The following is a 144179-nucleotide window of genomic DNA, read 5'->3' on the forward strand; positions in this document are numbered from 1 at the left end:
ATTACTATTATAAATAGTAAACAATACTAAAGATAGGATCAAAGTAAAGATAAAAGCAAATGATAAAATTTAAGTTCAGTATAAACATACATAAGATTAAATCAAGTCTAAGAAGAAAAGCAGTATCTAAATTCATACATTCAAAAACATTTACTGAGTGCCTACTATGTGTTAGGCACTATTCCTGGTACTGAGAATAAAGCCATGAACAAAATAGACAGAATCCCTTTAACCGTACTATGGGGTGGTGAGGTCACACAAACAATAAACATAAATATATAATGCTAGAGGGTGAAAACTATGATGGAGGAACATAAAGCATAATAAGAGACATGGAGAGGCAGGGAGCATGGTTAATACTTACATGGTCAGGGAAGCCCTCACTAATAACAGGAGACAATATGGATAATGGATATAGAGGAGGGATATTCCAGGCTGAGGAACAGCAAACTCTTCTTGGGGCAGGAACGTTTGTTGGCACGTTTAAGTACCAGGAAGCATAAGGTTTGCTAATTTGAAAGGTATAATGAACCAGAAAACAACACATCTTTTAAGGCATTTACTTCCATATGAAGCCACCTATTCAAAGTATAGCATAAAAGCTTAAAAGTTTATGATTTTCCATTTAAGTGAGGTAATTAGGCTAGGAAAATTCTGAAATTTCCTAAAGGAAGTATTTTTCAAAAGCCTTCTAAAACCAATACTGATTTGTCAGAAAAACCAATACCATACTGTGTTACATAAGTACATGTTATATTCTGCATTTACCTCTGAACAGAAAAACAAAGGCAAAGACAGAAGGATATGAGGATACTAAGTACCTGTTCTTTCAGAGGGCTCTATTAAAAACAAAGAAAAGCAGAGCCCCTTTCTCACTCAGGAAAATAAATAATCACCTCAGAAAAAACTTAAATACATTAGCCTACAATTACAATTTAAAAGCAAACAGGGACTTCCCTGGTGGCCCAGTGGATAAGACTCCACGCTCCCAATGCAGGAGGCTCAGGTCAGGGCTAGATCCCACATGCGTGCTGCAACTAAGAGTTCGCATGCTGCAACTAAGGAGCCTGCCTGCCACAACTAAGACCCAGCGCAACCAAATAAATAAATACTTTAAATAAATAAAAACAAACAAATATAACTTTTAAAAAGTGAATTTTCATATTTTACACAAGATTAAGTCAGACAACAATATGAATAAAATAAACATATATACTTAACTTTTCCATTCAATCAAGTAACTCTATAAAATATTTTTAAATTTCCTTATTCTCCTTGACCAGGGAAAATATGGATTTGAATTTGTCCTTTTAAGCAACTATAATAAAATTTAAAAGATAAACATCATCCAAGATAAGCTTTACAGCACTTGATTCACCAGGAATTATACCATATAATCCAAAATATGAATTTAAAAGCCATTAAAACATGTAGAACTTTTTGAATGCCACATTTTCCCCCTCGATTCTTGCTTAGGTTTATCAATCTCAAAGGCTATGTGGTAGTTTCCACTAACAGTACATATTCTCTATGTTACAAAGATCCAAGGTTTTAATTTTCCAAACAAATCTAAAAATTATAAAATCATCACTAAATTTCATCTCAGTTTAAGGAATTTTCCTATCTTCTGTTGAGATGATGCATGGCTAAAATTGAAAAGCCTGACAATGCTAAATGTTGGTGAGACTTCAGAGCAAGCTGCACTCTCCCACACACTCCTAACGGGAATATAACTTAGTACTCATAGCTTACCCAGCACAAACCCTTGAAATACACCTCATCTTCAGATTTCCTGATCACAATTCCCACTACTGAAAGTCATGCCAAGAGTAATTTTTCAAGTTTTCCTTACTTACGCTTTCATTACTATCACTCCAAACACCCTAAAAAATCAACCTCTGGCTTTTGAAGCAAACCAAATCCTATGGTGTACAAAACAGCACTGAACACAATAACAATGTCTAAACCTTAAATACTTATAAAACTGACAACTTCTGCCATAAAAAAAAAAGCTGTATAGAAACAGACACAGGCAATTTCATGGAGTTTTAATACTTATTACTTATCTCAGTGTGATAAAAGTAATATAAAAACATGCACAAAGACTAAACAATGAGAGAGAAGAAAAGTACTGACTAAAGGAACTTTGGAAAACAATATTTAAATCTTCTTAGGCTCAAATTGTGAAAAGGATGAAATAATCTCAAGAGATGAACAAATTTTAGAAGATGGTGGTATTTGCTATAGCAATTAGACTGTGCTACCATTAAAAAGTCATGTTTTAATTTCCTTTTAATTATATTATTTGATGTTATAAGTTAGTGAAAATATAAAAGAAAGGAAAAAAAGAAAGAAAGAGGAAAAAAAGAGAAAAAGAAAAACTTACTGGGATTGAAAATTCCTCAGCCAAATACTTCAAAGAGGCTGCTTCTCTTGCCAAGAACTTGTTCCTTTCTCTCATGTTGCCCTGAAGTTGTGTATCAAACTCCTTTCTTACCACAGAAGCAACAGAGTCGATAATCACAAGTTTAACTCCTTTTGAAATAATTTCTTCTTCCAAGGATTCAATCCTGAAAAAGCAGAATTTATAAATTAGTGGATAAATTTAAGGTATAATTTTAAAAAATAGGGCATGGAAAGGTTAACTACCTTTAAAACAACAAATTATTCTTCCCTAAGTTGCAGTAATCATTGCAGATATTCAATAAACATACATTATTTTCAGCTCTTCTATATATATTGCACACTTTGGGAAATAGGCCAAAATGTTTTCATTTAGCTTCACTCCTTGGTTTCCTTTTCTTTTTAATCAAACATTTATCTAATCTACCTCAAATGTGAAACGTGTCGATATTTATTTCTCTTCTGACAATTTGTATCAGCTCAAATGTAGATTTTATTGCTTATCCACTTTTTTTTTTAATTAATTAATTTATTTATTTTGTCTGTGTTGGGTCTTCGTTTCTGTGCGAGGGCTTTCTCTAGTCACGGCAAGCGGGGGCCACTCTTCATTGAGGTGCGTGGGCCTCTCACTTTCGCGGCCTCTTGTTGCGGAGCACAGGCTCCAGACACGCAGGCTCAGTAGTTGTGGCTCACGGGCCCAGTTGCTCTGCGGCATGTGGGATCTTCCCAAACCAGGGCTCGAACCCGTGTCCCCTGCATTGGCAGGCAGATTCTCAACCACTGCACCACCAGGGAAGCCCCCTTTGTTTTCTTATGATACTGCTAAAGCTCCAGTTTAGAGCAAAACTGCTTGCCGTAGCCTGGATCCAAAATGGTCCCTATTTACTCCCACCTCCTGGTATTCACATCCTTGTGGAGTCCCCTCCCACGTTGTACCAGGGTTGTCCTGTGGACCAATAGCATATGACAAAATGACAGTACACCATTTCTGAGAGTAGGTTGTGAAGGACTACAGCATCCATCTTGGGCTCTTTCTTACTTGCCCACTCTCTCAGAGCACTGGCTCTGGCAGAGGCAAGATACCATTGTGGACCAAAAATGTCACCTGCCACATCAGTAAACAAAGGATGTTGAGGCCATCAAGCCATCAGCCACTGCAGCTGCCCTGACTGTGCACCTTGAGGGAATTCAGAATAGAGAAAAGCAAGATACTGGCCCTAGACAGTTAAGGTGCATATCAAAGGAATGATTTCAATAGCCCAGACTCTTGCATCTTCCCATACATACAAAAGTGCTAAATTCATTAACTCAAGATGTTTGTTTTTTCTTTAATTTACAGTAATTTTTTGATGTTTCAACTACCTTGTTTTTGTTGCAAAAACTCCTATATCCTGGCTTCTCCCTTACCTCTTTGGAGCAGTCCCTCAGAGCTATCTGAGAGGCTGCCTCCTAGGCTTAAGTCCTCAGTATGTCTGCTGAATAAAACATAATTCTCAACTTTCAGGTTGTGTGCTTTTTTTTTTTTTCAGTCAACAACATGTTGTAAGCAGCCCTATGGAGAGACCCACACAGTGAGAACTAGAAGCCTCTCCAGGAAGGAAGGGAGGCCTTCCAGCAACTACATGAATGATCCTGGAATTCTCTAAGATTCTCCAGCCTCAGGTGACCCTTGAGATGACTACAACCCTGGCCAACAGGTTAACTGCAAGCTCTTGAGCAACCCTGAGCCTGAAATACTCAGCTAAGCCATTCCCAGACACCTAACCCTCAAAAACTATGTGAGATAACAGATGTTTACTGCTTTAAGCTGCTAAACTTTGGGGTAATTTGTTAATGGAACAGTAGATAACATACCACTTAATTAGTTAAATCTAAAACATTTTATTCATTTAAAATATTTTTCATTTTTAAAGAAATACTTCAACCAATAGTAGTAAATGAAGAACACTGAAATAATTATTTCTCATAATCCTAATTTGTAGGGACTTTTTTTTACTCAGAAGCTGAAAACATGAAAAACAAAAAATAAATCTTCAAAGTATTACTAAAATACCAAAATCTAAGACAGCATACCTTTGTAGAACTTCATCACAGCTGAGTTCCCGATAAAGATGAACTTTACTGCTTGTCAAAAGTAATTTTTCTTCAGTGTTAAAATATCTGGGAAAACGAGATTCTGCTATCTCAACCAGTCTGTGGAGGAAAAAATAGCACAAGCAAAAACAGTCAATATTTTTTTGCCATTTGCAGCAACATGAATGGAGGGCATTATGCTAAGTGAAATGAGTCAGATAGAGAAAGATGAGTACTGTATGATATCACCTATATGTGGAATCTAAAAAAATACAACAAACTAGTGAATATAACAAAAAAGAGGCAGACTCGGGCTTCCCTGGTGGCGCAGTGGTTGAGAGTCCTCCTGCCAATGCAGGGGACATGGGTTCGTGCCCCGGTCCGGGAAGATCCCACATGCCGCGGAGTGGCTGGGCCCGTGAGCCATGGCTGCTGGGCCTGTGCATCCGGAGCGACGGGAGAGGCCACAGCAGTGAGAGGCCCACGTACCGCAAAAAAAAAAAAAAAAGAGGCAGACTCATAGATATAGAGAACAAACTAGTGGTTACCAGTGGGGAGGGGAGGGGAGGGGCAGTATAGGGTTGGGGGTGTGGGAGGTTCAAACTACTGGGTTTAAGATAGGCTCGAGGGTATATTGTACGACATGGGGAATGTAGCCAATATTTTGTAATAACTAAATGGAAAGTAACCTTTAAAAATTGTACCAAAAAATTAAAATAAATAAAAATAGTCAATATTTAAGACCACATAAATTTTACTTAGGAAACTCATAAGCCATAAGTAACACTGGAAAAAAAGTCTTATCAATAGAGCGGGTATTAAAAAAAAAAAAAGAGCAGGTATAAGCAAAATGGCTTCATACACAATTATGGAATGTAAGCCCTTGTTTGTAAGTACTAAAAGAGATTACCAGTCATAGCACAAGCCTAGCAAGGGCTCTTAATCTCATCTAATGCTGAGCAAGCAACATCTCTGAGGTTTAACATAAAAATACGTTTTTTTATAAATGAAAATTTGACTAGCACCATATGTTTAGTAAATAAGAAAAACGTTTTCATTTTCACAAATGAAATATATTTGAATATAGAATATTATCATTCTAATAATCAGATATCAGTAAATCTCCATGTCTCAGACCAGAAAAATATGTTTTCTCAATTAAAACTTAAATACATACAAAATAAGTGCTATCCAATAGTTCTTTGGTAAACAGGAAACTATTTTCTAAACAAATGGATGTGTCCAATATTTCCTTAGTAAACAAAAAATTATTTTCTGAACACTGAATTCTGACCTCAAAGCTAGATCTAATGCATGGGGTAGGCTGAGTATTAGAGAGTGACAAGTTGAAACAGATGCAACTATAATCGTTATTAGAAATTTCAAATATTTCAGGCTAAAAATACAAAATGTAAATCTTTGAGTGTAATTGTCTCCTATTTAAAATGATACCTTATCAGCCCCATACTTAACCATCCAAGGGTGACTGGGAGGAAGGACTATATACACTAAAACCATCCTATATTTTACGTTCCATTTAACAGCACAAAAGTATAAAAGAATAGTGTTTTCATTTCTAAATAGTTAATGAGCTCCAAGAAGAAGCTGAGAATGTTAAAGAGATAAAATAAGTTCCTCACATATGCCATACTCAGAAATGAAAGAGAAACTCTAAAACAGGAAAGAAAAAAAATAAAACTAGTTAATAACATTCCTTAAAAAGTATATTTTGGGGGCTTCCCTGGTGGCGCAGTGTTTGAGAGTCCGCCTGCCGATGCAGGGGACCACGGGTTCGTGCCCCGGTCCAGGAAGATCCCACGTGCCGCGGAGCGGTCTGGGCCTGTGAGCCATGGCCGCTGAGCCTGCGCGTCCGGAGCCTGTGCCCCGCAACGGGAGAGGCCACAACAGTGAGAGGCCCGCGTACCGCAAACAAACAAACAAACAAAAAAGTATATTTTGAACAATGTGAAAAGAAAAGGCATCATTGGTTTGAAAAAGAAGAGGAAAAATTACTTTAGGAGTAAGGAATAGTACCGAAAGTTGTGTAAAAAGTTGAGTACAGAATGGATCAAATGACCATTCAGGAAAAGTACTTGAGAGAGGGAGGCACAGGGACTAGAAAAAAAAGGAGGAAATGAGGTTAAGTGATGAAAGCAAGAAGAAATGAGACGACACTGGCAAAGCAGAACGGGCAAATTTTGAGAGTTTGGGGAAAATGTGTAAATTTCTTGATTAGGGCAGCTATTTGCTGAGTTTAGTGCTAGTCAGAGAAGTCAGATAAAAAGCTCTGACACTTGGAACCTGCTGATTTTTAATAGGATAGGGATGGTGACACCTGCCAGAAACATGGAAGTTTTTCAAAATTTGGATACCCAGTCGATTAGGAACCAGACTGAGAGTACCTAAGTCATTGGCAACAACAACTGAACAGCTGACAGACAATAATAATTTTCTGAATCTAACACTAGGCTGGATTTCAACCAGCAAGCAGCTTGATAGTCAAAGGCTCTGGAAACTATTTCTGCTCTCTCATTCCATTAAAGGCACCTCAGAAGGAGGGTGGTCAATGTGTGGACCTGAACTAACCTTATCCACAGTTATCATGCTGAATACCTCTATCAAATGGATATTTACACACGAATATGCTGTCATTTTCTGTAAGTTTCTCCAAATGTTTTTCATTTTAGAAAAAGTATCTAAAAATATATAAATCAAAAACCAAATACAAATGTAGTATTCTATATGCCTCACATTAATCATAGAATTTCTTATGACAATCTTCACCACAAAGATCTTTTTTGGTTACAGCCACGGAAAGAAAAGATCTTATGTTTTCCTCCCAGACATTAATTACATAAAATTTGAAAGCAGTGCCATCTAGTGGACATCTTTTTTATTAAAAGTACTCTTCTCAAAAGATGCATTTAAGATTCATTCATTCAATATTTGAGGACCTAATATGCGAGGCACCATTCTAGGAGCTAAGGATACAGCTATGAACAACAACAAGAGAACAAAACAAAAAAATCCTTCCCTAATGGAACTTACATGCTACTGAGAAAGACAAACAAATAAATATATATTAACATGTCGGATAATATGTGCTTTAAAGAAAAGTGAATCAGGTTAAGGGAACAGATTGTGACAGACAGAAGTAAGAGCTATTTCATGGAAGGTAGTCTGGGAAAGCCTCTTTAATACAGTGACATTTGAGCAAAGGTTTAAGGGAGATGAGAAAGTGAACCATGTGGCTATCCAGTGAAACAGCACACAGGAAAAGAGAATTACAGCAAGTGCAAAAGTCCAGATGTGGGAAGATACCTGGGGTGTTGCAGGAGTAACAGGGAGGCTTGCAGTAGCTGGAACACAGGAACCAAGAGGTGGAATAAAATGAAATAAGGTGAGAGAGCAGTATTAATTACCTACCAATATCCATTCCCACTTCTTCCTTGCTATGGGAACCCCAATTTTACTCAAGCAGTTATGTTAACCAGCCCCATCACACTTGTTACAAATATGTTTTGCTCTCACTTTTCCATCCTCCCTTGCATGTAGGGGTGACCAAGTGAGAAGTCTGCAGAAGGATTCCAGAGCGTGAAAAGAAAATCAGCAGAAGGGAGGAGGCGGCTGCTCTGAAAAGCATATTTTCCTGATAAGAGATATAATTGGCTCTTTCTCTTCTCACTGACTCAAGCACAGAATGGATATTATGCCTAAAATGTACCAGCCCTAGGTCTCTATCATCACTGAGAGACAGAACCAGTGCCAGCAATGACCTACTCAGGTCTTCCTGTTATGGGGAAAAATATAAACCTCTTGTTGTTTAAGCCGCTTTTCTTTGTGTATCCAGTTGCTTGCAGGAGAAAGCTTCCCTAACTGATTGACCAACCTTCCCCAGTAACTCCAAATAGGAATCAAACAGTATTGTAACAGCACAAATGAAATGTGACCAAGCATCACAGAGCCAGCTCCATGCTCTGACCTGCCATGACAAACTCCAGAAGGCACTAAAAGAACACCAGGTCTGGCATCTATACAAAAGAGCATAGAGCATAGGGACCTTTGATTCCACCTGATCCTAGCACCAGATCATCACACTTTTCAAGCGTTGCGGAGAATAGACTAGAAAAATAAAAACAATATAAATCTCAATCCTTGTCTTCAAATGACCTTCATAAGAGTTCCTTGTGAATTATGCAACATAATTCCAACAAAAGGGACAAAAATTTTACCACTCCATTTTCCAGCCTGCCTCTAATGCAAGTACTAAGTAATATGTACATAGGCAGGAAAAGATAATGAAGGAAAATAATTAATACAGAGAATGCAAAAAGTAGCCAATTAGACTAAATGCAAAGGCAAAGAAAAACAAAAATCTCCACAAATTAATACGGAGAATGTAGACTAGTCACCTGCTACTGGATTTCACCTAATTCACTGATAGGTTTTTAACCTACTCTGAACTGTAATGCTGATAACAATGAAATAATGCAACAGTTTAAGAAGACATTGTAAACTCAGCTTTGAAAGTGGTGCAAAAAAAGCAAGAATCCAATTACAGTGAACTAAACTGCTGTTATCAGAATAACCTTAATCCTTCAATTCTTTAAGCAAATGCCCCAGGACCTTTGTAAGAGCTATTTATACATTAGCTATTTATTACCTAATTGGCTATTTAATACCTTCTTGGCTTATGAGTTGAAAGCTAGTCATTGGCATTTTAAAGAGTACCTTTCACCTGGACAACCTGAGTGAGCCAGTGTCTTTACCAGATTTAGCATGAAATATATTTGTCTTACCAGCTTTAATATCAAATGTTTCAACGTTCAGATTTCCTGTGGTGTCACATGTTTATGCTTCTGTTGTTTTTTTTTTTACCATTTATTTGTTAAAGATCTAAATAAGTTTATCACATTACAATTGATGACTATGTCTTTTTCCCAGCTTTACTGAGATATAGTTGACATATAACATTGTGTAAGTTTAAGGTGTACAATGTGATGTGAGTAATATATTTTTTTTGTTTTGGTTTTTGGGGTTTTTTTTTTGCGATACGCGGGCCTCTCACTGTTGTGGCCTCTCCCGTTGCGGAGCACAGGCTCCGGACGCACAGGCTCAGCAGCCATGGCTCACGGGCCCAGCCGCTCTGCGGCACGTGGGATCTTCCCAGACCGGGGCATGAACCCGTAGTCCCCTGCATCGGCAGGCGGACTCTCAACCACTGCACCACCAGGGAAGCCCAATACATTTTTTTAAGCTCTATTTTTTTTTTTATTGAAGTATAATTGCTTTACAATGTTATGTTAGTTTCTGCTGTACAATGAAGTGAATCAGCTATACGTATATATATATCCCCTCTCTTGGACCTCCCTCCCACCCATCCCACCCATCTAGGTCATCACAGAGCACTAAGCTGAGTTCCCTGTGCTATACAGCAGGTTCCTACTAGCTATCTAGTTTACACATGGTAGTGTATATATGTCTATCCTAATCTCCCAATTCATCCCACCCTCCCCTTCCCCCCTGTGTCCACATGTCCGTTCTCTATGTCTGCATCTCTATTCCTGCCCTGCACATAGGATCATCTGTACCATTTTTCTAAATTCCACATATATGTGTTAATATACGATATTTGTTTTTCTCTTTCTGACTTACTTCACTCTGTATGACAGACGCTAGGTCCATCCACATCTCTACAAATGACCCAATTTCATTCCTCTTTATGGCTGAGTAATACTGTTGGTGGGAATGTAAATTGATACAGCCACTATAGAGAACAGTATGGAGGTTCCCTAGAAAAACTAAAAATAGAACTACCATATGACCCAGCACTCCTACTACCGGGCATATATCCTGAGAAAACTATAATTCAAAAAGATACATGCACCCCAATGTTCTTTGCAGCATTATTTACGATAGGCAGGACATGGAAGCAACCTAAATGTCCTCGATATATCTTTTAAGTCTCTTTTAATCCAAAGGTTTATCCTCCAACTCTTTTTTTTAATCCTACAAATTGTTGTTTGTTGTTTTCCACAGTCTGGATTTTCTGATTACATCCCTCCGGTGTAGTTTCATGTGTTGCTCTCTTCTCTGTATATGTTGTAAACTGGTCGTTGGATCTGAAAGCTTGATCACTTTCCGGTTTGATTATTCTTCCATCAGCAAGTACCACAATGACTGGTTGCCTTTTTGTGATACTAGCACACTTTTCTGTTTATGAACTGTTTTTATTCACAACACTTCTGACACCAAATGTGTGGGTGTTCTATACTAAGCAATTTTCTAATTCCCTATGGACACCAACTGAGTGTCCTACAAGTCAATTCAATTCTAACACTAACTACTAGGAGTTAACTCAGACACCGCAGGTTAAAGGCTCAGATTCACAAAGCTGCCCACACTTCAGTCTTCAATCACAAGTCCCAGGCCTCTGGTACTTCAGACCAACCAGCTATAAATCGGGAGTACCATCCCCCCCAGCACCTCAATGTGTTCACCAACCCAGAAGCTCTCCAAACCCTACCAGTTAGAGGGTTTTGTGGAGATTCCATTACATGGGCATGATTCATTAAATGGGAATGCTGACTGATCCATTTCTAGTCCCTCTTACCTCCTCAGAGGTTGGGGAGGTAGGGTTGAAAGTTCAAACCTATAATCACATGACCAGTTCCTCTGGCAACCAGCCCCCTTCAGATGCAATCTAGGGGCCCACCAAGAGTCATCTCGTTAGCATAAACTCAGGTATGGTTGGAAAGGGGCTAATTACGAATACCAAATTATGCTCCTCTCAGCTCTATCACTCAGGATATTCCAAAGGTTTTAGAAGTTCGTTTGTCAGTAACCAGGATGACAACAAAATATGTATTTACTATATCACAATATTCAGTTCCTAGATCACTCGATTATTAGGGTTTATAATTTGGTTATATTATATAATTCCTTCGTCATTTATTATTGTAATACTTCTATAAAAAAGACATATTTGTTACTTAGTAATACAGTTCGTATTGAAAAGAGAATAAATGCTTGATTTCCTTTTTTTTTTTAACTCATTTTCAAAATAATAAGTTGCTTCTCCAGAATTCTTCAATGGTGATCAATTTGTTGCTTTTCGTTTTATTTATTTATTTATTTTTGGCTGTGTTGGGTCTTCGATGCTGAGCATGGGCTTTCTCTAGTTGCGGAGAGCGGGGGCTACTCTTCATTGTGGTGCACAGGCTTCTCATTGCGGTGGCTTCTCTTGTTGTGAAGCACAGGCTCTAGGCATGCAGGCGTCTGTAGTTGTGGCAAGCAGGCTCAGTAGTTGTGGTTCACGGGCTTAGTTGCTCCACGGTATGTGGGATCTTCCCGGATAAGGGCTCGAACCCATGACCCCTGCATTGACAGGTGGATTCTCAACCACTGTGCCACCAGGGAAGTCCTGCTTTTCATTTCTTAATATTACAGACTCATGAATTTAACCATATTCCATGTGTTTCAATCAACTTCTATTATTGTTCTACTGGTGCTCAATTTGTTTCATCTTTGGCCAGTGGGAGCTCTTCAGGTTGACTCCAGAGTCCTTCTGACACTCCCTTAGCTAGTCTTTGATAGCTTTCTTGCTATCAGATAAGATGTTTCAGACTCAACTTAAAAACCTCCTAATACTCTAGTTTCTCTTCAGATTGAATAAATCTTTTGCCTTTTACTAAAACAAACAAAACTTTCTGCTTCATAGCTAGAATCAGCCATTCCCCCATGGAACCCTCATTCCTTTTAGTAGGAAATGGTGTCTGGATTCCATGATCTGAGAGCAATACCTGTCAATTCCTTCACTTATCAAACATTTTCTGAGCAGTTAGTATGTGTCAGTCGTAGGATTTGGCTTTCAAGATACAAAGATATAACACAAACTCAAAGAGCTGACAAACCAGTGGCATATACTTAGAAAGAATAGATAATCAAGAGATGTAGAACAATGCAAATAAGCTCTAGGCAAAATAATCCATTTGAAATTTATCTGGTCAGGTAATACACTTTGATCTTTGTAGTACTCTTAGAGAGAAATAAGTAAGATTCACTGTGACATAACTAGAGAAAGACCCAAAGAACTATACCTATACTATACCTTGGCTAAGAAAGCAGAATTGAGTCATTCTCTAGATATATAAAGCACTGCTACTTATCAACGTCAATCAGAGCAGGGGAAGAGGAAATCAGACTTATCTTCAGGTATACAGAGTTACGCTAATGACTGAATGCCTTTCTCATAGAATGTTAAAATAAAGGTCCTTGCCAAACTAAGGAAATCTTTTCTTTCTAAGCATGCATATACTTATCATCGGTGTGTTTCTTGCATTTAATACCACACTATTTCAAAGATTAAAGTAAAATATTTCTCAAGCAAAAAATGTTTTGAAAATTGCAATTTTTCCATTCACTAATATTTTACTTCCAACTGGTAATTACTTACAAAGCAGCTTACCTTTTGTCTGTCTTATTAACCTTCCCTCTTCTCCATTTTTTACTTACATACCTCTCTCTGTTTCTTAAACTTGTTTCTTCCTGACTTTCTGCGAAACACAGCTTATTCAGGAACCCCACTCAAACCAGTAAGAAAGGGATAGAAAAGGCAAAACGAAATTGCTGCCTGTGTTAATTTTAAAAGGAAAATTCCTTTAAAACAGTATCTAACACTCTGTATTCTCAAAACTAAAAATGTTAACTTGTTTGTAAATGTTACATGCTGTACATAAGTTACAAAGATAAAGCATTCTAATGAAAAGTAATTAAATCTCCCACCTTTCAGCACTAAATGCTGACTCCGTGTCAACGTACACAACAGCTCCTTCTAATCCTCCCATGTTGGTAGGTAATGTAGCCAAAATGCTCATCATTATACAAAACTGAGTTTTTCCACAACCTGGTGGACCTGTAATCTAAAATTTAAAAAATTGTTATTTGTATAAACATTACAATCTAATCAAAGCAAAATCCTTTTAAGAACTTGCTACATATACAGTCCAACTAACCTGGGTTCCCAGAGAGAACATTCTAATACGCCCCTTGTATGTAATAAATTAACTTCTCCCCTATGCATCTGAATTGGTACTAGTTATGCACCATCCCTGGGAGAAGTGAGAAAATAGTCACGCAGACCATCCTCTGTGTTCTGTAGTTCAGATGAAAAACTGGTTGAGAAAGCCTTGAGGATTCATTTATAAATTCACAACTTGGAGTTCTATACCTTTTCCTCATTAAGACATTTATAGAAAGATCTTAAAAATATTTAAGAGGCTTTAATAATTGGTTTAGCATTTGTTATAAATTGGCCTTTCAAAACAATATTGTACAGTACTAGTACATTTGTACTAGTCCCACTAAAAGGTACTTTGATCTTTATTCTTAAAAGTATTTAGGAGTAAAAGGTATTGATACATACAATTTAATTTCAAATGAATCAGAAAAAAAGTGTATGTGTCTGTGTGTGTGTGTGTGTGTCTGTGCAGAAGAGAGATAAAACAAATAAAACAAAATTCAATAGTTACTGAATCTAGGTGATTCATACTTGGAAGTGTATATTTTAAAATTTTAGTTGGTGGAAAGCTATTTTGAGATTATAAAATTCAAAAACAAGAGGATATAGATGGAAAAGAATAGGACATTAATCACAGGCATATTTGAGTCCAACAGGAAGCAGTTAACAAAAATTAATTTGAAAATATTAAAAATATCCCCTTTAACATGCTATTTGTCATACTGGCTGTGGCATCCAAATTTTAAGAACCAAAACACTATCCCTTTTGTGAGGATAACACTAATGAACAATTTTTCACAATAGGAAGAAGGGAAAAGAAGAGGAGGAAAGGAGAGAAGAAAATCTCAGGTAGAGATGAACAGAAGTCCAAGCTAAGACTGAGACACACGAGATCTGAAGAAACTGTCTCAGATATACTATGAAGCAGGAAGAAATAAGAAGGGATGACCCAGGAGTCTAAATCATGGAGGCCAATGGTTCTCAAACATGAGTGAACATTAGAATCACCTGGCAAGCTCATCGACCAGCATTTCTGGTTAACAATAGGTCTGAAATAGGGCCTGAAAATTTACGTTTCTAGTAAGTTGACACTGATGCTGCTCTACATTTGAGAACTACTGTTTTTGGAATTTAGAGTAAGGGTAAACTTCATTTATCAAAGTTTAACATTAAAAAAAACAAAGGCTCACAAGCTAGAAAGCATGTGCTGATTTATAATCTCTAAAACAATGATATAGACTTTTAGGATAAATAATTGCTGCTAGCAGTAACAGTGTGCCAGATCATGAGTGATCAGTGAGAACTCCGAAGTTCTTTGATTACATACTCCAACAAACAAACCAAAAAAAAAAAAATTTTAGTATGAACCTCCAATATATGCGTATGTATTATATATATACTATTTTACTAATACATTCTATGCAGTATAAAACCACATGAAATAGGGATTAAAAAATAAAGATTACAAGCATTTAAAAATAGTTTCGTATCTTGTTTTAATTCTAAAATACAATACAAATCAATAGTTTCATAACATATATTAGTTGTATAGACCTTTTCACTCTCATAAAAACTTATTAGCACTTTTAGTGGAGCAAAGATAATAATGAAAATAAATGAAACTATGTATGCTGTTTTTTAAATATTGATTTAAATATTTTGTAATTCAGTAACTGAAATGTCAGTTCCTAAGTTTTGCTTATTTCAGTACTTAATTGCAATGGCTCTACAGTTGAGAAGGTGATAATTGCAAAACTGCAAGGATTGAAATTAAAGAAATACATGATTTGTTGTACTTAGGAAATCATTATTTTTTAATACCTTTTTCAATTATCAAGTTTTTGTTGAACTCTGGCTAATAAATTTTCATCTTCCCTCATATCAACTAATTCTTTTTTTTTTTTTTTTGAACAGAGAACAGGAGTATTTATTTATTTATTTAGGGCTGTGTTGGGTCTTCGTTTTTGTGTGAGGGCTTTCTCTAGTTGTGGCAAGCGGGGGCCACCCTTCATCACGGTGCACAGGCCTCTCACTATCGCGGCCTCTCTTGTTGCGGAGCACAGGCTCCAGACGTGCAGGCTCAGTAGTTGTGGCTCATGGGCCTAGTTGCTCCACAGCATGTGGGATCTTCCCAGACCAGGGCTCGAACCCGTGTCCCCTGCATTAGCAGGCAGATTCTCAACCACTGTGCCACCAGGGAAGCCCCTCAACTAATTATTTTCGTAAACTAATCAAAATATATTGACTTTTAACATTTTTAATAATTGGTTTCACAATCAAAGGAAACTATCTGGAAGATTTCTTAACAGTATAGAAAATATTGTTAAAGTTTTTTAAAGTGTGCAGATAGTAAAGTTTTCACAAGATACACATCTTTGATGACAAAAATCACATGATAAAAGAAACATTTCCAAGCAATGATTTGAAAAACACTCTGTATTTTGATCTCTGTCTTTTAAGAAGCAGTTACTTTCGCACTCATTGTAAAAATATCCTTTACTTTGAAGGGATGGAGTAAGAGTGTTCCATTGGTTGCTTGCTTGCTTGATTTTCAATCTGCTAGGTGGCATATTACACAGCCACTTGTTATACAAAAAGTGTCAGCAAATTTGACATATCTTGTCCTTTCATTTTAAAAAAGTTTCACTCAAAAATAAAAGTTTCACCCATCTTTAAATTCAACAGTCTTTTACAATCTTTGCTGTGAGATAACCAAAGAAGCTCTTGTGATTCAAATGACTTTCATGGTCACTCTTCATCTCATTACAGACTATACTACAAAGAGTCAATACTTTACCAGTCAGGTTCTTATAAAAATTGTACCATCCTGAAGCACTCTTCACACATCTGACATCAGCTTCTGTGTTGCTATAGACTGCCTAAGGATGACGTAACCGAAAAATTCAGAGTTTTACAGAGAACATTCGTATACCCACCACCTAGACTCTGCAACTGCCATTTTATTGTTACTGTACTATAGTACAGTATACTACTACACTATACTATCCATCAATCCATCCTTCTATCCATTCATCAGTCCATCTTAGATGTTTTTAAATGCATTTCAAAGTAAGTCAAAGACATAAATATACTTTCCCTTAACAGTTCAGTGTGTATATAATTAACCTGAGTTTAATGTGTATTATTTTTTTTCCTTTTAAGGTAAATTTTACACACAATGAAATGCCCAAATCTTGAGTGTATCATTTGATGAGTTCCAGCAAATGTATATACATATGCAATCTACACCCCTGTCAAAATCAGAACATTAACATTACTACCAGGAAATTCCCTCATAAACATTGCTTTATATTCAAGAAGTCATTTATTTTTGAGAATATATCTTCCTTGACACATCTTTACTTTTGTGGCCCAAAAATAATTTAGTTCATGTATTTCATTACTGAAACAGAATCTAGCTTATTAATACAATAATGTGGGCCCTGTTAGAAACTTCTGTACTTTTATTATATAGCATCTTTCCACAATGAATAACTTGTTTTAATTCTTGATGCTTATCATCAGCAATGATTTCCATCTGAAAGTATTTATTCACAAAAGAATCCACTTAAGTTGTTGCCATGTTGTTTCCTATGTCTTATTTCATCCACTTTACTGTAACAGGACAGGAAGAACAAGAGTGTCCCTGACAGTATTAACAATGTATTGCATTTGGCCTTTTGCTCTTAAGAAAACCCAAAAGAGGCTTTTAAATACCTATCATTAATTTTAGTGAAATTTTTCTAGATATTGAATATGTATCACATGACTTTAAAAGTCACTGAAAAACCTGTGGAGGTTCGTCTTCCTGTGATGTGTTTCTTAACTATGATGGCTTCCTACTATCATTTGCCAGTATTTCAAGGAACAAAATAACAGAGGAAGTTTCACTGTTAACAATAAAGGATACAATTCCATATATCAAACTGTTTTCTTTATAATTTCAAATTTTTTGGATGTCTTCAGAGATGAGATTAGACTGTCATTGATTTTTACTTCATTAATTGTAGGAGAGTCATCAGCTCTGACTTTTATGTACACGTGGTTCACTTCTGCTCACATTATTAGTATTGCCTTCAATACATAGTTTCTTTGCAAGAATCTTTTTATGCCATTTGTCTGCTTTGTGAGGTACGATTTAGTTAAATCAATAAATCCACCTAACTAGGTACATGCAGAACTATAATTCATACCAATATGTTGAAAATAAAGATACAATCAAGGTACCCCTGTGAACCTTCTGTATCCTTTCCTCATGGACTATACCTGACACATGACAGTCGAACATACAGACCAAGTAAGGATGCCAGTGTCAATCCACTTATTCAATATCAATAAAGGTTTATTTCATGTTTTAAACTGAAATACCAATAAAAGTTCTAATATCTTTTTCCCACAACCCAATGGACCATCTTACATACTGTCCTTTGGAGACTGGTAGTTTTGAAGAGCCCAAAACACTTTTCATGGACCTTTTATCATCATCAAGGACAACATGGATCAAATTAATCACCAGACATCAGAGCAAAGGAAACTTCTATCAATAATAGTTGAAAGGGGATCTTGAAAATGAGAAATGATGACTCTTCAGAGTGCTAACTAACGGAGGAACAAAGGACTTCCTTTCTATACATAGTACCTACATGCCCGGTTTTAGATATGTTCTAAGATTTAATGAGCTTAAACCCATGAAATGCTTTGTGATTTTTAGTGGAAAGGTGAAACAAGCCCTCAATTTAAAAACATTTTTTAAGATGTTATATATGAATATATTCAGTAAAGTATCAAATACCATGATACTGTAAGGTGTTATCTTATTATTCCATCTTCAAAGAAGACATGCAAAAAAAAATCTGAAGTTAAACAAGTGCAACTGGTATTTTACCTGCATCATTATTTTTTTTTAACATCTTTATTGGGGTAAAATTGCTTTACAATGGTGTGTTAGTTTCTGCTTTATAACAAAGTGAATCAGTTATACATATACATATGTTCCCATATTTCCTCCCCACTGCATCTCCCTCCCTCCCACCCTCCCTATCCCACCCCTCCAGGCGGTCACAAAGCACCGAGCTGATCTCCCTGTGCTATGTGGCTGCTTCCCACTAGCTATCTACCTTACATTTGGTAGTGTATATATGTCCATGCCTCTCTCTCGCTTTGCATCATTATTTTTATGTACTGATTTAGTACAGTCTTGAGAAAAGTAGAATATCACATGAATAACATAAGATTTCTGAGTTCATTTGGCTTTTGTATGCTTGCTTGACTTTGCATTTGAATTTGGATATTAACATTTTCTTTAAACTATAGTAACTAATTTCTAATTCTTTAGCAATCTCACATCCTTTTCATATATTTTTCCTCTCTTTCTAACCTCAACAAAATATGTTATATGCAATTTTTATGGGCTGGCTGGAGTTAAATTTCATTATTTTTTCAGGTTTATTTAGTGGGTTAAAACATTTCAACATTAATAATTTTTAGCTTCAGATAGTTTAGCTCTGACTTCTAGCAGCCAAACCACAAAATTTCAAATTGTGTTCAGTTCCCAGGTTCAGCTCCGATGGTGGTTAGAAAGAGAGAACATGCCAAACCAGAATAGTCTAAGTGATTTGCTTCTTGGAAACTCAGAGTGAATACAGCATTTACACACGGAAGACACCAGTAAAATACAATTAGCTTCATATAGTTAGAGCCTGAGTTTCAAAAATCCTGCATGAGAAATGTAAAAGAACAGAAAGAAAACAACCGGTAGTGAAGATCACTACAATATCAACAAGGAAGCAAATATTAGCAATTGCTTTAAAGGGGGAAGAGAATTATTACCAAGAAAAGAAAGTCTAATTATATTAAAGTGAAAATGAAGCCTAGTCATTTTAGTCTTAAAAAAGATTCACTGGTAGAGATGAATGTGAAACCTGGACCTATTGGGGCCTAAAATCTTACCTAGTAACTCTTCCACACATTCAAAATAGGGGCATGAGGATGGGGCAATCCACCAAGCCAACACTTTGCAGAGAAAATTTAAGGACTGCCTTGTTCTGATCTGAGAAAAGAGCATGTGGAAACGTCACAGCTTTTTTTTTTTTTTTTTGCGGTAAGCGGGCCTCTCACTGTTGTGGCCTCTCCCATTGCAGAGCACAGGCTCCAGACGCGCAGGCTCAGCGGCCATGGCTCACGGGCCCAGCTGCTCTGCGGCATGTGGGATCCTCCCGGACCGGGGCACGAACCCATGTCCCCTGCATCGGCAGGCGGACTCTCAACCACTGCACCACCAGGGAAGCCCATAGCATCTTTTTAATGACCCCCTTCCCCCAGCATCTAACTACCCATCTCCATGTGCTCTACTGTTATGTATAAATACGATTAGGTCTTCAGGCCTACAGAATTCTTTTTAAGAGTCACTCTCTGAATCCTAAAACAAACAAACAAAGAAACAAAAAGCAAACAATATCAGAAAGGTTGGGTAGCTCTTTGCCTTGTGAAAGAAATCTTGATTTTAAATTACTTTATATCAACAGAGGAAGATTTCATATCTTAAATTCTCTCCACCACTCCCTCTTACTCAATACTGACAACTGCTGTTTTTAAAGTAAATGGGAAGGGAAGGAGAAAAAGAAGGGAGGGGAACAGAACAGAAAAAAAGCAAGAAGACATGGAAATGACAAGTAGCACAAGCTACACAGTAAAAAAAAAAAAAAAATCAAACTGTCAAGAGATATAATAATTTATTTAACAATCATATAATATGTGCCATATAAAAGACTTTATGAAACTTTTATGGAGAAAGATGTTCATTTCTTAATCAGGAAATGAATGAAGAATTAGGAACAATGATTCAATCAACCACGTATGCTAAACTCCTGTACTAGGACAAAGGCCTGGTTGTCCTGCCTTTCAAAACACTGGGCAGCATAAACAAATCCCATGAGCAGATCAAGGAACGCTGATTAGAAATCTCTCCCTAGTTTTCCTACTGCTGTTGCTGCACGTGGAGCAGACCAGAATCTGACTGCAGCTTGAAGGAGATGAGACCCACCCTGGCCAACCCGCAGACCCATGAGCAAGAAAAATTACTGTTTGCTGATGTTGTAAGCAGACTTGAGCAGCCAAAATTGACTGATAAAGCATTTATGTTTCACTGTTGATACATTTCTATATATGCCAAGGCCTTTGTGGACACTTGAATTTACAAGCCCTGACTTATTGTCTCCTGTGATCTTTAGACCACAGCCCACCCTGCCAACTAAAAAGAAGCAGAACTGAAATATTTACCTGTTCTGAGGAAAAGTCAGGAAGCCAAAACAGGACTCTGGCGTCCTGCCTCTACCTTTTTGGGACAGTAGGATGGTCACTTCCAAAGCAAACTGCCCTACTCAAGGAGAACACCTGGTCTCCTTAAATCATGAACAAAGCATAGAAATGACTCAGGAAACACAAATAATGTAGACATGTGCTACACTGTTTCTCATTATTTACAGCAAGGATCTGGGTATAATCATTACTCTTAAATGTTGTAAAGATTTGTCAGTGCTTCACAGGTTTACCCTTCCAGAGGTACTCTCCAAACAAGACATGCAGATGCTACATCTCTTTTTGCTGACATGAGTTTGGACCAGTACTCTAGTCCTGTAATCTCTGGATTACAGTATGAAAATACCTTTTTTAATGATCCCTTTAAATACAACCTTTAATTTTACCTAATCACATCAGCATCTTTGTCATGCACTCTCAGCAGGGATGACAGTGACCCCAAAGGCAAAACTTGGTTTTAATTGGGGAGGAGGGATTTTACTCTTTTCCCATATAAAGCACAGAACTACATACAGTACATAAACAGATGTACAGTATATCTATGGTATTAAAATCTCGTGGGGGGCGGGGGTTTATTAGGGGAAAAAATGTCTAAAAAGCTCCTTAGGGGGTGATAATGAAAAAAAAATTGAGAAACACTGATCTGATCTGTATTACCTCATGTGAGAAGGCTACCATTACATGGTCTGATCTCCACATAATGCAAACATTTAAAGTTTAAACTTCAAACGTATCTTTACTACCAATACTGTTATAATAGATGCAGAATTATCTGCTTATATATTCCATAAGTGAGGAATTTGATGTTCTCTGGGAATGAGACAAAGCCCTGTAGCTCACTTCCATTAGTGATTCAGCAGAGTTGGTTTCTCTTTGATTTCTCCTCTGCTGCTTTGCCTTTGGCATGAGTAGCACTTCTCTAATTCCACTGTTAATCTTGGTGCTGTAACTGAGCATACACAGATTCAGTGCAGTTCACATAAATCAAAACTGATGATAAATAAATTAGGGTGTTTTGAAGTCAGAGTCAGGAAAGAGCAGCTATAAAAGTGACAGCAGAATGTTTCCAGATTTATTCTTACTCCCTCAAGTCATCTCCAGGCCTAGTCTAAGTTTACTCAGCTAGATGCCTTACCTCTTACCTTCAACAGATCTAACTTCTATCTGATATCCAGGACTCCAGGTTTGAACTTTTCACCAGAAACAAAGATCGTGCAATGCAATTTAGTTAGACATCTCCACTGAAACCTGTATGAGTTACTGCTATGTAACAAATGACCACAAACCTAGCAGCTTTAAAACAACACCCGTTTATTATCTCACAGTTCTGTAGGTCAGTGAGCCACTTTGGAGGCATCTCCTCCAGCTCTAGTCAAGTTTTCAGATAATGGCAGCCTCAGCCAATATCTTAACTGTAATCCCATGAGAGACCAGAACCAAATACAGCCAGCTAAGCTGCTTCTGAATTCCTGACTCACAGAAACTGTGTGAGATAATAAGCATTTATTGATGTTTCTAGCCACAAAGTTTTGGAATGATTTGTTAAACAGCAGTATGTAACCACAATTATATAAATAAATATGTAGATACAGATATATAGAATCAGAGATATTCAACTTTAAAACTTTTAAGAAAAAAACTCCTAAAATAAAAGAATCACTGATGTTTATTAATAAAAAATCAATTAAGTAGAAAAATCATATTCCTTAAATGTACTATATTGATAATTTGAAAAAACAAATGGCATACAAATGAAAATAAATATTGTACCATGAAAGATCAATAACATTAAAAGTTCCTAGTTTGGCTTATTCAAAGACCAAAGAGGAGAGTGTAGGAGAGACAGCAAGAACCAAAACATTATAGCAAACAAGTACTAAAGAACTGCTAAAAAATAAATAAATGAAAACAAATTCATTCATTCAATTAATACTTATTATGTACCTTCTACCTGTGCTAATACTGTGGATGTAATAATAAGAAGAATAAGACAAGCTCTGCCCACTTGGAATTTATTCTCCAATGAGAAAGACATACATTAACTAATCACACAAACAGTAAACCTGTAACGGTGACAAGTGCTACATAGAAGAACCACAGTACATGGTTCAGTTCTCCAGGAATACACAATTCTAAATATGTTAATTTAAACATAATAAAATAGGCTCAAAATATACAAAATAATAAAACTACAAGTAAATTTCTTAACAATATAATGGAGTATTTTAATAACCCTCTCTGAATTAGTATCAGGTCAGGTTGAGAAAACAAAATCAGCAAAGATAAAGAAGAGTTGAACAACCCAAATTACAAGCTTAATTTAATGGCTGTAGGCAGAACACACAATCATTAGAGAATAATCATTCTTCTCATGCACGCACGGGACACTTACAAAAGTTGATCACATATTAATCCTTAAAACAAGTTTCAGGGACTTCCCTGGTGGCACAGTGGTTAAGACTACATGCTCCCAATGCAGGGGGCCTAGGTTTGATCCCTGGTCAGGGAACTAGATCCCACATGCATGCCACAACTAAGAGTTCATATGCCGCAACTAAGGAACTGGCGAGCTGCAACTAAGGAGCCCTTGAGCCACAACTAAGGAGACTGTCTGCCGCAACTAAGGAGCCCGCCTGCTGCAACTAAGACCTGGCGTTACCAATAGCGCCAATAAATATTTATTTATTTACCAAAATAAATAAATAAATATTTAAAAACAACAACAAGAAGTCTCAGAAAATTTCTGAGACTCAATATCACACAAAATTCTCTGACCAAAATGCAATTAGGTTAACAATCTAATTGAAATGTGAAAGGTAGGGCTTCCCTGGTGGCGCAGTGATTGAGAGTCCACCTGCCGATGCAGGGGATGTGGGTTCGTGCCCTGGTCCAGGAAGATCCCACATGCCGTGGAGCAGCTGGGCCCATAAGCCATGGCAGCTGAGCCTGCGTGTCCAGAGCCTGTGCTCCACAACGGGAGAGGCCACAACAGTGAGAGGCCAGCATACCGCAAAAAACAAAAAACAAAAAAATGTGAAAGGTAAATTTTTAATTAAATAATTTAGATATTCAAACATTCCAAAAAAACATAAGTTAAAGAAGTAATCATAATGGAAAAATTTAAATACTATTAGAACTAAATAAAAATGAAAATACTTTATCACAAAAAAGAATGCAGGAAGAAAAATTCGTAGCCTTACAAGCTCAGAATAAAAAGAAGAAAAACTGAAAATTAATTAATTAAACGTGTAATTTAAAAAGTTGAGGGGTGGTGATAAGAATCCCAGAAAAAACACAATTTAGAGGGAGATAGTAAGAAAATAACAAAAGTCATTGAGGTAGAAGACAAAGAAAACCAACAAAGAACCAAAACAAAAAGCACAGTTCTTTGAAAAGACTATAAAATACTCAAACCTTTGACCAGATCTTTTTAAAAGGAAGGGAAAGAGAAGACAAAGTTAATAATATTAGGAATGAAAAGGGTGGGTAGAACCACATATAAAACCAGATTTAAAGACAAGGAGAATACAGTGAAAATTTTTATGACAATAAATTTTCAAACTTAAAGAAAATGGGCAAATTCCTAAAAATATTCACCAAAACTACTTAGAAAGAAATAAAAAACCTGAATAGCCCTTTAATCATTAAAAAATTTATTTAATTGTTTCAATTTTCCCACAAGGAAAGTACCAAGATCAGACAATTTTTCAGGCAAGTTCTACCAAATTTTCAAGAAACAATTCTCATCCTATGCAAACAATTACAGAATATAAAAAAAGAGAAGATATTCCACAATTCACTTTACCAATTAATTCAAAATAGATCACGCAAAAATTAACTCAAAATAGATCACAGACTAAATGTAAGACCTAAATATAAAACTCTAGAAGAAAACATAGCAAAAACTTGTGTCCTTGGCTAGACAAAAAATTCATAGAGGTGACACCAAAGTACAACCTTTAAAATAAAAAAAACTGATAGATTAGACTACAAAATTAAAAACTTCACAAGTTACCATTAAGAAAATGAGGAGAGACGCCACAGATAGGAAGAAAATAGCTTCAAATTATATATCTGATAAAGGACTTGTATCCAGAATATAAAATAACTCACAACTCAATAACAAGAAAACAAACAATTAAAAAATAGGCAAAAGATGTGAACAGATATTTCATTTAAAAAAACATAGAAATGGCTAATAAGTACATGAATAGGTGTTCATATCATTAGTCATTAGGAAAACACAAATTAAAACCACAATGAATACCACTAACACTCACTAGAACAGCTAAAATCAAAAGATAAACAATACTAAGTGTTGCTGAGGATGTGGAAAAACAAACCATCATGAATTGCTGGTGAGAATGTAAAATGTCACAACCACTTTGGAAAGCGGCCTGGCAGTTTCTTAGAAAGCTAAACATGCACCTAGCATATTATCTAGCCATTCCACTCCTAGGAATCTATGCAAGAGAAGTAAAAAACCTATGCCCACACAAAGACATGTTTGTGAATTTTCATAATAGCATTATTCCTGATAGATAAAAACTGTAAACAATCCAAGTACCAATCAACTGATAGTTGGATAAACAAAATGTGTTACAGCCATACCATGGAATACTATTAATACTACTCAACAATTAACAAGAACAAACTGCTAATACATGTTACAAAATGAATGAACCTCAAAAACATCATTCTAGGTGAAAAACACCAAACACAAAAGTGACATATTATTTGATTCCATTTATATGAAATGTTTTAGAAAAGGCAAATATGTAGACAAAAGGTAGATCAGTGGATGCCTAGGGCTGAGGATTGGAGTGAGGATTAACTATAATCGGGCATGAGGGAATGTTTTAGGATGATGGGACATGTTGTAAACCTGGATTGTGATGATTTACTATGAATTCACTAATATAATCAAATTACACAGTTACAGAGGTTGAATTTTAGAGTATTTAAATTGTACCTTAATAAAATTATTTTTGAGCAGAAGCAAGAAGAACTACAATTCTGCAGCCTGTGGAATGAAAACCACATTCATAGAAAGACAGACAAAATGAAAAAGCAGAGGACTTTGTACCAGATGAAGGAACAAGATAAAATGCCAGAAAAACAACTAAATGAAGAGGAGATAGGAGACCTTCCAGAAAAAGAATTCAGAATAATGATAGTGAAGATGATCCAAGATCCTGGAGAAAGAACAGAGGCAGGGCTTCCCTGCTGGCACAGTGGTTAAGAATCCGCCTGCCAATGCAGGGGACACAGGTTCGAGCCCTGGTCCAGGAAGATCCCACATGGCACGGAGAAACTAAGCATATGCGCCACAACTACTGAGCCTGTGCTCTGGAACCCATGAGCCACAACTACTGAAGCCCGCGTGCCTAGAGCCTGTGCTCTGCAACAAGAGAAGCCACTGCAATGAGAAGCCTGCACACCTCAATGAAGAGTAGACCCCACTCACAGGAACTAGAGAAAGCCTGCACACAGCAACAAAGACCCAACAGAGACAAAAATAAGTAAACTAAATAAAATAAATTAAAAAAAAAAAGAATGGAGGCAAAGATTGAGAAGATGCAAGAAATGTTTACCAAAAACCTAGAAGAATTAAAGGACAAACAAACAAGAGATGAACAATACAATAACTGAAATGAAAAATATACTAGAAGGAATCAATAGCAGAATAATGGAGGGAGAAGAACAGATAAGCGACCTGGAAGACAGAATGGTGGAATTCATTGCCACAGAACAGAATAAAGAAAAAAGAATGGAAAGAAATGAAGACAGCCTAAGAGACCTCTGGGACATTAAATGCAACAACATTCGCATTATAGGGGTCCCAGAAGGAGAAGAGACAGAGAAAGGACCCGAGAAACTATTTGAAGAGATTATAGTCGAAAATTTCCCTAACAGGGGAAAGGAAATAGTCACTCAAGTCCAGGAAGCACAGAGAGCCCCAGGCAGGATAAACCCAAGGAGAAACACGCCTACACACATAGTAATCAAATTGGCAAACATTAAAGACAAAGAAAAAATATCAAAAGCAAAAAGGGAACAACAACAAATAACACACAAAGGAACTCCCATAAGATTAACAGCTGATTTCTCAGCAGAAACTCTACAAGCCAGAAGGGAGTAGCACGATATATTTAAAGAGATGAAAGGGAAGAAACTGCAATCAAGATTACTCTACCTGGCAAGGATCTCATTCAGATTCAATGGAGAAATCAAAAGCTTTACAGATAAGCAAAAGCTAAGAGAATTCAGCACCACCAAACCAGCTCTACAACAAATGCTAAAGGAACTTCTCTATGTGGGAAACACAAGACAAAAAAAGGACCTACAAAAACAAAAACAAAACAATTAAGAAAATGGTCATAGGAACATATATATTGATAATTACCTTAAACGTGAACGGATTAAATGCTCCAACCAAAAGACACAGCCTCACTAAATGGATACAAAAAAACAAGACCTATATATATGCTGTCTACAAGAGACCCACTTCAGACCTAGGGACACATACAGACTGAAAGTGAGGGGGTGGAAAAAGATATTCCATGCAAATGGAAATCAAAAGAAAGCAGGAATAGCAATACTCATATCACATAAAATAGACTTTAAAATAAAGAATGTTATAAGAGACAAGGAAGGACATGACATAATGATCAAGGGATCAATCTGAGAAGAGGATATAACAATTATTAATATATATGCACCCAACATTGGAAGGAACTCAATACATAAGGCAACTGCTAACAGCTATAAAAGAGGAAATTGACAGTAACACAACAATAGTGGGGGACTTTAACACCTCACTTACACCAATGGACAGATCATCCAGACAGAAAATTAATAAGGAAACACAATCTTTAAATGACACAATAGACCAGATAGATTTAATTGATTTTCTTTTTTTTTTATGGAGCATTTTCATTTATTAAGCATTTGTTAAAGTATAACATACAACATATAGAAAGTGCAAAAATCATAATAGAGTTAAATAAATTTTCACAAACTGAACCCAGTCAACTGACATCAAGAGAATGTCACTGATTTCTTCTATTAATGACCACTCTCTCCTCTAATAACCATTATCTTGATGAATATGAAGTATTTTTTTCAGATTTTATTTTATTTTTTTGATTCCCAAAGTAAAGACATTGATAAAGCAAATACAATCTGCAATAATAAATACATCTATAAATACATCTACAAATACATTACATTATTGTATAATTTAGACTGTAAATATGGTCTATTTTTACTTCTCTCCCATAGAATACACTTGATCACACTTTTTTTTATACAGCAGGTTCGTATTAGTCATCAATTTTTTTTTTTTTTGCAGAACGCGGGACCCTCACTGTTGTGGCCTCTCCCATTGCGGAGCACAGGCTCTGGACGCGCAGGCTCAGCAGCCATGGCTCAGTGGCCCAGCCGCTCCACGGCATGTGGGATCCTCCCAGACCGGGGCACGAACCCGCGTCCCCTGCATTGGCAGGCGGACTCTCAACCACTGCGCCACCAGGGAAGCCCTAGTCATCAATTTTATACACATCAGTGTATACACGTCAATCCCAATCGCCCAATTCATCACACCACCACCACCACCCCACACCACTTTCCCCCTCTTGGTGTCCATACGTTTGTTCCCTACATCTGTGTCTCTATTTCTGCCCTGCAAGCCAGTTCATCTGTACCATTTTTCTAGGTTCCATATATATGCGTTAACATACGATATTTGTTTTTCGCTTTCTGACTTACTTCACTCTGTATGACAGTCTCTAGATCCATCCATGTCTCTACAAATGACCCAATTTTTTTCCTTTTATGGCTGAGTAATATTCCATTGTATATATGTACCACATCTTCTTTACCCATTCGGCTGTCAATGGGCATTTAGGTTGCTTCCATGACCTGGCTATTGTAAACAGTGCTGCAATGAACATTGGGGAGCATGTATGCTTTTGAATTGTGGTTTTCTCTGGGTATATGACCAGTAGTGGGATTGCTGGATCATATGGTAATTCTATTTTTACTTTTTTAAGGAACCTCCATACTGTTCTCCATAGTGGCTGTATCAGTTTACATTCCCACCAACAGTGCAAGAGGGTTCCCTTTTCTCCACGCCCTCTCCAGCATTTGTTGTTTGTAGATTTTCTGATGATGCCCATTCTAAACGGTGTGAGGTGATACCTCATTGTAGTTTTGTTTTGCATTTCTCTAATGATTAGTGATGTTGAGCAGCTTTTCATGTGCTTCTTGCCCACCTGTATATCTTCTTTGGAGAAATGTCTATTTACGTCTTCTGCCCATTTTTGGATTGGGTTGTTTGTTTATTACTATCGAGCTGCATGAGCTGTTTATATTATTTTGGAGATTAATTCTTTGTCTGTTGATTCATTTGCAAATATTTTCTCCCATTCTGAGGGTTGTCTTTTCGTCTTGTTCATGGTTTCCTTTGCTGTGCAAAAGCTTTTTAGTTTCATTAGCCCCATTTGTTTATTTTTGTTTTTATTTCCATTACTCTAGGAGGTGGATCAAAAAAGATCTTGCTGTGATTTATGCCAAAGGGTGTTCTTCCTATGTTTTCCTCTAAGAGTTTTATAGTGTCCGGTCTTACATTTAGGTCTCTAGTCCATTTTGAGTTTCTTTTTGTGTATGGTGTTAGGGAGTGTTCTAATTTCATTCTTTTACATGTAGTTGTCCACTTTTCCCAGTACCACTTATTGAAGAGACTGTCTTTTCTCCATTGTATATCCTTGCCTCCTTTGTCATACATAAGTTGACCATAGGTGTGTGGGTTTAACTCCGGGCTTTCTATCTTGTTCCATTGATCTATGTTTCTGTTTTTGTGACAGTACAATATTGTCTTGATTACTGTAGCTATGTAGTATAGTCTGAAGTCAGGGAGTCCGATTCCTCCAGCTCTGTTTTCTTACCTCAAGACTACTTTGGCTATTCGGAGTCTTTTGTGTCTCCATACAGATTTTAAGATTTTTTGTTCTACTTCCATAAAAAATGCCATTGGTAATTTGATAGTGATTGCATTGAATCTGTAGATTGCTTTCAGTAGTCTAGTCATTTTCACAATATTGTTTTTTCCAACCAAGAACATGGTATCTCTCTCCATCTGTTGGTATCATCTTTCATTTCTTTGATCAGTGTCTTATAGTTTTCTGCATACAGGTCTTTTGTCTCCCTAGGTAGGTTTATTCCTAGGTATTTTATTCTTTCTGTTGCAGTGGTAAATGGGAGTGTTTCCTTAATTTCTCTTTCAGATTTTTCATCATTAGTGTATAGGAATGCAAGAGATTTCTGTGCATTAATTTTGTATCTTGAAACTTTACCAAATTCATTGATGAGCTACAGTAGTTTTCTGGTGGCATCTTTAGGATTCTCTATGTATAGTATCATGTCATCTGCAAACAGTGACAGTTTTACTTCTTCTTTTCCAGTTTGTATTTCTTTTTCTTCTCTGATTGCCGAGGCTAGGACTTCCAAAACTATGTTGAATAATAGTGGTGAGAGTGGACATCCTTGTCTTGTTCCTGATCTTAGAGGAAATGCTTTCAATTATTCACCATTAAGAATGATGTTTGCTGTGGGTTTCTCGTATATGGCCTTTATTATGTTGAGGTAAGTTCCCTCTATGCCTACTTTCTGAAGAGTTTTTATAATAAATGGATGTTGAATTTTGTGGAAAGTTTTTGCTGCATCTATTGAGATGATCATATGGTTTTTATTCTTCAATTTGCTGATATGGTGTATCACATTGATTGATTTGTGTATACTGAAGAATCCTTGCATCCCTGGGATAAATCCCACTTCATCATGGTGTATGATCCTTTTAATGTGTTGTTGGATTCTGTTTGCAAGTATTTTGTTGAGGATTTTTGCATCTATATTCATCAGTGTATTGGTCTGTAATTTTCTGTTTTTGTAGTATCTTTGTCTGGTTTTGGTATCAGGGTAATTGTGGCCTCATACAATGAGTTTGGGAGTATCCCTTCCTCTGCAATTTTTTGGAAGCGTTTGAGAAGGATGGGTGTTAGCTGTTCTCTAAATGGTTGATAGAATTCACCTATGAAGCCATCTGGTCCTGGACTTTTGTTTGTTGGAAGATTTTTAATCACAGTTTCAATTTCATTACTTGTGATTGGTCTGTTCATATTTTCTATTTCTTCCTGGTTCGGTCTTGGAGGTTATACCTTTCTAAGAATTTGTCCATTTCTTCCAGGTTGTCCATTTTATTGGCATAGAGTTGCCTGTAGTAGTCTCTTAGGATGCTTTGTATTTCTGCAGTGTCTATTGTAACTTCTCCTTTTTCATTTCTAATTCTATTGATTTGAGTCCTCTCCCTCTTTTTCTTGATGAGTCTGGCTAATGGTTTATCAATTTTTCTTATCTTCTAAAAGATAAGCAGCTTTTAGTTTTCTTGAACTAAAAGAACTAGCTTTTAGTTTTATTGATCTTTGCTATTGTTTTCTTTGTTTCTATTTCAGTTATTTCTGCTCTGATCTTTATGATTTCTTTCCTTCTGCTAACTTTGGGTTTTGTTTGTTCTTCTTTATCTAGTTCCTTTAGGTGTAAGGTTAGAATATTTATTTGAGATTTTTCTTGTTTCTTGAGGTAGGCCTGTATAGCTATAAACTTCCCTCTTAGAACTGCTTTTGCGGTACCTCATATGTTTGGGATTGTCATGTTTTCATTGCCATTTGTCTCTAGGTATTTTTTGATTTCCTCTTTGATTTCTTCAGTGATCTCTTGGTTATTTAGTAACGTAGTGTTTAGCCTCTATGTATTTTTGTTTTTTACGTTATTTCCCCGTAATTCATTTCTAATCTCATAGCATTGTGGTCAGAAAAGATGCTTGATATGATTTCAATTTTCTTAAATTTACTGAGGCTTGATTTGTGACCCAAGATGTGACCTATCCTGAAGAATGTTCCATGCGCACTTGAGAAGAAAGTGTAACTGCTGTTTTTGGATGGAATGTCCTATAAATATCAATTAAATCTATATTTCCTATAAATATCAATTAAATGTATCTGGTCTATTGTGTCATTTAAAGCTTCTGTTTCCTTATTTATTTTCATTTTAGATGACCTGTCCATTGGTGTGAGGTGTTAATGTCCCCCACTGTTATTGTGTTACTGTCGATTTCATCTTTTACAGCTGTTAGCAGTTGCCTTATGCATTGAGGTGCTCCTTTGTTGGGTGCATACATATTTATAATTGTTATATCTTCGTCTTGGATTGATCCCTTGAACATTATGTTGTGTCCTTCCTTGTCTCTTATAACATTCTTTATTTTAAAGTCTATTTTATCTGATATGAGTATTGCTATTCCTGCTTTCTTTTGATTTCCATTTGCATGGAATATCTTTTTCCATCCCCTCACTTTCAGTCTGTATGTGTCCCTAGGTCTGAAATGGGTCTCTTCTAGACAGCATATAGATGGGTCTTCTTTTAGTACCCATTCAACAAGCCTGTGTCCTTTGGTTGGAGCATTTAATCCATTCACGTTTAAGGTAATCATTGATATGTAAGTTCATATTACCATTTTCTTAATTATTTTGGGTTTGTTATTGTAGGTCCTTTTTTCTCTTGTGTTTCCCACTTAGAGAAGTTCCTTTAGCATTTGTTGTAGAGCTGGTTTGGTGGTGCTGCATTCTCTTAGCTTTTGCTTGTCTGTAAAGCTCTTGATTTCTCCATCAATTCTGAATGAGATCCTTGCCAGGTAGAGTAATCGTGGTTGTATGTTATTCCCTTTCATCACTTTAAGTATATCATTGCACCCCCTTCTGGCTTGTCAAGTTTCTGCTGAGAAATCAGCTGTTAACCTTATGGGAGTTACCTTGTATATTATTTGTCATTTTTCCCTTGCTGCTTTCAATAATTTTTCTTTGTCTTTATTATTTGCCAATTTGATTACTATGTGTCTCAGCGTGTTTCTCCTTGGGTTTATCCTGTATGGGACTCGTTGCACTTCCTGGACTTGGGTGGCTATTTTGCTCCCCATGTTAGGGAAGTTTTCGACTATAATCTCTTCAAAGATTTTCTCAGGTCCTTTCTCTCTCTCTTCTCCCTCTGGGACCCCTATAATGCGAATGTTGTTGAGTTTAATGTTGCCCCAGAGGTCTCTTAGGCTGTCTTCATTTCTTTCCATTCTTTTTTCTTTATTCTGTTCTGTGGCAGTGAATTCCACCATTCTGTCTTCCAAGTCACTTATCCCTTCTTCTGCCTCAGTTATTCTGCTATTGATTCCTTCTAGTGTACTTTTCATTTCAGTCATTGTATTGTTCATCTCTGTTTGTTTGTTCTTTAATTCTTTTAGGTCTTTGTTAAACATTTATTTCATCTTCTCGATCTTTGCCTCCATTGTCTTTCCGAGGTCCTGGATCATCTTCACTATCATTATTCTTAATTCTTTTTCTGGAAGGTTGTCTGTCTCCACTCTATTTAGTTGTTTTTTCTGGGGTTTTTGTCTTGTTCCTTCATCTGGTACATAGCCCTCTGCCTTTTCATCTTGTCTATCTTTCTGTGAATGTGGTTTTTGTTCCACAGGCTGCAGGATTGTAGTTCTTCTTGCTTCTGTTGTCTGCCCTCTGGTGGATGAGGCTATTTAAGAAGCTTGTGCAGGTTTCCTGATGGGAGGGACTGGTGGTGGGTAGAGCTGGGTGCTGCTCTGCTGGGCAGAGCTCAGTAAAACTTTAATCTGCTTTACTGCTGATGGGTGGGGCTGGGTTTCCCACCTGTTGGTTGTTTGGCCTGAGGCAAACCAAAACTGGAGCCTACCTGGGCTATTTGGTGGGGTTAATGGCAGACCCTGGGAGGGTTCATGCCAAGGAGTGCTTCCCAGAACTTCTGCTGCCAGTGCCCTTGTCCCTGCGGTGAGCCACAGCCACCTCCTGCCTCTGCAGGAAACCCTCCACACTAGCAGGTGGGTGTGGTTCAGTCTCCCCTGGGTTCACTGCTTCTTCCCCTGAGTCCCGATGGGCAAACTACTTTGTGTGGGCCCTCCAATAGTGGAGTTTCTGTTTCCCCCAGTGCTGTCGAAGTCTTGCAATCAAATCCCACTAGCCTTCAAAGTGTGATTCTCTAGAAATTCCTCCTCCTGTTGCCAGACCCCCAGGTTGGGAAGCCTGACGTGTTGCTCAGAACCTTCACTCCAGTGGGTGGACTTCCGTGGTATAATTATTCTCCAGTCTGTGAGTCGCCCACCCAGCAATTATGGGATTTCATTTTGTTCTGACTGCACCCCTCCTACCATCTCATTGTGGCTTCTCCTTTGTCTTTGGACGTGGGGTATCTTTTTTGGTGAGTTCCAGTGTCTTCCTGTCGATGATTGTCCAGCAGCTACCTGTGATTCTGGTGTTCTCACAAGAGGGAGTGAGAGCACGTCCTTCTACTCTGCTATCTTGGTTCAGACCTTTGATTTAATTGATATTTATAGGACATTCCATCCAAAAACAGCAGATTACACTTTCATCGCAAGTGCACACAGAACATTCTCTAGGAGTGATAACATCTTGGGTCACAAATCAAGCCTCAGTAAATTTAAGAAAATGGAAATCATATCAAGCATCTTTTCCGACCACAAAACTATGAGATTAGAAAGCAATTACAGGGAAAAAAAAACATAAAAAACACAAACACATGGATAAAAAATGTTTTTTAACATTTTTTTATAAAAATAAAAAATACGTTACTAAGTAACCAAGAGATCACTGAAGAAATCAAAGACAAAACCAAAAAATACCTAGAGAAAAATAAAAACAAAAACACTACGATCCAAAACCTATGGGATGCAGCAAAAGCAGTTCTAAGACGTAAGTTTATAGCAATACAAGCTTACCTCAAGAAGCAAGAAAATCTCAAATAAACAATCTAACCTTACATGTAAAGGAACTAGATAAAGAAGAACAAACAAAACCCGAACTTAGTGGAAGGAAAGAAATCATAAAGATCAGAGCAGAAATAACTGAAATAGAAACAAAGAAAACAATAGCAAACATCAATAAAACTAAAAGCTGGTTCTTTGAGAAGATAAACAAAATTGATAAACCATTAGCCAGACTCATCAAGAAAAAGAGGGAGGGCTTCCCTGGTGATGCAGTGGTTGAGAGTCTGCCTGCTGATGCAGGGGACGCGGGTTTGTGCCCCGGTCTGGGAAGATCCCACATGCCGTGGAGCGGCTGAGCCCGTGAGCCATGGCCGCTGAGCCTGCGCATCCGGAGCCTGTGCTCTGCAACGGGAGAGGCCACAACAGTGAGAGGCCCAGGTACCACAAAAAAAAAAAAAAAAAACAAAAACAAAAAGAAAAAGAGGGAGAGGACTCAAATCAATAAAATTATAAATGAAAAAGGAGAAGTTACAAAAGACACCGCAGAAATACAAAGCATCCTAAGAAACTACTACAAGTAACTCTATGCCCATAAAATGGACAACCTGGAAGAAATGGACAAATTCTTAGAAAGGTATAACCTTCCAAGACTGAACCAGGAAGAAATAGAAAATATGAACAGACCAATCATAAGTAATGAAATTGAAACTGATTAAAAGATCTTCCAACAAACAAAGTCCAGAACCAGATGGCTTCACAGGTGAATTCTATCAAACATTTAGAGAAGAGCTAACATACATCCTTCTCAAACTCTTCCAAAAAATTGCAGAGGAAGGAACACTCCCCAACTCATTTTATGAGACCACCATCACCCTGATACCAAAAACAGACAAAGATATTACAAAAACAGAAAATTACAGACCAATATCACTGATGAATATAGATGCAATAATCCTCAACAAAATACTAGCAAACAGAATCCAACAACACATTAATAGGATCATACACCATGATGAAGTGGGATTTATCCCAGGGATGCAAGTATTCTTCAATATATGCAAATGAATCAATGTGATACACCGTAACAGGAAACTGAAGAATAAAAACCATATGGTCATCTCAATAGATGCAGAAAAAGCTTTCCACAAAATTCAACACCCATTTATGATAAAAACTCTCCAGGAAATGGACACAGAGGGAACCTACCGCAACATAATAAAGACCACATATGACAAACCCACAGCAAACATCATTCTCAGTGGTGAAAAACTGAAAGCATTTCCTCTGAGATCAGGAACAAGACAAGCATGTCCACTCTCGCCACTATTATTCAACATAGTTTTGGAAGTCCTAGCCTCGGCAATCAGAGAAGAAAAAGAAATAAAAGGAATACAAATTAGAAAAGAAGAAGTAAAACTGTCACTGCTTGCAGATGACATGATACTATACCTAGAGAATCCTAAAGATGCCACCAGAAAACTACTAGAGCTCATCAATGCATCTGGTAAAGTTGCAGGATACAAAATTAATGCACAGAAATCTCTTGCATTCCTATACACTAACAACGAAAGACGAAACGAACGAAAGAAAGAGAAATTAAGGAAACACTCCCATTTACCACTGCAACAAAAAGAATAAAATACCTAGGAATAAACCTACCTAAGGAGTTAAAAGACCTGTACTCAGAAAACTATAAGACACTGATGAAAGAAATCAAAGATGACATAAACAGATGGAGAGATATTCCATGTTGTTGGATTAGAAGAATCAAACTTGTGAAAATGATGTACTACCCAAAGAAATCTACAGATTCAATGCAATCCCTATCAAATTACCAGTGGCATTTTTTACAGAACTAGAACAAAAAAATCTAAAAATTTGTATGGAGACATAAAAGACCCCAAATAGCCAAAGCAGTCTTGATGGTAAAAAACAGAGCCGGAGGAATCAGACTTCCTGACTTCAGACATACTATAAAGCTACAGAAATCAAGACAACATGGTACTGGTGCAAAAACAAAAATACAGATCAATGAAACAGGATAGATAGCCCAGAGATAAACCTACGCACCTATGGTCAACTAATCTATGACAAAGAAGGCAAGGATATATAATGGAGAAAAGACAGTCTCTTCAATAAGTGGTGCTGGGAAAACTGGACAGCTACATGTAAAAGAATGAAATTAGAACACTCCTTAACACCATACACAAAATAAAACTCAAAATGGATTAAAGACCTAAATGTAAGAATGGACACTATAAAACTCTTAGAGGAAAACATAAGAAGAACACTCTTTGACATAAATCACAGCAAGATCTTTTTTGATCCATGGCCTAGAGTAATGGAAATAAAAACAAAAATAAACAAATGGGACCTAATGAAACTTCAAAGCTTTTGCAAAGCAAAGGAAACTACAAAGAAGACAACCCTCAGAATGGGAGAAAATATTTGCAAACTAATCAATGGACAAAGGATTAATCTCTAAAATATATAAACAGCTCATGCAGCTCAATATTAAAAAAACAAACAACCCAATGCAAAAATGGGCAGAAGACTTAGACATTTCTCCAAAGAAGACATACAGATGGCCAAGAAGCACATAAAAAGCTGCTCAACATCACTAATTATTAGAGAAATGCAAATCAAAACTGCAATGATTTATCACCTCACACCAGTTAAAATGTGCATCATCAGAAAATCTACAAACAACAAATCCTGGAGAGGGTGTGGAAAAAAGGAACCCTCTTACACTGTTCGTGGGAATGTATATTGATACAGCCACTATGGAGAACAGTATGGAGGTTCCCTAAAAAACTAAATATATAATTACCATATGACCCAGCAATCCCATTACTGGGCATATACCCAGAGAAAACCATAATTCAAAAAGACACATGCACCCCAATGTTCATTGCAGCACTATTTACAATAGCCAGTTCATGGAAGCACCCTAAATGCCCATCAACAGACGAATGGGTAAAGAAGATGTGGTACATATATACAATGGAATATTACTCAGCCATAAAAAGGAACGAAACTGGGTCATTTGTAGAGATGTGGATGGATCTAGAGACTGTCATACAGAGTGAAGTAAGTCAGAAAGAGAAAAACAAATATCGTATATTAACGCATATATATGGAACCTAGAAAAATGGTACAGATGAACTGGTTTGCAGGGCAGAAATAGAGACACAGATGTAGAGAACAAACGTATGGACACCAAGGGGAGAAAGTGGCGGGGGGTGGGGATTGTGGTGTGATGAATTAAGAGACTGGGATTGACATGTGTACACTGATGTGTATAAAATGGATGACTAATAAGAACCTGCTGTATAAAAAAATAAAATAAAATTATTTTTTTAAATAGCCGAATGATTTATAAAAAGATATTCCAGCTCATTAGTAATCAGGGAAGTGAAAACTAAGATCACAAAGATGGGCTGAAACTGAGAAGTCAGATAATACCAAGGCAAGAAGACATGGAGCAAGAGGTATTCGTGCACATTGCTCATAGGAATGTAAGCAGGCACAACCACTCTGGAAAACAATTTGTCCTGATTCTGCAATGCTACCTATGTGCATACTCTATAACCAGCAAATCACTCCAAGGTAGATCCCCTAGACAGGAGCCAGCTAGTAAATATTTTAGGCTTTGGAAACCACGAGGTTTCTGTCACAACTAACGCAACTCTGCCTTGTATCTCAAAAACTGCCACAGACAAAATGTAAACCAATGAACATAGTTGTGTTACAATAAAACTTTATTTATAAAAAACAGGCAGCTGTCCAGATTTGACCACTGGGCAGTAGTTTGCCAACCTGTGCCCTAGAGAAACACCTGTACATGTGATCCAGGAGACATGTACAACAGTTTTCACAGGACTTGTTAGCAAACTGCTAATATTTGGAAACAACCCAAATGTTCACTCACAGGAGAAGGGATAAATAAACTGTGGCCATATTTTCAAAATGGAGTATGACACAGCAGTGAAAGTGAATTATACTCTTGCTACTTGCAACATGGATAAATCTTAGAAAATAATATTAAGTGGAAAAATCAATTCATAGAAGAGATATGATATGATTTAATCACCAATATGTTATGTAATAGAGCTCAAAAATAATCAAAACTAAATAAAATGCTACATTTCCTATGTATATGGGTGATAAAGGAAAACTATAGGTATTGGTAACCATAAGGGGAAAAAAAGTACAGCAATGGTAGAATCACTATGCTGTACACCTGACACCAATATAATATTGTAAATCAACTATACTTCAATTAAAAAAAAAAAAAGAGGGCTTCCTCGGTGGCGCAGTGGTTGAGAGTCCGCCTGCTGATGCAGGGGACACAGGTTTGTGCCCCGGTCTGGGAAGATCCCACATGCCGCGGAGCAGCTGGGCCCGTGAGCCATGGCCGCTGAGCCTGCGCGTCCGGAGCCTGTGCTCTGCAACGGGAGAGGCCACAACAGTGAGAGGCCCGCGTACCGCAAAAAAAAAAAAAAAAAAGATAGCAATGGTGGAAATTCAGGATGGAAGTTACCTCCTAACAGAAAGCCAAAGATGGGATCAGGGAGGAGCCCACAGTTGGTTTCAATGATTTTGGTACTGTTCTGCGTTTTATATTGGGTCACAGGCTCATAAATGCTCATAACTTACACATGCAGGATGTATTTAATCTTGTATACATAAGATAGATATTAAATTTTTGTTTTTAATACAAGGTCAACAAATACTCCCTGTACTCAGCTGAAAAATCCCAAAAAGACTGCAGAGGCTACCTGGAGCTAAAACAGAAAGTAGAGAACTTGCCTCTAATAAGCAATCAGGGTATTCATATTCCATGTCAGCCAATCAGATGATGAAAAAACATCTAATGGCTTGTAACTATCTCTTGGATTTAGAAAGAATTGATAAAAGCTACATGAAAAAGTATTTAAACTATTCCAAAACTTAAAAAATAAAAAAGTATTTGTTGGTTAATCTTCCTGAAGTTTTGCTATTTAAATAAGTAAGTTTATAACTGTGGATCACAATTACTATAAAACCTCTTTCTTTTTTTTTTTTAAATAAACCTATTTCAACAAAGGTCCAATTAGATCACAAAAAGATTATGTAAGATAGGATTCTGGCACCATCTGGTGGCAGTGCCCTGCAACAGCACATTCTAATTTCTATTAAAGGTTAATTCGCTCTTTCATTCATTTACCTACTATCCAATAGGCATCTACTAGGCATAGCACACACATATTTTAAAATCTTTCTTGGTGGGCTTCCCTGGTGGTGCAGTAGTTAAGAATCCGCCTGCCAATTCAGGGGACACAGGTTCGAGCCCTGGTCCGGGAAGATCCCATATGCCGCAAAGCAACTAAGCCCATGTGCCACAACTACTGCACCTGCACTCCAGAGCCCACGAGCCACAACTGCTCAGTCCGCGACCCACAACTACTGAGCCCGTGTGCCACAACTACTGAAGTCCGCGTGCCTAGAGCCCGTGCTCCGCAACAAGAGAAGCCACTACAATGAGAAGCCCGTGCACCGCAAAGAAAAGTAGCTCCCACTTGCCACAACCAGAGAAAAGCCCACGCGCAGCAATGAAGACCCAATACAGCCAAACATAAAATAAATAAAAATTAAAAAATAAAAAACTTTATAAAAAAAAATCTTTCTTGGAAGACCGGAAATAAAATAATGTATACTACCTAAAACAGGTCCCCTATTTTCAAGGGAAAATAACTACAGTTAAATTTATGCCTATCAGAATATAAGCGTCTACTCTTGTTAAAAGTTTGTTTCAAGCATCTATTCCCCTAGAACTCTCAGGCAAGAAGTCCCTCAGAAGTGTACTTACTGGTAAACATAGTCTATGGAGTCACCACATGAGAACCAGTAAGCACATGAATGCAGTTTTCAAGGAAAAGAACTGTTGTGGTTTTAAAATATCCTCAAATTCTTGACACTTCTTTCAAAAGGTAGAGTCTAATTTCCCTTTCCTTGAATGTGGGCTGGACTTAATTACCCGCTTCTAAAGAAGAGAAAGTGGCAGAAGTGATGGTGTATAACTTCCAAAGCTAAATCATCAAAGGAATAGCCATTTCCATCTTGCCTGAGGGAGTCAGACATCGTGTCACGAGGAGACTCAAGCAACCTGTGGAGAGCCCTCTGGGGAGGAATCGTGACCTCCGCCAACAACCAGCACCAACCTGCCCCCTCGCATCCTTCGCCAATATCACTGAGCTAAGCCACTCCCAAAGAAACGGATATCAATGTTTATTGTTGTTTAAGCCACTTAGTTTGGGGGTAATTTGTTATGCAACAATATATAACTAATACAACAACCTATTACTTCCTAGAACCAAATTTTATCTTTAACAGGAAGTGAAAATAGCTCACTTCAGTTTAATACTATAATTTGCCCACATGTTAATAAAATTTCAAATTTTCCTTCCTAATACGCTAAGTAGTGATCCTTTTCTAATTCCCCCAAATTGTTTCATATTATTTCATAATATTCATCACTTTCTAATTCAAAGAAACAGCAACCCAAGCAGATTTCAGTCAGTCAGCAGGGATTTTTTTGGACCATCTTCCTTTTGATGTACTGTACTAGTGTTGTACTAGGGACTGAGTGGAGAACCATGCCCTCGAGGTACTTATAATTTAGATGAATATTCCCAAAATAATTTATGTTTTAATTAACCTTTTTCCCCTGGCTCTGAAGGTTCTAAGTCAATGGAAGAAGGTTTGGAAAGTTTCTTTTTTACCTCTGTGAGGGATCCACAAGCTACACCACCATGCAGGGCTTCATCTAAAGCAGAGAGGGTTGTAGATAAAAATGCTGATGATGGAGCAGCAGACCTCTGTGTCTTTATCTCATAAGCCTGAACAAAGAAGAGATTAAGTTATTTTCAACCTCAATATTTATTCAAAAACATAAGTCAACTCCAAACTCAAATTCTAGCAGTTGGAACCCCAATCCCCTTTTTTTTCTTCTACTATTTATTTATTCAACAACTATTTACTCTGTGCCGGGGACTGTGCTAGATCTGGGGGCTGTGATATAAAAGACAGAGCCCCTGCCCCACAGTACTTATAGCCAACTAGGGACTATGATATTAGGACTAGAAACTAAGCAATTACCATACACTTAAATAAGAGATACTGTGATAGGGCAAGTGGAGACCTGGAGAGAGTATACCCGATCTGGATTTTGTGATATAGGAAGGCTTCAAGGGAGATCTGGATGTCTGAGCTAAAACCTGAAATGACTGTTAGACAGGCAAAGGGAATGTGCATGTTCCTGGCAAAGAGACAAGAATGTATGAAGAAAGGTCAAGAAGCAAGCAAGAAAGGAAATGGAAACTCACAAAAACTACAAAAAACAAAAAGAGTTCATTTAGAACGCCAGAAAGAAGGTGCGAGGTCGTGGTGTGTGGCAAGCAATGAGGCTGGAGAAATAAGCAGGGGCCTAATCAGGAAGAGCATTGCTGAAGTGTGGCGTGTAGGCTGAGAGCAACAGGGAGTGACACGGCCAAGCTACCATTTCAAACCGAGGTTGCTTTGCGAAGAACAGCTTGAAGGTGGATGGGGTAGACTAAGAAATGGCCTTCCAAAAGACAGCCACATCAAATCCTTGGAACCTGTGAATATTACCTTATTTGGAAAAAGGGTCTTTGCAGATGTGGTTAACATGATTACAATGTGTAAGAACACTTGCCTCTCTGCAATCTCTAACATTAAAAATTACTACTGTTATATTAAGTTGCCCAAAACTGAAGTCAAGTCACAGAACTGAAATCTTTCATTCCTTCATTCATTCAAAAAATGTGAATTAATTGCCGACTGCATGCCATATACTATGATAAGCTCTGGGAATAGAGTGGTAACCCAAACAGAACTAGTCTCTACCCACCTAAAGTTTACAACTGAATAAGTCTAGGTCTCAAATCCAAGGCTCTTCTGCTCCTATGAGGACGCAGGAAGACCAGTCTATTAATACGTATGAGCCATAAATGTGCCCACTCTTGTCTAATCTCACCTATTGAGTTTTTAGATCAGTTAAACCATGGATTGCCACAGAGTTGTCTAAAGGCTACATTCAGGCACATAAAATAAAATAGAATAAAGCTACAGTAAAAGGTGTGTGCCTTTCATCTGATTTAGAAATACCTAAATATTGCCTACAATCTATCAGGCAACATAGGTGGGCATAGGGACACTTTACAGACATGTAAAGGCAACCTAATCTATTAACATTAAAGTACTTCCTTTGCAACTATAAGTGTGATTACTAGAATAACAGATCTCGTGACTCAAAAAACTACTAAAATGAACTAACAGAACAAGACTTCAGAAATAATAGTGTGTACATAAGCGAGACAAAGAGGGACACTACGATATGACACACCACCAGTTTTCTTCTACCTTGGAGGCTGCTTCTTAGACTCATCGTTGTCTAATCTGATCTTGAAATGTTGGCTGATTCGGGACTTGGTCTTGGGCACACTTACATTCTCACTATACATACCTTCTAGGCAATCTCTCACCCATTTTCACGGCTTTGACTACCATGTTCACACCGATGACTCCCCAATGCACGTTTCCAGTGCAGACCTCTACTTCAAGCTCAAAGTCCACATATTTAAATGTTTCACAAGCACCAAAAATTTGACAGGTACTCACAAATTCACGATCTGCCTCCCTCAAACCTGATCCTCTTCCAATATTCCTCATCTCAGGAAATGGTACCACCCAATCTTTCAAAGCAAAATCAAGGAATCATCTCTGACACTTTCCTGTACCTCACCACCACCCATAGCCAAATCATCTCCGAATCCTATTCATTCTACCTCCTAAGTATCTCTCACGATAACTGACATTATACCATCGGCATCAGTACCACACTAATAGTCCATGTCACAATCTGCCTGTAATACAGTCATAGATACCTAACTAGTTTTCACAAATATTTTCTTGTTCCTTTTCAATCACTTGTCTCTGTTTAAAGACTGAGTTTTTAAAAACACATATTAGATTACTCCCTTTGATGACGTGTCATTGCTTTCAGAATAAAGTCCAAAATCCTTAACATGGTCTGCAGGCCCCAGTGACCTGACCCCTGCTTGCTTCTCCAACTTCATCTCTTGACACTCTCTTCCTTGCCACTACGTTCATTCACACTGGCCTGACTTTCTTACCATACAAGCACCATTCTCCTGCTCTTCTCAGGCACTTTGCATTTCCCAGTCACAGTGCCTGCAAACTTTTCCCTGCTCCCTCCCTTCCCAACTCCGTTGTCCATCTCTCTCCTATTCATCCTTCAGGTTTGAGCTGAAGTATCGCTTCCTTGAGGGAGCCCTTCTTTTTTTTTTTGTGGTACATGGGCCTCTCACTGTTGTGGCCTCTCCCGTTGCGGAGCACAGGCTCCGGACGCACAGGCTCAGTGGCCATGGCTCACGGGCCTAGCCGCTCTGCGGCATGTGGGATCTTCCTGGACCGGGGCATGAACCCATGTCCCCTGCATCAGCAGGTGGACTCTCAACCACTGCGTCACCAGGGAAGCCCGAGGGAGCCCTTCTTAAGGACCCCTAAACTAAGTAATGTCCCTGTTATTCAGTTTCTAAGCTCTTTGTACTTTTCTTTGATAGGACTCGTCATTACTACAATTAACTAATCATTTGTATAATTATTTGTTTACTGTCTGACTGTTCCCACTAGACTGTAAGCTACATGAGGGCAGGAACTTTATCAGTCATCTTCACTATCATATGCCCAGTACCTGACAGATCCATGGCTGGCACTTGATAAATATTGGTTGACGGAATAAATTATTGAATAAATAAATTAACAAAAAAAGCTTTGTGAGGGAATGAAGTAAGGCTAAGCCAATATTTAAGACAGGATTCAAATCTAAAGAATTTTACAAGAGTAATGTACAATGAAGAAGAAAGATGGCTCTTTGAACTGGCATTTGGAATTGTAGTGACATTGCAGCTGAAAGTGGTGATGGAAGTGGAGACTAAAGGTGAATTTCCTACCCACAATCTCCTACTTAATTATCTAACTAGGTATATGCCATAGATATTGACCAAATAGAATGACAGATGTCAAACCAAAATGTTCTCTTGGTGATTTACAACCTTCAAAATAGCGACAAGTTAACTTGAACCTCGTCACAGAATCATAAGATACTATTTTAACTCTCTAACTTCTCCCATAAAACAAAGTGAGCTGTTCAAAGATACTACATCAACGACAAAGCTAAGACTACTGCCCATCTCTAACTCCCATTCTAATTCTCCTTCTGACTATTTTGCCTTTAAAGTATTTTCCTTAGATAATGAGCTAAATCTGAACAAAAGAAAATACTCAATTTGTTCATTGTTTTCAAAGTTTCAAATGACACAAATATTCCTTCCTTCCTCCTTCACAGAGTTAGACCCTACTTTATTGCTTGGTGGTTACCAAATTTCAATATAAGATAGTAAGGTAAGTAATTTATAACCCACATAAACAAATACATTTGCAAAACACTGGACAGACTTTTAGGCAACTCTTATTCTGGGAAAACAAGATATTTTCTACCATGCACTAAACCTACATTTTGAAAAGCTAAAGTCATGAGACAGAAAGTATGAAATAATAGTACAACTTGATGAGGGCTTATTACAAAACACTTTAACTCTTCTCAGGAGTGAGGATAAGTTTTCAAGTATTATTCATTCAATCAGTAAGAGAGTATAAGTCCAACAAGTGTACTTTATGATGCACAGTAAGTAATGATGATAAAAGTTAGCATTACAAAGACAGGAGCATTCTAAAATTAACAGTATATTATACTTTAACCATGAGGTTCACAAATCCTCCCCAAACCAACCAAAGAGAAAGATGACCTTTTGAAATATCAGTACCAGCTACAGAGAAAAGAAAATCATATTACCCTCTCATTCCCGTAATTAGGAACTGCCTTCCTATAATTAGGAGCTTATAAACTACATAAATTTCTTACATATATTCTCATTAGAGGACTAACTCTGTGCTGTGAGGGTTGGTATTTTTGAGGTGCTCATCTCATCACCCGAAAGATTTTAAACGAGACACAGAATCGTTTCAAAATAAAAATCAAATCATAATTCTAAAATATATACACACCGTTTGCATCCGTGGGGCACAGGCCCTGCTGACCACACACAAAAGTTCATGGACACCTTGATAACTAAGGCCAGTCATCTTCATAAGCTCCAGTGGGGTAAGACATAGAAAGTCCTAAAAAACATAAAGAAAATATTTAAAATATATATGTGCAACAAAGATACTAGAATTAAAAGGAAACTTTCAATTGACACTATCCATGTGTAAATAAAAGCAGAATTTATCGTAGATCAGGGACTTCGCTGGTGGTCCAGTGGTTAAGACTCCACGCTCCCAATGCAGGGGGCCTGGGTTCAATCCCTGGTCAGGGAACTAGATCCCACATGCCACAACTAAGAACCGGCACAGCCAAATAAATCCATAAGTATTTAAAAAAAAGTTTATTGTAGATCAAAGATTTATATGTTTCTTATAGTATTTTCCCCCTAAATAGCCCTTAACTAAATGATATGATGATATAATCTTATCCTCTAATTATCCACCTTGGCATATACCAGAGGACACACCAAGTAACAACACATAGCAGCAGAATCCAACTCAGGTGTATGTTGGCGCTGCCCTTGTGCCTGAAAGAGTCTGGGCACAAACAGATGACCAGAAAGAGTCAGGCTGAAATGAGTTTCTTCAAATGACAATGAAAACACGATGACCCAAAATCTATGGGTTGCAGCAAAAGAAGTTCTAAGAGGGAAGTTTATAGCAATACAATCCTACCTCAAGAAACAAGAAAAATCTCAAATAAACAACCTAACCTTACACCTAAAGCAATTAGAGAAAGAAGAACAAAAAAACCCCAAAGTTAGCAGAAGGAAAGAAGTCATAAAGATCAGATCAGAAATAAATGAAAAACAAATGAAGGAAACAATAGCAAAGATCAATAAAACTAAAAGCTGGTTTTTTGAGAAGATAAACAAAATTGATTAGCCAGACTCATCAAGAAAAAAGAGGGAGAAGACTCAAATCAATAGAAATTAGAAATGAAAAAGGAAAAGTAACAACTGACACTGTAGAAATACAAAGGATCATGAGAGATTACTACAAGCAACTATATGCCAAAAAAATGGACAACCTGGAAGAAATGGACAAATTCTTAGAAAAGCACAACCTTCTGAGACTAAACCAGGAAGAAATAGAAAATATAAACAGACCAATCACAAGCACTGAAACTGAGACTGTGATTAAGAATCTTCCAACAAATAAAACCTCAGGACCAGACACCTTCACAGGCGAATTCTATCAAACATTTAGAGAAGAGCTAACAGCTATCCTTCTCAAACTCTTCCAAAATATAGCAGAGGTAAGAACACTCCCAAACTCATTCTACGAGGCCACCATCACCCTGATATCAAAACCAGACAAAGATGTCACAAAGAAAGAAAACTACAGGCCAATATCACTGATGAACATAGATGCAAAAATCCTCAACAAAATACTAGCAAACAGAATCCAACAGCACATTAAAAGGATCATAGGGCTTCCCTGGTGGCGCAGTGGTTGAGAATCTGCCTGCCAATGCAGGGGACACGGGTTCCAGCCCTGGTCTGGGGGAATCCCACATGCCACGGAGCAACTGGGCCCGTGAGCCACAATTACTGAGCCTGCACATCTGGAGCCTGTGCTCCGCAGAGAACAAGAGAGGCAGCGATAGTGAGAGGCCTGCACATCACGATGAAGAGTGGCCCCCGCTTGCCATAACTAGAGAAAGCCCTCGCACAGAAACAAAGACCCAACACAGCCATAAATAAATTTAAAAAAATAAAAGGGTCATATACCATGATCAAGTGGGGTTTATCCCAGGAATGTAAGGATTCTTCAGTATACGCAAATCAATCAATGGGATACACCATATTAACAAATTGAAGGAGAAAAACCATATGATCATCTCAATAGATGCAGAAGAAGCTTTCCACAAAATTCAACACCCATTTATGATAAAAACTCTCCAGAAAGTAGGCATAGAGGGAACTCACCTCAACATAATAAAGGCCATATATGACAAACACACAGCCAACATCGTCCTCAATGGTGAAAAACTGAAACCATTTCCACTAAGATCAGGAACAAGACAAGGTTGTCCACTCTCATCACTATTATTCAACATAGTTTTGGAAGTTTTAGCCACAGCAATCAGAGAAGAAAAAGAAATCAAAGGAATCCAGGGCTTCCCTGGTGGCACAGTGGTTGAGAGTCCGCCTGCCGATGCAGGGGACATGGGTTCGTGCCCCGGTCCAGGAAGATCCCACATGCTGCAGAGCGGCTAGGCCCATGAGCCATGACCGCTGAGCCTGCGCGTCTGGAGCCTATGCTCCGCAACAGGAGAGGCCACAACAGTGAGAGGCCTGCATACCACAAAAAAAAAAAAAAGAAAAAAGAAAAAAAAAAGGAATCCAAATCGGAAAAGAAGAAGTAAATCCAAATCGGAAAAGAAGAAGTAAAGCTGTCACTGTTTGCAGACAACATGACAGTATACATAGAGAATCCTACAAGAGTTAATCAATGAATTTGGTAAAGTAGCAGGATACAAAATTAATGCACAGAAATCTCTTGCATTCCTATACACTAATGATGAAAAATCTGAAAGAGAAATTAAGGAAACACTCCCATTTACCATTGCAACAAAAAGAATAAAATACCTAGGAATAAAATACCTAGGAATAAACTTACCTAACGAGACAAAAGACCTGTATGCAGAAAACTATAAGAAACTGATGAAAGAAATGAAAGATGATACCAACAGATGGAGAGATATACCATGTTCTTGGATTGGAAGAATCAACATTGTGAAAATGACTATATTACCCAAAGCAATCTACACACTCAATGCAATCCCTATCAAACTACCAATGGCATTTTTCACAGAGCTAGAACAAAAAATTTCACAACTTGTATGGAAACACAAAAGACCCCGAATAGCCAAAGCAATCTTGAAAAAGAAAACCAGAGCTGGAGAAATCAGGCTGCTGGACTTCAGACTATACTACAAAGCTACAGTAATCACGACAGAATGGTACTGGCACCAAAAACAGAAATATAGATCAATGGAACAGGATAGAAAGCCCAGAGATAAACACATGCACATATGGTCACCTTATTTTTGGTAAAGGAGGCAAGAATATACAATGGAGAAAAGACAGCCTTTTCAATAAGTGGTGCTGGGAAAACTGGACAGCTACATGTAAAAGAATGAAATTAGAACATTCCCTAACACCATACACAAAAATAAACTCAAAATGGATTAAAGACCTAAATGTAAGGCCAGACACTAAAAAACTCTTGTAGCAAAACATAGGCAGAACACTCTATGACACAAATCACAGCAAGATCCTTTTTGACCCACCTCCTAGAGAAATGGAAATAAAACAAATATAAACAAATGGGACCTAATGAAACCGAAAAGCTTTTGCACAGCAAAGGAAACCATAAACAAGACGAAAAGACAACCCAGAATGGGAGAAAATATTTGCAAATGAAGCAACTGACAAAGGATTAATCTCCAAAATTGACAAGCAGCTCAATATCAAAAAAAAAACAACCCCATCCAAAAATGGGCAGAAGACCTAAATAGACATTTCTCCAAAGAGGATATACAGAATGCCAACAAACACATGAAAGAATCCTCAACATCACTAATCATTAGAGAAATGCAAATCAAAACTGCAATGATTTATCACCTCACACCAGTTAAAATGTGCATCATCAGAAAATCTACAAACAACAAATGCTGGAGAGGGTGTGGAAAAAAGGGAACCCTCTTGCACTGTTGCTGGGAACGTAAATTGATACAACACTATGGAGAACAGTATGGAGGTTCCTTAAAAAACTACAAATAGAACTACCATATGACCCAGCAATCCCACTACTGGGCCTATACCCTGAGAAAATCATAAATCAAAAAGAATCATGCACCACAATGTTCACTGCAGCTCTATTTACAATAGCCAGGACATGGAACCAACCTAAGTGTCCATCAACAGATGAATGGATAAAGAAGACGTGGTCATGAAGAACCTAGGGATAAGACAGGAATAGAGGCGCAGACCTACTGGAGAACGGACTTGAGGATATGGGGAGGGGGAAGGGTGAGTTTTGACAGGGCAAGAGAGAGTCATGGACATATACACACTAACAAACGTAGTAAGGTAGATAGCTAGGGGGAAGCAGCCGCAAGGCACAGGGATATTAGCTCGGGGCTTTGGGACAGCCTGGAGGGGTGGGATGGGGAGAGTGGGAGGGAGGGAGACGCAAGAGGGAAGACACATGGGAGCATATGTATATGTATAGCTGATTCACTTTGTTATAAAGCAGAAACTAACACACTATTGTAAAGCAATTATACCCCAATAAAGATGTTAATAAATAAATAAAATAAAATGAAAAAAAAAGAAGACGTGGCACATATATACAATGGAATATTACTCAGCCATAAAAAGAAACGAAATTGAGTTATTTGTGTAAAGTGGATGGACCTAGAGTCTGTCATACAGAGTGAAGTAAGTCAGAGAGAAAAACAAATATCATAAGCTAACACATATGTATGGAATCTAAAAAAAAGGTTCTGAAGAACCTAGGGGCAGGACAGGAATAAAGACGCAGATGTAGAGATTGGACTTGAGGACATGGGGAGGGGGAAGGGTAAGCTGGGACGTAGTGAGAGAGTGACATGGACTTAAATATACTACCAAATGTAAAATAGACATTTATTGGGAGGCGGCCGCATGGCACTGGGAGATCAGTTCGGTGCTTTGTGACTGCCTGGAGTGGTGGGATGGGGAAGGTTGGGGGGAGACGCAGGAGGAGTTAGATATGGGGATGTATGTGTATGTATAGCTAATTCACTCTGTTGTAAGGCAGAAACTAGCACAACATTGTAAAGCAATTATACTCCAATAAAAATGTTAAAATAAATAAATACAAGGTTGTACTACTTTAAAAAAAAATGAGTTTCTTCCTAAGCTATGAAATCATTCAGAGGGAGTATTTAATAATTGAAAGAAAATAAAAGTGACTATGGAAGGACTTCCCTAGAGTCTCAGTGGTTAAGAATCTGCCTGCCAATGCAGGGGACACGGATTCGATCCCTGGTCCGGGCGAAGATCCCACATGCCACAGAGCAACTAAGCCTGCATGCCACAGCTACTGAAGCCCGCGCGACCTACAGCCCACGCGCCACAGCTACTGAAGCCCGCGTGCTCTAGGGCCCGCATGCCGCAACTACTGAGCCTGCATGCTGCAACTACTGAAGCCTGGGCGCCTAGAGCCCGTGCTCCACAACAAGAGAAGCCACCGCAATGAGAAGCCTGCGCACCACAACGAAGAGTAGCCCCCGCTCGCCGCAACTAGAGAAAGACCTAATGCAGCCAAATAAATAAAACTACGGAATGAAATGTTAAATTTCGTACTTTTAAGAGTATTTCAAAGTATGAACATGAGGATTATAAAATGCATAACAGAGGAAGTACAGACATCATTAACACACAAAGCAATTTTTTAAAAATTGCAGCACACTCTGAAAGTCTGTCTTATTAAGGATTAAATCCTAACAGAAAACCTTAAATCTTATTTAGCCTCCTAAGAGGGATTTGCTTTACTCTTTCGCTTAAATATACAACATCTGCTTATATATTTCTCTCACTCCATCAATAGGAAAATAATCCTAACTAGTAATTTTTCTTGCTTTCAAGAGAAATTACCCATTTTGAATACTGTCTCATTTAAGTCATATTTCTCATGTAACTGCAAAATTTCTTTTATGAGGACAAAACTTCTCTAGAATCCCAAATAAATGGCACAGGTGTACTTCACCTTCTGCTATGAGCATTCTCCCCACCCAACCCCACCCAAAATGCAAAAATCTTGCATTTGGATAAATGAAATCACATTTGGAAATACAAGCTAAGTGGTTTGTTATTTAAAATTGGCAAGCACCATATTTATCTTTTCTTATAAACCTAAATGTTCATATTTCAGGTGTAATTAAGAGTTATTTAGGTACACAAGATTAATCTGTGGGACGTCCCTGGCGGTCCAGTAGTTAGGACTTCGCCTTCCAATGCAGGGGGTGTGGGTTCGATCCCTGGTCAGGGAGCTAGGATCCCACATGCCTCATGGCCAAGAGGCCAAGACATAAAGCAGAAGCAATGTTGTAACAAATTCAATAAAGACGTTGGAAATGGTCCACATCAAAAGAAAAAATCTAAAGAAAAAGAAAAAAAAAGATTAATTTGTACTTCAAGTTTCTCACTGAAAAAAATTAAATAAATTTTACCTGACAGGTAACAATCTGATGTCTGTTCAGACGGTCACACAGCTCTTGTGATAAACCCACTCGTCTTAGTTTCTTGCTACCCATGTCTTCAGATGCAGCAAGATAAAGAAGAACCTTGAAAAAAACCTGGAAAATAGCATAAGCAACAGTAGATGGGCTATCCAAAACACTCTACAAAATAAAAAATCCTTCAAGCGTCTCCACATACAAAATGAAACGTATGGTATTTAAAATATTACTGATAAAATAAAGGAAGGCAATAAAATCTTTCCAAATATTTTAAACAGGGGAGACAACCGTTTGTCAAACATGCACACACTGAAACAAGACCACATAAGAATGTGCAATTACAAATATAATAACACTGTGTCACATTTATATAGCATCTTTAGATTTTCGGTGCATTTATAAACTTTACTTGGATGTGTAATTAATAAACATATTTCCACACAGCATTCTCAGAAAGTCTTTACTTTCATTGCGATGTAACAATAATAAACTTATTGACCACCTACTGTATACCAGGCACTGTTCCAAAGCAAGCTTCTCAACAGCCCTATAAGGAAGATTGATCACTGATCTCATTTTTACATATGAGAAACTAAACCCTGGAAAGGTTAGCCATTCCACTGTTACCAGAAAAAGTAAATGGTAGACCCAGAATTCAAACCAGGAAGTCTGACTCTTAGGCCTAGCCTCTTAACCAATATACTGTACTACAAGTCTGTAATCATATTTAAAGTCTCCTTTTTCTATGAATCAGAACAAACCCTCTGAATCAAATGAGATTTTATTATTTCAGGTGTTATTTACAAACTGAAATTGTTTTTTCGTTATACTAGCTGCTCACATCCCCACATGCAATTAAATTTCACTCTTCTGGTTGAACCCTGTGAGGGCTAAATGAGGCTCATGATATATTTGTCTTCAGAGAGTTAGAACAGAATCACTCTGATTCCCTTAATAACTCATGCAAAGGAGAAGCTGTGTATCTCACTCAGATGGCAAAATATCCTTTGACTAGAGTAGAAACAGGAACTCTTCATTGTTCCAGGGGATAAAACAATATAATTATCAGAAAACGAGTCACATTTTGGAACAAAAATAGGTACTGAGAATCTAGATATTTATTTCCAATACCATGGCCCAAATTTCTACTTAACATCTATATTCTCGGATCAGATTAACACTCTCTTCGTCTCTCCCGCTCTCTCTCCTTCTTTCTCTCTCTCACACACATACATCCTTCCCACAAACATAAAATACATCCCTCTCATTTCACTCAAAGGGAATTTGTCAGTATTGGTTTCTGTCTCTCAAAAAGAAAGTTTACCAAGTGACATCTGCTGTATCATTGCCTAGGGTCTTCACAGATCAGGTAGCTCTGGGCAATGACACAATTTAGACTGATAAATTCAATCAAAAAGGAGAACTGGGGCTTCCCTGGTGGCGCAGTGGTTGAGAGTCTGCCTGCCGATGCAGGGGACACGGGTTCGTGCCCCGGTCCGGGAAGATCACACATGCCGCGGAGCGGCTGGGCCCGTGAGCCATGGCCGCTGAGCCTGCGCTTCCGGAGCCTGTGCTCCGCAACGGGAGAGGCCACAACAGTGAGAGGCCCGCGTACCGCAAAAAAAAAAAAAAAAAAAAAGGAGAATTGTAAACCCCAAACTACCTGGAATACTTTAACAATGACGAACTCTGCTATCTCTGCCTTAGTAGGACCACTCCTATCACTTGCCTAGACTATTGCATACAGCCTCTGGTCACTCCCTGCCTCGCAAAACAAACAAACAAAAACATTCATTTGTTCCTTCCACAGATGCTTCTTAAGCACACACCCTGCTGCGCTTCTGCGGCACAAGAATCATGTAAGTATATTTCCTCCCCTTTGCGAACTCACAGTAAAAGACGAAAAGAGATATATACACAAATAATTACAGTCATGCAGCAAGTATTGTCGTTGGAATACATATGTGCCGTGGAAGCAGAGAGGAATAAGCACCAAACCGACCTGCAAGTCACAGTCCTGTCAGAGGTAGCCTCCTAAAAATTTGCTCCAATCCTGTCACTCTCATCCTTTAAAACCACCCATGGGACCATGAGACCACAGTATAAATTCCACACTTCTTATGATGGCCTATAGCCTCTTCATAAACTGGTCCCTCACTTCCCTCACATTCATACATCAGACTGCAAGGCCCACATTCTGGCCTTTCTGGCAAAATCACTTGCCTCCCAGTATCTTAGTTTCTTCATCTGAAATACAAGCATCATTCAAATATCCACTTCATAGGAATGCAGTGAAGGTTAAAGGATGTGGATGGTGCCTGGCTCCATAGTGCTCAAAGCTAGGGATTATGATCAATTCATTCAGGAAAACAGCATTAGTTGCCTCACGTGACCTGCCTGCCGGCGGTAACGTTGGTAGGCTACACAAATGCCTCCCTGACTTTCCTCCACAAAGACTTCCCGCTACTTAGACTCTTCCTCTCCAATGTTCTCATTACACTGTGTACACATTTGTTCGATAATCTCCCTAACATATAGTTATGGCTTGCATGTTTGTTTTTTCCACCAGAAACTGTAAATTCTTGCTCTGCGTGTGTGTGCACGAGCATGTAACTGAGGGTGTGAGGGACGATGTTCAATCCTGGAAACTGAATCCTCGCATCAAGAAAAAAAAATCCACATGTTAGATGGTCAATAAAAACTGTGAATTAACAAATAATAGCTAATATTTATTGAGCCCTTATTAGGTGCCACTGTTCCAAGAGCTTCAGATGCTTTACCCCATTTTACAGACTAATATTGAGGCATTGAGTTGAAAAACTTGAGCGAAGTCTAACAACTAGCACATGGTGGAGTAGGCATTCGAACCCAGGGATCGGACTCCATATTCCACGCTATTAAATACCTCTTCTTCAACACCATCTGAAGCGGGTCAGACACTAAACTTCCCTTAATGACGGGCTCCCCTGCCTAGACCTCAAACTGCCCACAAGTGGGAAGACGGGTGGACATCAAGAAGCGAAAACATCACCCCAGAAGCCCCTAACAATAACTCTTCCCAACAAGGTGCAGCTTCCAAGCGTCCCCCACAAAGGAAAGCCAGACGCCTCAGATCTGTGGCGGGGCTCAAATTAAGATCCTTATGGACCTAAGGGGGTGTGCCCTGCACCCAAGAGTTACTCTCCGCTCGCCCGATATCAACAACACTGGCCCAGAAAGGGAGCAGGAAAAAATGAGCGCACCCCAATTCCCCAAACCGCCCCCCACATGAAACTTCCCAGTACCGGGTCTGCAGCATCCAACTTTCAAAGTTTCCCCTACCCCTCACACAGTTCCCCGCGGAAAGGGACGCAAGGCAACAAACAAAGCGCTGGTTGGGTCGTCACTCTGGGGAAATATCCAATAAAACGTAGGCACAGGCCCAGGTCGGCTCCCGTTGCTTGCTGGGAATTGTAGTTCACATTCTGTAATAAGTCTGCGAGTCCCAACTTCTCAATATAGTGATTATCAAAATCCGGTGGAGGAACATCAGCAAGGAGAATATGAGCCAGGAAAAAACTTGCTTCTAATTTTCTCTCTTCTTCCTTTTGTCACTTCATTTAAAAACTGATTAATGGGCTTCCCTGGTGGCACAGTGGTTGAGAGTCCGCCTGCCGATGCAGGGGACCCGGGTTCGTGCCCCGGTCCGGGAAGATCCCACATGCCGCGGAGCGGCTGGGCCCGTGAGCCACGGCCGCTGAGCCTGCGCGTCCGGAGCCTGTGCTCCACAACGGGAGAGGCCACAACAGTGAGAGGCCCGCGTACCGAAAAAAAAAAAACAAAAACTGATTAATGGACCAAAGAGACATGTTAGTTTTCTGGGAATAGATGAGAATCCACCAATCATCGAAGAGGTTTTGCAAGAGAGCTTTTGGTTTCTTTTGGTTTGCTTTTTTTCACCACACTTTGGTGGTGAAATAGTTTGGAAAATGCTGAATGAAATTGCTCAAACCGAAAATATGTAATGGGGAAACGTGAGAGTCTATAGTTGAAGAACACCAAGGAAACCGAACAGAAGGTTCAGTATAAAAGCAGCTGTGATTAGCAAACTAGTAAACTGTTACTTTAAGACTCAGTTTCAGATTATTCTATTTGAGAAAGGCTTTTGCTCATTCTTTGCTCCCATCTCCCCGTGCATACCTCTATCTTATAATTTAGCCCACTGCATCCTAATTATTGACCTGCACCCTGTCACTAGACTGTGATCTCCTTGAGGACAAGGACCGTATCTTATTCAGCTTCTAAAGTAGGCCCTAGCACACAGTTCAATTAATGGGCGGAGGATCTGTCAAAACCGTGAGCGGTGGTCCTAAACCAGAGAGCTGATACCTCTTTCCTAGCTTCCTCTAATGCGGAGGTGGAATCACGTGACCCGAACAAATATGGCGCTTGATTTGCATATTTCCTCGATTGACCAATTAGAGTAGCTGCTGTCAGTCGTCATCCTCTCCCCCCCCTCAACCTTCTGAACTGGATTTGTCACCTGACTCAGCTCAAACATGGCTGCGCTGGAAACTCTGCTGATTTGGGCGCCGGGAGCAGGTGAGTGTAAGGCGCCCCAGGGAAGGCGGGAGCGCTCTCCACGACCCCGGTAGGGAGCGTCCCTGAGCCCCAATCCCAACTGCCCTCCAGTTCTGACACAGATTCCTCTCCTGATCTTCAATCCTCTGCCTTAAAAGAGGGCTCAAACTAGGGAGGTTCCTGCTGAATTTCTCATCCGTAAAGAGGCGACCACCTGGGGATTTGGAGCCGGATTAGGCAAAAAGCTCAGGAGGAAATACGGAAGTGGAGTTTCGGGTCTGCGCCGCGGGCTAATATGACGATTGATATTCGTTAAATATTGGATGCGCCTAGAGAGATGGGATCCACCCCTTGGGGAAATGTGGAACTTCCCAAAAGAGACAGTAACCTGTCAAATCAAATTTACAACGTTAATTAGAAAAGTAAGCCCCGCCTTTCCTAGTACGGCTAGTTTGTCTAAACATAGTTCCTTCCTTCTGACTCGGGTGTGTGTTGTTTATAGGAGGTACTCCACGAGTGAGAAAATTGACAATGTGTTTTGCGTAATTCATCTCTTTCTATCTCCCTTGCACTCTGTGCTGGGAAAATGCATCATCCATTTGGAGAAGAGGAAACTGCTTCTCAGAAGCAGCTTTTTGGATTTTTCTGTGAATGCCTTCGGAGAGGAGAATGGGAGTTGGCACAGGCTTGTGTACCTCAGCTACACGAGGCCCAAGGGGATATCCCAAAGAAGGTGGAAGATATACTTCAGGCGCTGGTCATGTGTCCCAGTCAGCTGAGGTAAGGGAACTCTGTCCTCCTGCCAGGCAGTCACAGAGCGGGAGACACAAGGTACTATACTTGAGCTCTGGTCCATGTGCCTCACTCAGTCACCTCTGAAGAGTTAACAAAGGTAGAGTGTATTTCACATGTTCTGAAAATTTACCTCTATAATACATGCCTATTTATTACTTTATCAGTTTGGCTATGAATTATCATCTGGAGCGGTATTTAAGCCTGGAACCACCATTTCTTGTTTATTATCATTAAAGTAGATAGTGCAACTATGTTGAAAAGCATTTTCTTTACCCCCAAAAGAGCAAACCTGCTCCCTTCTTGCTTGTGAAATTGAAGATATTGTTGTAGTTTTAACAAAGGACCAGAAGTGTATTCACTTAAAGCTTTTTATTTTGACATAATTAAGCATAGACTCACAAGAAGTGCAAAAACAATACAAAGAGTACCCTTTCCCCAACTTCCTCCAATTGTGACATCTTATATAACTATAGTACATATCAAAACCAAGAAATTGACACCAGCACTGTTAACTAGACTACAGCCCTTATTCAGTTTTCACCATTTTTTAAATCTGAATTCTTTTTTTTTTTTTTGGCTGCACCTCAGGGCATGCGGGATCCTATTAGGGGCTGAACCCACGCACCCCGCTGCATTGGAAGTGCAGAGTCCCAAGCACTGGCCTGCCAGGGAAGTCCCAATCTGCATTCACCTTTATGTGTGTAGTTCTGTGTATCTTTATCCATTCTTAGACTCATATAACTACCAGTATAATCAAGGTACAGAACTATTTCATCACCACAAAAGAATTCCCTTGCTCCCTGGGAATACCTCTTTGTACACTGATCCCCTCTTGTCCCCTGGCAACCAATGTTCTCTATCTGAATTTTGAATGAAGTTCTTCCTGGCAGTGCTATTAACAATTAGTGGTATAGGAGTTAAACGTTCAGTCCCTCCCTCACTTTTCCTTACTCTGGCATTTACTTATGAGAAAGTACTGTATTAGCACATATAGAATGGAGATTTACATGATTCTTTTCTTCCTTTGTTTTTTCCCTTAAATTTGGATTCTAGCCAATTGCTGTCTAATTTAAATTACTAACTTCAAAGAAAGGCTTATGAATTCCTATAATCCTGTTTCTGGCATAGAGTTAAAAATAAATTTTTATGAAGTTCCTTTTTTCTTTGACTATTTGATTCTGTTTTCAAGATTTCAAGTTTTCTATTTCAGATAGCTTTGCTCTTATGGTTTTCTGTGTAATATTAGTTTGTTTTAAAAACTAGATAGGGAGGTGGAGGTAGAATTGCGACTTTTTTTTTTAATGAAAGCTGCTAGTTCTGTTCTGGTTCTTGTTTTATTGATCTGTCATATACATTCAAAAATTTCTCAGGACAATGTCTTGCCGGTTCAGGTTTAAAACAGACTGAGTAGTGACATCTAAATCTTAGATCACAAAAGAGAAAAGGTCAGTAGAAACTGTTTAGAAATTTTTTCTTTTTACATTTCTCAGATGTGGACAGGATATCAACCCTCAAAGATTAGCCTGGGTCTGGCTTCTTGTACTGGAAAAATGGTTGGCCCTGGAAAAGGTAAGTAGGTTTACATTTAAAATTTTCGCCCAGGGCCAAGACTGAAAAGAACTTGGAAGGAGTTATGAAATTTCCCTTTTGTCTGTTACTTCCTGTATTTTGAGGTTTGTCATATTCCTTTCTCAGTATTGACAGTGAGAATGGCTTAAGTATTTATTGCTGTCTCTTTACCTAAATTCATTTATTAATTCACTAACTTACATTGGCATTAATTCACTAACCTACCATCTGAGGTGATACTATTGTGTTAAATACTATTGTGAGTCTTGTGCCCAAACAGAACTTTGCAGAACTCAGTGAAAGTGACAAGATAGTGAATAAAGTCTAATCCTCATAATACTCAAGTAAGGGAGAATGGGCTGAGCTGAAACTTAGTTGTTCATCCAAAACTCTTATTTTAACTAGTCCAGTACAGTGAAATCTTATAGATTTAAACATCATTAATTAATACTTTAACAACTCACATGAATTGAAATAAAAGTTACCAAATACGAAAACAAAGTGAGCAAATTAATAGTGAAGGAAAACTTGTAAGGAAGGGTTTTTTGATTTTTATTTTTTAAGAAAAATTACCATTCAAAGCACTTTTAGAAATATGTGTTAATTATCAGAAATTGATATCCATTAAAAAAAATTCTCAGGCAATTTTGTATTAAGCCTGAGACTTTAAGATTTAAGTGAGGAACCTCTGACTCAGAAAACACATGACTGGCCCAGGATCACACCATAAAGTTAGTTGGCAAAATTGGAGCTGGAACCAATGTCTTCTGCCTTCGAGTCATCAGTCCTCTGCTTTTTCCACCTCAACAATATTTTTAGCCTACATAGACTAAAAATTAAGAAACCATAAATTCTTTTTTTTTATTTTTATTTATTTATTTTTGGCTGCATTGGGTCTTTGTTGCTGTGTACAGGCTTTCTCTAGTTGCGGCGAGCGGGGGCTACTCTTCGTTGTGGTGCATAGGCTTCTCACTGCGGTGGCTTCTCTTGTTGCAGAACATGGGCTCTAGGCAAGCAGGCTTCAGTAGTTGTGGCACGTGGGCTCAATAGTTGTGGCTCGCAGGCTCTAGAGCGCAGGCTCAATAGTTGTGACACACGGGCTTAGTTGCTTCATTGCATGTGGGATCTTCCCAGACCAGGGCTCGAATCCATGCCCCCTGCGTTGGCAGGCAGATTCTTAACCACTGCGCCGCCAGGTAAACCGCAAGAAACCATAAATTCTATTTTGTAAATGTCTATAATTTAGCCTAATTTTCTTCTTAATTCCTCTCAGTCATCAGAATGACTTTTGTCTTTAGTTCTGCTTTGGCCTGACACTTACCCTTCTTCACATAGCTGTCAAAAAGCACCAGAAGTTACTAATCTAAATGTATTTATTATCCAGGCTTTTGGTAATGGTCTAGCAAAGAGAAATGACAAAAAGATCAACAGGAGAGGGAAGGAAAAGAAGCAAAACTGAAAAATAATCAACCCCAGGTTGTTTAAGAGTTGGCTGTAGTTTCAGATCTAAAAGAGACATCTTCAGCTAAAATATTCAATAGTATCTTCAAAGAGAAAAGAAAAAAAATAACAAATGTTATTGTTACTGACTAAGGAGCTTTTCAGTACAAACATGGAATTTGTCAAGCCAGATGAACTTTTGCCTCAGCAGAGGGTATTTGTTTACTTTATGGCTGATTGGTGGTTGTTAAATTTCTGGACAGTTGGTCAACCAGACCAGGAGGTGGATTTCACTTCCCTGGCTCCTTTTCACAGCCTAAGAGTTGTTTTCCCCAGAATTGAAGGTCATTTGGTCCTTAAAGCTCCAGTACCTCAGTCATTTAAACAGTCGTGAGAATGTTTTAAACTTTATACAAGGACCTCAGAGAGTTTTAAAACTTAATACAAAGGCCAAGACTTCAAATGTGTTCCTGAGGTAGTTCTACAAAGCCAGAACTGGACTTCATCTTTTAGGGGCTTGCTGGCTGCTCCTGCTACAGTCTCCCACCTGCTGCCAAAAGCTCCTTTTGAATTATTCATTGAAACTGATTCCATTTTCCCTTTCCTTCATCCATTTTTGCCTTCTGCCCTTTTATCTTTTATCACGTGAACAGCATATGTTCACAGCATGCTGCTTCTAATAAGGGAAAAATAGAAACAACTCCCATGTCCACAATCCAAGACTGATTAATCTACTTGTAAAATACCATGGCACTATTAAAATCACGTGGTAAATGAATTTTCAGTGACATGGGAGGGTGTTTATATTCTGCCATGTGAAGAAAAAGAAATTTAGGAAACAGTATGTTTGTTATGCATGCATATATGCATATGTAGAAAATGGTCTGAATACCCTTAGAACACAGTTGTAACTATAGTTCTCCTTCAGTGGAAATATTTGGGGGGGGGGGTGTGTGCTGTGTATGTGTGTTTTCATTTGCGTGTTTGTATTCTCTGCTTTTTCTGCATTGAACATCCCTTGCTTTTATAGTAAGAAAATCTGTGCTTAGAAACATTGGGCAAATTCTTGCCTGGTTTAGGAATGTTAGTTGTCTATGACCCTGCATATACGTAAAGTAATTTCACCAGTAAAAAGAAGATACAAGCTAGTCAGTCTTCAGGAGTTTAATGAAAGTCCTAAAATCTTAACCAGTTCTTTTATTAAGGGCCTGCTGTCTGGGCTTATCTATTCCTTCCTTTTAGTCCTTGATAGAATCACTAACTTTCAGCTTGCCAGAATGAATTTTCTCTACACCTTCCAATCATTAGCATTATATAAGCATTCAGATGGCATGATTTACAGGTGTCTCTAATTTAAAAGAGTGCCTGTCAGAATTAGTCCCAGACTTTCATCTCATTTGTATTTGTGTCTGGAGAAAGGGGGACTATCATTTTAGTTTTAAGGACCAGGTGAGGGGAAGTTATTGTGAAACAAGCAGGTGCAGGAAGAGTGAGAGGATTTCTCTTCCTTTATACATTAGTCTCTGATGTCCTGTCTCATTAACAAACAATGGGGTCACTTTTTCCTTTTCATGCTTGAAATGATTAGAAAATACTTCCTAACCATTTCATCATTACTGAAGATTATTTTTAAAAACATCCTGATGCCATAGTTTTGTTTGATTTAGCGATATAATGAGATTTTAAAAACACATGAAAATACGGCACATGGTACCTGGCACATAATAAGTGTTTCATAAACATTAGATCTCTCCCCCTTTACTTTTATTTTCCAACCAAAAATGAATACCAAAAATGGGTTTAGGCCAAAAGAGGATCATGTGGGCCATTCCATCCCAGCTTACCCATAACTGGGTGTTTTGGACACTGCAAGGGAGAGTCTTGGAGAAGGACTTCAGGTTAGAGGCAAAAAAATCACATGAAATGAGCAAGCCTTGGCATTTGAGGCTAAACAGTGTGGGATTTAAGTGTTAGTATTTAAGAGGAGTATGTGTTCAGTTTAGTTGTTTCCGTTTATAAAGAAAAGTGTCTGAAGACATACCCAGGAATTTAATGGTCAGAAGTACTTTATCTTAGAGAAAACAGCAGAAATAAGATGAACCAGAAAGAAGTATTTATTTATAATTGTCAGCTAAAGCACATGCTTAATATCTATGCTTCCTTCTTATGATTCTTCTAGAAGTTACTTCCAGCTGGCTTCCGGAGAAAACTTGAGTTTCTTTTATTGTCAGAAGACCTCCCAGGTGACATCCCGGAGGACATCCTCAAGGTGAGAGAGGGCCCTGGATCTCTCTGCCCAGGTTTGCAGTCACTCAACAAATTCAGCTTTCAGGCATCCAGCAGAAGCAGGTCCCCAAGATGTTGGCAGTTCTCTGTTCTCAGGCAAGACCAGGCTAGGTGGAGGCCCCTTGAGGGGAATTTAGAGATAGGGGAAACTTATCTGATTGTAGAATTCTTAGAGGTAGCTTGGCCAGAAGTACTAATTATAGCTGAGGATTAATTTTTTTTTTTCATCTCATGTGAAAGGAATACGTAACTTGGTTTTAAACTAGATGTTTAAATTTTTCACCAGAATGTGGCAGGGAATATAAAGGGAGAAAGGAACTAGCATGTATTTGCTGAATACCTTTTCTGTAACAGGTGCACTGAATGTGTTATAGTTAATCCTTACAACTGCCTTCTGGGAGCAGATTCAAAATCTTAACTAGATCTATACTTAAGTGCTTGAGGGATGCTCTGAGGCTCAATACTTATTTTCTTCATGACCCAGCCACCAGCTAACTAAAGATATATTCACAATAGGATTTAAGGTAGGGACTTTCACTTGTATTAGGTCAAGGACTCATGGTCCTGTGACCATCTTGGAGGCGGTTAATGAACAGGTATCCCTGAGTACCACCCACAGAAATGGTGCTGAAGTGTGGGAAATAACCTACCAAACAAATTATAGGCTACAGAGATCTTGCCTTTTAAAGGCTTGCAATCTAGCTGGGGAGGAAGGAAATACACACATGGCACAATTAGGTACTAAGCCATATGGTACTAATTTTAAGAACATTGAAAGCCCAATAAAAAGGGAGAGTTGTGTGAGTTGGAGGTACTGGGGAAGGTTTTAGGGAAGGATGAAGGATGATTTACTTTTTTAAAGGACCTACCACTAATTGTAAAACTAGTGTTACTACATTCTGTATCCAAAATCTTGGTTGGGGTTTAGATGAGGGGTTAAAAACTGGTCTGTAGTGTTCTTTTAAAAGTTGAATTTAAATGCCTTGAGCTGGGCATAGTGTCTTATTCCCGTCTGTTACCTGGTCTATGAGTTCGCAGTCCCTGATTTAGGTTGACAGTGCACGTTTCGGAGGCCATGGGGGTGGGGGTGACTAGCTTGAGCATGGAGGCCTTGGGCAAATCTCTCTTTGCCTCAACCCCCTGATTTGAGGACACCTTCAAAACGAGGATAATAGTAGTGTCTTCTTCCTAAGGTGGTTGTAAGTATTAATTTAATTTTTCTGTGTAAAGGACCTGGCGCATAGTAACTACTACAGAAGTATTTGCTATTGCTACTATTGTATATACACACATGCATATATATATACACTGAAAAGAGGAAAACATGAAGGCGTGTAAGTGATAACGTTCTGGACATAGCGCCCATCCCTCTCTCCATCCCCTATTTAGGAGCTGTACACGGTCTTAGCACAAGATGCGGCAGACTCTGTGCTTGATGGAAATCAGAGGCAAGAGAGCTGGCCCCCTTGGCTCAGCTCAGAAGCTGTCTCTCTGCTCTGGGATCTCCTGCGGGAGGCCCCTCAGCCCGCGCAGGCCCTGCTGGAGCTCCTGCTTGGGGAGGAAGATGGCACGGGCCTCCAAGGCTGGCTCCTGCAGAAGGCACTGGTGGACCTCATTCGAAAGGCACTGCGAGCTTTGCGGGGTCCTGCCATCGGGCACCCAGGGGCAGTCGATGCCATCTACGGAGCCCTGCGGACCCTGCGCTGCCCTGCAGAGCCGCTCGGGGCTGAGCTGCGTCTCCTGTGTGAGGAACTGCTGGAGGCCAGCGGGGCAGGGGGGAGTCCCCTGCGGGAGGAGCGGCTGCTCGGCTGCCTGCTGCACGAGGCCGGGCGGGGCCTGGTGTCCCTGTATGGCCACACCTATGCAGAGAAGGCCCCAGAAAAGCCACCGGCACCCTCGGGAAAAGGTGTGTTCCCTGCACTGCTTCTCTCATTCCACTCCGCCCAGCCCCTCTGACTCCCTCTAGCCTGCTCCCTTCCATGTTGTTCAGGAAACCTAATGGGAGAAGCTAAGCAAAAAGGGGCAAGATGTTCTGTGAAAGCGCAGCTTTCATAGCTTAAGAAAGAGTGATGGAGAAAAAAAATAAAGTAATAGTCATAGCAGAAAAGAACTTTTCAGAAACTACTGAGAGAAGTAAAGAGTCTTTAAGAGAGAAGTATAGAAAACCTGGTTTAACTTTTTAAAAGAGTGAACTCTCATATCAGTTGGTTTTTCAAATGGGCTTTACCTCAGGAAAGAAGAGTCCAGTTCCCCAGTAACCCCATCTGCTTTGATTTTCAGTCTCACCGGCTCATCTAGATCCTGAGCGGGCAATGCTAGCCTTGTTCTCCAATCCTGACCCAGCCCAGGCTTGGAAATTGGCCTATTTCTACTGCCTGAGCAACAGCAAGCACTTCCTCGAGCAGATCCTGGTAAGTCAAACTCAGCGCTTCACCACTCAAGTACCCAGGGACTCTCTCCAGGCTTCTTCACTCCTCCTTTCTCTCGCACTCATTTATCCAACGCAAAGCGGTTTAATTAGCAGCGAGTCGTCTAGTTTGTGTCCATCCCACAGTTCCAGAAGGCTCTGAGAACCAGTATCATTCATAATTAGAACTGCCAGCATTTTGTGTCAGTCCTTGGGCAGGCACTGAAATGTTGGATACATGTAAGCTTTCTGGAGGGTGCGAGGAAGAAAAGACGGTGGCAGCGATATGTTGCCTAGCTGACAGGGGACTCTAATTACTCTAACCTTCTCTTTCCAGATTGCAACTGAACTTTAGTTTAATTCAACAGCTTTTTTTTTTAATATTTATTTATTTATTTTTTTTTTTTGGCTGTGTCAGGTCTTAGTTGCGGCATGTAGGAGCTTTCGTTGCGACACAGGTTCTTCGTCGCAGTGCACAGGTTTCTCTCTAGCCGTGGCGTGCAGGTTTTCTCTCTCTAGTTGTGGTGTGCGGGCTCCAGGGCACGTGGGCTCCAGAGCGTGTGGGCTGTGTAGTTTGTGGCACGCAGGCTCTCTAGTTGAGGCACACAAGCTCATAGTTGTGGCGCGTGGGCTTAGTTGCCCCACGGCATGTGGGATCTTAGTTCCCCGACCAGGGATGGAACTCACGTCCCCCGCATTGGAGGGGGGATTCTTTACCACTGGACCACCAGGAAAGTTCTTCAACAGCTATTTATTAACCTCATTCTATGTACTATGTACTATGCTAGGATCTGGGGATACAACAGAAGTCAATCCCTGCCTTCTAGGAGCTTACAGTCTAGTGTTTTCCTAAACACTTTGTATTCAACTGGCCACTTCTGTCATTGTCAGAAACCTCCCTTCTATACTGAAAAGCTTCTTACCCTGATTAGCAGCAAGTCCCCAGAGCTGCCTCTAGCAGCCTCCTTTGGCTTCCAGGTGACAGCACTTACCCTGTTGAAGGAGGAAGACTTCCCGAGTCTTGGCTGCCTGCTAGATAGAGAATTCAGCCCTCTCAGTCGACTGCTTGTGCTGCTGGGCTGGACACACTGCCAGAGCCTGGCGTCAGCCCAGAGGCTGCTCCAGACACTCCACAGGACCCAGGTAACTCTCACTCTGAAGCCCAGGCAGCTCCGGAAATGAGTGTGGTGGCACTTCGGGCTGAGGCAGAATGCAGGGTCCCGAAATCGGTCACATCTCTGACCCCAGGTACCTGAGTCAGCATCTCTTTCTTCTCCCGTATCGACACAGGACCAAGGCTGTGATGAGCTCCTCAGGGATGCCTGTGATGGGCTGTGGGCTCACCTGGAGGTCCTGGAGTGGTGTACGCAGCAGAGCAGGTATGGCCCTGCACAGCCAGCCCTCTTCCCACCACTGGGCACACTTGACCCATGCTCTGCACGTGTGGCCACTTCAAGACATCTTCCCTGTAAATGGTTTAAGTTGACAGTGTTGGCCAGCAACAAATAATTGTTCCAACTGTTAAACCAGGAAAGAAGCATAAGTAGTGATTATCTTCACCACAGCTATAGGGTCATAAGTAGAGGATAATTTAAGGATGACAGTGATCACAAGAACAAAACCTCACATCTCCTGAGCACTTACTGTACACCAGGCATTGCTCTAAGCCCTTTACGTGATGATTTCACTTAAGCTTGACAATAATCCTGTGAGGTAAACACCAATATTATCCTCGTTTTAAAGGTGGGGCACCTGAAGCACAGAGGTGTTAAATAACATGCCCAAGGTCACACAGCTAGTGAGTGTGGTCCACATTCTTAGCCACGTGTTATCTTGGATCACATTTTTATTCAACAACTGCCTCTTGAAATGTGTGCGCGGCCCTGTGTTTTCCTGATAACTTAGCCTTGGGTCTTCCCTGGATCTGGGTTCTTATTTTGTTCTTCACCCACCTCACCGGCACTTCTGAAGTCGAGTAGGCCACTGCGGGAAGCAGCAAGGGGCCCTGACTCAAAGAAAAGCAGAGAAGCTCGTGTCAGCTCTCAGCTAGGAAAATTACAGAAATTAGGAAGCTTCATCTGTGGGCCCTTTCTAGACCCTGCTGAGCACAGAGGCCCTTCCTGGGTCCTTACTAGACAAGTAAAGCCAGCTTGATGAATGTCCTTCCCTGGGGGTACATAAATGCTATCCTCTATCATAGACCAACTGAAATTTAGTGTTTGGGGAAGTGAAACCTGTGGTGTTACAGGCCAGAGAGAAAGAATAAGAGGGAATGGAGACTGGTCTTTCTCAAAGCAATTATATAAACTGCCTCCCCTTCCATCCTCCCAACTTTCCCTTTCAGCAACCCCATACCAAAGAGAGATCTCTTGTGTCACTTACATGGTGGAGAAAGCCACTCAGTGCTCTACTCTCTCCATCACCTTACAAACCTTCCAGCCCTCAGGGAGGAAGATGTCCTCAAGCTCCTACAGAAGGTGCCAGCCAAGGACCCCCAGCAAGAGCATGGTGAGTTGGCGATGGAGTGACCTGGGCAAGGTTCCCTCTTAGGACAATCTTGCAGATGTTTCTTACAGCACAAGATTTATCTAGATGTGATTGCTGGGATCTATCAAGATGGGTGGTCCAGCAGGTACCCTCTAAATTAGTGCTGTTTGCCACAATCAGATGACAAGATGTAGGGACATCTTCCCCTTTCTTGATGAGGCCTAGGGTATCCTATGAGAACAATTCCATAGGAACATTTGTCCTCATGGATCCAGCTCAGGAACCATGAGCATACCCTCATTTCACTGAAACAGAATTAGGAACTGCCCTCTGAATTCACAGCATTGTCACTGGCAGTATTTATGCAAATTCTTGGTGAGTCTCTCCATGCTTCATAAGGTTTCTTACAGCACACTTTGTGCCTTCCTTCCCTCCCATATCTTCTTCATAGTCTATTGAACAGGTAAAGAGTCTTTCTTCTAGAAGATTCTTTTTTAGAGTTTTTCTTTTAGAAGAAAGACTTGCCTGAAACAGTAACAAAGCCTTGTGTTTTTTTTGCGGTACGCGGGCCTCTCACTGTTGTGGCCTCTCCCGTTGCGGAGCACAGGCTCCGGACACACAGGCTCAGCGGCCATATGGCTCACTGGCCTAGCCGCTCCGCGGCATGCGGGATCCTCCCGGACCGGGGCACGAACCCATGTCCCCTGCATTGGCAGGCGGACTCTCAACCACTGCGCCACCAGAGAAGCCCACAAAGCCTTGTTTTAACCTTAGATCTTTGCTTAAAATTCAAGTCCCCATTAAACAAGCACTCTTTCTTGCTCTCAAAAATCATATGATGGTGTGGTCACAACCTACTACACAGGCCGGGGACCTTACTTTTGAGAGAAACAAACATTCTCATATGGCAGTAGATTTCTGTCAGCCTAGATATTGCTTTGATTTACTTCTTTAAAGGACCTACCACTAATTGTAAAGCTAGTGTTACTACATTCTATATTTTTTTGGAAAGGTAGACAACTTGTTTAGCAGATTTCCTAAAGGAACTGGAACTCTGTGTTTTCTACATACAAGTACAAAAGGCTTCCAAAGAAGTGTTTGAAATCTATCCCTGGTGACCCACCAGAACACACTTAGAACTTGAACTTGGAAAAGGCAAAAGAGGAGTGATAATAGGGCTTGGACTAGGGTGAGGCAAGAGAGGCATCTGGGGCAAAAATGTAAGGAGCCACTCCCTCTCAGCGAGCTTGCAAGTCCTGGCTCTGGGCAATAATGCCATGAAGAGGTCAAGGCCATAGAACAATATTGACTTTGTTCTGCTTATTACCCTGACCTTGGCAAGGCCAAGCTTCTAAGAAGTAATCACTAGGAAACCTATACCTAAAGGGGCTTGTTGTGGCATTGTAGTAGCAAAACATCCCTAACTATTCCAATGTCCTGCCCTTGAGGAATATGCCTAGACAAGGGATTCATTCGGTAGAGCTATATGCATCCAGCAGAGATTTAGTTTGTAAAGAAACATAATCAAATGCTTATGCTCTAAAGGATTTTTAAGAAGTAGGAAAATTAAATAGTATATAAAATGTTACACTCAAACACATACACATGTACACAAAACTATTAAAGGGGTTAAACCAGAATGTAGCAGTGGTTGTGTTTAGCCGGTAGGCTTATGGGTGGTATTTTTTTCTTCTTTTTGCTGTATTACATTTAATGTTTTTTCTTTGAACAGGTTATACTTTTGCTATGATAAGAATTAGGGGTAGATTAAGATGTTTAGAGATTCTGTAAAGATGGTAACCTTCCTCCCTCCTAAGTTCAAAACAAATTTTTAATGAAAAATTATTAAACAAGTGTACGGAATCTCAACAGAGTTTATGTTTTTTCTCATGATGTCTGCTTCAGGGCTTTCCTAAAAATATCAAGTTTTTTTTTTTTTAAACACCGTGTTACCTTTGCTCTCTTATTTCTCAATCTAAACACATTTTAAGCCTGCCTCTTGGGTAATGTGGCATTCGAAAGGTAGACCAAACATGTACTTCAAGTTTTATTTTTTTAAAAAAGGAAAAGCAAGTATTTTAAGAAATGTAAGGGAAAGATTTGTTAAATAGCCATGAGGCCTAGGTTGAACAGACATGTAGAGGGGAGGTTGGTGGGGAAAAGGAAACCTAGAGACTGAAAGTTGTTGAATAGAAAAAAAGGCCTGGAAGGGACGCACATCACACTGCCAGAAAGGAGAGAGGGTGAGAACACCTAGGGGACTAGCAGTGTGGCATCTCTTTGCTTCAGCCATACATGCAGCCCCTGCCTGAAAGAAGCATCTCTGGGACTTCCCTGGTGGCGCAGTGGTTAAGAATCTGCCTGCCAATGCAGGGGACATGGGTTCGAGCCCTGGTCCGGGAAGATCCCACATGCCGCAGAGCAACTAAGCCCATGCGCCACAACTACTGAGCCCGCGCTCTAAAGCCCGTGAGCCACAACTACCGAGCCTGCGCGCCTAGAGCCCATGCTCCACAACAAGAGAATCCACCGCAATGAGAAGCCCGTGCATTGCGACGAGGAGTGGCCCCCACTCACAGCAACTAGAGAAAGCCTGCGCGCAGCAACAAAGACCCAATGCTGCCAAAAATAAAATAAATTAAAAAAAAAAAAAAAGAAGCATCTCTGAAGTTCTGCCTGTTTCTCTCTATAATTCAGATTCAACTGACGCCACAGTCCCTGCGCACCTGAGCCGGTGTCAGAACCTGACACTCTACCGGAGCTTCTGTGCCATGAAGTATGCCATCTATGCCCTCTGTGTGAACTCACACCGGCACTCCCAGTGCCAGGAATGCAAAGACGGTCCCTCTGAGGACCTGGCCGTGGCTGCAGAACCAGTGAACGATTCTCTCTCCTCCCCAGGTGCAGCGCCGCCCCCCACCCCTTCCCTGGCGGGAGCTGGGAACAACCTGTCCCAGCAGGTTCTTTGCGTGGGAACCCTTTGCCACCAGGGCTGGGAGGTGGCCTTGGTTTTATTATGCCCACGAATAATTTATCAGCCTCTGTGAATCAAAGGGACATGGAGAGAGCAAGTGATCTGCATAAGTTCTAACAGAGCCTGAGCACCTAGTACAGTGTTTTCCAAAGCTGCTTTTTTTTACTCCAGTCCGCAGTAGATAGCATTTCACATCACTCCAGTTTGCACCTAGGTATATAATTTGTGCTTTCATGTGTATGTGTATATGTGTGTATGTGATGCGTAAACTGAAATAAGCTTTAAGAAACATTACTTACCCTTCCAAACAGAGCACACTCCTGATTATTTTTCTGCTTTATTTCGTTTTTTCAAATGCAGCCATCTAAGTCAGTGTCATAGGTCACAGCCTACAGTTTGAAAGAACCTTCTGTCCTATTAGCTCTCATTTTTCTTAAAAACTTATAACTCCTTACCTTGCTTTCTGTGACTCTGGCAAGTATCCCTCCCTTGCAGCTTTGGAATAGACCTTCATCTCTGAGCATGGTCATTTTAAGAGAGCTGGGTAGGCTGTGATCACCTGTAGTAAAACAATGAGTGCAAACAGGAATTGAGGAATAAGGAGTCTCCGGGCTGCCTTCATTCTAGGAACTGAAATATGGAGTGCTTCTCAGAGATAAGGAGTAATGTAATCTTAAAAAGCAGAAACAAGGGCTTCCCTGGTGGCGCAGTGGTTGAGAGTCCGCCTGCCGACGCAGGGGACACCGGTTCGTGCCCCTGTCCGGGAAGATCCCACATACCGCGGAGCGGCTGGGCCCGTGAGCCATGGCCGCTGAGCCTGTGCGTCCGGAGCCTGTGCTCCACAACGGGAGAGGCCACAACAGTGAGAGGCCCGCATACAGCAAAAAAAAAAAAAAAAAAAAGCAGAAACAAAATAATGAGTGTTCACTGAACTGTACTTTTAGTTAAGGGAGCAAAATCTTTGTACAAATCATGAAAAGACATGGCTCAATAGCCTCTTAGTCTTCTGACTGTAACCACGGTTCCCTGAGTCACTACAAAGAAAGAAATGAGTTAAACTTGGGAGAATGTTTCAGTCTGGCAAGTACTGTTTCTAATGTTTGCATTTTCTCTCTTCTCTTTCTCTGACCTCTTCTTTTATACATGCTTCTTCAGGTGCTTCAGATCTCTTTTCAACATACCTGGCCAGGTGTCAACAGTATCTGTCCAGTATTCCTGACTCTCTGTGCCTGGAACTTCTAGAAAACATCTTCTCATTGCTCCTTATCACCTCTGCTGATCTGCACCCAGAGCCTCACCTGCCCGAGGACTACGCTGAGGATGATGACGCTGAGGGGAAGGGCCCGTCGGGTTTGAGGTCCCCGTCAGAGAGCCCTCAGCACATAGCACAGCCTGAGAGGAGGTCAGAACAGGGTTCCCTGGGGGCCTCCAGGAGCCTGGCCTACACAGTTCCAAGCTCTCTGAAGGCAGAGCCAAAAGACAGTTCCCCAGAGCCTCACAGGCACAGCTTTTTGGACCTAAAGCACTTTACTAGCGGTATCAGTGGGTTCCTGGCTGATGAATATGTAATAGGGGCCTTCCTCAGGCTGCTCCAGGAGCAGCTGGATGAGCTAAGCGGCCGCAGCTCCCCCGAGAAGCCAAAGCTGCTTGAAGGCCAGAGTGGCTTGGGCAGCAGTAGCAGAGACGGACTGCAGAGCCGCCTGCACCAGTTCTCCAAGGTTCTCTCTGAGGCCCAGTGGAGGTACAAGGTGGTGACCAGCAACCAGGGCTCAGGTGAGAGGAGATAACAGAAAGGGAGGAGGAAGAAAAGTCTCGGGAACGTGGGACAGCTAGGAGTGCATGGAGTCACACTAGTTCAGGGCATATCGCCATGGCCACTTGTGTCAGAACTCCGGGGTACCGCTCAGTGTCGCACAGGCCAGTCCAGATCTTCCCCTACCTGTTACCCCAGGAGGTGGGTCAAATCAAAACTGATCACTTTCAGAAGGGGGAGGGGCAACATAGGAGTAGGGGAGTAAGAGGTACAAACTATTAGATATAAAATAAGCTACAAGGATATATTGTACAACACGGAGTACAGCCAATATTTTAACTATAAATGGAGTATAGCCTTTAAGAATTGTGAATCGCGATCTTGTACACCTGTAACATATAATATTGTACAGCAACAATACTTCAGTTGAAAAAAAAATTGATCACCCTCCCGTATGACCCGCTGGGTTTGCTGTTTCAGAGGAGCAACCCTCCCGAAGATACCGGCCCATCGCCACATGGCACCCCAGTCTCCGCCGGGGTCGTCGGACAAGAAGGAGCCGGGCAGGTAATCTGAAGAACTCTCTCCAGCCTCCTTCCCACAAGCGGCAAATGGTATAGTGCCACTTGTCTAATATTCTTCAAGATAAAGCAGTTCTTAAAGTACCTTAACACTAATGATAAAGATAAGATCTTAAAGTATCTTAAAGCAGTTTTTTAAGATAAGATGCAAACAAAAGTGATCTAAGATTATCCTAATCCCACTCCCCCAAAGTAACCCTTGCTAATAGTTTTCTTCCAAAAATTCTCCATGAAATACAAGCATGTATATCATTTTAGATATACAGATGCATCATACTACATAGAGAGAACTGCAACTTTCTTTTTTCATTTATATCCTCTTACACATGCAAACATATCACACTCTATATTGAGAACTCACTTCTCTTCACTTATTTTAAAGGCTGCTTAGTAATCCATTGTCATATGTACCCTTTTGTGGGCATTTAAATTGTTTCCAGTTTTTTACAATTATAAATAATGCTACAGTAAACGACCTTGTACGTATGTCTGTGCCTACTTGTGTGAGTATATCTATAGGATAAGTCCCTAGCAGTATAATATAGAAGGTCAAAGTATATGTGGGTATAAATACAGATATAACAAATTGCCCCCAAAAAAGGTGGACCAATTTACATTCCCATCACCTGTATGTAAGTGCCTATTTGCATATACATTCAACAAAACTGAGTAGTATCAGGTTTCTTCTTAGTCTTTGCCAATATGATTAATATAGTAATGGTGTGTCATTGTTTTAATACTAATTTTTAGTTTGAGATTGAATGTCTTTTCATATATTTATTGGCCATTTATATTTTTCAGTCTAAGATACACGTTTTCTGTTGGGTTTGTCTTTCTTGTTGAATTGTAAGAAGCTCTTTATACCTTAAGGAAAATATTCTGTCATTTTGTGCTACAAGTTTTGCTCCATTTTGTCTTTTGACTTTGAGTTTTTCTAAAGGAGTTTAACACAGAAGCATTATGGAGAAGTATTAAATTTTTAGATAATCAAATTTCCATTATGGGTTTTGGTAGTTTTTAAATAATAGGGAGTTCATAAAGAGTTTCCTGTGTGCTAAAAAAAATACTAGGTATCTTGAGGGAGGTGAATGAGGCATAAACCAGGACTTTGCCTTCAAGGAATTTATAATTTATCTGCATAGACAGTATACATGAAAAACTTAAACTGCCCGGAGGCACAGCCTGAAAACAGAAGAGATCTCATGGACAGGGAGGTCAGCATAGTCTACAAAGGCAGAGAAACAGGTTTTCTGAAAGAGTTGATCTTAGAAGAATGAGTAGGCTTCTCAGAAGAATGAGTAGGCTTTAGCTAAGTGGCAACAGGAGACATGAACATGCTGGCTGGGGTGGAGACTACCATGAGAGAAACATGGAAAACGTAAAGGCTGAGCCCCTTAAGTTGCTCAGTTAATTGGTTTGAGTCAGTTTGCATCCACCTGACCCATCCCGCCCAGAATGCACAATCCATCTTCCCTTTTCCTACAGCTGTAGGAAAGCAGGTGTTGAGAAGAAGATGCTTTTTCTCCAGGACTTTAAATATCATGGTCTTTTTTTATATATATATTAATTTATTTATTTATTTGGCTGTGTTGGGTCTTTGTTGCTGCACGTGGGCTTTCTCTAGTTGCAGTGAGCAGGAGCTACTCTTCGTTGCGGTGCGCGGGCTTCTCTAGTTGTGGCTCAGTAGTTGTGGCTCGCGGGCTCTAGAGTGCAGGCTCAGTAGTTGTGGCGCATGGGCTTTGTTGCTCCGCGGCACGTGGGATCTTCCCGGACCAGAGCTCGAACCCGTGTCCCCTGCATTGGCAGGCGGATTCTTAACCACTGCACCACCAGGGAAGTCCCAATATCATGGTCTTTGATCAGCCTGGCCTTATACTTTGGTTCCCTACTTTTTCAACTATGAGGACAACTTCTATGTCAGAAAATTTTGTGACCCTCTTTGGCACCGTACTGGTTCCATGTCATAATAGTTGTGCTTTAATTTTTTTTTCAGACTATTGTCAGTGCTTAGTGAGCAATGGGGGTCGCTGACCCCTAGAAGTAACTTGAAAGCTCCTGGGGCTCTGAGACCCAGAGACTGGAAACCACTGATATAAGCTACTATCCAAATGAGCACTGGGACCATATTAAGCCCACCCCTGTACCTTTGGTCTGTAGGAATTTGCATTTTACTGTAAAAGGAGCCACTGGTATAGTAGCTACCCATTATTTTCTCACTCTACCCAGATCTCAGCTTTCAAGCCAACTTCTCACTTTCTACACTGTAAGGCACTGATGGTTGATTTTCTCTCTTTCCTCCTAATACCTCTAGATGGCCAGGACAGAGGTTCCAACCCATCCCTGGAAAGTACAAATAGTGAGCTGAGCACAAGTACTTCAGGTATGGGGGGGTCCCAACCAGTTGCCAACTTCCAGCAGCTTTGTCCTCATAAAGAGTTGCCATATACCACGGTGTGAAAACCTGGACTGAGCAGTTCATGCTTGTGTTCAGTGGGGAAAGGGCTGTTTCACTATCAGCTGAGTTACCCATCATTAGAGAGGAACAGGTGAATACCCGAGGGAGGTTGTTGGTACATAAGTCTTATATTCAAAGATGATAACATATTAACAGATACACACTACCATATATAAAATAGACAAACAACGAGGATTTACTGTATAGCACAGGGAACTATATTCAATTTCTTATAATAATCAATAATGGAAAAGAATTTAAAAAGAAGAATGTATATAAATAAATATATATATATATATAACTGAATCACTTTACTGTACACCTGAAACTAACACAATATTGTAAGTCAACTATACTTCAATTTAAAAAAAAAGAAAGAGAAAGATAGCATAGGTATGCACTTCATTTGAGGAAAATTCAAGATCCATTTACAGACCTTTTAGAGAAGGACTTTGAGAAGATAGGAGTTTGGCAGCAGGTGACAGAATAGTTTTTCCTCAATTTCTATCCCTTCCTTGGCCCCCCACATTCTTGTGTCCCGACAGAGGGAAGTCTGAGCACTGCATCTGGGAAGAATGAGCTGGATGGCCGGTTGCAGCCTCAGCCTCAAAGTTCACTCATCCGCATGATGTTCTCCCCACCTGAGTCACTGCTGGCATCCTGCATCCTCCGGGGGAACTTCGCAGAAGCCCATCAGGTGAGGCGGGTACTTGTGCAGCAGGTGTTAGGAGCCTAGGCTCTACTTTGTCACAGTAAAGAACGCTAAGGTAGCCCTTTGCTGTCTGGGACCCGCGGGGCATCAGGTAAAGCCAGATGCTTGTGCAAGCAGAGCTAGTCGGGCGCACCTGAGGGGCCACGTCTAGCAGAAGCAGGAGGGAGTTTCCATGTATGGAGCCTGATCTTGAGCATTGTGGATTTCAAGATCCAGAAGGAGGAGATTTAAGCTGTTGAATCATCTGTTTGTATTCAGAACATAAAACAGTTTTTTAACAAGATAAAAGAAAACATTCGGCCACAGTCAAGACGTTGAAATATTTTTGTTTCTTGTAGTCCTTTTCTGAACACATATGTGGTTTTACATAGTTAGAAATCACTATGCAAACAATTTTTAATAATAAATAGATTTCCAGTTTAACATACAGGAAGTGTAGGGAGCTAGCAAATTAGAATGTTGTGTAGAGAAAAGTGCAGGGAGTCGAAACCAGAAAGACTCTACTCCCTCTGAGCTTTGACGTCCTCATCTGAAACTTGGAGTTAAATATAATACCTGCTTGTGCTACCTCTTGGAATGTTAAGCGGATTATGTGCAAGCTGTGAGAAATACAAGAATCCTTTGCTATTGCTTAAATTTAAAAGCATAAAAGCCCACTCTTCTAGTTTTTAAAACTCTCTTGATATATTTATGACGCTTGCACTGGTCCCTTAACACATAGGTCAGAATTTTTCTTTCATGTGAGTTTACTTGTTGAGGAATAAATCATGGAAACATCTAGGTGATTGGATAATTTTTACTTAACTTCCTCTGACACATTTTAAATCCTGTACTTTAATGATAATGATAATTCTATCCCTCTGGGAAGGACAGGACCCTCACCAGCCTTTCTGACACCCAAACCAAGAGGAAGTCAGTTGCGAGCCCCCTGATGCTTTACCGCTAAATGTCCTCACTTCCTCTTCCTTTCCTGGGGCTTTGATCTTTTCTTTTTTTCGTTTTTCTTTTTTGATAAATGGTTTTATTTTTAAACCTGGTTACAGAGCAAGTTGTGCATATTTATAAGAAAAGACCAAAAAGTATTAACCAGAAAATAAAATTACTTTTTAAAAAAATTTTTTTTGCGGTACATGGGCCTCTCACTGTTGCGGCCTCTCCCGTTGCGGAGCACAGGCTCCGGACGCGCAGGCTCAGCGGCCATGGCTCACGGGCCCAGCCGCTCCGCGACATGTGGGATCTTCCCGGACCAGGGCATGAACCCGTGTCCCCTGCATCAGCAGGCGGACTCTCAACCACTGCGCCACCAGGGAAGCCCTAAAATTACTTTTAACCTTTTGTCCAGAACAACCAATACTAAAGATAAAAGCATATTTTTGCCAATGTTTTTCCAAGATGTATGTGACTTTTATATAGAGCCAAGATCATTTTGAATCTAAAACTTAGTGCCTTTTTTACATTATAATATAAGCATTTGCCTATAACTGATTTGAGTGACCTTATGATAGTCTGATCTAGTAGCTGCATTTGACCATTCCCTGTTAACTCACATTTATTTTCAACCTGGTAATAGTTGTAGTGAATAGTGTCAAGATTATCACCTTTATACATTGACTTTTGAATTATTTCCTTAAGAAAGTTTTTCATAAAAACGACTGAGTCAAAGAATATAAACATTTTTAAAGCTCTGTAGACTGCCAAATTGCTTTTCAAAAAGGTTGTGACAGTTCATTCCGCCACCACCCCCTGAGGGTTTATTTTTACACTTTGTCATTATGGTAGATGCAAGGTAGTATTAATGTTAAATTCCCTGAATTACTGGGAAGGGAAAACATTTTTTTCCTGTGTATTTTCTCTTTGAAATTGTCCACATCTTTTGCCTATTTTCTGCTGGGGCTTCAGTGGCCTCTCTTGCTGACTTTTACGAGTTATTTCTACATTTGACCTACTCTTTGAATGTCCAGTGTTCTTCCAGCCCCACAAAGCAGATGTCTTAGGGCCAGAGTCTGATGACTAGCAAGATCTCAGATCTGTAGACACTCTCCACCTCAGTGGGCCTGCCGCAAGCCACACTCCTTCCTCTCCTGTGGCAGGTGGTGTTCACATTCAACCTGAAGTCCTCGCCCAGCTCTGGGGAGCTGCTGTTCATGGAGCGCTACCAGGAGGTCATCCAGGAGCTGGCCCGAGTAGAGCACAAGATCGAAAACCAGAACTCGGACGGGGGTACTGGCACCATCCGAAGAACAGGCAGCGGCCGCTCAACTCTGCAGGCCATTGGCAGCGCTGCAGCCGCAGGTCCGGCTTCCCTGTTGCCAGGTGGTGAGGGAGCTGCGGGAGGAGGGTATGGGGGAAAAACCACCCAAATCAGAGGCTTATCATGAAGGTGAGCAGAAACCTAGAGAAGGACGCTTGCCTTGAAGAACAGCAGTCCTGACACCTCCAGAGTCGTTTTCTAGCTGTGCCTAACCTCGCCGACCACGGTGGTCACTTACCTGCCCCTCGAGCTTGTCCCACGTGACTTACACTGAAGAGTGTGAATGCAGTTTCCACCATGTGTTTTGATGGCCATTAATTTTGGGATTTGGGGAATTGCTTATTTTCTTCCCATGTAATCATTCAGGGATAAAGCATATTATTCTACTTTTCTAGCAAGTGAAGAAGTTGTATCTAACACCTGTGGCCTGGGATTCACAGATGTCAATTCCCACCCTTGGCTGCACTGCAGAAAGGGCTCATCCTTTCATTATTTCTTGAAAGTGGAATCTTGTCCCATATTTTTACATCTCTTGCTGGTCTAGGCTCTATATATCAAGTTACCATCACTTGTTGCTCCTTCTATAAGCTCCCAGAGATTTTCTTTACATCCTTTTTGTTTTTAATATAAATGAGCTCTTCCAACAAGTACTATTTTCTACCTTGCTTTTTTTTTTTTTTTTTTTTTTTTTTTTTTTTATGCGTTACGCGGGCCTCTCACTGTTGTGGCCTCTCCCGTTGCGGAGGACAGGCTCCGGACGCGCAGGCTCAGCGGCCATGGCTCACGGGCCCAGCCGCTCCGCGGCATGTGGGATCTTCCCAGACCGGGGCACGAACCCGTGTCCCCTGCATCGGCAGGCGGACTCTCAACCACTGCGCCACCAGGGAAGCCCTACCTTGCTTTTTTAGTGATGTACCTTAGAGATCTTTTCTGATGAGCACACACAGATCTGCCTCATTTCATCCTACTTTTAGATCCCATTTGGATCTAAACTCCACCTTTTTGAGTTTCTCTTGGTCTTTCTTTCCATGCCATTGTTTTGATGCCGTAAGAGTGGGCTGTAATGATGGTCTTGATATGCATAGATGGTATACTGTGCAGAAGGACCTCAGACATTTTTTTAAATAACTACTTTTCAAAATAAAAGTGCTAGTGAGAGTCATTTTAACCTCTTGCCTTGTATCCCACTGCTGGGTGTCCAGGGATGGTATTCTACTCCATCTCTGATGTGACCGACAAGCTGCTCAGCACCTCGGGAGACCCCATCCCCACCCTCCAGGAGGACTTCTGGATAAGCAATAGCCCAGTGGAGCCCACTGCCCCCCTGAGAGAGGTTCTGGAAGACCTCAGCCCCCCCGCCATGGCTGCATTTGACCTGGCTTGCTCTCAGTGCCAGCTCTGGAAAACCGGCAAGCAGCTCTTGGAGACAGCTGAACGGCGCCTGAACAGCAGCCTTGAGAGTCGGGGTGAGCGTGCTGCTTTTGCTTGATCCCTTAATTCTCAGATGAGGCGATGGGGTTCTGAGATGCTTAATAATCGTGCAAGAAGGAAGTTATCAGGGAAGGAGGGACGGGGAGAAGGATTATTAGTTCATTTCCTCATGTCCGGTCTGGCAACTTAAATATAGTTTACTGAGAGTCTCGCCTTCTTAACAGATATAGCAAATTCCAGTCATTTGGGGAAATTCTCTTCTGGTTTATAGATAAATTCAAGGAAGAAATATACATTCAAAAATGGTACCAATGGAATTTGTGCCCTTAAACTGCATACCTCCTCCAGAGTGAATCCCACTTAACCTAAAACCTGAGTCTCAAGCTTGTAAACCAGGTATAAGAGAAAAGTTAGTGGATCACAGTTGGAGGGAGTATTGTACCTTGAGGTTAATAATATCCCAGAATGTGTACATGGAATTCTTGGAGGAATGAAGGTAGAGGAATGTGAAGAAAGAATTAGGCAAAGTTCCACTCCCCACCCATCCTTGATACACACACCCAGCATTGGAAGGACTGACCAGGGAGAGAGAAAGAAACATGTTCTCTCTGAGTAATATGGAGGGATGAATGGTGAATAGATACGATATGAATAGCCTCCCTTAGGTTCAGTGATTCGATGGGTGAACTCACAGGACTCAGCATATAGTCATACTCATGGCTACGAATTATTTCATCAAAAGGACACAAAGCAAAATTCGCAAAGGGGAAAGGTTCATGGGGTAAAGTCTGGAGGAAATCAGACACAAGCTTCCAAGAGTCCTCTCCCACTGGAGTCACACGGGATGTGCTTAACTCCTCCAGCAATGAGTTGTGACAACAAACAAGTGTGAAGTGTTGTCTACTGGAAGCTCATTAGTGAGCCAGTGCCTAAGGTTTTTATTGGGAGCTGGTGACAGAGGGACCCTCTGCCCAGCATGTACCAAAATTCCAGGCTCTCAGGAGGAAGGCAGGTGTTCAGCATAAACCACGTTGTACAAACAGTTTAGGCACAATCAGTCGCTCTCATCATTTAGAGAAAGTTTTATATCAGTGTAGGAAACCGTTTACCAGTCAAGTTCACAGACACCAACCAGGGACCAACCTTGCAAGCAGCCCTTTCTAAGGATAGCAGTCTCAGGCCTGCTGTGATAACTATTCTGCACACCCTTCCAAATCACTTCTGAGCTGTTGATTTAAAAGTCCTTTAACAGGGCTTCCCTGGTGGCGCAGTGGTTGAGAGTCCGCCTGCCGATGCAGGGGACACAGGTTCGTGCCCCGGTCCGGGAAGATCCCACATGCCGCGGAGCGGCTGGGCCCGTGAGCCATGGCCGCTGAGCCTGCGCGTCCGGAGCCTGTGCTCCGCAGAGGGAGAGGCCACAACAGTGAGAGGCCCGCGTACCGAAAAAAAAAAAAAAAAAAAAGTCCTTTAACATTGACATAGTCCTTCTAGGAAAGTATGCCGTGGCATACACAATGCTGTTTTTATCGAACAATTTCCCTCTCCCTCGTCTAGTACATATATTCTAAAATGAATGGAAATATTATCCAAGCTATTAATAATATTCAAGCTGACTGGTTTCATGCCAATCAATCAGGAATTGACTTAGTACCTACTGCATTTCCAGATTATCCCAAGTATATGGGAGTACAGGAGAGGTATGAGGAATAATCTCTGTCCATAAAGTTATTTATAGTCTAGTCAGGGTGTCAAGATACAGATAAGATCCCAGCTCAAGTTCTCAGCTGAAGGAAGTACCAAGGCAAATGCACAAGAAGTGCCTGATCGGCTTGGGACAGCGATTCCCTAGGAATGCCAGAGCTTCTGGGTCTGCTGCTGTGGACAGCTGAGGCATCTTGCCAGAGGTAACCCTGGAACAGTGGGCATGGAATAAGCCCAGTATGCTGGTTGTCATGAAAAATGGCACAGCGTATGTTTCTTCCTCAATATTGGAGAAGATAAAACTTCACAAGTAAATACAGGACTGAGTGTCAATCTCTGAAAGTACCTTATTTTTTTCTGCATTCCTTCTCGATTCATCCTGTTTCCAGGTCGCCGGCTAGACCACGTATTCCTCAGTGCTGATGGCATTCGAGGTTTTCCAAGCGTTCTTCAGCAGATCAGTAAGATTCTCAATTACCCATTTCTGTCAGCCGGACAAATCAAACCAGGTGAGCTGCTTTACTACCCCTTTTTAACCTCCCAGCCTCGGAACATGAGGTCAGCATCAGACCTCACTTTTTCTTTCTCATTTGCTCTCCGTAGAGAGTGTAGAGGAAAAGGGGGGAGGTCCCCCACGGTGCAGCATTGCTGAGCTGCTTCAGATGTGTTGGCCCAGCCTCACCGAGGACTGTGTCGCTAGCCACGCTACCCTCTCCCAGCAGCTGGAGCAGATCCTTCAGTCACTGAGAGAAGCACTACAGCTGCCAGGTACAGGCCCGACTGCATGGGAGCAGATGAGGTTGAAATGGGGAGAGGACACAGTGGAACGGGAAAGAGTACTTTGGAGCAGAGGCTGAGGACTCAGAAGTGGGCCCTACCAGCCCTCTAGTTAACCAGGGCCTGTCTCGTAACTAATTCCACCTGTTTCCCCACCTCCTAAGTGAAGGGCGGCTTAGCACTTCATTAGCTGGCACATTTTCCTCATCCCTTATGAGAGATAAACCCAGAAGGGACTCCGTAAACATTGATTAACCCTTCCGCAAAAGAGTGCTGTGAGCTTCACAGAGCTGTTCCACCCGAGACATGGGTGAAAATGGAACTCTCCACCCTGATTTCTCCAGACTCAAAGCTCTTCCTGGCTGAGAATCACTTGTATAAGCAACCAACTTAGGATTTTATAACTGCCTTGTCAGCATAGCAGCCAGGCTATAGGATGTCCCATGCAGTGTACAGAGGCCTAGTTCCCCTATTGTTTGGAAACTGACCCAAAGCCAGATGCACAGACTCAACACTACATGCTTTCTCCTTTCATAACTCTTCTCAGAGCCCAGGAGTACTCCACTCACCTCCCTGGTGGAGCAGGTGGCCGAGAAAGCTCTGGAGGCAGAGGCCCACCCTGTGTATATCCAGACTCAGCTTCTCCAGAAGAACCTGGGCAAACAGACGCCAGCAGGCGGCAGGCAGACTGACTACATGGGCACCTTCTTCAGGTACTGCAGCACCCTGGCTGCTGTTCTCCTGCGGAGTTTGAGCTCTGAGCCTGGTAAGTAGCAAGAAAGAAAAGAGAGTCAGGACTGGCCCACAGGTGTTTAGGGGCAAGGAAGAGGAAGGCGCACACTGAAGAGGTTCTGGGTACAGCAGTAGCCAAGGACACTACGTATGAGGTCCTCTCTTATTCACCTCTGTGTTTTATTCACCTTTGTCTCCTTGATGCCTCGTACAATGGTACAGCACATGAGAGTATTCAATACATTTTGATGGCATTAATGACTCAAAACTACCTCTCCCAGATCTTCGATCTATTGTGGATATGAGGACCCACCAGGGGAATTAAGTCTCTGAGTCGAGTGCCAGATTACTCAAGTCCGCAGAGCGAGTATTACCTACACTTCAGTCACATCGAAGGAGCAGTCTGGGCTGTCTGTGGCTGGGCCTGCTCACTGAAGTCTGTCTGTAGTTGGAAGTCTTTAGAACAGTGGTAAGGCGTACATAAACCTGTGGTCAGCATCATGTCAGGAATACCTTTTACCTAGAAAAATATCAACAGAAGGGCTTTCCATGCAGTTTTGACACTACTTTTTTATTGATTCTGGAAAACAGCGCTCTGAATGTTGCAATCAGTGGTGTAAAGATCACTTTCTTTACTTTTGCAGATCACGTGGAGGTCAAGGTGGGAAACCCCTTTGTTCTCCTGCAACAGAGCTCTTCCCAACTGGTGTCACACCTCCTGCTTGAGCGACAAGTTCCCCCAGAGAGGTAGGAGCCAGGCCTGGGCCTTCCTAACTGTTCATCAAGGAAACCAAGGGCTCAGTGGGGCTGTGTTTGAGTTCAATACAGGAAGTTGAGATTTCTTCCAGACTTTTCCCTTAATTTGCATTTACTCTTATACAAGCTACATTAAAATTCAGTGTACCTCGTTTCTTTCTCTCTCTCCACCTCTAATGTTTATATTGCAAGTATAAGATTAAGGGGACTCTTCACTTATGAGTAGGCAAAAATCCAGAACTTTGATAACACATTAGTTGGCGAGGCTGTAGGAAAACCAGCGTTCTCACAGATTGCCAGCAGGATATAAATTAGTACAGCCCCTGTGGGAAGGCAGTTTGTCCATATAAAATGACAAACCACATTTTTGACCTAACAGTCCACCTTGGGGAATTTATCCTTTGTTACAAGTATGAAAAATGCTGTATGTACCAAGTCATTTTATTATAGCTTTGTATGGCATAGCCATTGTCCGCTAATAGGAGACTAGTTAAATTCAGTTTCTTCCACATAATGGAACGCTATGTAGCTGTAAAAAAAGAATGAGGGGCCTCTCTGTAGAGGGCTATGGACAGATCTCCCAGATTTGTTATTAAGTAAAAAAGCAAGGGGCAGAGAATTGGGTCCAATAGGCTGCCTTTTGAGTTAAAAAGAGAAGGGGTAGGGGGAACAATTAGAGAGTCTGCATTTACATTTGCTTGTTTACACATAAAGAAATTCTGAGATTGGGTGATGGTGCCCAGGCACTGAGGCCTTACGTGCCCTCTGCTTCTCTCCCTCCAGGCTGGCAGCCCTTCTGGCCCGAGAGGGTCTCAGCCTGAGTGTGCCACAGGTCATTGTCAACTGCTGCTGTGAGCCCCTTGCCCTTTGCTCTTCCCGTCAGAGCCAGCAGACATCATCCCTTCTGACCCAGCTGGGCATTCTGACCCAGCTGCATACCTCCCACTGCCTGGAGGACCTCCCACTTTCTACACTGAGCTCCTCAAAGCCAACTGAGAATCCCACGCTGGAGAGAAAGCCCCCCTCCTCCCCGAGGGATTCATCAGGCCCAGCCCTCACCTCCTCTGCCTTGACCTTCCTTAAGTCCCGCTCAAAGCTGCTGGCTACCGTGGCCTGTCTGGGGGCTTCCCAGGGGTCAAAGATCACCAAGCCCGGCTTGTCTTGGAAGGAGTTTCGTGGCCGCAGGGAGGTGCCTCTGACTGCAGAGCAGGTAGCCCAGGAGTGTGAGCGCCTCCTGGAACAGTTCCCTATGCTTGAGGCCTCCCTCCTAGCTGCCTGGGAGCCCCTACGAGGGTCCTCCAAGCAGGGGCAGAGTCTGGCAGCGGGTCTCTGCGGCCGGGCCAGTCTCTCTACCGTCCTCCTGGGCCTGCATTCTCCCATAGCCCTGGATGTGCTCACCAAGGCCTTCGAGGAAGCCCTGGTGGCCAGAGATTGGCACCGGGCCCTTCAGCTCACTGAAGTGTACGGGCGAGATGTGGACGACTTGAGCAGCATACAGGATGCGGTCCTGAGCTGTGCTGCGGCAGGTGGTGAGCAGAAAGCCGTGCCTCCCTCCTTCACCAGTGGTAATAGTATTGGGCATTCACTGAGTGGATCACCGCATCTGATGCTCACAGTAACTCTAGAGAAAGGTGCCACCATAATCTCATGATACTGAGAGGCGAACGAGGCTCAGAGGGTAGGAAACTGCCCAGGATAGTCAGTGGTAGAGCAGAGCTTAGAACCCAACTCCATCGAACTTTAGGACAGGCACTCATAACCAATATTCTCAACCCTGCATGGCAGAATCGTTGTGAAATTCTGTAAACTACAAATATCAGAGCCCCGTTTACAGAAGCCCATGATAGGGTTCAGGCAAGTGTTTGCTTTAAAGTAGGAGTCAGGAAAGTTTTTCTGTAAAGGGCTTTGTAGGCTATACAGGCTCGGTTGCAACTACTTGGCTCTGCCATCATAGCATGAAAACAGCCATAGACAATACATAAACGAGTGAGCGTGGCTGTATTCTAATAAAACTTTATTTATAAAAACAGACTCTGGGCCTGTTTGACAGCTCCCCAGGAGACTTTGATGTGTACCCAGAGTTGAGAGCAATGACCTACAGCTGTCCACTAGGGGGAGCAAGAGCTGGGCGGGCTGTGGGGAGTGGAGAAAATCTTTCCTTTTTCCTCTCCTTTCGCCTTTTCTCCCTCTCTTCAGAAAGTCCCGTGACTATGATTACATTTGCATAAAGAGAAACAGGGTATAGTATTTCTCCTATAGTGTTCCAAGTGTAAAAACTAATTCAGGTCAGAAGGATCTTCAGGATCCTCCAAGCTCCCGTTTTGTGAAACTGTGAAACAAAGCCCTTCTCTTAAGAAGTAACCTGGACTCTTGAGCTCCGGCGCCAGCCTTGCTGAGCATCTTTTTGTCTTGTAGTCAAAGAAGGTTGGCAGTACCTGTTTGCTGTGAAGGATGCATCTCTGAGAAGTCGGCTAACACTGCAGTTTGTGGACCGGTGGCCCCTGGAGTCATGCCTGGAGATCCTGGCCTACTGCATTTCAGACACAGATCTCCAAGATGGGCTGGAGTGTGAGCTACAGAGAAAGCTAGCAGAGCTGCTGGTGTATCAGAAGGTATAGGATTCGGCATCAAGAGAAAGGAAATAGCCTTCTCACCTTATTACCAACTCCAGCCTATTCTCATGTGATGGTGGATTTTTTTTTTTTTTTTTTTTGCGGTACGCGGGCCTCTCACTGTTGTGGCCTCTCCCGTTGCGGAGCACAGGCTCCGGACGCACAGGCTTAGCAGCCATGGCTCACGGGCCCAGCCACTCCGCGGCATGTGGGATCTTCCTGGACCGGGAACCCGTGTCCCCTGCATTGGCAGGCGGACTCTCAACCACTGTGCCACCAGGGAAGCCCGATGGTGGATTTTAAGAAACAGAAAATCTGGGGCTGGCTTTTGCTCTGTATCTGGCTTCCGTTCTTAGGTGAAGAGCGAGGGAGCCTCTATCTGTTTCCTATTTTATTTACTCCTATAATTTTTAAATATGTATATGTCAGACAAGGATTAAAAATTAATAATAAAATTAACACTAGAATGGTGCTTTACAGTCCACAATGCCTTTTTCCTATGTACAGGCACACCTTTTTTTTTTTTTACTGCATTTTGCTTTATTGCACTTTGCAGATACTATGTTTTTTACAAATTGAAGGTTTGTGGCAACGCTGCATTAAGTAAGTCTCTTGGCACCATTTTTCCAACAGCACTTAACTCACTTCATGTCTATGTGTCACATTTTGGTAATTCTCACAGTATTTCAAACGTTTTCATTATTATTGTTATGGTGATCTGTGATCAGTGAACTCTTTTTTTAACTCTTTTTAAAGAATTTAGTTATTATTTATTTATTTTTGGCTGCGTTAGGTCTTAGTTGCAGCACGCGGGATCTTTTGTTGCAGCGTGCAGGCTCTTCGTTGTGGTGCATGGGCTTCTCTCTAGTGGTGGCGTGCGGCTTTTTTTCTTCTCTAGTTGTGGCACGCAGGCTCCAGAGGGCGTGGGCTCTGTAGTTTGCGGCTCGTGGGCTCTAGTTGAGGCGCACGAGCTGAGTAGTTGTGGTATGCAGGCTTAATTGCCCCGCAGCACGTGGGATCTTAGTTCCCTGACCAGGGATCAAACCCACGTCCCCTGCATTGGAAGGCGGATTCTTTACCGCTGGACCACCGGGGAAGTCCCTGTGATCAGTGAACTCTGATGTTGCTATTGCAAAAACATTATAACTAGATGAATGCTCAAATTAATTGCTAAAACTAATTTTTTAGCAATAAAATATTTAATTAAGGCATGTACATTTTTTGTAGGCAATGTATTGCACAATTTATAGACTACAGTATAATGTAAACATAACTTTATTTGCACTGGGAAACCAAAAAATTCGTGTGACTCACTTTATTATAATATTCACTTTATTGTGGTGGTCTGGAACTGAACCCACAGTATCCCCAAGGTATCCCTGTATATGTGAGCTCTCTGTATGTTTTATGTATATTGTGTCTTGTTGTTCAAGAGTTTTTATAGAATTTAATCTCATGTCTTTTTTAAAGATTGTTTTAAACCTCAGCTAAATTTCAAGAGCCATTTTGAAAGGGATGCATGAGAGTGACAGTTTCACAGTGAAAAATTTTTGGATATATGTGTCATATTCAAGATCAAGAGGCTCAGGAAGACAGATTTCGATGGTACAGCTACATAACAAGTATACATATATGCTAATTTTTCCATGTGTGTTTGGAACTGAACAGAGCCCAGAGCCCAACCAGGGAAAGTGAAAGTGGCAGGTGAAAAAGATTTTCTTTCCACTCTTCCATAGCACTTTTCATGCAGAGCTAAAATGCTGCGTGAAAGGTGATCCCACAGAGCATTCAGGACAGAAGAATAACCTGTCTAGAGTTTTGAGCTGGAGGGGCAGGGGACAAGTGACTCCAGGAGACTGAACAAGCTGCAAAGCACAGAAGCCTCTGAGGACTGTCCTCCAAGTGAAAGGCCCCAATCCTGGCCTCCCCACTCAGCCTTTGCTCCCTGATTATACTTGCTGGATAGGTTCTCTCACCTCTCCAAACACTCTTTGTCCCATTCGTTGTAATCCCTCCTCTGTCCTGGCAAGTTCCGACAGCCTGACTTTGGGACAGAGACCTGGGGATGGCCCATCCCTGGAAACTCCAATGACTTATTCCTGAGCAGAGTAATTGCAGTGTGGTTTGATAGCTTTTTCTGTCTTTCCTTAGATTCTAGGTTTGCAGGCTACCCCCATGTGGTGTGACTGGCAGACCCTGAGGAACTGTTGTGTCGAGGACCCATCAACTGTCATGAATGTGATTCTAGAAGCCAAGGTACCATTTTCCTGGATACTATTCCCCTTCCTCCTCTTTCCAGAGTTGCTGTTCCTTAGCTGGTTATGTAGACCTCTTTCCACTTATCAAGGTTCACATTTTTTTCTATAACTACATAACACTTTTTTTTTTTTCTATTTTGTGTGTGTGAAATTTACCAACATACCTAGAAGAATAGAGGATAATACAATTGACACTTTTGTACTATCACCCTTGTTTTCATACACAAGATTTCCTACACTGTTTACACTAGGCACAGAAGGTATACCTAGCATTGGAACTGCTGGATCATGAGGCGTGAGCACCCTCACCTTTTCTAAGATGTTACAGCATTGCTCTTCAGATCCGTCGTCCTGTCCCTGTTGTTCTCCCACTCACAGTTCCTGTCGTTCCATCTTCTTAGCAACTTTGGCATTGTCCAGCTTTTCACTTTTTTGCCAATAAGATGGTATGTCATTATGGTGTTAATTTACATTTCCATGATTACTAATGACCTTGATTATCTTTTCATGTGTTTATTGGACATTTGAGTGCTAAGGAGACTTTTTTTTACCCTTTAAGGAGCTGATATACCGTTGAAACAAAGATAATTAAGCTTAGTCCTTGCCCTCATGCAGCTCACATTTTGGGAAAGGAGGGAGCAGGGCGGGGCGATGTGAGACACATCCCTGGGTGATTGCGATATACCAAGTGACCGAAGTAAGCCCAGACTAAGGTGGGGCACAGCCAGGTGCCTAAGACAGCCCAAGAAACAAGGAAGCATCCTGAAGAAGGTGGCCCCAGGCAGAGTTGTGGGGAGGGCCTTCCAGATGCCCTCATATTAGAACACATGGACAAAGCTCTGGGAAGCTTTAATCCAGAGTTCACAAATTTGGTGTTGGAAGGGGGAGTAACAAGGGGTGATATCAATGGAATCCAACCCCAACATGTTTGTTTGGCCCATGTAGTATTGCTCCGCAGAATTTTTAGTTTTCATATTGATTTCGTTGCCAACATTGTAAAATAGGGAATTTTTTTAATTAAAAAAGTTTTTTGGGCATTTTTAAAAGTCTGGCACCACTGGGCCTGCACATTCATATGGCAACAGTGAGAGCTGAGCAGGCACTGTCTCCTCTGGACAGTCTTTTTGGTCCACTTCCTTAGTATCTTCCCAGGGCTGACACCGAGTGTCAGTAGCTGTGTGTCATCTGTTTCTTTATTATAGTAGAGCTAAAAGAAAAAGGACATCCTGAACAGTCAGCCTACTTGGATCATTTTCATAACTTACCTTGCCACTCTAGTCCTTTATGATCCCACTTTAATCCCACAGTGAAGTTCCCATCAGCACTTCCCAAACTTTCCTGGGGCTTTAGCAGACTCAAGACTGCTGAGAAAAATCAGGCAAGAGCTGGATGAGTGACAAGGCCCGGAATTTAAAGGGATTGAAGGCATGTGTGTTTCCTTCCAGGAGTATGAGCTGTGTGAGGAGTGGGGCTGCCTATACCCTATTCCAAGAGAACATTTAATCAACCTACATCAAAAGCATCTTCTCCACCTTCTAGAAAGAGGTGATCATGAAAAGGCTCTGCAGGTAAGCCTCCAACTCTTCCCAGTTTTCTTTTGGTAGGGGATGAGAAGGTTAGTCAAATCAGGTGGCTCTGTTTCTGCTGGATCCCATGCAAAGCATTCGCAGTGTCAGATCTGCCCCTCCGTGTCCTTCAGGAGCTGGTTATAGTCACCTTCCCTATAGGTGCCTAGCCCTGCATTGGGGCCAGATGGGCAGCTGGGTCCAAGACTCTGCTGGTCTCTGGTCCTGTCAAAGCCATCATTTGTGAAGCTTTGGGGGTGGTGAAAAAATGAGTGCAGAGAAGGGGTTAATCCACAGTGACTAAACCTGAAGGTTCTGTTCTCAAACAAAACAAGGCTGTTCTAAGAGTTCTTCTACAGGTCTCACCTTTCTCCTCTACCTTCCTCCTGCAACAGCTCCTGCGAAGAATTCCTGACCTCACCATGTGCCTTGAGGTCACAGAGCAGTCCCTCGACCAGCACTCTAGCTTGGCCACTTCTCACTTCTTGGCCAACTACCTCACCACCCACTTCTATGGAGAACTGACCGCTGACCGACACCGTGAAATCCAAGCACTGTACATGGGATCCAAGGTCAGGAGGAGAAGGGGGTGTTGGGAAAGCATGCCTGAGGGAGGGACTGCTGGCCCATCTCCCACTTCAGAACTTGCCCTTCCAGGCACCTGCCATCCTTGACCTGTGGTATATAAAATCTTGACCCTAACAGCCCACCACATCCCTTAGGACTTACCCTTCTCTTACTGCTCTGCCTCCAAAGTGAATTTTACTGTCCTCTTAAATTCTCTTTATGCTTTCCTTGGCATCTGCTATACCAAGCCTTCTCAATTCGGACCATGAATTAGAATCACCTGGACTTTCTAAAAATAGCAGTAGTTAATCTCCACCTTAAAGTAATTAAAACCGAACCCCTTGGGACAGGGCCTGCCTATCTTCCAGAAGGATTCTGATGGGAGGATTTAAAACTGCTTTAAATCCTTAAAACTACTTTGTGCTAAAGGAAAAGGGTTAATTGTCTAGGCAATGAGTTAAGTCTTTACCTTTGATGTGTAACCTTGGAGACACTAATAGAAGAAATTATAAGCTAGAAAAAGTAATCCAGTGAAGGAGAGTTTGGGGAGAGATAAGGCCTTCTAACTCTCTAATAATGATTCTGATTGGAAGTCATATATACTGGCCCCTAAGTGTAGAACTTGCCCCATGAATAGAATGAGTGCTGGGGGAGCCATGAATATGACCACTAGCCTACTTGCTAAGAGTTTAACTATGTAAAATGATTCTAAAGGGGATACACCTTTTTTTTTCTTTTTTTTCTTTTTATTTGGATGTACTGTACCTAAATGGAATCTTTGAAAATTGGCAATGAGGAGAGCCAGTGAATGTATTTCAAGCCCAGGAATAACAGCCTCTAGGAGGAATTTAGAGTCATCATTCACCTGTAGAACACTGGAGGTGCCAGGTTTAGTCCACCTTATATTGCTTATTCTAGTAAAGCCTCGAATGGACAGAACGGTGGCTTTAAGGATCAGGCAGGGGTCAACCATGCCTGGTTGGTCTAGGCCAGGGGTCAGGAGACCACCACCTGTGGGCCAAATCCAGTCCTCTGCCTGCTTTTATAAGTCAGGTTTTATCAGGTTTTATAAATCAGTAGTTGCCACAAAGACCTTATGGCCTATGGAGCCTAAAATATTTACTATCTTAAACCTTTACAGGAAAAGTTTGCCAGCCTTGCTTCCTAAGAGACTCCTAGCCAGTTTCAGTAGCTGGCCAAGTGCCCTTTGGTCCCAGATACCCTTCCCCCTTCCCAGTAAGAATCTTGGCTTTCTTCTGAAATTCGTGTCCTGTTTTCTTCACTCTGTGGCTCTGCCCCACACCCAGGTCCTGCTAACCCTGCCCGAGCAGTACCGGGCCAGCTACTCGCACTTGTCCTCTAACCCCCTGCTCATGCTGGAGCAGCTGCTCATGAACATGAAAGTGGATTGGGCCACCATGGCTGTGCAGACTCTGCATCAGCTGCTGGCTGGCCAGGAGATTGGCTTCACCATGGACGAGGTGGACTCACTGCTTTCCAGATACGCAGGAAAGGCCCTGGACTTTCTGTACCCTCTGCGGGAGAAGCGCTCAGGTAACCGCCAGCATCCTCGATGGGGGTTCTACATGGAGAAGGAAATACCGTGCTACATCCTTATTTTCATTTTTCCTCTTTTATAATTTTGAGTTGATTGAGAGTGAAAGGATACACTTCAGGAGAGATAGCTCTTTTATATAGGAGAGATCTCAGTCTTGGAGGAAGTGGCAGGCTAACCAGAATGAAAGGATGGTAGATAACCACCATGTGCATAATAATATAAAGGTTCGAGGAAAAAAACATGCTGGGGGGTACTTCCCTGGTGACGCAGTGGTTAAGAATTCGCGTGCCAATGCAGGGGATACGGGTTTAATCCCTGGTCCGGGAAGATCCCACATGCCGCGGAGTATCTAAGCCGTGCGCCACAACTACTGAGCCTGTGTTCTAGAGCCCGCAAGCCACAACTACTGAAGCCCACGTGCCTAGAGCCCGTGCTCCACAACAAGAGAAGCCACCGCAATGAGAAGCCTGCGCACTGCAACGAAGAGTAGCCCCCACTCGCCGCAACTAGAGAAAGCCCGCATGCAGCAACAAAGACCCAAAGCAGCCAAAAATAAATAAAAACAAAAAAACATGCTGGGGGTGGTCTCTGTCTAGCCTTGGTGCACTGGGCTCTTAAGTGCCATCATTTTGTACTGAGGGTATGCGCTATTCCCAGGATCACATCAGATGTCACTAGTGTGGGAACTGACTCAGCCTCTTCTAGAATGAAGAAAATGAAATAAATGGGGGCTGATGTTCCCAGCCAGCTTTTTTTTTCTTACTCCCTACCCTCCAGGACCACCATTTAAATGTCTTCTACTTCGCCCTGGGCATCTTTAGATTTATTTTGTAAAATCCTAGTGTCTACTTCATTTATCTCACGTGCCTAACACAGTTTGTTTATTGAGGCATTTAAGAAGCATGCTTGCTGTCGTCTTAGAAGTACCTCTGCCATTCTTTGCATACCTAGTAGAGTCATGGGATGACAGCGAAACCAACAGGGCTTTGAAGTAAATGCCTAGCACAGCAAGTAAGGATGTTTATGATAGAACAATCTGTCAACATTTTCCCTCCCTACAGATCCTGTGATTTACCTCCAGGAAATTGTCAGTCCGGCTTCAGACCTCGAGACCTTGTCTAGGTCACCGTCAGTGGAGTTCTCTTCTGTTGCTGCTCCTGGTAAGGACAGGTTCTGAGAGTTACCCGTTTTTCAGTTCAATCTTGCCTTACTCTGATTTTCTGATTCTTTTGCTTCTTTTTTCATTTCCAGTCACAACATTCTTATTAATTGTTTTTCTTGATTCTTTCCAGCTTTTTGTATCCCAGAAAATTCAACATACAATCGATTCTTATTATTTGCAGTAGTATATCTATGAAGGCTCCACAAACACTGAATTAGCAAATACTAAACCATTGCTCCTAGGGAAAATTCGCCCACGCGTGTGTGTGATTACATGTGTGGACATGTGCGCGCGCACACACACACACACACACACACACACATTTCACATACATTATAATCTCAAATTGGAAACAATTCATCCCGGTAAATTCTATTTTCTTTATTTTACAAAAGAGAAAAAGCGGTTCAGAGTGTTAAAGTGACCTGCCTGAAGCCACCCCATTAATGAGTGCCTAATGAGCCTTTGGGATTCAAACCCTGTCCAACTAGCCCCAGAGTGGAGCTTCTTACACTACCCTGCTGCACTGTCCCCTACCATCTGCATCCTCTGGTCATCTCTGTATGAGAGCTGAGATAAGAAAGCAAAACATTACCTTGTTCAACCCCAGATGAGAAGCTGTATACCAGGCAACTCAAATTATTCACCACTCTGTGCATGTCTGCAAAAGCAATGCAAATATTGATTTTGAGGTTACAAACAAATTTTAGCGAGTAGGCAACTTCACAAATACGGAATCTACTAATAAGGAGAATCGACTTATTTAGTCCTTATGTTCACTCTGACCCTGTCCTGCAGGTAGTTATTTATATCTGTCACCCACACAGGGTGCAAGGTCCTTGAAGGCCTCGGCCATGTCTTGGTCACCCCTTTTCACCACCCCTCTTCTCCCACAGTCTCCTGACTTGCCCAATGGCCTACACTCAGAAGCAGCTCAGCAAGTGTTTGTTTTGCCAACAGGAGAGCAGACTTCTGGGGAGAGGTCGACAGCCCGTCTTCTTCTGGGTGCTGCTAAGAGTCACTGTGTTTTCCAGTTCTCTTTTTCTGTGACCTGCCAACATCGTTCTGCTAGTTGACAAGAAATCTCCTTAGATATCATAAAACAAAGACCGTGGCATTTCGTGGCCATGCTTTGAGAATTAGCCATGCTTCGCAGTAATCAGCAGACCTGCCAGAAGGGCTCAGACGTACAGGCATGTGAGCAGCTTCACAAATCTGCATAAGGCAGCCTGAGCAGCTTTGGTTTACTTAATTTTTCAAACTTTTCATTACAGACAGTTTCCAGTACACGAAAGTAGAGAGACCAGTGTAATGAAGTGTCACATACCTATTACCCAGCTGCAATATTTATCGTGTCAGTGTGACCATTCTTGTTTCATCTTTACCCCTGTCCCTCTACTGGATTATTTTGAAACAAATCCTAGATATCATACCATTTTGTTTATAAATAAAACAGGGTATATCTCTAAAAGGTAAGGACATTTATAAAACAAAACCATAACATCATTCTCATACCTAAAACCAAATTAATGATTCCTTATTATTATCAACTATCCAGTCACTCGTCAGATTTCCCCAGTTGTCTCATGAAGATTCTTTTTAGAATTGGTCTTTCTAGAATCAAGATGTAAATAATGTCCACACATGGCATTCGACTAAACTCTCTCTTAAATCTGTTTTAATCAGTAGGTCCCCCTACCTCTTTTTATTTGTGGAGGAAACTAGGTCATCTGTCCTTTAGAGCTTCCCACACACTGCAGTTTGCTGATTGTCACCCCATGGCAATCTGGGTCTCCGTCCCCTGTGTTTTCCAGTACACTGGTAGATAGATCTAGAAGCTTGATTTGATTCAGGCTTAATATTTTTTGGTTAGTATATTTGATAGGTGGCCGTGTGCCTTCCATCAGGAGACACACAATGCTCTTTTTGCAGTCAGCCATCGATGATCAATAACTGGATCTATGCTATCAGTAGGGGTTTGTAAAGTGGTACAGTTCTAACTCTCTCATCCCTTCTTTGTTTATTAGCTGGACTACTGATCACCTTTTACTCTGACTTCTGGCTTTGACTCCCAGGTGTCTCCATTGTGCATTCCCCCAGTCCGAGGGAGAGGAGCTTCCCACAGAGTCAGCCGCCACTGGAGTTTGTGCCCCCAGCAACGCCCCCTGCCAGGCACCAGTGGGTACCGGATGAGAGTGAGAGCACCTGCATGGTCTGCTGCAGGGAGCGCTTCACCATGGTAAGCAGCGTCCGTCTCTGGCTTTACCTGCAGGAAAAATTAAAGGAAAGCTCTACTTCCTGAGCCTGAGTTTATAGTCACCTCCTGTCCCCAAGAGGATATGGGTATGTTCAGAAGAACTGACTACCAGATCTATGGCTCTGGGTTTACCTTTGACCTGACCAGAATATATTTTCTGAATTTAGACAGATGGTAGACACCCTCAAGGAGCCTTAAATTCTAAAATCTCTGCCATTCTCATGAAATAAATAAAAAGAGCCAGAGTGGTATTGCATGGGAGGAGTCACCAAATGTTGGGGCATCTCGTTTCTAGCTCCTGTGTCTTTCGCAGAAAGACGGGTGACCTGGTAATGGTTTTATGTGCTGGCGCCAGATGACCTCAGTTCTAATACCAGCACTGCTTCTTACTGGCAATGTGACTATTAACTTTCTCAGTCTCAGATGCTCACTTGTAAACTAGGGATGCTAGGTTATTTGGTTCATGGAGCTATATACAGTAACAAATGTTACCACCCTGAACACAGTACCTGACTGGCACAACAGCTCAGCTGATGAATAGGACGACGATGCAATTTCTCTGTGTCTGTTTCCTCCTCGTGTATAAAAGCGGTGTAATATATCTGTCAACCTCTTATGATGAAATAAGGCAGTATTTGTAAAAGCATCTTGAAAAAAGAAGACTTTTTCATCATCATCAATACCATGTAGACATGTGATCCTCATTGGCTGAGAAAGTCACTTCTTCCCCACTGCTTTCTGCGGTGTCTTCACATGTTTCCTCCACAGACAGATAAGACTTGTCAGGAGCTATTGAAAAACTGTCCATGACTTGGACATCTTTGCCCATCAGATAAGAGAGATCTTTAAATGTCAGCTTCTTGAAGGCAAGGATTAGTGTGTTCTTTTCTCAGTAGAGGCCCAAGCACATGGTATTCTTAGTAAGTCACAGGTGGCTAATTCCAAGGATAAATGGATTGACGGGTGCTCACAGGTCCTGCAATCTCACCTTCTCTTCCTCCCTCCTCCTTCTCTTCCTGATGACACTCCTCAGTTTAACAGGCGTCATCACTGTCGCCGCTGTGGTCGGCTAGTGTGCAGTTCCTGCTCCACTAAGAAAACGGTGGTGGAAGGCTGCAGAGAGAACCCTACTCGCGTGTGTGACCAGTGCTATAGTTACTTCAACAAAGAGTGAGTGTCCTGCAGCGGGGCCGCTGCTGCTATTGACCACTGCACCCTCCCCCGGGTCCTGACGCTCCTAGGGGTCTCGTTATGGAAAGCGTCTCAAATCTGAGCAATTACAGAAAGTTTTCATTTCACATTCACACTGAAATGCCATTCACTCTACAGTGTAATGTTTGACCCTGGTCAGAGAGACTTCTAAGAGAGGAAGTAGGAATGAGTAGAAGCAGAGATCAGAGCTCTTACATGATGTTCTCTCTGGGATCAGGACACTTAGTTCTTCGGCCTGTCCTCTAACTGAGGCCATGGGCCTGTCCCCTAACTGAGGCCGTGGATCTTAGTTTGCCAACAGCCTCACCTCTTTTCCAGCCACTCTCACTTCAGTTGGTCTCAGCTGGACTCCAAAAGACACTGAATGTTGGGGGCTCACTTGCATCAGCTCTCACTGAGCTCATCATTCTGGCTTGTTATCCACAACTAGAAGAGCCCACACACTCTCCTGTGCACAGTTCAGCTGGGAACAAGCCTCAGAAACTGCTCGTGCCTCTGGCAAGACAGGTCAAGACTGTGTTTGCCAGCCCAGTATTGCTCAGTTTTTTCTACTACTTCTAGCAGCAGAGGAGGGTGAAACTAAGACTGCTAGAGCATGTGGGAATAGGAGCCAAAGCAGCTCTCCAAGAGCAAAATCACTTTGAGTTCTTCATGTTTTACTAACAGACTTAAAGGGATTTTACATTCTGCCCAATAGCTCAACAGCATTTTTGTGTTTCTTTTACTAGGAACATTTTCTTAGCATTATTTACCATGGTGATTACTGACCTGATAGGAAGGAAGACGTGCCGTGTTCATACCACAGTTTCTGTGACCCTGGCCTACCACTGCCTCCCTCTGGGTGGGGGACAGGGAAATTACCCATTTATCATACTGCTGAGATTAGAAATGAGCAGTTGGTATCAGTGAGGATTCTTTCATTCAGCAATCACTGAGCAATAATCACTTTGCCCTCGAGGAGCCCCCATTTTAGTGGGGAGACAGCCAAAACACAGACCACAGAGCCCTTGGGTAAGTGCAGTGTGGAGACACACCCAGCCTAGCCCAGTGATCAGGAGGGTTTTCTAGAGGTGTGGCACTTGGTCTGAGACTTAGAGGATGAGAAGTTGGTAGGAAAAGAATCCGAAACAGAGCATGCCCAAAAGTGGGAGTAACAACTGCAAAGGTAGGGGCAGGAGAAAATGTGGGTCCTTTGAGGAAGTGTAAATAGGTAGGTGATGGGCTAAGGTTCTGGACTCAGAGGCTGGCAGCTGAGCTGGGAGGACCTAGGGAATGGCAGAGAGGCTTGGAGCTTGCTCTTTGACAGCATGGGCTGGGGTTGACCAGAAGGCTCCTCGTGCAGGTGCTAGACCTGGGCTCTGGCTTGTGACATTGGGATTTAGTGGTTGGTGGCACCAACTGAACTTGATCAGAGCCCGTAGCAGTGTGGGGAGGACTCTTATGGGTTGAGCAGAGGTCATGGGTGGTAGGAGATGGTCTCAAGAGGCAGCGAAGCCATAAGGAGCTTTGTCTGCTGAAATGCAAATGTGGAATATTGTACCCTGAGGAGCTATCAAAGAATTTGATAAAAGAATTTTAAGCAGAAGCATAATATGGCCAGACTTGTTTTTTTTTTTTTTTTTTTTTGCGGTACGTGAGCCTCTCACTGTTGGGGCCTCTCCCGTTGCGGAGCACAGGCTCCGGACGCGCAGGCTCAGCGACCATGGCTCACGGGCCCAGCCGCTCCGCGACATGTGGGATCTTCCCGGACCGGGGCACGAGCCCGTGCCCCCTGCATCGGCAGGCAGACTCTCAACCACTGCGCCACCAGGGAAGCCCCAGATTTGCATTTTTGAAAGCTTGCTGTACTTACAAAGTAGAGAGTAGCTTGGTAGAATCAAGGAGACCAATTGGGAAGCTATTGCAAAGGCTCTAGCATTAAATGATGAGGGCCCTCTCGGAGGCAGAGATGAGGAGAGAGATGCGGACATTTAAACAGGTATTTTAAATGGAACGGGCAAGAAATGGTAAGTGGTTGGCTGTGACAGGTGAGGGAGAGAAAAGAGTTTTGGATGATTCCCTGATAATCTCATTTGAGTAACAGTAAATGTCAGTGCTATACACTAAGCTCAAAACAAAGAGCAGGAGGAGGGATTCAAGCATTTCACTTTTTCTTTCTCTGTTTCCAGTGCGCCAGAGGAGAATCCAGGGCAACCAGGAGGTAAGGCTGAATCACATTCCCTGTGACTTTTTTTTTTTTTTTTGCCACACCACCCAGCTTGTGGGATCTTAGTTCCCTGACCAGGGATTGAACCCACGCCCTCGGCAGTGAAAGCGTGGAGTCCTAACCACCAGGGAATTCCCTCCCTATGACTTTTTGTCTCTGTGCTCAAGTTGGCTCTTCCTTCAGCATATCTGCTGCAACTGACACCCTCAATGGCAACTCAGTCCAACAGGTTGACCAAAGAAAATTCTTGGCATTTCTGTCAGGCTATTTCCCTTAAGGTTTGTCATCATAGTAACCTATCACACTGGCCCATTAGCTTCCAGCATCGAGAAGGCCAGCAGCCAAAGAATTTGGTCCTTAACTTTTAGTAACTTATTTCTCTTTCTTCCCCCACTAGGTTTCCCTTCACCACCATCCTGCCTTCTAATGTTCCCTCCTTCCCCTCGGTAATCACTATTAATAGTTTGGGCAGGTTAGTTTTTAGAGTAGCCAATGGCTCATCCCTCCATTTGGGAAGCATGCAGCATTCAGAGTTTCTCGTGTGAAGCAACAAGTTTGTGTGACAAACATTGTAACACTCATTCCAGGTCTGTGCCTGGGGAAGAAAGTTTGAGGTACCCAAGGTGGTCTCCTAAAGGAAATAAAAGGGACCAAAAGGAGAGAAAGGGCCCTAAGATATCAGGCAAGGATCTGCCTGCAGCTCGTGGCTCCCTGGGCTGGGCTAGACTGGACTACCGGCCAGTGAATGACACATGAACGGCATTTGTCTTCTCAGCACCAGACAGCCCCAAGAGTGAAAGCCCTCCATACTCAGCTGTGGTGAGAGTCCCCAAAGCAGCTGAGGTGGAATGGATTTTGGATCTGAATGAAGAGGAAAATGAGCTGGTGCGGAGTGAATTTTACTATGAGCAGGTAATAGCAATAAAATGTGATGGTCATTTGAGTTTCCTTATGATGTGTAGTAGCATGGCAGGAAATGCAGAGTTGGGCAGACACAAGCAAGCCTTCACTTGCTCACAGTGTAATATCATGGGAGCTAAGACAAGTAAACCAGTTAAAGCAGAAAATGAGGAACAGCTTGAGAAATACACAAGAGGAAATCAGGAAAGGCTTCATGGAAGAGGTAGCGTTTAAGAGGAGCCTTGGAAGTGCGGTAGGAGTTTGACAAGCAGAAGTTTGGGTGTCCTGAGTGGAGTGAGGATAGGAGAAGGGCAAAGATTTCCAAACTCTAACATCCAAGCGAAGGCACAGTATCAAAAATGATTGGGGAATTAGAAGTGGTTTAATGTGGAGAGAACATAGGGTGTTAATAGAGAGGTAGGAAAGGTAGGGTTGAAACAGGCTATTTATGTGTAGGGCCTTGTACTCTGCAGTAAGATATATGTACTTGGTAGGCATCAGGGCCATGGAAGGTTTCAGAGTGTGCTTTAGGAATATTAATTTAGCAGCACTGTTTCCAGTGGCTTGAAACAAAGACTTCTCCAGGTAGCCAGACAAGCAAGGTGACTATCGTCCAAGCCAGCATTAGGAGCACCTGCACTGATGGGACAGTAGACTAAAAAAGAAGGGCACCTACAGGCATTCCCAGGAAGTAGGTAACACGTGGACACAGCTGCCTTCCTCCCAGTAAGGAGACAAAAACCTAAAAGCCAGAGCTTTGCCAGTGCTACTTAGAACTTCTGAAGTATGTTTAGCTCTACTTCTGCTTTGCCGTGGGATTTTTGGCTACTTCCCCCAGGGTTTTTCAAGCTTTGTGAAACGGGAAGAATAATTCCTCCCTCCCAGCTACATTTGAAGACTGCTTTGGTCTGGGAACTCACAGTGTGCTTCTCTCCTCATCCACCTGGGCCAGGCCCCCAGCGCCTCCTTGTGTATCGCCATCCTGAATCTGCACCAGGACAGTGTTGCCTGCGGCCACCAGCTGATTGAGCACTGCTGCAGGCTGTCCCAGGGGCTCATGAACCCAGAGGTAGATGCGGGGCTGCTCACAGACATCATGAAGCAGCTGCTCTTCAGCGCCAAGATGATGTTTGTCAAGGCGGGCCGGAGCCAGGACCTGGCTCTTTGTGACAGGTAAGTGGAAATGAGTGTCTCTTCTTTTACACGGTGGTCATGTCTGTCCAGCTTCTTTTTCTGACCCTACTCTGGGTTTTCACCTCCCAGTCCTCTGACAAGACATGCTGAACTGTTTTGCATCTCCATTTGACGTTGATGAAATGCTGTTATCAGATCACAAGCAGTCTTCCTCACCCTACGTTGACAGCCTGTGTGCTTCTCTTTCCCTGAGTGGATCCTCAAGGCAGGTTCTCTAGCTACAGAGTCTTTCTTTTCCAGTTGGAAAGAAAGACTTGGGTTAATTTGTGATGAACATCAATTTTGGAGAGCACCTTTAGTCTCTGTGGAACTTTCTGCCTTTTAAAGGAGATGTGTCCTCTACCCTAGCCTTGACCAAATTCAGACTGTGGCCTCGGAGTTCTGGGTAACAGATCTATAAAGCGCACTGCGGACTGGTCTGTCCCTATGTCCCAGGGAGGAACGTGAGTCATAAAGTAGAAGTTTCTATGGAAAAGTGAGGATTAGGCCCCAGCTACCTACACAACCTGCTCTGCATCCATTCATTAACCTGACAATGAAAACTCCCAATTCCCGGCTTATCCACCCAGATGTGTGACTCACGTTGTGCATTCCCAGCTCTCAGTCCTAGCCAGATTTGAGAACGAAGAGCATAATTTTCTTTGACGTGTCAGTGCTTCAGGCACTTGCCCAGGGTACTGGCCTGCAAACTCAGATAACAGAGAGTGCAGTGATTCTCAACTTCACCGCTTCCTAGCTCTGTAACCTTAGATGAGTCTGTTAACCACTCTGGGCCTCGGTTTCCTCCTCTGGAAAATGGGGATGATAATATTTATTTCATATGGCTGTAAAGTGAGAGTACTGTATCCATATAAAGGACTAAGAACTGAGCCTGTGTACTCCAAAAATGTTAGTTTTATTATTCTTACTAACAAAAACCAGAAGGTTGAGAAAGGCAGAAGGAGGTGGGACAGCAAGTGGAAGGAAATATAAAGGAGTTAATTTCACTCATATCAAGAGGCAAAAGATTCTACATCATTTTTCAAGTTGACAAATGAAAAATGAGCTGTATAATATGTTAAATACAATCTTTTAAAGAACCACAACTCTACCAATTTATAGAAATGGAGAAGGGAAGGAAGGAACAGAAACCATTTTATATAGCAAAAGGTAGAATTTAAGGCAAGAATAAAGATATATCTAAATATTTCTCAACTATCAGAAACGTAAATGAGATAAAATCTTATTAACAGAAAAGGATACTTAGATGGGGGCTGGAGAACAAATCTAACAGCAAGTCCTATACTTCCTTCAAAATCTAATATAGATGGAGGAAATATCCACTTTGGGTTAAGGGAGCAGAAATTAAGGAAGTCCTTGCTTCAGTGGGATTCTCACCCATCCCCAGGTGCCATAGGCTTCTCTGACACTTAATAGCCATGGTCAAATTACACATCCTTTCTTCCCAGCCCTGGAATCGGTACACTCACTCTAGGGAATCACTGCACTTGTGCCCAGTTGCTGATGACAGTAGATTTGTCTCTCATGTGTGTTTAGAACTCCTGGTTTGCAGAGTATTTTTCCGCTGTTTTTAACTCATACCTTCTTCTGTAGACAAATAAATAAATGTTTAAAAACAAAACTCACACCACCCATTACACACGTCCAATACATTATGATACCGAATTTGCTTTTACACACTATGCTCTCCCCTACCCATCCCCACTAGGTTGAGAATCACTGATGTACTGAATCCCTTTCCAGGGAAATCAATGGACAAGTCAGGATCTGCAAGGGGTTTTGATAGAATTATGATACAAGATTCAAGAACCTTAGGTGTAGGCCTGTCTCAGGCAGGACTAAACAGAATGATCCCAGACAGCTCTCTGGGCTCTGTTGTTATAAGGTTTTTGCAATCACCAGGTGTCAGGAATAAGATCAAAGGCAGCAGTCCTAGTAACAAGAGTCCATCCTTAACCCAGAGAAAGGATGTCAAGTCCAGGGCACTCGAATCTGAGGGCCCTGCCCAGCAGCACCTCCAGAGGCTGGTAGTGATGTGACCTCTGTACTGACCGGGAGTGCAGGCTGCCGATACAGTCCATATACACTCTCCCAAGCAAGCAGGGTTCCAGAGAACCAAAAAGAAACGGGTAGCTTGCGAGCTCCCAGCATCGGTATAAAGGCCTTGCCTCAAAATAGGAGACCTGAGTGTCCCGGAGCGTCCGTACTCCATGTATTGGTAGCTAACGTTTGATGAGTGCCTACAAAGCTCTAGACACCATCCTAAGCTCTTTTCCTCCGGTTATTTCATTTTATCCTTAAAACTCCCCATTATTCTATCCATTTTACAGATGAGTAAATTGAGGCTGAGAAAGGTTAACTAACTTGCCCAAAGTCATAGAGCCACTAAGTGATAGAGTTTCCGAGAGTCTGACTCCAGAGTCTTTTCTCCCACGTACCTCACGATTCTCATGATCACATTTCACATTGGAAATGAAATAGAAAACCTTTAAGCAGCACCTGTTCTTGGGATGACCCTGTGGAGCCTCACTGCCTTGCCCTTTTCCTCCCTGTAGCTACATCAGCAAGGTAGATGTGCTGAATATTTTAGTTGCTGCTGCCTATCGCCACGTGCCATCTCTGGATCAGATCTTGCAACCGGCCGCAGTAACCAGGCTAAGGAACCAGCTTTTGGAAGCTGAGTACTACCAACTGGGCGTTGAGGTGAGGCACAGACAAAGCTGACATCTACCCCAACGACTTACCTCCTCTAGTTGTCCTTGGCCATGGGGAGTGTCTAAGGCATGACAATTTTGCCAGTGTGGGAGTAATGGCAGGTGGGGTGGTGGGGAGGGAAATGATTGACACCAAGGGGATAGAATTGGTCTTTGGGACCCTCAGGCATGGCTGTGGGTGCCTCCCCCTAAAACGAGCAGTTTTTCCTCCAGGTCTCCACAAAGACTGGCCTTGATACCACCGGGGCATGGCACGCTTGGGGCATGGCCTGCCTCAAAGCTGGGAACCTCACCGCTGCACGGGAGAAGTTTAGTCGCTGTCTGAAGCCCCCTCTTGACCTCAATCAGCTGAGTCATGGCTCAAGACTGGTACAGGATGTGGTTGAGTACCTGGAGTCCACAGCGAGGCCACTTCTATCCGTGGTAAGAGCACAACAGGCAGAGGGTGGGCTCCAGGGCCAGGGGGAGGCCCAGGGGCAGTAATGCCTGGGGAAAGTATCAGCTTCCATTCAGCTGACAGTGGCAGCCCTGGCTCAGAGCTGTCAGGTTTGGATTTCGTTCTTTCCATTATATATGGTTAGATAAGTCATAAAGGGTCAAATTTCAAAAAAAAAAAACTAATTTTAAAACAGTGAAAATCACATATAATCCCATACCCACACTTAAGCAATATTTAGATTTTAGTGAATTTTCTTTGTTATGTTTTTGATTTAATTGATGTTATACAGTTTTTAATATATAGAAGTTTATATCCTGCCTGTTTTCTACCCTTAAAACTATATAATAGTGAGCACTTTTCCACGTTGTTAAATATTCTTTGAAAACAGTGTTTCCAGCGGCTGCTGAGGACTCCCTGAGTTCCATTGTTCCCTCACACTCTGTCCTCTCTTGGCAGCAAGATGATGATTACTTGGCCACCTTGAAAGAGCTGGAAGCTACCCTTCGGACCCAGAGCCTCTCTCTGGAGGTGATTCCTGAAGGGAAGATCATGAACAACACCTACTACCAAGAATGCCTCTTCTACCTGCATAACTACAGCACCAGCCTGGCCATCATTAGCTTCTACGTGAGGCACAGCTGCCTGCGGGAAGCCCTGCTGCACCTCCTCCACAAGGTGGGACTTGCAGACGTGGCTGGCTCTCACACGGCAGTGCCTGCTTTGCCCGCTTGGCTTGGCCCATCCAGCTTTCATGGAGGCAATAACCCCCCTTAACCTTACCCCAGGGTTGAGCTATGAGGTCATCTCTGGCAAAGTCAGGTCCAAATGGCAAATTCTAGGGAGTTCCCTGGTGGTCCAGTGGTTAGGACACCACACTTTCACTGCCGAGGGCCCGGGTTCAATTCCTGGTCGGGGAACTAGGAACCTATAAGCCTCATGGTGCAGCCAAAACACAAAACAAAGCAAAACACAAATGGCAAATTCCCTCTGCACAAATCATGATTTGATGAGTGTGTGCAAGTCTTAACCTGGATCCCAGATTGCCCTTCTGACGGGCAGTGACAGATTTCATCCCTTCTCCCAGAACATTTAGCAGAACCAAGTAATAGCTGAGAGCATGGTCTCTGGAATGAGATGCTTGGTGTAAGTGGTGTGACCTTGAGCAAATTGCCTAACCTCTCTGTTTCCACACACTTCCCACCTGCTCTGGGCTGTGTCCTGCTGCTGACCCCACTGCTCGTCCACTCAGAGTTGTTACCACAAAGGCCAGGAAGCACCCATGAGCCACATCCTAAATTTGAGCCACAAGTATCTCATAGAAGGAGAGTGTGCCCTCCTTTGTTTCCTCTGACATCCTCTGCCCTCCTCCCACAGGGGGCAAAGGCACCCCTGAAGTGCATTATTTCTTTGGAGCCATTGTTAAGCCAAGTCAGGACTGTTTCACCATGACTCTTTGGCCTTCTCTTTTTTATCTGAAAGTCCCATGCAATTTTTCTGAGGAATTGAGTGATTAGTACCAAATTTCATATAAAATTAAAGGAGCTTGAGTTATGCTTTAATTCCAGTCTGCTGCCTTCGTCCAAAATGGCAGCCATTGAAAGTTTACAAGTAGGCATATCTTCTAGGATTCCTCCAAGTCCGTCAACAGTACAGAGTCGTGGTAACCATACCCCTACAGGACAGCGAAAGGGAAATGTTTTCACTACTGCCGTAGCTACCGTGTCTTAACCAGGTGTCAATGTTGTAAAGGTTATATTATTTGGCATTTAATTGCTAAAACCTGTTTCCTTTTCCTCAGTTTCCAAAAGAGTTTTGAGGTAAAGCTACGTCACCTCACCCAGTTCTGTTGCTTCTACCTGATGACCACTCCAGAGGGTTAAGCTGCTTACTTACTTATTTTGGTAAAAGCTGACGACAGCATTGCCCCTGCTTTACATTCGTCAGAGCTAGGAAAGAACGCTTCTTTTTATCTCCTGTAATCACAGCTACCCTTGAACTGAAGTATCTTACCTTCTCAAGCAGGTGGGGAGCAACAGAAAAAAACATTGTGAAAACTATGACTGAATGCCTAGAGCATGGAAGACGTGGTGTTTCCAGCCTCATTCCCTGCCTTTTCACCCCTTACCCATCACACTGCCCCAGAGTGAGCTTTCTAAAACATAGTACATGTTATTTATGTTATTCTTAATTCATGTTATTCCTCTCTCTAAAAGGCCTTCGGTGGATCCCCATGGCCACAAGGTGAAGTCCAAATTCCTTAGCGTGAATGCAGGACCCAACAGTTTCAGGCCCCCTTATTTCTCCGGTTTATTTTCACTGCAAATCCTATCTCTGCTCTATATTCTGGACTTGCCAAATTACTTAAATTTTCCTGATTGTACCATGCCCTTTCTTACTTCCATGAGTCTACATTGCTGTTTCCCCGTACCTAGAATGCCCTGCCCCTCCTAGTTTTCTTGGAAAACTCCTGTTTATCCTTCCAGACCCTCTGTATTGACATTCACCTCTTCTATAAACAGTCACTGTACCTAGAACATAACTCTGTTATTGCATTTATCCCGCTGGATTGCAACTATTTGTTTACAATTGTGTCTTCGCATCTGGAGCGAGAAGGCCCATATTTACCTTACCTGGTGTCTTCAAGCACCTGGCCTAGTGCCAGTTATGAATGAATGAGTGGATATATGAATGGATGAAATGGAAGTTCTTTTTTTTTGGCTGTGTTGGGTCTTCCTTTCGTTGCTGCACGCAGGCTTTCTCTAGTTGCAGCGAGCGGGGGCTACTCTTCGTTGCAGTGAGCGGGCTTCTCATTGCGATGGCTTCTCTTGTTGCGGAGCAGAGGCTCTAGGCATGAGGTCTTCAGTAGTTGTGGCTCGCGGGCTCTAGAGCGCAGGCTCAGTAGTTGTGGCGTACAGGCTTAGTTACTCGGCGGCATGTGGGATCTTCCTGGACCAGGGATTGAACCTGTGTCCCCTGCATTGGCAGGCAGATTCTTAACCACTGTGCTACCAGGGAGGTCCCAAAATGGAAGTTTTTAAGGGGTTGAATGGCCAAATGGTTTTTTTTCTATGACTGTGGAATGGGGGTTGATGACTCACGGTCTCTGAACCACAGATGAACTTCAGAAGTGAGCAGATTAGTATGTGTTTGCGCTTTCCTGATGAGTTGGTCTATGATATTTATCATTTATTCATTCATCCAAGAAATAGTTATTAAATAGCCAAGGACTATTCTTCACAGCAATGAAGAAAAAAAAGGCAGACAAAAATAGTTGCTCTATAAAACTTACATTATAGTAGGGAGAGAGACAATAAACAAGATAAATAAGATATATAGTATAGGTGATGAGTAATAAGAAGAGTAAAGTGGGGGAGAGGGAAGGGATGGATTGTGTAATTTTAGACAGGGTGCCCAGGAGAGATGACATCTGAGTAAAGGCCTAAAGTAGGTTGGGAATGAACTGTGCAGATTGTGGAGGAAGCACGGTCCAGGTGGAGGGAGTAGCAAGGGCAAAGGCCAGGGCAGCTTGAGCAGAGTAAGCCGGGGAAAGGGTGGTAGCAGATAAGGTCAGAAAGCTAACAGGGCCTAGATCATATAGAGCCTTGTAGACATTATGAGGACTTGGGCTTTGTGCTGAGTGAGAAGGAAAACCATTGGAAGATTTTGAGCAGAGACGTAACATGATCTGACTTATGTTTTTTGTTTGTTTGTTTGTTTGTTTTTTGCGGTACGTGGGCCTCTCACTGTTGTGGCCTCTCCCGCTGCGGAGCACAGGCTCCGGATGCACAGGCTCAGCAGCCATGGCTCACGGGCCCAGCCGCTCAGCGGCATGTGAGATCTTCCTGGACCGGGGCACAGACCCGCGTCCCCTGAATCGGCAGACGGACACCCAACCACTGCGCCACCAGGGAAGCCCCTCACTTATGTTTTAACCGAATCACTCAGGTTGATTGGTTGGCATTAGTCAAAAAAGAGGCAGGAGTGGAAGATGGTAGACCAGGGAGGAGGCCATTGCAATCATCCGGGGAAGTGGTGATGATGACTTGGACCAGGACGGTACATGGAGGTGGTGAGAAGTGGTCAGCTACGTAGAGATTCTGTATGTATTTTGAGGTGGAGCCAATAGAATTTGCTAATGACTTTTATGTTGTGGTGTAAGAGAAAGATGGCTAAGGTTTTTGGCCTGAACAGATAGAATAACAAAATTGCCATCTGAGAAGGGGAAGACTGCAGAAAGAGCAGATTGGGAAGACACAATCAGGAGTGCAGTTTTATATCAATATGTATTGTTCTCTAGATATCAAAGAGGACTTTTTGCGTCAGCAGTTGGCTGTAAGTTAGGTATACAATTCTGGAGTTCAGAAAGAATAAACAGGCTGGGAATAGAGATTTAGACATAATCAGTAGATCGATAAATGTAAAGCCCTAAGACTTATGAAATCAAAAGAGTGAGTAAAGAAAAGAGGACAAAAAAAAAAAAAAAAAAAAAAAAAAGAAAAGAGGACAGGGACTTCTCTGGTGGCGCAGTGGTTAAGAATCCACCTGCCCATGCAGGGGACATGGGTTCAATCCCTGGTCCGGGAAGATCCCACATGCCACGGAGCAACTAAGCCCACGCGAGGCACCAGTACTGAGCCCAGGTGCTGCAACTACTGAAGCCTGCGCGCCTAGAGCCCATGCTCCACAACAAGAGAAGCCACCGCAATGAGAAGCCCGTGCACCCATCGAAGAGTAGACCCTGCTGGCCACAACTAGAGAGAAAGCCCACGTGCAGCCAGAAAACCCAACGCAGCCAAAAAAAAAAGAGAACAGCTCCCTCCTAAGCTCTGGAGAGATTAGGAGGAATCAGCAAAGGAGACTGAGAAGGCATAGCCAGGGAAGTAGAAAGAAAACCTGGTGGGGGTGGTATCCTGGGGGCCAAATAAAGAAAAATTTTCAAGGAGGAAGCCATCAGCTATATCACAAGCTGTTGACAGAGCAGGTGGAAAACAAGGACTAAGAATTTTAGATTTAACAACATAGAGGTCATTGGTGACCTGAGGGGCAGTTGCAATGGAGTTGTAAGTGCAAAAGCTAGATGTGAGTGAGTTCAGGAGACAGTCACCGGAGAGGAACTGGAGACAGGGAGTGCAGATAACTCTGGAACAGGGAGTGCAGATAATTCTGGAACTCTGGAGTGCAGATAACTCAAGGAACTTTTCTGTACGGAGAAGGAGAGAAGGGGAGCAGTCACCAGGGCGGGATTCTCAAAGGGTTCCATCTGTGATGTGCAAAAAGATAAGACGCTCTGCTGTGGGAGGATGCTGAAGGGCTGTGAGTGGAAGGAAACTCAGAATGGGTCCCAGACAGTGCCAGAACCAGGCTCAAGACTTCTGACTTTTTGCTTTGCCCTGCTCCAGGAGAGTCCCCCGGAAATCTTCATAGAAGGCATCTTCCAGCCAAGCTATAAAAGTGGGAAGCTACACGTTTTAGAAAACTTACTAGAATCCATTGATCCAACCTTGGAAATCTGGGGAAAGTACTTGATTGCCGCCTGCCAACATTTACAGAAGAAGAACTACTACCACATTCTATACGAGCTACAGCAGTTTATGAAGGTAACAGCAGCCCCATCCTGCCTTCTACCTCTGTCCCTGTTGGCCTGTCGCGTGGGGAGACTGTGCAGGATGAGGGAACGAGACTGTCGTTTTGGTTCCTGGCCTTTTGCTCCTTGACTAAGCCTACCGCAAATCCACATTACTCTCTAGCATTCTTACATAGTATCAGGATTTCCATTCTCATCCTAAAGAGGCAGACTTTAATCTTGTCAGTAATAGCGTTCTTCAGAATTCAGGGAATATAAAGATAAAAAGGAGGGATATGGTAGTTTCAAGATAAACATGGAGCATGAATGCAGAATTCATAAGGAATGAAGGAGAAGTAAGTGTTTTTAGAGAAGATGCATGAAAGGAGAGGGAGCATGTTTCTTCCAATCTGTCTGAGGGTGGCCAACACTAAATCACAGAGAAATTGGCGTATTCAATGCCAGAGTGAAAGTGAAGGCAAGTCAAATGGAGAATCAGACGTCTCCTTTTTAAAGATCTCTTCTGTGCTGGAATAACGTCCTACCCAAGGTCCCAGCCAGTCAGTTCACTTTGGGATCTCTTGGGCCTCTGAGGGAAAGGGTGCTGGCAGCCAGGCTTCACGGGGGGACATCAGATCAGAGTTCTCCTCACACCCCCAGCCTCCAAATCTCCTTTGACCTGAACATTCATTTTCCTCTTCCAGGACCACATCCGGGCCGCCATGACCTGTATTCGGTTCTTCAGTCACAAAGCAAAGACATATGCGGAGCTGGGAGAGAAGCTCTCTTGGCTGCTTAAGGCCAAGGACCACCTGAAGATCTACCTCCAAGAAACCTCCCGCCGTACCGGAAGGAAGAAAACCACCTTCTTCCGAAAGAAGATGACGGCAGCTGATGTGTCAAGGTAACTTGGGGTTCAGGGAGCAGTTGGGGTGGGGCAGAAAGGCTGGAACCGAGGGTCTGTCGGTGATGCAGCCGCTCTTGCCCATCCCTGAACTCTTGGGAAACAAACACATACACACACACGCACACACCTAACAGGAATCATTCCTGGATGACAGTGTCCGGTGCAAGCCTGGAAAGCCGCCAGAGGAGCTCGTAGGAGAAGAGGAAAGTAGGGGAGGCGCAGGAACTGGGATCACATGTGACAGTCAGACTAAGCCCCTACCCCTTACAAGACGCAAAAGAGGTCCTGGGTGATCTGGCCCCCGCCTGCATCTCCGTCTTACCTCATGCTACTCTCTCCTTTCTTGTGGCGCGGGGGGTTCCTCAGCACCCCAGGTCCTTCCCTCCTCTCAGCCTTTTTGCTGAGAACACAACATCTGAAGTAAATGCTCCACCGCTACTGTTTATTCCTTCACAGTCCCAATCGCTAGATACTCAATGTGTCTGTTATCTACCTCTCCTCTAGCCTCTGAACTCTGGAGGGCAGGGTTCGTGTCTCTCTCGACTGCTGCTGTTGTTAGTAGCACACCGTGCTCCGTAAACACTCACAGCCGCTTTCGGCTTGTCGTGACTGCTCAGAGGGTATTTTGGATCTCTTTTCCCTCCGCCTCCTTTCTTCTGCCTTTTCCATGGCCATCCTATTATGACTTCTCAGTCCCCTGGCCCTGGTTGCTCCTGAGGCCCCTCCTGAGGCCTGACTGCGCATCTCCTGTCACCGCAGGCACGTGAACACACTTCAGCTGCAGGTGGAGGTGACCCGGTTCTTACATCGCTGCGAAAGTGCTGGGACCTCTCAGATCACCCCCTTGCCTCTGCCAACCCTGTTTGGAAACAACCACATGAAAATGGATGTTGCCTGCAAGGTATGCACGATGTGTCAGAGGCACTCTTTCAGAGTGCCTATCACACTTGTAATCGTCTAGTTATCATTATTTCAGTCATCCTTTTGATGGCTGCCTCCCCGACGGAATGAGAGCCCCGGAAGGCTGGAGACCGAGTCCGTTTTGATTACTCTTGTATTGCTAGTGCCTGCACTCAGTAGAGTCTCCACAAATATTTGTTGAATAAATGAATGAATGAGGGCCTCGTTCTTGACTGAGGGGCTGCTCCAGTAATTCTTGCTTCTTTAAGCACGTTTCCCTCTCATTTTCAGGTCATGCTAGGAGGGAAAAATGTAGAAGATGGTTTTGGAATTGCATTCCGTGTTCTGCAGGTATGACTCAGATTACTCAGGATTATACCGAGGGCGATCAGCACATGACCACAGTTCTGTGAGAGATCATTCTTCAGAAAATTTTTATACCAAGGAAAGCAGATTTACACGTACATCAAGGATGAAATCAACAAGAGGGCTGTTACAGAACTGGGTCAAATTCAAGACCGTAGGCCACTTTGCCAAAAGCCAAGCAGCCAATGACGAGTTTATCAAAAGCTATCAAATAACTACCCGAAACGAGGTCTAGGAGAGTTCCACACAGCTGTCCTCATTGCGGGGGAGCGTGGCTGGAGGAGGTGGCAGAGGGGCTGCGGTGTGGGGGTCCTATTCAGGGGGAGGGGCCACTGCCCAGGAGCCGGCTCGAGGCATACATTTTCTGTTGCTTGTGATACGAGGACATGGGTACAGCTGTGGCACTGGAGCAGAGGATGGAGCAGGGCGCCAAAACCATGAAAAGCCAGACCACTCCCCACCACACAGTGACACACAGGCACGCTGAGGCCCATCACCCTCCAGGCAGACACGGTCTTCACGCAGCGTGCATCTAAAGGATCAAAGACAAAAAACCATCTGACAGATTTCTTTCTTCCCACCCATTTTCCCTGTTGGGCAAAGACCCCAAGGCAACAACATGTTTATCTGGTAGTTTCTAGCTCATCAGTCTTTTGGTGAATTGGTCTGTTTCCTAACACCAAGACATCTCTTAACAGAGCACCAAGTGTCCAGGGCAGCCAGTATCAGCCCCTGACATCCATTTTCCAAGAGAAAGGTGATTCGTTAGAGAATGAACTGGTCTTGGGCATTTGATTAGAATATTTTCAGAAAGTGACACGGCAGCAAGTGAGATGTACCAGTGTAGATATCAAAGTTACGATTTTTACGGATGCTTCCTAAATGTCTGCCGAGCTCCAAGAGAAGAACTTTTTGCTGATTGTTTATGTATGTTCTCTATTGGGACTACAGTCTTGTCTACCCCAAGCCCAGTGGGAGGTCTGTAAATGTCACCTTCCTTCCCGCCATTGGTGTCCCTGCCTCCCTACACCCATCAGCCCATGTTCTGTTCTAGGACTTCCAGCTGGACGCTGCCGCAACCTACTGCAAAGCCGCCCGGCAGCTGGTGGAGAGGGAGAAGTACAGTGAGATCCGACAGCTGCTCAAATGTGTCAGCGAGTCAGGCATGGCGGCCAAAAGTGACGGGGACACGATCCTCCTCCACTGCTTGGAAGCATTCAAGAGAATTCCACCCCAGGTGCGCTCACCCCCAGACCTCTCAGCTCCTCTGCCTATTTCAGTGTCTTCACATCCCCCTCTTTATTTTTCTCTTCCCTATACCTACTGTACCTGAAACTCTACAAGATCCCTCTGTCTTTCTGACCCCTCTGTAATGATGGCCTCACTAGTCAACCCTTCGCTGGAAAGAAAATTCATGGTGATAATCACTGTATCCAGAGGCCGTCCCTCAGCATCCCATTGTCTGATGCTGTTGGCACCAGGAAATGTCTGCGGACGGACAGAGTTGAGTTTCTCCCTGTGATTGTAGAGGAGGTCATCGTGGGCCTGCAGGTGGCCTTTGAAGCACATCGCCTGCAAAACTGTCCCCCGATGGCTTCCTAGTGGGGTGAACAAAGCCACATCCTTTCTTTTTTTTTTTTTAATAAATTTACTTTATTTTATTTTTAGCTGCGTTGGGTCTTCGTTGCTGCACGTGGGCTTTCCTCTGGTTGTGGCGAGCGGGGGCTACTCTTTGCAGGGCGCAGGCTTCTCATTGCGGTGGCTTCTCTTGTTGCGGAGCATGGGCTCTAGGTGTGCGGGCTTCAGTAGTTATGGCTCGCAGGCTCTAGAGCACAGGCTCAATAGTTGTGGCGCACAGGCTTAGTTGCTCCGCGGCATGTGGGATCTTCCCAGACCAGGGCTTGAACCTACCCTGCATTGGTAGGCAGATTCTTAGCCACTGTGCCACCAGGGAAGCCCCACATCCTCTCTTGAAGGCCAAGGACAGGCCTCGTTTGCTGTTGCTTCTCAGGTTCCCAAGCTTAGTGTTATCATTAGCTTTCCTCTGTTGCTCTTATAGCAGGAGTTGAGTTTGGTTTTTGTGGGTTTTTTGGCCGTGCCACGTGGCTTGTGGGATCTTAGTTCCCTGACCAGCTATTGAACCCGGGCCCTCAGCAGTGAAAGCATGGGGTCTTAACCTTTGGACCGCCTGGGAATTCCCAGGTGATGAGTTTGTAGAGAAGGGTCAGGCAGGCATCCCCACCCTGAGTCAGAATGGCTGGGCTGAGGCTGGGTTGGGCCCCGGCTGCCACGCTGTGGACCCCTTCATCTCGTGACTACTGTGTCTCTGTTCTGAACAGGAGCTGGAGGGCCTCATCCAGGCGATGCACAGTGACGACAGCAAGGTGAGCGGAACTGTCTCCACACCCAGTAGCGCTCGGGCACAGCACTTTGGACTTGCCTTTTCACCTTTACCCTTTGCTCGCTACCATTCAGCCTGTATCTCAGCCTCTTTGTTATCAGAGGAGGGACTGAGACCCAGATAGGGGCGTAGAAGGGAGGGCATAGGTGGGGAACATGAGAAACCTGACCACATGAGCCTTTGCCCTCCCATTTTTTTATACCCCAAGACACACATGTCCTAGGCTTCTCTCAACTCTCCATTTCCTATGGAGGTTTTCTCTCAGAGCCCTAGGAAATCCTCACTTTCATCTTCAGATGGACTCACTGCATGAGGTTCTCAGAGTGAGCAGGCAACTCTTTATCCTGGAGGAACAGGTGTACCCTCTACAGTAAGGAAAAAACTCACCCAGCCCTTTGACCAACGATGTCTGTTGGTGCCTCAGCCTGCAGAACAGGCCTTGCCCCTGGGGCCTGCAAGCTCTTCCTGTTGAGTGGGAGGGAAGTCGGTGAACCTTTGGGAAGGGTGCCAGCGGCTCCTGTTTGTGGCTTCACCGTGGGAGGAAGGCCCACAGGCCAAGAGAGGCAGGAGAAAGCCAAGCTAGCCTGCCCTGGCCACTAGCAGTGGAATGATCTGGCAGCTGAGTCCCTTGTGAAGAAAACTAATGTTAGGCAAACAGCTTCTCACACAACCACATTGCTGCTCCCCACGGCGGTATTGCTAATCCCTGGACTGAATTTGCAGGGCATTTTTCATTTGAGGTTAGGGAGAAGCTGTTCTTAACATTTCTTCACTTAATTCTGCAACATCCTGATGACATCCTGTGGAAAGGGTGGAATTCTGACATCCTGAAATGTGGAAAATTACTTTTCTAGAATCAAAATGGGAACCCGACAGCCAGGCCAGACACCCAGGTTTCTTGATTCTCCGGCTATGGTTCTTTTCCAAGCCTTCAGTGATCCTCCTGTTCTGTAGGACAGAGACTTTGTGCCTGGGAAAGATGGACGCTGAAAGCTATACCGTCGTTATTACTTTTTCAGGTTTTTTCTGGCAGCAGCTGTTCTAACACACTTACGTGATCTCAGGTCACAGGATCTTGCCAAAAACAGCTTCGTTCAGTTTCTATTCCAGACTTTCTGGAAAAATGCCCTCCTCCTCTAGGTAGGAATTTTGCCTGCCAACTTGTGATATTCTGTTTAATGTACACTGGTACCAAGCAGAGCTGAGGGCCCGGGTAAAGCGAATGTCCTAGGGCAGCAGGTAGATAACCATACTGCAGGACTTGATCACTTCACAGAGCTCAGACATGTCAGAACATGTCTTCTAGCTGTAGGCGATTATCTGTAATTGAGCTTAGGAAAGGAGGACTTTAGTGACCAAGGTAAAAAAAAGAAGATGGAGCATTGAAACATCAAGAGAGAAGAGTCCGCTCCAACCACCAGAAGGACTGTCACGGCAGAAAAGCAGCTGCTAGTGGGAGCTCTGAGGCAACTCACCTGGGCCTTGCTGTTCGCTGGCCTGGAACCCTGGCTAACCAGGGAGGTGCTGGTGAGGTCGTGGCCAGGGAAGGCAGGGGCTCTCGTCTCCACCCAGCTGGGCACTCCTGAGCTGGAGGGTGTCCTGAATGAAGGAAACTGAGCTGCCTCTGTGCCAAACTGCAAGTCAGATCAACCTGGGGTCACGCCTTATTTAGGGTTTTTCTAATTGTGTGCGTTTTCTTCCCAAAATTTCCTGTTAAAAGTTTTTTTTGTTTTTTTTTTGCGGTACGCGGGCCTCTCACTGTTGTGGCCTCTCCTGTTGCGGAGCACAGGCTCCGGACGCACAGGCTCAGCGGCCACGGCTCACGGGCCCAGCCGCTCCGCGGCATGTGGGATCCTCCCAGATCGGGGCACGAACCCGTGTCCCCTGCATCGGCAGGCGGACTCTCAAACACTGCGCCACCAGGGAAGCCCTGTTAAAAGATTTTTAATTCAGCAGGTCAGAAACAGAAAATAGAGAAAGGGGCTCTGTGTGCCCATTGTAGGGGGCAGGTATGATGGCTCATTCATTCACTCATTCACTTCATGCATTTTCATTGAACACCTGCATGCCAGACCCTGTGCTAGGCACCAGGAATGGTTAGCAAAAGGAGACACTATTCCTGCCATCCTGGCCAAGGAGGCAGTCATCAATCAAATCAGCCAAAAGACTACAAAACCACAGTCTGTCGGCAGTGAGGCCAGGTGGAGGCTGGAGAGCCCAGGGGAGTGAGGAAGGCCTTGGAGGGAGTGCTTAGAGGCCTGACTCTGCCTGCCTACCTTCTTCTTTTTGAAATTCTTAGCTTATTTGTAATAACTTTTTACACTATAAAATAACAGTGTAATATTTAAAGAGTGGCTGTAATGTAATAAAAGGCAAGAACCCAATTATTTTTTTTTCCTAGTAACCTCTAATCTGTTTTGACAGAGTATCTTTTTTTTTAATTAATTAATTTATTTATTTTATTTATTTTTGGCTTTGTTGGTTCTTCGTTTCTGTGCAAGGGCTTTCTCTAGTTGCGGCGAGCGGGGTCCACTCTTCATCGCGGTGCGCGGGCCCCTCACTGTCGTGGCCTCTCTTGTTGCGGAGCACAGGCTCCAGATGCGCAGGCTCAGTAGTTGTGGCTCACAGGCCCAGTTGCTCCATGGCATGTGGGATCTTCCCATACCAGGGCTCGAACCCGTGTCCCCCTGCATTGGCAGGCAGATTCTCAACCACTGCACCACCAGGGAAGCCCAAGAACCCAATTATTGATTGGTAGGTGAGAAATGGTATCTCATCTGCTTGAGCTCTCTGTGTGCCTGTTGGTGACTTGTCAGTGACAGTTTCCTTCCCGCTGTTTCTTACACCCAACTGGCAGGTTCAGGCCTACCTGACGTGTTGCAAGTTGCGTTCTGCCTACTTGATCGCCGTGAAGCAAGAACACTCACGGGCCGCGGTCCTCGTCCAGCAGGTGCAGCAGGCCGCCAAGAGCAGTGGGGACGCAGTAGTGCAAGACATCTGCTCCCAGTGGCTTCTGACAAGCCACAGCCGGGGTGCCCACGGCTCGGGCTCCAGGAAGTGACCCTGGACTACGGGGCCTGACAACTGTGGGAGGGGAGTGATGGGCATGCTTCCAGCTCTTTCCTCCTGTGGGACGGGACTTCCCTGGCTCCACCCCAGGTGGGAAAGAGCTGGAATTGGACCTGACTTGCCATCCTGGGCAAAGACAGGACCTTTCACACAAGTGCCATGTTTCTGTAAACTGTGGAGTCTGTGTTTGTCTGGAGATGGCCAGTTCTTTCTACCTCAGAGTGAGTGTGTGTGTGTGTGCACGCTCTTTGTGCTCATGTTTACGCCCAAGCATTTCTGAACAAGTGAAACTCTCCCCCCACTGCAAAGAGGCACTTTACTTTAGACTTCTGCCTGTCTGAAAACCTTCCCCGCGTTTTTGGTTCTTAACCCGGGTTCATCCTCTTTGTACACAGTTCCCTCTGTGTGGAGACGTTCCAGTAGCTCCTCGTGACTGGAAGGGTTTTAACAGAGAATTATAGAGCAGCATCAAAAGGATTTCCTCTTCTTCCCTCCTTCCCGTCCCCAAATTCAGAGATGGCTTTAGGGCTGTTGCTTCCTGTGGTATAAAACCATTCTGAGTGTCTCTCCTCTCACAAGCGCAAGAGTTACCATGAATCTTTGGAAGGTGGTCTGAACCACCTTCAGGTGCTGGCATCTGAAAGCTGTGGCTACCTGTACGCATGATGGGGTCTGGAGCCCTACACATGGGCAGGAGGGGTGCCATCACGTTTATCCACAGGGAGAGAAAAGGGAACCTCTCCAATCCAAACAGGATTGCAGGAGGGTTGTTTACAAGCAAAGAAGTGGCTTTTGTCAATATCCCTGCTGCAAAGTGAGAGAAAGTAGCTTCCTCTTTAAGAGTCTGGGGAGAGGAACAGTAGCCCAGAGCCTGGAACTGAATGGCTGGACTTTGCCTGTTTGAGTTACAGTCCTATATGTGCCCCTTAAATTGGTTAGGAAATCACTTCCTCTTCCCTCCTGCTTCTCTTCAGTCTCTTCGGAACAGAAGGATGGATACGCAGAGACCCAAGGTCATTGAGAAGGCAGTGCACTTCTTTGTCTTAACAAAGGGAGTCACGGGTTCACTTTGAAGTTGGACCAGCGGACAAGAATTAAACAAGGGGGGCTTCCCTGGTAGCTCAGTGGTTAAGAATCCACCTGCCAATGTAGGGAACACAGGTTCGGGCCCTGGTCCGGGAAGATCCCACATGCCACGGAGCAGCTAAGCCCATGTGCCACAACTACTGAACCTGCACGCCTAGAGCCCGTGCTCTGCAACAAGAGAAGCCACTGCAATGAGAAGCCCGTGCACCGCGACGAAGAGTAGCCCCCACTCGCCACAACTAGAGAAAACCTGTGCACAGCAACAAAGACCCAACTCAGCCATAAATAAATAAATGTACTTTTTATAAAGAAGAATTAAACAAGGGGATGGTGAAATAGGTCATGTCCAGTTGGGCAACTAGGTGAAGTGCTCCTTTAATAAGCATTGGCCTGTCTTCCCACCAGAGATGTGACGGCGTTTTGGAAAAGGTCTGCCATAGTCCATGACTTGGATTTGCAAATGAGGGGTGTGAGGAAAGCTCCGCAGCTGCGAGCCTCCCACCAGCCAGAGCTCAGCCTGTTGATCTCACGTTTGCTGCTGAGAGAAACCGGCGCTAGAAGCCAAAGTCACTATCTCTGGCACTTAGAAACCCTGTGGATTTCCCTCTGAACCAGGTTTTTTTAATAGTAAAATAAACAACTGTAAGAGCATCTGTCAGATTCAAAGTTTTGGTCCTCTTAGAGAGGGGAGAGACTGAAAAGAAAATACTAGACCCCTTTATGGGAAAGTGTGACAAGTGGCTTTGAGTCATAAAATGCATCTGTCTCCCAGAAAACATCATTTCCTGGCATCTGCTTGCCTTTCTGAGTCTGCCCTTTTTGCACTGAACATAAGCACTTTATATAAATGGGTTGCAAATCTTACAGCCCTTAATTTGGGATGTTAAGACCAGATTTTCCTGACTCTCAATTAGTTGAACTATAAAATAGGCAGCCATTGACTAGACTGACGTAAGATGAGGCTAAGGGCTTTTGGGCATCAGGCTGTGGTCTCCAGCAAAAAACAAGATAACAAACTAATGGACACGTCAAAGGGTTGAATGTTTTATTATAAGCAAGTCTTAATAAAGTGTCTGTCCTACAAGTTCTTGGCTTCATGGCTCCTTTGTGTTGTCTTGCTCTTATCCTTCCCTTCCTTCATGCCTTGTGTTCTGTATGGGGAAAAAAGGTGGGTGGGAAACATGAGATGGCCTTCAACTCCTGAACTTCTCTAAATGATTCCCATCATAACTCAGGACTGTGGTTAGGATTTATCTCAAGATTCCTAATATGTTAAAAACTATTAGTGTACTCTCTGCCACCAGGAAACTGTCTTGCTTCATTCAGAGTGGTGGGTGGAGGTAGGTTATACATTCATCAGGTATAGAAGGCAAATGAAAAGTCCCTCCCATCCCTGTCCCTTTAGCCCAGTCCCCTCCCAGAGGCCACCAGGGTGACCAGTTTCTAACGTATAGTTCCAGAGCTATTTTATGCATAAAGAAGCAGTAACGCCTAAAGTATTTCGTGGTGAAGATACACCATAATTATTTAACCAGCCTCTGTTGATGGGCATTTTAGGTTGTTGCCATCTTTGCCACAACAGATTATGCTGCGGGGAATCATGTTGTCTCGAATACCCTGGGTCAGAGGATATGTGCATTCGGTAAATATTGTCAGTTGCCTTCCAAAGAGGTCATGGCAATTCACTCTCCCACCAGCGCTGTAGGACAAGTGCCTGCTTTCCCACAGTTATCAAACTTTGTATATCTTTGCCAGGCTGAGAATGAAAAATGGAACTCTGAAGTTTTTTTCAAGCTGTTAATTCTACGTATCTTTTTAATAGCAACCAAACTGTGACTCTTTGAAACCAGGTGTAGGGTCTTTGGGGAAAGTAGAACTCAAGTTGGGCTTAACCCTCTGACAGCACACGTGTGCAGTATGATACTTGAACCATGGACAGTAACATTGCTGCCATTATCACCTTTCCCTAGAAACATGATCTCATCCAATTTCTCATTTAAAAAAATTAACAAAGCTTCAAAAACAGGGCTTCCCTGGTGGCGCAGTGGTTGAGAGTCCGCCTGCTGATGCAGGGGACACGGGTTGGTGCCCCGGTCCGGGAAGATCCCACATGCCGCGGAGCGACTAGGCCCGTGAGCCATGGCCGCTGAGCCTGCGCGTCCGGAGCCTGTGCTCCACAACGGGAGAGGCCGCAGCGGTGAGAGGCCTGCGTACAGCAAAAAACAAAACAAAAAAAAAACACTTCAAAAACAAACACAACAAACAAAAAGTAATGATGAAGGTAGACTGAAAAGCACCTGTTTGGGATCTGGCACAAAGATGCGTCACAACAAAGGAAATTGGAACACCCAACCTAACCCTAGGATAGAGGACGCTGACTATGTTTAGAAACCTGAGACATTCCAAATTTACCGGATATCTTTGGCTGGAGCTTAAGTGAAGTAGATCAAATGCTGTCAGACTTTTCATGCTCAAGCAACCAAATGTCAATAGTCACAGTTACCCTGAGGGAAATGGCCTGTTCTTGGTCATCATCTTCTCTTCCACAGTAATGATGTTGACTAACCCATCCTTGAAACCTCCGATTCTACAACAAATTTATTCAACATCTGGTTTACTGAAGGGCTTCTTTGGTGGAGCGCTTTCCTGCTCGCTGTTTCTTCACATTCTTATTTCTGCTGGGAACTCTTTAACCACCTCCACTACCCCAACCCTCCAGTCTCCTGTTGTTAAAACCCTTTCATCAAGCCCCTTTCAAGTACCTTTTCTACAAATTATTTGCCGCTCTGGCTATACTTCCTCTTCGTCCCACTGAAGGGCTAAAATTCTTCAAGGTCTTATCCATTCTCTCTTGACACTCTTATACTCTCCCATAGAATCCCATAGCTTCAGCAATCATCTTGATTGGCTGAGTTCCAAGTCAAATTTCTCCCCCTTAATGTTTTTCCACAGCAGATCCACTTTTGATTGCTTTCTGGAAATCACCCAGATGGCTGACCTGCCTGCCTCTAAAAATAGTAGCATGTCCAAAATGGAACACGTCCTATTCCACCCACAAACCTAATCTTCCTGTGTCAGTGAATATTAGTATCAATCAATAAATGTTATTACTATTGTACATGCTGCCTGGGTTAGAAACCTCAGGGGTTCTCTGTATTGACTTTCTGTTCCCTTCTCGATCAACAAACATTCAAGTACCTACCATGCATATATCCAGTTGAAAGCCAAATCCTTTCATCCTATTTTCCCAGTCGGAAGACACTGGCCCTTCCACTGCATCCCCTTACTTCAGGTCCTTGTCACTTTCTCCGCTGACTGTTGCAGAAGCCTCTTTTCACCTCAAACACCTATGTAAAAGTTGGTTCTCCTACCAACTCCATATTAACAAACAATACTTCTAGAAGAATAAACAACTCTATCATCTTCAGGCGTGGGAAGTCTTTCTAAGCAGATACAAACCCAAGGATCCTTGAAACATTTAATTGTCATTATTGTGGTTAAAATGCCCATAACAACAACAACAACAAAATTACCATTTTAACTATTTTGAAGTGTACAGTCCATGGCATTAAATACATTCCCATTTTTGTGCAGCCATCACCACTGTCCCTCTCCAGAACTTTTTCATCTTCCCAACCTGAAATTCTGTACCCATTAAGCACTAACCCTCTATCCGTCCCCCCACTGTCCCCAGCCCCTGGTAACCACCGTAATGCATTTGCCCTTTGTCATATATGTTGCAAACATGTTTTTCTAGGTTTTGATGGTCCTTTTATTTTTGTTACAGTGTATTTTATTTATTCATTTATTTTTAATAATTAATTACTTTTTTTTGGCTGCATTGGGTCTTCGTTGCTGCACGCGGGCTTTCTCTAGTTGCAGTGAGCAGGGGCTACTCTTCGTTGTGGTGCGTGGGCTTCTCACTGCAGTGACTTTTCTTGTGGAGCACGGGCTCTAGGCACACGGGCTTCAGTAGTTGTGGCCTGAAGGCTCTAGAGCTCAGGCTCGGTAGTTGTGGTGCATGGGCGTAGTTGCTCCGCGGCATGTGGGATCTTCCCAGACCAGGGCTGGAACCTGTGTCCCCTTCGTTGGCAGGTGGATTCTTAACCACTGTGCCACCAGGGAAGCCCTGTTACAGTGTATTTTTAAAACTCATGAGCAATACATTTGATTACATAAAAATTGTCTTTTCATTATGCTAAGTGAAATAAGCCAGATACAAAAGGACAAATAATAAATAATATATGATTCCATAAGGCACCTACATCAATTCTCTCAGTACTTCAGGGCCCTTTTCAAATGGCACTTCTGCTGAGAACATTTTTGTTTTCTGGTTCCCCTCTTCCTTCTCTGCTCCCGCCCCGTGGATGTGGACTCTTACTCCTTTAACCTTTCTGTGTCTCTTAAAACTCCCCTATTCTGCCTTCCTGACAGTCATTTTTTTACTTGTCCTTTTGTTCCCTCATAGACCATAAGCTCCTCAAAGGCAAGGATCATCTCTTGCTCACCTTTGAGGTCACCCACAATTACTTGCACATTATTTACTAGTAAATAAAGATTTTTGAATTAAACTGTAAAGAATATAGCATGTCCTGAACCAGAAATAGTTGAGAAAGTGAAACATTTTTTAAGTTATCTGTTCAAGAGTCTTTTTCCAGACTATAAGCTGGTCAAATGACTATAAGTTCAAATGCCTTATTTATATCCCCAGGACTGAGCCTGGCACATGATGGACTGTCAGTAAACTTTAGCTGAATGTTTTAATTGGATTGAACAAATGGAAACAGTTCATTTAAGGAAACTACCAGCATAGAAGTCATTTCCTTAGAGAGAAAAACATTTTTGCTTGTAGGGAAAATGGGCAAGATTGAACATATTTAAAGAAAAGCTGAGAAGATTCTTTTCATTTCTGTGTTGATATTTTAAGAACCTTTGAGCTGAGGGAAAAAATCCAATATAGTAGTTACTCCAATTTAATGGAAATAGGAACTCAATGAATAGAAATTTGACTCCCACTATCTTTTTAAAAGTAAATTATCGAACTGTTCCTAAGTCACCTGCGTCAGACAGCACCTGCAAAGAACTATGTACTTTTTAGAGCTAGAAGTGATCATAGAAGACATTGACTACATCCCCTATTTTATTTTTTGTTCACTTATTTATTCAACAAATATTACGGTTATATTGTGAGCTGTATGCTGGAGTTTACAGAGTCATAGAAGATGCCCGGTCACTTGCTATTGTCTCATATATTAAATATTGAGAGGATGTCCAGGGTGTAAATGAGAGCTCATGGGAGGAGTACTGAATACAGACTGGAGGGAGGCCAATGAAGGCTTCCCAGCAGACATGATGCTCAGGATACAAGTAGCGGGAGAAAGGGGTCCAGAGACAACAGAGTATCTAACTGAGAGAAATCAAAGAAATCGCATCAGGCTGGAGCCTGGTCAGCGTGCTGTGACCAGGTTATGTGGGGTCTCGTAAGCTTGTTAAGGAGTTTGGGATTTAACCCGTTGGATAATAGAAGGACACCAAAATGTTCTAAGCAAGAGAGTGACGTGACGTGACAAATTTTAAGGTCACTTTGGCTGCAGAATGGAGCACAGGTTAGTCCGGGGGAAAAGTAGAAGCAGGGATGTTACCAAGTTTGGGTAGTAGTTGAGGCTTCCTGTAGCCCTCAAAATAAAGTCCAAATTCGGACTTCCTTGGCAGTCCAGTCGTTAAGACTTCAAGCTCCCAACACAGGGGGCGTGGGTTCCATCCCTGGTCAGGGAAGATCCTGCATGCCGTGTGGTGTAGCCAAAAATATATAATAATAATAAAGTCCAAATTCTCACCAGGGCTCATAAGGCCCCTCCTTACTGGATCCCTACCTACCTCTCATTTCTCACCTTCCAACCCCCAACTCCCTTCTTTCAGCTTCTCAGATGTGATATATGCTTTGCCCCCTCTGAGCCTGCTGCCTGGACCACTTTTTACCTTCTCTTCACCTAGTGAAAAAGTCTTGTTAAGCGTATGCTACTTGTTTTAGGACGTCTTCTTAGATCTCTTCCCTCCATCCCAGACTAGCATGGGCATTTCTGCCACGTGTCCTTGTAGTGAGGGACAAAACAGAATCTCTCTGGCTCACTTCCTACCGCCCATGCTTGCAACAATCCTGGCACAAAGTGTGTGTCTTGTTTTAATAAATGAATGATCTAATGGTGGCGTGAGGGTATCTACAATTTAAGGGGCAAGTAGAGGAAGAAGAACCTGCAAAGAAATCCCAGAAGGAGGAGGAGAACCAGAAGAATGCAGGTCACAGAAGCCAAGGGAGCAAGTGTGGATCTCTAGGTTCCATATGGCTCTACTTGTAAACCACCCACAAAGAGCCAAGGAGGGCAACAAATAGAAACATGAACTTCATCTTTGATGAAAGAAGGAGACAAATGTTAAGAGAAATTCTCAACATGAAGATTAAACAATCTTCATGGATGGAGTGACACCTCTTCCACTGTGGAAAGAGGCAAGGAAGAAAATACGAGTGGGATATAGACAAGTTTGCTGGTTTTGTAGCAGAAAGTTGAGGAGTTAAGACTGATGGCTTCCCAGTTCTCCATGAAATCAGAGGAGAAACCAGCTGTTAATAGTTCAAGGGAGCTGTTGGGTGGAGTGGCTTGAGAATATGGAGAGGACGTGAACCTCTCCATATTGTAACCTAAGAGGCATTTTCACTATGAAGTTTTTGAAGCTTACTTGGGCCCCTGTGCGTTAAGGGAGTTGCTGGAAGTTGTATTCTAGGTGGCGGGGGGCGGGAAGCCAGGTTGCTTTCTGAAGGCATTTTTATGCAAGCATTGCTATCAAATTACCTAAAGAGATCTCAGAAGATCTTAAATTCCCACGGCTCTAATTACCTTTGGTTGGGGGTGGTGGATTTCTTCATTCTAAATCAATGTCCAATTTTGTACCTAACTTTGTAACTGTAATTGTGTATTATTCTTTTAAAGATGATCCCATGAAAAAATAAATAAATAAAAAAAATAAAGATGATCCCACGAATTGTATAAGCTTCCTTGGATCCATCCTTGACTGTGGAAGAACAGGTGATCAGGCAGCACTGAAAGCCCAGTTGACACTGAGGACCAGTGATTGATAGTGGCTCCAGTCTGCCAGGTTGAGTGATTTTCTCCAGCAGCACTCTTGGCGTGTAGAAATCAGAGAGTTGGATTCTTCTAGCCTTTGCTAGATGGGATGATAATGGCACAGGGAATTGACAAGAGAGAAAGCTGGGGGAGCAGAAGGTTGTGGTTGGAGTGGGATGTTGGAAGTTAAGATATCTGAGAAGCCGCAAGCTCATGTGATGACAAAGTGCCCAGGTGTGGTCCTTGTCATGGGAATGGGAGATGAAGAGGGGTGGAGGAAAAGGTCAGTGTTGAGGAGATCAGGGAACTGAGTCTGAGTGGACGTGCAGGACACTTTCAAATACTAGTGCTAGAGAATAGTAAATATATTTAAGAATATGTGGAGATCTCTTTTACTTAGGCTCTGGTGCTCAGTTCTGACATAAGACAACCTGATACCCTGGACATCGGCTCCCATGACTGACATTGTTTAAGCCCCAGGGGAACACACCTTGACTGCATCCAAATGCTCTCAAGGTGCGTAGATTGTGCTGCTGCTTCTGAGTGCAGGCAGAATTTGAAGAGAGGAAGCAGTTGGGGAAAAGACAATTAATTAACTTGTCAAATTCTTTCTCAGCATGATCGTAATGGAGACTTGCATTACAATGAGCATCATTTTCACGTAGTAGTGCTGAGTGTCTATTTTCTTGTCTCTCCATATTTCAGTATGCCTGCATTTGCAACACGTATAACGGAGGCTACAAAATAATTAATTTATATTACTTTTAAATTGATAGACATGTAGGTGTAGAGGAAACACGCATGAAGTATGATATCCATTGTTTACATTGGTGGTTAAAGGGACATTGAACACTAGAATCATGAATAGTTTTATTTTTATAAAAATTCATAGAGATAATTAAATTTTTTAAACTAAAAAAATTAGTTTATTTAAATAATTTTGATTTAAAATGTTGATATTCATCTCTATAATGTTTTCTATTTTGCCTTTTAATTTTGATAGATAATTTAAATATCTTAGAAGAACAATAAATACGTTAAAATTTTTTTTTATTTCTTTAATTTACATTTTTATGAAAATATATTTAAATTGCATATACTTTGAATACAAGTACATTTTGTATTTTTTTTAATCCTTTAGTTAAATAACTACTGCCATTACAACACAAAATATTGGGTGATTAAAACCACATAATCAGTGATTTTATTGAGCTGAAAGCCACGTGAAGCAGAGCTACCTTCCCACTCCGCTCCCTCCATTGGACTATGACAAGAGCAAGAAATAAACTTTTTTGCATTAAGCCACTAAAATTTAGCATTGTTTGTTACAGCAGTTGATCTACCTTCTATCAGAACAAGTTGTACAACATGTTTTCTGATCTTCTCAGCTGATTGTTTTGGCTAAGAGATATCATATATCCATATGTAGAAAAAATAGATTGTACATATAGATTAAAATTTGGATGAATACCTGTGAATGAATAGCAGAGCTATTAAGACTCTGTACTAGGATGTTAGATCAGTTATCACTGTGGATACTGAAATTAATGAAAGATGACAGATCTTTGGGGTGGAGAAAAATATAATGAAACAGATAAGGAAATTGAAGGTGATGAAAGTAGGTCAGGAAGACATCTGCCTTGGATCCGCAGTGATGATGGAAAAAAGTAGGTTTAAAAAATGGTAAGATATCAGCAATTTTATATGGCTTAACATAATACTATTGTGTCAGTTAGGACATAGACTTCAACAATAAGGACCATTTATCGTGTTATGTAACAAGTCTTAAGGGAGGGCAATCCAGTCTTGGCTAATTCGGTGACTCACTGCTTTATCGTCAGCGACCCAGGTTATTTCTATCTTTCCCTCTACCATCTTCAGCATGTGAGTTTGGTCTTTGGGCCAGCTCAGCTTCACTCATGACTCAAGATAATTGTGGTAGATTCAGACGTCATATTCAGCCATGACAATGTCCAACAGAAGAAGACAGAAAATTTCTTCCTGTGTCTCACTTTTTAGTCAATGAGGAAGCCCTCTCCCAGAAGCTTCCATACCCCATGATCGAGGCACATGCTTTTTCCATAACCAATCACTTGCAAGGGAAATACACTCACCACGATTGTCTTGGATCAGCAGTTCACAGCCCCAGCTGCACATTAAAATCATCCAGGACTTTCCAAAACTTTGCCCAAGAACAGAATAATCAAACATGAATCTGAGGTAAGACCTAGGCATTGGCATTTTATATATATATTTTTTTAAATAAATTTATTTATTTATTTTTCGCTGCATTGGGTCTTCGTTGTTGGGTCTTCATTGCTGCGCGCGGGCTTTCTGTAGTTACTGCAAGCGGGGTCTACTCTTCAGCGTGGTGCGCGGGCTTCTCATTGCGGTGGATTCTCTTGTTGCAGAGCTCGGGCTCTAGGCGTGCGGGCTTCAGTAGTTGTGGCACTCAGGTTCAGTAGTTGTGGCGCACGGGCTTAGTTGCTCCACGGCATGTGGGATCTTCCCGGACCAGGGCTGGAACCCATGTCCCCTGCATTGGCAGGTGGATTCTCAACCACTGCGCCACCAGGGAAGCCCCAAGGCATTTTATATATTTTGAAATACAGCTAGCGTTGAGAACACTGCAATAGGTTAATCAGGGCCATGGTGACAGTGGTAGCCAACAGCATCTGCTGAAACTACTAATTTTTAATTTCCAAGTAAAATATGAAAATATTCTTTTTTTAATTGAAATATTATTTCCCATAATTCTTCTCAAGGGCAACCTCTCTTGTGTGTTCATTGTATATAGTTTTTGACCTTTTTCTGTACTGTTACATACTTATATATGTATCCATAGAAAATATATGGTATCATGTTAGATGTGTGTAATTTTTAAATATAAATCTTATCACCTGCACATATTCATCATTCTGCAACTCATCAATTTATATAAATATGTGTGTGTGTGTGTGTGTGTATAATCATCTTTTTGGATTAATTACCCCAAATACAAATGTACTACTTCATTGTGTGATTATACCAAAGATTATTTAGTTTTCTCCAATTGATGGACTTTTAGGTTGTTTCCATTGTTTTTCTAGTACAAGCAATGCCTCCTTACACACATGTAGTAATGTTATTGTAGATATTGAGAAGTAGATCTCTGGGTAGAATTGGCATCACCACTTCTTCCACTCATACCAGCAGTATATAAAAATATCTATTTTCTAGACTTTTGCCAAAATTTGTTAAGCTCTCTAATTTTTCACAATCTGATCGTTAAAAAATTACATCTTGTTTTGATTTGTAGTTCCCTGATCATTACTAAGGTGTATTGACCATTTTTATTTCTTCTGCAAATTTCCTGTTTATATCTTCTGCAAAGTGCTTTGTTGGGTACTATGTCTTGTTCTTATTGAGAGGTAAAAGTTCTTTATATAATATGATTACTACTCTTTTTTCTGATCTATATATCAGCGTAACAGATGCTGTGGGGTGCCAACCAACTTATTCATTTCAGAAACGATGCACCCATTCCCCCAGAAGCTGGGAACGTAGGTAGCTGACAGCTCACAGCTGAGTCTCTCTCTAGAACTTGCCTTCACCCAGGTCATGCCCCCTTCCTGGAAGCTGCCCACATCCACTGACTGGTCAGTGTGGGGAATAAAAGTCAACCTCCTTTCCTCAATTCAGGACAACTCAGTTCCAGAGCTCCCTGTGGGATCAGGATCGTCTAAGCCTTCGTGAGACTGTACCACAGTTCCACTTTGCCCTTTGCCCAGTCCTGCTTCCATCACTCCCCCGTAGGTATTGATCCCTAGAGAACTCCCCACAAACTCCCTGTGTGCAAATGTCCATCTCAGAGTCTATTTCCCAGGATACCTGACCTGAATTACAAGAATACCCATCAACATCACGACTTTTAACTTAATTTTTGGTGTGTTTTTTAGTTGTATCCCTCTTTTCCTGTATGCTTTTTGCTTTTCATATCTCAAAAAGACCTTCCCTCTTCTAAGATCTTAAAGATATACTCCTATATTTTCTTCTAATACTTTTAGTTTTTTTTTTTTTTTTTTTTTGGCTGCATTGGGTCTTCATTGCTGCACGTGGGCTTTCTCTAGTTGTGGTGAGCGGGAACTACTCTTCATTGTGATGCTAAGGCTTCTCATCGCGGTGGCTTCTCTTGTTGCGGAGCATGGACTCTAGGCATGCAGGCTTCAGCAGTTGTGGTCCGTGGGCTCAGTAGTTGTGGCTTGCGGGTTCTAGAGCGCAGGCTCAGTAGTTATGGTGCACGGGCTTAGTTGCTCCGTGGCAAGTGGGATCTTCCCGGACTGGGGCTCAAACCCGTGTCCCCTGCATTGGCAGGTGGATTCTTAATCACTGCACCACCAGGGAAGTCCCTGGATAGCTATTTGTTCAACATCATTTATTGAACAGTCTACTCTTTTCTCCCTGATTTGAAATGTGACCTCTACAGCTATCACATTCTAACATGACTCTTCCCCCCCACCATAGCTGAATGCTTCCTAGTGAGCATCAGACCCAAGCCAAACCTGAGATTCTTTAAATACTAAAAATAGAAAATAGCTGCAGTGCCTCTTCAATGGTAAAAACCGCAAGGTGTAAATCTTGAGAGTTTTCAACAGCCGAGTGTTTTGCCACTTACTCTGAAATGAAGCCCACATCCAGAGAAAGGCACATATATAGGAATCTTGATTCTTGAGTTCTAGTTATTTCTGAGATCTATCCCTGCCCTTTCCCACTTCTCAGTTTCAACCCATCTTTGAATTTATGAGCAAAATATTCCATGGTTTTTTTTGGCCTAAGATTGCTCAAAGTGGGTGTCTGTCTTGTAAAAGAGGCCAAACACACAAGGTAGATCCTCCAGGGCTTGAAGGCATGGTGACACATAGCACGGACTTGAACTGGACAAGGACCAAGTGCCAGCTAAGGTAATCTGCGGCAGCTAGTCATCGCTTAGGTAATCTGTGGTCTGGAACTGTTTGCTTCTCAATTTTCATATGTCTCTTTGATTTCCTTTCCCTTTAGTTCCCCAGACAAGTTTTATTTTTAAGAAATGTAAGCCAATCTCAGTGGAGCCAAAGGGAAAGATTTTCCTCACCTGGGCTAGGCTGGCAGAGAGTCTCAAAGCATAGCAGAAACCAGGAATAGTGAAGGCAGTGACCTGGGGCAGCTGGAGAGACACCCAGGAACAGAGAAATCCACGGTGACTGTCATTCCTGGGCCTTCATCCATGATTTTGTCTCCTGTATTGTAAGGAGCACTCTTCCAGGAAGCCAGGAAGCCTGGAAGCCATATCCATAGCACACACAGACTGGAAGGAAAATGGCTCTGTGGTCATGGGAGAATCTAAGGAGCAGAGATGGGAAAGTGGAAGGGTGACTCAGCCACTGGATTCCCCGCCTTGTCTGTGCTGAGCCAAGGCCTTTCCCTTGTGTGGTGGTGACCTTGGGGCAAGTCTCTTCAGGAAACATAGCAAGAGGCCAAGGCTGGTACTTATTCCTTGCCCAGGCTGAACATATGAGACAACATTTTTGGTGCTGGGCAGGGAGCTACACAGAAGTAAGATGAAGCCTGCGCATGAGAGGATTCCAAAAGGGGAGTAGTGCTGAGGGAGGCTGTCTCATGGGAGCACCCGGAGGCCACGAGCAGTGACGGAGTCTGGAACCTGAACAAGGGAGAAAGGGAAACAATGATTGCTTGATAGCCTGAAAATACCAACAAAATGTGAAATCAATACCCACACCTCTTTGGGGTTTTTTTGTTTGTTTTCTTTTTGTTTTCTGTTTTTTTGCATTCTTTGCTTCTCAGCTCTCCCACAGTTGGCATCACTGCTGTTAGGTATAAACGCATCCAAAAATTTGATAGGAGGGAAAACTTTCAATTTAAAATATTTTCCCTGGCCAAATAATATTTCAGACTTCTTTCAATGAGAAGCAGTATAGCATTGTGGTCGGGAGTAACCACCTCCAGCCTGAACCTCCTGGAACTGGTTAAGCTATGCCACTCGCCTAGGATGGCAGGAAAGGAGGCATGTTTCAAGTAGAGTCATTCTTCAGGAGGTGAGGGGATCTACAGTATGGAAGTTATGACTAGGGAAGCAGAATTGGGGCAATTTCTGTGTTTTCCAGAGACCAAGTTTAGGTGATAACGCAGGGAACGCCATCTTCCCCAACCCCCGCCCTAAAACTCAAGAGGAAGTATTTCTCCACCAAACACCATGACCTTAAGGTCAGCCGTCATCTAACAAAGTTCCTAAGGCCATTAGGCTGTCCTTCCCTCTTGGGTGTCAGATTCCCACTCAGATTGCTTTCATCTGCCTCCCCAAGTTAGATGGGCCCCTTCTAGCATTCACAGACTCTGAGGATTCTATATTCAAGCTTCTATCTTGGTCCTGAGTCCTAGGCCCTGCTCAGTTGCCATTCTCCAGCCCCTGTACTCCAGACTGAGGCTATCAGCCCCCTGCCCCCAGAAATTGGCCCCAAGCTCTCTGAGTCTCTTAGAAAAAATACAAAGAGGTTTTTCAAATTTCAGACTTCAGATATTTGATACAAGTCAAGAATCGGATGAACTTCATTAAGCCAATCATACTAGCAAGTAGTCTGGCAAACAAAAAAGTATAAAATATAATAGCCCAAAGGATTCCAAACACACACACTCTAAGGATTCCATGTATTTTAAAGAACAATCTTTTGAATGTTGTTAGCATTCTGTTCTCTGAAAAAGATGTTCTAGAGAAAGAAGATTCCAATTTGATAAAAAATGACTATATTTGTTTTTTAATTTTATTTATTAAACTACAGTTGATTTAAAATGTTGTGTTAGGGCCTCCCTGGTGGCGCAGTGGTTAAGAATCCACCTGCCAACACAAGGGACACAAGTTCAAGCCCTGGCCCAGGAAGATCCCACATGCCACAGAGCAACTAAGCCCATGCGCCACAACTACTGAGCCTGCGCTCTAGAGCCCATGAGCCACAACTGCTGAGCCCGTGTGTCACAACTACTGAAGCCTGCGCGCCTAGAGCCCATGCTCTGCAACAAGAGAAGCCACCGCAATGAGAAGCCCGCGCACAGCAACAAAGAACCAAAGCAGCCAAAAATAAATAAATAAAATAAATAGATTTATTTAAAAATAAATAAGTAAAATGTTGTGTTAGGTTCAGGTGTACAGCTTCAGATTCTTTTCCAGTATAGGTTATTACAAGATATTGAATATAGTTCCCTGTGCTATTCAGTAAATCCTTGTTGTTTTCTATTTTATATATAGTGGTTTGTATATGTTAATTTCATACTCCTAATTTGTCCTTCCCCCTTCCCTTTCCCCTTTGGCAACGTTTGTTTAAAATTACTGTATTTGGGCTTCCCTGGTGGCACAGTGGTTAAGAATCTGCCTAGCCAATGCAGGGGACACAGGTTCCAGCCCTGGTCCAGGAAGATCCCACATGCCATGGAGCAACTAAGCCCATGTGCCACAACTACTGAAGCCCGCGCGCCTAGAGCCCGTGCTCGGCAACAAGAGAAGCCGCACAATGAGAAGTCCGCGCACCACAGCAAAGAGTAGCCCCTGCTCGCCGCAACTAGAGAAAGCCCGTGCGCAGCAACGAAGACCCAACGCAGCCAAAAATAAAATAAATTTAAAAAATAAAATAAAATCTACCCACCCCTCAAAAAATGTTATGGGGGAAATAGATGAAACAAGATTGACAAAATGTTAACGACGTTGAAGCTGGGTGACAGGAAGGTACGTGGGGTTTTTCATGATACTATTTGCTTTACTTTCATCTATTTGAAAATTTCCATAGTAAAATGGATTTTTGTTTGTTTTTTAAGTCTACTTGCTATGGAAGGAAAGGGAATTTTTGTCACCACACGCCCTTTGGATGCTTTCAAACTGGAAGCAATAACATAACTTCTTGGGTTAATTGGCTAAAAGATTTGGCATGTCTCTCTGCTCTTCTTGGAGAACTTCAGCACTTAAGGCAAGAAACAGGTCACCCAAGGCCGCAGCAGAGGAGAGCAGGGAGGCCAAAAGAGAAAAGAGCTATGATTTTAGGCAGAGGGTTTATCAGAGCTTGGGTTTTCTGCATCTGTGTATCAAATTAAATGAAGTCCTCTACTACCTCTGGGCTTAATCTATAGTGAAGCTCAGCATCTGTATAATTTAAGTCACTCCTATCACTTCTTAGATAATCAAATGTGAGAGCTGGAAGAAACTGGAGAAAATACTCAACTGAGCCATCTTATTCTGCACCCAGAGGAGATATTGTAAGAAGGTTATGGGTGGGTGGGTAGGGTGAGATAGTACTCATTAAACTTGGTTTCGGGGCTTCCCTGGTGGTCCAGCGGTTGAGACTCTGTGCTCCCAATGCAGGGGGCCTGGGTTTGATCTCCAGTGAGGGAACTAGATCCCACATGCTGCAACTAAAGATCCTGCACGCCACAACAAAGATCCCACACGCAGCAACAAAGACCCGGTGCAGCCAAATAAATAAATAAAAAATAAGACAAAACAAAACAAAAACAACAACTTGGTTTCATTTCTCCCTTGCTACCCTGAGAGAATAAATAAGGCAATAAGGTGAATGTGCAGTCTTTATTTTCTCTAAACATTGAGGTAAAAGGGAACTCTTTAGAAAAAGAAACCATCTACATTGAAAATGGGACGGTCCAAACTTACACAATATGTTAGTTATATCTCAGTAAAGCTGAAGTAATCTGTTTTTAATTTTTTAAAAAGTACTGCAAAAAGAAAACAGGAAGGTCCAGCTTTACATCATTGCTCCAGGATGCTCAGAGGAAGGAACTAAAATCGGCCAAGGTTGAGCCAAGATTTTCCTGAGTTGGTCCAGACTCCAGATTAATGTTTCAAAGAGGAAAGAGATCAGTCAAGAGTTTTTGAGTCTATAGTCCCTGGAAAGAAGTGACGTTGATGCTCCTGTCACCTCAGCTGAGCATGCTAGCTGGTCTTGGTAAGGAAATTGACCCAATTTCCGAGGTTCTTCTGCCATCCCTGTGCCCAGCCTGGCATCTGCCCAGTCCTCCTGGTCCGAGAGGGTGGCCGACTCTGCAAGTCTTGGAGAAGAATACTCTGTAGGTGTGACTGTCTCGTGCCATGAGCCAGCCTCACGAGAGGGTTGGGTGTGCGAAGATTTCTAGGAGGGTCAGGAGTATCAGAGCAGGGCAGGATTCGCAACAGCAGCCAGCCAGGACAATCCTGCATGGTGGGCCTTCTTCTCGGTCCCCTTTCCTTACGGCGTGGACTGAGCCTCATACAGCTGTGCCTATTCCACCAGCTCTACTCCCACTGGATTCCCAGCAGCTCACAGCTGACGTTCCACAAGCGCTCAGCCGTTTTGTTATTCCGGGCCCTTGGAGACACCCAAGTCTTCTTGCAGTCACTGGAGGGCATAGAAAGGGGGTGAACATCCAGGAGTGAAAATGGACAGTCTGAAAAAGTTTATGTCCTCTTCTTCAGAATATATTTCTAAATGTGTAATAAAATACATTAGATAAAAAGAAACTAACTGTATTGAAATGCAGTTTTAAAATATTTCCTTTTGTTTTTTGTACTGAATTTAAAAAATTTTTAATTTTATTGGAGTGTAGTTGATTTTCAATGTTGTGTTCGTTTCAGGTGTACCTCAAAGTGATTCAGTTATACATATACATATATTCATTCTTTTTTAGATTCTTTGCTCATATAGGTTATCACAGAATACTGAGTGGAGTTCCCCATGCTATACAGTAAGTCCTTGAGGGTTATCTATCTTATATAAAGTATAAAATATTTTAAAAACAATGTGTGGTATAGTAATGTGTTCTATTAGAAGAGCTAGCACTGGGTCTAATCACTACCAGATTTCAAAGTATTGGCGGGAAGTGACATCCTGAGGTATCTGCAACAATTGCAATGTGACATGAAATTATTTATAGTTTTCTTGGGGACAAAGTCACCAGTATCACTACTACTGCAGTTCACTTCCTACATTCATAATCAAAGGAAATGGCAAATTTCAGATGGAGGTTAGTGAAACTAAAGATGAAATTATCTTTCCATCCAGGTTTGAAGACCCCTTAAATTCTATCCACAGACCCCTTGTGTCCCATGAACCCGACTAAGCACCCCTGTTTTGTTTTGGGGTGAGCAGGGTTGGGGCAGAGCACACTGTTCATGGTGTTTTTCTTTAAATAGAAGTTTTGGACTTCCCTGATGGCACAGTGCTTAAGAATCCTCCTGCCAATGCAGGGGACACGGGTTCCAGCCCTGGTCCGGGAAGATCCCACATGCCGCGGAGCAACTAAGCCCATGCACCACAACTACTGAGCTTGTGCTCTAGAGCCTGTGAGCCACAACTACTGAAGCTCACACACCTAGAGCCTGTGCTCTGCAACAAGAGAAGACACTGCAATTAAGCCTGTGTGCCACAACGAAGAGTAGCCCCCTCTCGCTGCAACTAGAGAAAGCCCACGCACAGCAATGAAGACCCAACACAGCCAAAAATAAATTTTAAAAATTAATTAAAAAAAAACTGGGATCATACTGTACCTAGTTTGGGGAGGATAGCTTTCTCTTGTTAACAATGTACAATTTTAATTTTACAAGTAATGAATTAATATATAATCTTTAAAATTTATTTTTAAATAATAAAGGAATACCTAGAGTAAAAGGTTAAAATCCTCCTTCACACTGCCCCCCACCCCCGACTCTTCCTCAAACTCCCTGGAAGTAAATACTACTGTGTAGTATGTTTGCTGTGTATCCTTTCAGACTGTTTTCTATGCATTTACAGTGAATAATTATATAGTTCCATATTTCATTTCTTTCTGATAATATTATATCACTAACATTTTCCCATTAATTGAATATTATTCAAAAATACTTTTATACACTGACTGTATTATATTTTATCACATGATTAAGGAGGAGTGTTAAACACCCAGACTCCAGGGTGGCATTGTCTAGTAGAAATATGATGCGAACTACAAATGTGAACCACATGTGTAACTTTAAATTTCCTAATAGAAATTTTAAAGTATTTTTTTAAAAAGTGAAAAGAAATAGGTGAAATTAATTTTAGTAGTATATTTTATTTAACCCAACATAGCCAAATTATTTCAGCATGTAATCAATATAAAAATTAATGAGATATTTTACATTTCTGTTTTTCACACTATGTCTTCAAAATCTGCTGTACATTTCACATGTACAGTATGTCCCAGATTGGACTAGCCATGTCTCAAGTGCTCGGTAACCACACTGAACAGCACGGCTCTAGAGCCAGGCTGCCTGGGTTTAAATCCCAGGCCTACCGCTTATAGACTATATGACCCTGAGCCAGCTAATTTTTCTGTGCCTCAGTTTCTTCATCTGTAAAATGGGGACAATAATACAATCTACCTTTCAGAGTTGTGATGATTATATGAATTAATACACGTAAAAGTTAGAAGAGTGCCAAACATGTTGTAAGAGCTCAAGCAACATTAGCTATGATCATTTATCCATTCCCCAATTGTTGGACACTGAGGCTATTTCCAATGCTTCACTTAATAAATGGTGTACCAGTGAACCATCTTGAACAAAGTGGGACAGAAAAGCATACTGGGCTGGATCAAGTCATGGAATAGGAAGAGATGTAGTCCTGGGCTTCCCTATATTCCCAGACTCTGATTGCCCATTGAGTTTGTGATAAACCTCAACATCAAAATGTCTATTTTTATGTTCCAACAGATAGTGCCAGTCTTCGCAGCTTTGGGAGAAGTGTCCCTAGAGTTCACACTAGGGACAGGTGACTTTGCCCTGGAGTTTCGTGCTATGTGTCATTTAAAAATTCATGAAGGAAGTCAGCCAAAAGCTTCAAGGAAGAGAAAAAGGCTCTACAAAGGCTTACCTGGAAATGTGGCACACAGGTTTGAAACAGAGCCATAAAACCAACTTTTGCCATGTTTCAAATGTAAGTTTCCTTAGAAAAGTAATAGCATTTGGTCTACTGGCCCAACGTGAACCTGGATTCCCCCATCAGGCACAAACTTGGCCACTGGGGGAGCCCACGGAGTCCTATGCCTGCCTCACCATGCACACAGGTGATGGGGAGAACGCATACGGCCTCTGCGCACCTGAAGTACTTGCCGCTCAGGGGCTCCAAGCCCTCAGCCAGGGCGCAGTGCAGGCTGGTCTGGGCCCCCTCCCTCGCCGTCTTGAGGAAGGGGGAGAAGAGCTGCCAGAGCAGGCACAGCAGGAAGGAGTGTCGGACCAGTTCGGAGCGGACGATGCCTGGGTGCACTGCGTAGGTGGTGACCCCTGTGCCTAGGGCAAAAAGGGCACAGTTAGACCAGAGACACACTCCGAGGCCGGGGAAACAGCTCATCTCCTGCAGCAACATGCACGAGTGAGAAGAAGGGACTTGGGAAACAGAACCCCAGTGTTCAGAAGACACCACCTCTAGCCAGGTAGAATCTCATGAGTAATTAATTGATCTTATCCAGAAAGATCTATAGCCTTCTCAGCCTTCTATGCTCCAAAAGGAATGCTTGGTTGAACATCCTTCTATTTTAGTGTCATCTTAATCTTTGGCTTAAATGGTATCTTTGGAATTTCTATTGGAGGGTCTTAGGGGCAGCAATCGTGTTAGAAGGTAGGAAGCTAGGACCTTGTTGTGAATTGCATTTGCCGGGCAAGCACATTTTATGAGGTGTAGATTGAGGGGTGTTGATGGAAATGATAAGAGTTAACATGCCCCCAAGACACCCCTGCCGCCTCCACTATTTTTAGTACTTATTAGGTACAAGGGCTGTGCTACATGTTTTATGTGTTATCTCATTTGACTCTCAAAGAGGTTCATGAGGTAGGTAATATTAAGAAGCCCATTTACAGCTGAGGAAACTGAGTTCTCATCACAGACAGGTTAAGTAAATTGCCCAAGGTCACACCTGGCTGGTTGCAGGGCTAAGGTCTGAACCTCGATGTAGAGTAAAGAGCATAGACTTCTGAGCTAGATTGCCTGGATTTGAATCCTGGCTCGCCTCGGAATTAATATATCTTGCTCGGGCAAGTTTCTCAAGATATCTGCGCCTACCTCTTCTTTTGTAGGGAGGGGAAAAATAATAGCACCTACCTCATAGGAATAGTGTATTAAATGAGTTGAGACACAGATGTATATGGCACACACAAACTCTCAATTATTGTTGTCACTATTAGTATTCATTTAAATGATTACCTTATTCTTCTACTTTCTGCATTCTGATAGTAAATACCATTTTCCCCAAACCCTGGCTTATTCACTGTAGCAAATGGTCCTCCAGATTCACAGATGTCAGTGTCAGAAGCTCAGCAAAAACTCCAGGGGAGCACAGAATCATAGGATCAAGAGTGGCCTCACCTCATTTTACAGTTGAGGGGAGAAGTCAAGGGAGGTTAAAGGGACATGTTTGTAGACACACGTGGCTACTTTGTGGTAGAGCAAGAACTCAGACCCAAGTATGTGAAACCCTGACTCCAGGCAGTGAGTGGCAGCTCTGTAGCTCAGCTCACCCTGTAAACCTCAGCAGTTGGCACAGCAAAGGAAGCACCCTGGTTTAAAGCAGAGTCCCCACTTTCCAGTCCTCACTCCTTCACTTGCCATATAATCTTGGGCCGGCCGCTTCTTTGGACCTCAGTTTGGACCCATAAAATAGTGAAAACAATACCTACTCTGCCTGTTGCAAGAGGTTGTTGTGAAAAATCAGATGAGATGATAAATATGAAATAAGATGTGACAAAGCACATAAGGTTTATAGGTTCCTGACCTCTGTTCAATTTTAAGCTTCCCAAGGGCAAGGACTCTGTTTTTACTCAGTTTTTTTTTTGTTTTTTTTTTTTTTGCGGTATGCGGGCCTCTCACTGTTGTGGCCTCTCCCGTTGCGGAGCACAGGCTCCGGACGCGCAGGCTCAGCAGCCATGGCTCACAGGCCCAGCCACTCCGCGGCATGTGGGATCTTCCCGGACCGGGGCACGAACCTGTGTCCCCTGCATCGCAGGCGGACTCTCAACCACTGTGCCACCAGGGAAGCCCTTACTCAGTTTTATAACCTCATTCTCCTTAGTGCACAGAGCTGCCACTGAAATGTGCACGTTTGACATCCTGACTTCAGAAGTTTCTGTGAACCTCTAATCTGGACTGAAGCCCCTGCTTCTTAACCCTGGCCCTTTCTCTAGACTTACCTTGGAGCCTCTTGGCCAGCTCACGAGTAAAGAGCACATTGGCCAGCTTGCTGTGGCAATAAGCAAAACCCCGGTTGTAGGACTTCTCACCCTGGAGGTCATGGAAGCGAATCTTGCCAGCATGGTGGACCACTGATGACAGGTTCACCACCCGTGCAGGAGCGGACTCCTTCAGCTGCCCCAGGAGCAAGTGGGTGAGAAGGAAGTGGCCTGTGAGGAGAGCCAGCAGAGGGGATTGAAGAGTGGAACGGCAGCCTGGGCTCGGGGTGTGGGAGCTGATGTATGACAGGGCTTCATCACTAGCTCACTATCTTTTGGGTGTGAACATTTTGATACCATGAGTAACTTAGTGCTAATGGTCAGTCAGTCTGAGTTAGTGGAGTCCTCAAGGCAAGGGCCAGAGCTGGACTCCAGGTAAGGCAATATATACGTAATCTGTTGTTATTTGTTCCTCTGTCCTTGCCCCGGTCAGGAGCAACTGCTAGCTTCTGACATCCCCCGTCTGGTTATGATCACACAACTGTGGGCATGTACAGAAGGAAGGATGGAATAGTCAGGGAAAATAACTTTTGCCGAGGATCACAGAACCTGTTCTGTGATCCCCTCACTAGAGCCATTGCCTCGAGCTATGAACACTAGCCTCTCTCATACCTCAAGTCCTCAAGGTCTGCCTCCACGATGGACCAACCCTTGCTTGCTAGGTCCTCAGTTATAGATATGACCCCCGCTCCAGCCAAACACGGATTTCACCCCCACTCCTGACCCTGCTTGGCAAGTCTTGCATTACCACAGTCCCATTCAAGAAGGACCTTCTTCTTCCTGGTATCTCCTATGTTTGGGGTTTCTTAACGGTATGAGTAGGATAAACTCTCTTTTTTGTACTGGTTAGGAGAGAGATAGTGAAAGAAAAACCAATACCTCCAGTCTAGCAGAATCTTGGTCTCTATGAGGACCAGTGGAGATCCTCAGCACTGGTACAGGGTCATCCGCCTACAGAGAACATGATGGCATATGCCTCGCTTTTCACTCACTCTAAGATACTCACCCAGGTGGTTGACTCCCAGGTGGGTTTCAAAGCCATCAGCTGTCTTGGAATATGGGCACATCATCACTCCTGCATTGTTGATCAGAATATGAAGCTGCTTTTCCTCTAAAGAGCACAACCAAGGAGACCATGTGGTTAGCAAGGAGTCAGCTAGCTGCCAGTCCTTAGTGTTTGTTCCTTGCGTTTGGACCTATCTCAGTGATATTCAGTAGCCACTGTCATTGGGTTTCTAATTTTTTATATATATATAAATTTATTTATTTATTTTTGGCTACGTTGGGTCTTTGTTGCTGCACATGGGCTTTCTCTAGTTGCGGCGAGCGGGGGCTACTCTTCATTGCGGTGTGCGGGCTTCTCATTGTGGTGGCTTCTCTTGTTGCGGAGCACAGCCTCTAGGTACATAGGCTTCAGTAGTTGTGGCACGCGGGCTCAGTAGCTGTGGCTCGCGTGCTCTAGAGCACAGGCTCAGTAGTTGTGGCACACGGGCTTAGTTGCTCCACGGCATGTGGGATCTTCCTGGACCAGGGCTCGAACCCGTGCCCCCCGCATTGGCAGGCAGATTCTTAACCACTGCACCACCAGGGAAGTCCTGGGTTTCTAATTTTAGTTGCTGTTATCTTCCTGGACACCATTCATTCATTCATCCATTCATTCAGCAAATGTGTACTTAGTACTGACTCTGAGCTGGGCTGGGCACTGGGCATACAGTGGTAAAATAAGACAGACATGGTTCCTGTCCCTCATGGATTTCATAGTCCTTGATAGAAGATGGTCATTTTCCAAGATACAGAAGAATATTGGCAGCAGCACAACTTGCTTTTGTGCCTATGGCCACAGAAGTTTGATTCTCAGGATGAAAGAAGAGAGTGGCATCAGGGCCACACCTCGATGGCAAGGTACAAGCCCAGGCAGGGAGCTGTCACCTCCACCATTCCCACTGCTGAGGTAAGGAGATGATAAAGATCCTGCCCAGCCTGTCCACCCGCCATCCCCGTGCCAATTCCCTGCCCTGCTGGTTCGTGTGGCAGAACCTGTGCAGTGGAATCCATGATGGGTCTGATGTAAAGGTCAGAGCTGGTCCAGGGTGGAGCAGCCACTCCCACACCCAGCTTCCTGCCTTTCTAACCCCCAGGGCCTCACCTGCCCGGAAGCCCTCAGCAAAGGCTCGGATGGATTTGGTATCAGATAGGTCCAGTTTCCGTACCAGCACCTGGGAGTTCTTTGTATCAGCTCGGATTTCACTGGCAGCAGACTCCCCCTTTAGTACATCTCGGCAGGCAATGTATACTCGGGCTCCTGGGGCCAAAACAGACAGCAATGTGTTCAGACCCTGGGCTGAAGAAGAGTCGAGTAAGTGAATTTGGGACTGGTGGACAGAGCATTTCCCGCACCATCCCTAAAGCAGTGAGTGGCTGAATTGCCGCTTCCAGATTCTCTTGCTATCACCTTAACCCCAGGCTGGGAACCCCGGTTTTTACACCCTGATATTTAACATGGCTTAGGATCTCCTTTTAGAATAACTGACCTCACCAATATTATACACGGACATCATTGTTTTCCTTACTTTATATAAATAGGGAAGGAGCAGGAAGGAAGGAAAGTTTAAGCCACAGAGTAAGTTGGTGTCACAGATGGACTTGAATCCCAGGTTCCTTGAGTTCCTGACCAGAATTTCTAAGCCCAGGAGGAAAGATAAGGGAACGTGAGTAGAGTTCCTAGTGAGAAAGACAGGAGGTGCTGCCCTGTGGAAACGGAAAGGAAGGACTTGCCTCTGCGAGCAAGCTCTCTGGCTGTCTCCTTGCCGATGCCTGTGTTGGCACCGGTGATCACCACCACCTTCCCGGGAAGCTGCACGTTTGTTCCACAGACCCCACCAGCAAAGAACTTCCTACAGGCAAGAGAAACAAAACATTTATGCACCATCCTTTCCAATCCCAGACTGAGATACATAAAATCCACCCAGCCTCAAAGAGGGATTTCTTTTCGTTGCTGTCAGGAGACTTAAAGAAGCTAATCTTCAGGGGACAGCGTCTCCCCAGTGGGTAAGGCAGTCTCCTGCTTATCAGCTCAGCTTGGGAGGTCACGTGCCCGGAAGCTACAAATGATCATATGGGCAAATAGAATAAGTTCTCTTGAGCCAGGGCCAATGGTTCCTTGTTAAACAACAAAGATAGCTCGCTCCTATCTCTAGAGGTTCCCAGAGGTCATCTTCCTTCTCTTTCCTGCCCTTAAAACATGAGGGGGATGGGCATTAGTGGAATCAGTGGTCCTGAGCCCTCACCTTCAATAAGCATCAATGGTGAGTAACCGATGAACAGCACCTCCAGGGTCCCATATAGAAATACGGCTCTTGGGCTGCCTCTCCAGTTTTAGAGAGCCAGAATATTCTGCCATCCCACTAGAGATTTCATACTCGCCATCCATGCACAGAGAGAAAACCTCCCTTGTTCAGACCTCTGTGCAGAGAGCAACCTTTTACATAGAGTTGACTTGATAAGTTCCCAAAAATAGGACAGGAGGAAGTAAAGCTAACATCACCTGAGCATCATCCAACTGCCAAGCACTAGGCTAGGCATTTTCCAAGGGAATTTAATTCTCTCAAGCACTCTGTTATTATCCCCACATTACAGTGGAGAAAGCTGAGGCTCAGAGAAGTTCAAGTCACTTGCTAATGGTGGCAAAACTGGAACCCAAACCCAGCTTTCTATGACGGGACCTAGAGCAACACTCTGTCTCTGATATGTCCATTTAACCTTCTTTATCATCAACAATCTCTACTCATAACACACATTTCTTTGATATCTTCAGAAATCCCACAGCAAAAGAGCCAACCCCAAACGTTAGTTGAGGGTAGTCTCAAAGGGAAGAGAGTTTGCTCCCTTCCCCAGATGCCTGGTACTTAACAACTGAGTCCCTCGGCAATGACCACCCACCGTAACGCAGCAGGGCCACCTTGACTAGGTACGGTGAAGAAAGGGAGACCTTCAGAGGAACCCAATGGAATGGAGTGAAAGAGCAAGGACTCCCCCATAAGATGTCTGTCAAGCTACTTAACAGAGTCATCAACTCAGCCTTCCACTAGCATCAGAATTCAAACCCACCCCTCCTCTCC

The 144179-nt window shown here is 42.4% G+C and overlaps 3 protein-coding genes across 3 annotated transcripts in view; 1 reads left to right on the forward strand and 2 right to left on the reverse strand.

Annotated features, from left to right (window-relative positions):
* Positions 1-52167, reverse strand: part of RAD51B (RAD51 paralog B) — a 626727-nt gene extending 574560 nt beyond the window's left edge. Inside the window, exons 1-6 of the mRNA XM_065871664.1 lie at positions 52084-52167; positions 45819-45932; positions 41432-41548; positions 13261-13397; positions 4477-4596; positions 2387-2570 (exon numbers count right to left, since the gene is read on the reverse strand). Of these exons, the coding sequence (XP_065727736.1) occupies positions 2387-2570; positions 4477-4596; positions 13261-13397; positions 41432-41548; positions 45819-45932; positions 52084-52167 (756 nt within the window). The remainder of the gene's footprint in view (positions 1-2386; positions 2571-4476; positions 4597-13260; positions 13398-41431; positions 41549-45818; positions 45933-52083) is intronic.
* Positions 52168-57238: 5071 nt separating this feature from the next.
* On the forward strand, positions 57239-117601 carry ZFYVE26 (zinc finger FYVE-type containing 26). Its single transcript, XM_065871043.1, has 41 exons — positions 57239-57432; positions 58938-59016; positions 62636-62725; positions 64132-64648; positions 65023-65153; positions 66128-66292; positions 66440-66528; positions 67494-67657; positions 70334-70537; positions 71766-72383; positions 72844-72930; positions 75256-75324; positions 75945-76096; positions 78202-78403; positions 79565-79828; positions 81884-82003; positions 82098-82262; positions 82819-83037; positions 83648-83750; positions 84543-85288; positions 86175-86371; positions 88523-88627; positions 90075-90197; positions 90590-90766; positions 92069-92315; positions 93381-93479; positions 95557-95720; positions 96772-96908; positions 99119-99150; positions 99932-100068; positions 101009-101229; positions 103806-103953; positions 104178-104387; positions 104860-105078; positions 109803-110000; positions 110671-110870; positions 111633-111774; positions 112065-112124; positions 113194-113376; positions 114479-114523; positions 117398-117601. The coding sequence occupies exons 1-41, from the start codon at positions 57239-57241 to the stop codon at positions 117599-117601; spliced, it is 7626 nt and encodes a 2541-aa protein (XP_065727115.1).
* Positions 117602-134399: 16798 nt separating this feature from the next.
* The window catches only part of RDH12 (retinol dehydrogenase 12), a 10237-nt gene continuing 457 nt past the window's right edge, over positions 134400-144179 (reverse strand). The window contains exons 2-7 of the mRNA XM_065870846.1: positions 142837-142955; positions 142208-142363; positions 141068-141172; positions 140023-140232; positions 137940-138129; positions 134400-135223 (exon numbers count right to left, since the gene is read on the reverse strand). Coding sequence (XP_065726918.1) covers positions 135121-135223; positions 137940-138129; positions 140023-140232; positions 141068-141172; positions 142208-142363; positions 142837-142955 — 883 coding nt within the window. The 3' untranslated portion in view covers positions 134400-135120. The remainder of the gene's footprint in view (positions 135224-137939; positions 138130-140022; positions 140233-141067; positions 141173-142207; positions 142364-142836; positions 142956-144179) is intronic.

This window comes from Phocoena phocoena, chromosome 2 (assembly GCF_963924675.1).
Source record: "Phocoena phocoena chromosome 2, mPhoPho1.1, whole genome shotgun sequence".
Classification (NCBI taxonomy): Eukaryota; Metazoa; Chordata; class Mammalia; order Artiodactyla; family Phocoenidae; genus Phocoena; species Phocoena phocoena.

Coding starts and splice junctions, on each gene's coding strand:
- ZFYVE26 (XM_065871043.1), top strand. CDS start 57,239: ATGCATCATCCATTTGGAGAAGAGGAAACTGCTTCTCAGAAGCAGCTT. Junction 59,017..62,635: donor AATGGTTGGCCCTGGAAAAG/GTAAGTAGGTTT, acceptor TGATTCTTCTAG/AAGTTACTTCCAGCTGGCTT. Junction 83,751..84,542: donor CGACAAGTTCCCCCAGAGAG/GTAGGAGCCAGG, acceptor CTCTCCCTCCAG/GCTGGCAGCCCTTCTGGCCC.